This window comes from Armigeres subalbatus, chromosome 3 (genome assembly GCF_024139115.2).
Source record: "Armigeres subalbatus isolate Guangzhou_Male chromosome 3, GZ_Asu_2, whole genome shotgun sequence".
Lineage (NCBI taxonomy): Eukaryota > Metazoa > Arthropoda > Insecta > Diptera > Culicidae > Armigeres > Armigeres subalbatus.
This window is the reverse complement of record NC_085141.1, coordinates 111,926,654-112,030,331: the sequence shown is the minus strand read 5'-3', so window position 1 is coordinate 112,030,331 and position 103,678 is coordinate 111,926,654. Positions and strand designations below refer to the sequence as shown.

Here is a 103,678-nt window from a genome sequence, read left to right as displayed (position 1 = left end):
ATTATAACCTTCCACGCAATCCCAAAACCTCCCGTGGCACCTATGAGAGGTCGTAGAGTTCTCTGCATCTTTCTTAAGTAGGTGTCCAACAAACCATCCTTCCCCTTCCAAAGTTTTCACCGGAATTTCTTTGAAATTTTCACGGGAAATTGTTTAGAAGCTTGAAATTCTACGAGAAAATTTTCAAAAGACGAAGGGTCATCCGGAAAGTCATTTGACCGTATACCACTTAGCCGAATAACACGTTAAGCCGAAAGCTATCTAGCCGAATTCCATTTGTTCGATACGGTTATTATGTGGAAAACGGTTTGACGGTACGACCAAACTAGTCATTTGGCTAAAAAAGCCATATGCTCTAACAGGTCGTTTGGTCGAATATGCCTTGTCGAAATTTCATTTGACCAAAACGGTAGTTTTGCAGAAAGGGCAATTTGGCCGAAAATGTTATTCGGCTGATCGGATTATATGATGAAAAACGTCGACCCCTTTCGGCCAAACGCCATTTTTTGAACAAATGAGCTGTCGGAGTAGCGTGCACGCACTCTACTTTGCGCAGCTCCTAACTTTGCGCCTTTTGCGGTTATTTTTGTTATAGAATGCGTTTAAATTGAAATATAATTATAACTTGTCAGCACAATATAGATGTTATCATAACAGTGCATGCGTTTTTTCGCTGTTAAATGACACATTTTTCATTTTAATAGTCGAAACTTGTACTGAAAACAGTGAAAATGATCAAAATGGCGTGTTCTTCGCACAAATGACAAGTGACGGTCTACCTGAAAAACTGTATTTTTTTGTAAATTTTTGCAATCGCTGGCAACTAATTACACATGGACCCAATAATTATAATATTGTTGAGACCATCTCATGAGAATTTGGTTTGTTATTTACATTTTTTGTTTAAATATATGATGCATGTTTCGAAATAGAAAAATTGATATGAAATTTGCGTAAAAGAATCCACGTGTCTTGGAGGGACTCGAACCCTCAACCTCCTACTCTCTAGATAGGCGTGATAACCCCTACACAACAAGACCACTTAAAGGTCACGTTTGCGGAAAAGTTATCAGAATCCGAGTACCACCGCGGTTAGCTCTCTTTTTTGCAAATTGAATATTTTTCGGATGCTTGATTTGTCCAATCTCCACATGTGCTTTACTGTTGTATATCCACAGTCAAGCGCATTGTTTATTAAACGAGAGGATCGCACTCTATGCCCCCAGCAACAGGCTGGGCGGACTGATATAGAATGCGAATCAATCGCACTCTGCTGTGCCAAAGACTTGCTTGGCTAAAGCATTTGATGAGTTTGATTGCCTTACGTGTGCGGTCGCGTGTACTCAGACGACTAGTGACGGTGAAAGACCGACACTTGATTACAATTAATTGCACATTATTCGGCAACTCGGCCGTACGAAAACCATTTTTTGCCTTTCTCGTACACTAAGTGTACGTAAAGGCTATAATATTGCTTCAAAAACAAAATTTTGATAGGTGGCCCGGAGGGCCAATTTTCATATACCGATCGACTCAGCTCGACGAATTGAGGTGATGTCTGTATGTGTGTATGTATGTATGTGTGTATGTGTACAAATTTTGTAGACACACTTTTTGGAACTTAGCATTATCCGATTTACTCGCAACAAGTTGCATTCGACGGGGAATGCGGTCCCATTGTTTGCTATTGAAAATTGGCTCGATCGGACATTGCATTTCGGAATTATTGAAAAATCATTGTTTTTTCCCAAGGGTCCCCCCTTGGAAAAAAAAAATCAAAACCGAAAAAAACGGAAAAGGGGGCAATACATTTTAACTAATGCAAAAACATGCAAAATGATCGAAAAAAAAGGTGATCTATTCTCCTAAAGAGCTTTTTTGACCTTTCTAATGTGATTCTTTTAATATATTTTATAATGCACGAGAAAGGCATCATCACTGCTAGGTGGATTAATCTGGGTTTTTGTTAAATGTCTTGGCTGTGCATATGCACAGCACATGTTTCGAAATGGACAAATTGATATGAAATTTGGGAAAAAGAATCCACGTGTCTTGGAGGGACTCGAACCATTTTTGGCCAAACCGTGTTCGACCTTATGTCACCTCGTCCGGCCAAGCAGCATTTTCGGTCAAACGATGTTTTTCGGCAGCTCGGGCAAATAACACGAACACTTTCGGCGAAATGGCCCTTTTATGCCAAACGACCTTCTAGGCCTTTTTGGCTAAATGACCTATTCGATTAGACGACTTTTCACCCAAATGAACTGTTCGGCCGAACAACATTATCAGAATGTACATACGAATGCTTAAAAATATAACGGTGTTTTGAATGGAAACGCTGAATTTGATAATTTTGATACCCCACCCTCCCTCTCGTAACTTATGGAAGGTTTTTTTTTTGTACAGATCGTAACGCTTGGTATGACTTCCTTATTTCCCCTAAAGCGTAACGTAATTTGTGAACAGTCCCTTAGGAAAGCAAGAAAGTCATTATCATTACTAGGCGTCTTGCACATATTGGATACCTCGAGGCCATTTGGCAGAACAACCATTTGGCATAATGCACACACAAAAACAGTTAATCGTATGTGTTAGCGTGGCTGGTAACCCTATCGTCGGCTACGCTTTATGTGAAATCTATAGAATAGAGATGGAAGGGCAGAAGTAAATATTGAGAGCAAAGTGCCGAAACTATCCTTAGGAAAGTAGCAGATTTATTTTGTATAAATTGTAAGTTAATTAAGGTTTGAAATCTAGCGGGAAGAAGCACTGAGATTTGTAAGTAATTTCTACTATATATTTGATGACATAATCTGAAATAAAATCTTTTAGTTTAAGCTGGTCGAAACAAGTTTGAAACATGTTCAGGCGTTTCGAACGTGTGGCTGGAGCTCGCCTGAATGAAGCTAAAACGATAGCAATTGATGTAGGTACAACAAATTATCCCCTAACTGCCCCGTGGCTTTGCACGAGTTCCACAATTAAAATTCTCGGAATAATATTCTCCAATTCGATACGCGAAATAGTTTCATTGAATTGGGATACTCTGCTGACTAACGTCTCTCGACAAATCTGGCTACATTCTACACGATGTCTAACACTACTACAAAAGACAACACTCCTAAATACGTTCCTATGCTCGAAATAGTGGTACATCAAGGCTCAGCTGGCTCCAACGACAGCCCACCTTGCAAAGAGGACGGCAACTATGCAATGCAAAGATTCCTTTTCCGCGGTACGTTTGCAACCGTCCCCATGAAACAACTTGCTCGGGACAGAAAGGACGGAGGATTGGGGCTTCATCTGCCTACATTGAAATGCAACTCACTACTCCTCAGAAGACATTTGACCGAAGCAGAATCCCTTCTGTACTACAACCATCTTCTGAATCAGAATGTGCTCCCCACAGCAAACTCAATTTCTGATCTACCCTGTTTGAAATTGATTCTTAACAAGTATACAAATCTCCCTCTCCAAATCCGACAACACCCTAGTGCACAACTGATCCATGATCCATCGCTTCTACATCGAGAGAACGGATAGACCGAAAGTGCAAATAGAAAACCCGAACAATAATTGGCCGAGTGTGTGGAAGAATACTTCAAGGCATGGACTATCGTCTGCCGAAAAAGCTGCACTGTACTTGTGGGTTAACCACAAGATTCCACATCGACGGCTGCTGTTTAGAATTCGGCGAACAAATGGAAAACAGTGCACGCAATGTGCCTCGACGGTTGAAACTTCTTCTTACATTCCCCACTGAGACATTACCGCCCCGCAGCTTAGTGTTCATTCAGCACTTTCACAGTTATTAACTGCGAGGTTTCTAAGTCATGGTACCATTTCTGCATTCTTATATCATGTGGCTAACACGATGATACTTTTATACCCAGGGAAATCGAGACAATTTCCAATCCGAAAAGACCGGCACCGGGAATCGAACCCAGTCACCCTCAGCATGGTCTTGCTTTGTAGCCGCGCGTCTTATTGCTAGGCTAAGGAGGGCGGTTGAAATTAATTGTTCCGTCTCCCGTCGGAAGCGAACCCGCAAAGAATAAGAAGCGCACCAACCAGCGAGCGCCACGCTCGCCTTATTTCCATCGTTCCACAGCAGCCTTATGTCTGTTGTCACCTCTTCAAGTCGCAGCCTTCAGCAAGACAAGACGACAAGAGCAGAGCACAGTCAACCTAATAACGCCAACGACAATTGCCGTCTTTTTTGTGTAGAATTTTTCGAAACTTTTAGGCTTAGAAAAACTTTTGTCGTATCTCTTGGCATTCCCGCAAATACAATTGTTATTCCTCTGTTTTCCCATATGATACTCAAACAAGTACCAAAGTTACAAAAAGACCGCCAAAAGGATTAAAAAAATGGAACCCTGATTACCCCAGTTCTATTTTTTTTTATTTCTTTGTTTGAGTGATTTTTAAGTAAAGTACAAACCCCAGTTCTAGATTATGATCTAGATTATGGAGTTTTACATTTTAATCGAAGTTTTAAACCCACACAAATACCTACCGTCTTTTAGCATTAGCATTAGCATTGTTACGGTGTAATTCGTAGATTGGACACTGGTGATACTCATGTTTTACTTTTGAGATCCTTATCCACACAAATACCTACCGTCTTTTTTTTTTAAATTAATTTTCAACGTCGTGGAACCAAAATAGTTCGTAGCAGACAGTGTTCCTCAAACACGGTTCACAATGACAGAATTTTGAATGTTGTGCGAAAAGAAAAAAGAACGCTAATCTTTTTATACATAAAAATGAATTTCTGTCTGTCTGACCTTTATAGACTCGGAAACTACTGAACCGATCGGCGTGAAAATTTGTATGCAGAGGTTTTTGGAGCCGGGGAAGGTTCAAGATGTTTCGAGACGCCTTCCCAATTTCTACATAACTCAAGAACTAATCAGAGTATAAATCAATTTTAAGCGAAACGAACTTTGTCGAGTCTGCTAGTAAAAATAAAAGCGGGACGGCATATACCAGAAAATGATAAATTTAGTATGGATTTTGGCTTTGTAAAGCTGGATACGGCGAGTGAGCCTTTGAATAATATATATGGTATATGTGAAGACGGGACACACAGCTTCCTCTCTTTTCCAGGCAACACATTTGAAGCGCCCTCGTTGGATCACGGAATAAAACTAAAATGGAGTTCAATCACAGTTAATTGCCTATTTCCGGGGATTAAACCACCCGACTTGGACAATTAACTTTGATTGAACTGAACCTGTGTTGCGTGCTCTTGCCTACGCAATGCGGTCGGTCTGAGCTTGACGACCGACTGGCAAATAGCTTACACAACCTCACTTGATCAGTACAGTTGCTGATGAAGAATGTGTATAGCCGCCAGACATTCTAAATACTCCTCTAATGTGGACGTGTACTAGTACTATACACATGTGGAAGTGTTGGCTTGAGAAATGGATTGCGAGTGATTTGACTATGCGTCTAATTTGGGAACCTCGAGCTCGTTCAGTAGCCGCTAGGTTGCGAAGGCCGACGGAGGTCCTTCGTAGCTAATTAGTTGGTTAAAAGCACCAGTCTAGCGTAATGTAGGGTCATGGGTTCGAGTCCCGTCGAAGGGAAAGTGGTTACCTCCAATACATTTTCCAAATCAATATCTTCCATATAACGTACATATTCACATATGAGTTTTCACAACATTGTAAAATGGAGTGTTTGTGTGTGTAAATTTGTTTTGACAGCGCTAAGCGCTAACACTACAGAGCTTGCTGGCGTCTAATTGTGGTTCTCTTTCCAGCACATATAAAGCTTAGAATTCGTTTTAATCGGGAAACGTTCCTCGCTTGAAAAAGGATAAAAGAATTAGACGCCAGCATGCTTGTGTCGACAGTGTACTAATTGCCCATGATCGCATAATTGTTACATTTGCATTTTGGTTGATTTTGTAAATCATTTGTCAATCCTCCCCACAAACTCAATCATTTCCAGCTTACCACAGATAAGCAAGATAGTAAAGCCCATTTTACTGTTGTGGGATATGCATTAAATTGAGCTTTCTGAACGTTTCACAGTCTTTTTACAAAATTAACAAAAATGCGAGTGTGGGCGACCTTGCGACCTTGGGCAGTATAGTATCATTCGAAATAAGGCCGTTACAAATATTTAATTAACATTTCTCGCTTAACTTTTCAAAAGGACCTAAGTAACATTTTATTCATGAATTAATTTGAATACTGCAATCAATAGCTTTCATGTTGTTTTGATGATTGCGCTATTCAAATTAATTTATGAAAAAAATGTTACTTAGGTCCTTTTGAAAAGTTAGGCGAGATTTGTCCTATAGGGCACTGCACGGAAACATCTCTTTCTCTTTCGTTCCTCATAAATTTTGACGTTTACTGGCCTTGTTGGTTTCTAATTTCTTTGCAGCGAGAAAGGGACAAAGCAGTCAGTGCCCTATTGATCTCCGGAAAGTCAGGGGGGGAGGTCTAATAAAAAATTAAAAATAATAAAAACTAAAACTCCTCGCATTTGTTTGAATGTTTTGAAAACTCAAAAAATTATCCAAATTTTATTTTAATTCCCCCTCAAAATGATATTTTTGGACAAAAAAATTTGAGGGGGGGGACATAATGGTTTTGAAATATTTGTATAGGCCTAAACAGCAAGTTACAATTCCTTTCTGCTGCTAGTGGACGACAAACTCGACTTGGTCATACTTGATTGGACAAAATATTCTCAACATAGCCCCCAAATTTTCAAAATTAAACTATCTTTTTTACTGCAGTTGAAAATAAAGGAAGCAAGGAATAATATTTTTTACTCCATTTGAAAATAATCGAAGCAAGGAATAATATTTTTTACTCCATTTGAAAATAATCGAAGCAAGGAATAGATTTTGCTACTGATTTTTTCTGAGGAGCAAGTGTTTAGCGTCACTTTACTGTGAAGAGAAAACAAACTAGGAGAAAGTGCCTAGTGTGATGTACCCTTCTTCTTCTTCTAATTGGTATTACATCCCCACACTGCACCGGGACAGAGCCGCCTCGCAGCTTAGTGTTCATCAAGCACTTCCACAGTTATTAATTGCGAGGTTTCTTAGCCAGGTTACCATTTTTGCATTCGTATATCATGAGGCTAACACGATGATACCTTTATGCCCAGGGAAATCGAGACAATTTCCAATCCGAAAATTGCCTAGACCGGTACTGGGAATTGAACCCAGCCACCCTCAGCATGGTCTTGATTTGTAGCCGCGTGTGTTACCGCACAGCTAAGGAGCGTTAGTGTGATGTACCCAGCGAATGTGAAAACGATTTTGTCCTTTCTTGTCAGAATAAATCAGAAATAAGAATCAGAATAAATATTGAACTGTGTTTGTTCTACGTCTCGAATGATTCGAGATTTGTCGATTTCTACACGTATCACGTGGAACGACCGTGCAATTTAAATGGGAGGTATCGACAATTCTCACTTCATTCGAAACTCACCTCATACGAGAAACAGAATTTGAGATATCGATATCAACGCTGATATGTTCTCCCCTGACGCTTTACCGCTCAAGTGACACAGTTATTCAAGTTGAAGTGAAATTAGCGAAAAATTTCATAGTTTTTCATAAATTATGATTATAAATAGTGGTGGGACTGGGAACTACTGCAACAGTGCGGTGTAGATTTCCGGATTTAGTTTTTGACGAACTTGGACCCGAAGATTTGAGGTAGGCCTTCATTAAAACAATGAGCAAAAACATAGATTGGTTTAAATAAATACGGGTTTTGTCGATATTACCTTGAGGTTGCTACTTTCGGCGAATCCTTTGCCGCAAATGTCGCACTTGTACGGTTTTACCCCACTATGGCGTCTCTCGTGCAGCTCTTGTGCTCCAACAGTGCGGAACCGCTTAGGACAATAACTGCAGGGGAACGGTTTCTCTTTCGTATGCACCCGAATGTGGGCAACGAGCGCTGAGTTCGACACGAACGCTTTCCCGCAATATGTGCAGGGATGATTTCTTTTGAGATTTTGGAATTTTACGGTCTCAGGTTCTGCGTCTTCTAACGAGAAATCTGTATCAACTCCGGCGATGATTGAATTATCTTTGGGGTGTGTTAGTTGATGTGTAGCGAGATCTCGGGCACTAAAAATAAAAATCAAAGCTCATTACGTTTGTAAATTAAAACGAATTGATGTTACAAATGTACCTCTCGAAGACAATTGAGCATAGTTCACAGGCATAGTTCTGATGAATGATTAGATGTTTAGTTAAATTCTTCTGGAGAGCAAATCCTGCCCCGCAGTGCTGGCAAACGAAGTTCAACTGAATTGATTGAGAAGTCTTAGGTTCTTTCTGCACAGGATGTAGTACCGACACCTTAATGAGTTTTTCATTACCAATGTTTTGCTCTACCTTATGCAAGGAAATAACTTCCAACTCGTCTGCAGAATTAGTGGGATTTTCAATCAGGCTGTCAATGTTTTGCATCTCAGTTTCACCCTGCTGGTCAGCAATAATGTATTGTATGTTAGACTCGTAGCCATCATTCGAGTTTTGTGTTTCGGAAAACTCGAACACTTCATCCGTGTCTTCATCCTCCCCAGCTTGCTCCACTATAATTTCCTCTATATACGCTTCACCTGACTCTCCAGTTTCTTCATCATCATCCACTTGGTAGTCATCGTTTTCTCTTTGGGCTGGATCCTTCGTCTCGATTTCCATATTTAGCAGTATTTGCATGGTTCTTAAACATCGTTGTCGGAATCTGGTCGCATTGGCCAAATCGTTCAAACAATTGCCACAAATATGCTTCGAGTATGGATCCTCTTCGGTAATCTAAAACACGAATCAAGGGAAAAGTATGGAGCAGTCAGTTGAGCATATCTGAGTTACACCAAAATCAAAATCTTACCGTAAAGTCACCGCAGTTTTCAATCAGGTCGCAAATCTTGCTATCAAATTCGTCGAGTATGTCAAAAACGTAGACCATGTCGTTCTCTTCCACCATACAGCAGCGGCAGCCATCCGACATGTTTAGGCTGCTCTGCAGATTCGTTTGTCTGTCGGTTCACTTTACTTGGAATTACAGAATTTGACTTGAAGATTGTCTGTGATTACTGTGATAAGTTGCGGTATTTATTTATTTTGGATAATCATCTGTCACATAAACAAAAAATCATATGTTATCAATTTTGTTTTGGTTTTGTTTTTCTTGTACATTATTACATTATAGGTATGAAAGGCCAAAAAATCATCATAAAAAAAAATTTGTGAAAGAAGGCCCAGGAGACGATCATAATGTACCAAATTTAAAGTAATATGTCAAAATCTAGAAAATTATTTAATTTTTTAACAATTACATTATGTAGGAACGGTCAATTGGGTTTCGGAAAAGCTCAACATAATTTTCTTAAGCCTTTTTACGTTTCCCAATCCATGTAAAAGTAATCATAACTGCTAAGTGCATTAATCCGTTTTATTTTCTTCCGTTGAAGCAATTCCTTTATATCTGGCGAACAAGCACGGTATGTGCAAAGGTTGATATTATGCAAGTTTAATTGATTGCGATTGGATGGATTTGAATAAATAAATTATAAATTGAAAAAATATCTTCATAAAGGCGGTCTTGGTGTATGCAACGAATACATACGCTATGAGTACGAAAACTCTTTATAGGAGGGAAAGTATTCTGCCTTGCATTGCAATAGAATGATAACTTTCGTAATAATTTTCCAATTAAGGTTCTCATTTTTCGTTGCGAGTAATACCTAATTAGCAGAGAAGCAAATTTCCTTATGCGCGGTACTAATAGAACTACCGTCAAACGGGGTGACTTGCAACACTTGGGTTTGCCACAAGTTTTTGTTTTTTTACAATAAAAATATGCCCAAACATCGAACTTGTCGTCACGCATCCCTAGGTTATATTGTATTCGTTGTGCCTAGTTGGTATTTAGGTGAAAATATTACTCACTGTTGTTTTTTGTATTATTTTGTGAAACATTTTCGTTAATTGAAAGTCGAACGTCGTAAATCGTAAGTTCGTGTAGCAAATTGAAAATAATTTCACCAAAATCGATCCCCTCTCCAGTTACAGTACCTAATAAGGTATGTAATTCCGCAAAAACTATAAAATAATAAAATTGTTTGTTTTTGAAATATCAACTTTTTCGAAATTTGTCCCTCTGCGGGGTGACTTGCAACAGCTGATACACTGATTCAGTTTTTAAGCATTTTTTTTCAAACTAGCATTGATTTTATGTTACATAATTTCTTTACTAGCCGCGAAACTACAAAAAAACTGAAGGAAGTCGCATGATTTCTAATTTTTCAAAGAAAACTTTGATGAAGGCAGCGGTAGAAGTTAAAAAACAAACTGTTTATCTGGGAAGCCGCTTGGCGGTACGATTTGATACGATACATTATCTTAATACAGAAAACAGTAAAACTAAGACTTACAGTGGTCAAACAGTGTTGAATCCCCAAGAAGATCCAACACTTGTGGATGGTTTGCTGCTTGCTGCGGAAATGCCTTTTCAAAATAATGATCTTAACATAATTGTGGTAAATGGGATGATGGGGAATGAAATGAAAACCGTTTTAAAAACAACTATCCAGGGAATGACTGGTGATGCACACCATTCTTAAGCCGACATAGAGCACTTTCAAACCGATGACTTAAAAATATCAATCGATACGTTGAAATCGTAAAAAAGGCGGAATGAGGGGAGAGGGGATCCCTCAAGTAAGGCCCCTGCATTGACAGTGATGAAGAATGACCCAGGATGAAAAATTACTATGATTAAGTTGTTCTAAAACATGTTATGATTGAATTCGATGATGTGTTGCAAGTCACCCCGCAGTAGGGGTGACTTGCAACACCCATCATTTTGATATTATTTTCATATTTTTATTATTGTTGCATATCTGATTATATGTCTAATCACTAATATTAGGAGCCATTAAAAGTATCATGTACTAATAGAATGAATAAATCCTTTTAATTCAGAATTATTGAGCGAGAAACTTGAAAAGTGTTGCAAGTCACCCCGTTTGACGGTATACAAATTTAACACGGCAAAGTATAACCAATAATATTTGAAACAGTTTTGAAAATGGCCAACATATTAATTAGATATAAATAAAATAAATATCAAAACTAGCATTTTCTCATAGGTCAATCAAAGAAATGCATTTTCTATGTAGATAATAAAAAGTCTAACATTGTCGGAACAGCCTCTCTTCTACGTCTTCTTCTTCTTCATTGGCATTACATCCCTCACCGACATTGCCGCCTCGCAGCTCAGTGTTCATTAAGCTCTTCCACAGTTATTATCTGTGAGGTTTCTAAGCCAACTTAATATTTTTGCATTTGTATATCATGAGGCTTACACGATGATACTTTTATGCCCAGGTAGGTCGAGAAAATTTCCAACCGGACCAGGAATCGAACCCAGCCACCCTAAGCATGGTGGCGCCTTTTACCGCTTGGCTAAGGAGGGCTCCACAACAGCCTCTTACTCTGTGGGAACCATGAACTTAACGACCTGGTAAATTGTTTTATTTCTTTAATTTGAATCATACGAGTTGTATTCCTTAGTGTAGATGATATCCGAAAAGTAGGCAATTAGTCCCAATTGCACCGAGGTTGTAAATTTCTAGGAACATTGCTAATACGCAAAATTAATTTAAATCTACCTCCTAATGCAGCGCACTTCTCCGTTTGTATACGCCCTTTTGCGGCATATGCAGGGTGTTATTGTTTTCGTCATTATCCTTCAGTGTAACATCGGAAGTTATTGAACTAGATATTCTACTCTATTAAACCAAAACTTCTAAATGAAGACAGAAATTAATTTTGAATTAATTTGTTCAGACAATTTGTCGTTATCTTCCACCTGTCGCACATGTCTTGCCACTAACTCTGAACAACGGTTGACTGCAATATTCGATCAAGAAGAAATTCATAAAGATTCTCGCATAGATTTTATTGTACTATTGCAGTTTTTGAACGGAAAGGTTAGTAGGTGCTCATTGCTCAAGTCGAATTCGACTAATCTTTTTCAAAAATGTTAATGTCTTATAATTCTTTCAGATTGCGAAAAATGATGGTTTTCCGACCAACCTGTGTAGCATTTGCATAGACCGCTTAGTGGCTATCAACGCTTTTCAGAAGCAATGTATTGAGGCTCAAAACTATTTAGAGCAGAATTTCCTGAAGGTTTCCCATGCTGAAGATCATGAGAATAAACCCGATATCAATATCGTCTTGAATGAAACAAAACTGGAGGATGCAGATAATCCGTGTCAAGAAATTGAATTGGTCCAAGTTTCCGACCTTAAAAACGATGTGATCACTGAGGTACCAAACGATTGTAAAAGTGAACCTGATTCAGACGAGGACCATCCAAGCGCACCTCAAGCGGATGAAAGTACGGAGGAAGATGAATTGTTTGACCCGAAACATGACGATGGCGATAAGACGACGTGCCCTATTTGTGAGAAAACATTTACAACAGTTGCCAATCGAAACAACCACATGTATTTACATAGCGAAAAGAGATCCTTTGCCTGTGATCAGTGTGAAATGGCTTTCAAATGTAAAATCTATTTGCGTAAGCATAGGAAAAGGGTTCACACCATTGGTGATCATGTTTGCGTAGAATGTGGAATGAAGTTCACCAAAACATCCAAGTACGAATACCATTTGAAGACGCATGAACCAGAGAAAAAGTATAAATGCCGTTTCTGTGAGAAATCCTTCATTCAGCATTACCATAGAAAATGTCACGAGCAAACCCATCACTTGAAGAAGCCGGAAAAACCGACGACATGCTTGTGTAATGTTTGTGGCAAAAGTTTCAAGAATGAAACTGGGCTTAAACGACACCTCCAAATCGGTCACGAAGAGAAAAAACCAGCAAAAAAATTCGTGTGTGATATCTGTAAGAAGGAGTTCATACAGAAAGGAAGCCTGAAAACGCATATGGCAGCTCACAATAACATTCGGGCTTATCAGTGCGAACAGTGTGGTATGAAGTTCACTCAGGCTGGATCATTGATGAAACATTTAGCGCTCCACAATGCAGAAAAATCGTATCAATGCGAATTTTGTCATGAATCCTTTCTGAGAATAAGATACCTGAGACGACATCGCCTGTTAACGCACGGTAAAACGGACGTAAGCGTTCAAGTGGAACGATTGTTAGACGAACCGGAAGACAGCAACACGGTGAAACACGAAGAACAGAAACCTTCCAAAAGGCACGGACAAGATTTCCCTTACGGTTGTGATTTTTGCAACAGAACATTCAAACTTCCCTCGACGTTGGCAGCGCATGTGAAAACTCATAACGAAGATAGGAAATTTGTGTGCACTGAATGCGGCAACACATTCAAAAAGCTAGAACATTTGAAGAACCACATCAACGGAGTGCATCTGAAGCAAGCTTATAACTGTGAGGTGAGTAAGATGTTTTACATTATATAAATGTTTAAAAAGTTTCTATTCAGAGTAGCTTACCTAGGAAGAAGAGCTATTTGGATAACACCTTTATAATACTCGTCCCAACAAATATTACTCAATGTTTTTTTTTGTATTAAGGAGACTTCCAGCCCGAGGCTGGCTCGTCTCCGATTACTCAATGGTATCCCAATCGATTAACTTGATTTTTAGTAAATGGAGAATGTATGTAGATTTCTCATGATGAACAAAAATAATCAACCCATTAAAATGAAAATAATGCGGGTTAGTAATAACGGTACGGGTCGGAAATAAAAGAGGCTGCACATATTTTTTTCCTATTACAGTAATATCCCGATTTTATCATTTTATTTATTTATCATCAGACTAAGGCCGGAGTGGCCTGTGCTGCACATAAAAGACTTCTCCATTCAGCTCGGTTCATGGCTGCACTTCGCCAACCACGCAGTCTGCGGAGGGTCCGCAAGTCGTCCTCCACCTGATCGATCCACCTTGCCCGTTGTGCACCTCGCCTTCTTGTTCCCGTCGGATCGTTGTCGAGAACCATTTTCACCGGATTACTGTCCGACATTCTGGCTACGTGCCCGGCCCACCGCAGTCTTCCGATTTTCGCGGTGTGAACGATGGATGGTTCTCCCAACAGCTGATGCAACTCGTGGTTCATTCGCCTCCTCCACGTACCGTCCGCCATCTGCAACCCACCATAGATGGTACGCAACACTTTCCTTTCGAAAACTCCCAGTGCGCGTTGGTCCTCCACGAGCATCGTCCAGGTCTCGTGTCCGTAGAGAACTACCGGTCTTATAAGCGTTTTGTAGATAGTCAGTTTGGTACGGCGGCGAACTCTATTCGATAGGCGCGTCTGACGAAGTCAAAGTACGTACGATTTCCAGCCACTATGCGTCTCCGAATTTCTCTGCTGGTATCGTTATCGGCGGTCACCAGTGAGCCCAAGTACACGAATTCTTCAACCACCTCGATTTCGTCACCACCGATAGAAACTCGTGGTGGGTGGCTCACATTGACCTCTCTTGAGCCTCTTCCTATCATGTACTTCGTCTTCAACGTGTTGATGACTAGTCCAATCCGTTTAGCTTCGCTTTTCAGTCTGATGTAGGCTTCCTCCATCCTCTCAAAGTTACGTGCCATGATATCAATGTCGTCGGCGAAACCAAATAACTGGACGGACTTCGTGAAAATCGTACCACTCGTGTCAATCCCAGCCCTTCGTATTACTCCTCCAAAGCGATGTTGAATAGCAGACACGAAAGACCATCACCTTGCCGTAACCCTATACGGGTTTCGAAGGGACTCGAGAATGCCCTGAAACTCGAACTACGCACATCACCCGATCCATCGTTGCCTTGATCAACCGTATCAGTTTATCCGGAAATCCGTTTTCGTGCATTAGCTGCCATAGCTGGTCCCGATCGATTGTATCATATGCGGCTTTGAAGTCGATAAATAGATGATGTGTGGGCACGTTGTATTCGCGGCATTTCTGCAATACCTGACGTATGGCGAACACCTGGTCTGTGGTAGAGCGTTCACCCATAAAACCCGCCTGGTACTGCCCCACGAACTCTCTTGCAATTGGTGTTAGTCGACGGCATAAAATTTGGGAGAGTACCTTGTAGGCGGCGTTCAGCAATGTGATTGCGCGGTAGTTGCTACAATCCAGCTTATCGCCCTTTTTGTAGATGGGACACACGACAACTTCTCATAGAACTTTCGTGCGTTATTAGCGCGGTACAGTTCCTCCGTCTCTTCACGGTCTCGATCTTCCTGCTGGCGCTTTTTCCTCCGGAAAATCGAGTTTTGTCTGTTCCGCGCCCGTTTGTATCGTGCCTCGTTCGCCCTCGTGCGGTGTTGCAGCAATCTCGCCCATGCTGCATTCTTTTCCTCAACTAACTGCTCATATTTGCCGTCATACTAGTCGTTTCTCTGATCCGGGGGCACTGTGCCTAGTGCAGCGGCTGCGGTGCTAAAAATGGCGGAACGAAAATATCTCCAGCCATCTTCAAGAGATGCTGCGCCTAGCTGCTCTTCCGTTGGGAATGCCACTTCCAGCTGCTGCGCGTAGTCTTGGGCTAGTCTACCGTCTTGTGGCCGCCCAATGTTAAGCCGCGGCGGACGACTTCGACGCGTGTTGTACACCGTCGAGAGTTTTGAGTGCAGACATACTGCAACGAGGTAGTGGTCGGATTCAATATTCGCAATGCGGTAAGTGCGTACGTTCGTGATGTCGGAGAAGAATTTACCGTCGATTAGAACGTGGTCGATTTGGTTTTCCGTTACTTGATTAGGTGATTTCCATGTGGTCTTGTGGATGTTCTTACGGGGGAAGAAAGTGCTTCGGACTTCCATTCCGCGGGAGGCTGCAAAGTTTATGCATCGTTGGCCGTTGTCGTTCGATACGGTATGCAGACTATCCGGTCCGATGACCGGTCTATACATTTCCTCCCTTCCTACCTGTGCGTTCATGTCACCGATGACGATTTTAACGTCCCGCAGTGGGCATCCATCGTATGTCTGCTCCAGCTGTGCGTAGAACGCTTCTTTCTCGTCGTCGGGTCTCCCTTCGTGTGGGCAGTGCACGTTGATGATGCTATAGTTGAAGAAACGGCCTTTAATCCTCAGCTTGCACATCCTTGCGTTGATTGGCTGCCACCCAATCACGCGTTGGCGCATCTTTTCCAGCACTATGAAGCCGGTTTAGCTTTATCTTGGCTGTAGCTTAGCTTTAGCTCAACACTCAAAAATAAATCATATCAATCATTCAATTGCGGCAAATGGACATTGTTTGTAATGTTATAAGCTACTCTTCCAATCCCGATGTTCATTAGGGGAATGAGCAGGGGGGGCATTTGAGAACACATTCTTGAAGAATTCAGCAAATAGGTTGGCAGCACCTTCCGCATTATCTGCATTATTATCCTCGAAGTAGACATTCTGTGGAATACCGTTATTACGTCTAAGCTTCTTCACAAATGAAATGACCAGCACGGTGATGGGTCCCGTTTAGCATTAGATTCGTTGCGCTGTATGTAATCGTGAAAAACATATTGTGAAGCAGTTGCTTGTTGACCTCCGTGATTTGAGAAAACGTTTCCTAGCTTTTCGCAATCTGTTTGGAAGGTTGCGAAGCTCTGGAGTCCACCATGCTTGATTAAAATGAGTAAATTTAGAAATCAGTTATATGAAAATCAGATAGAAACTACGTTATTATTTCTTTCAGTGTATCTTATCCCGACTAGAAGGTCATATCATAATCATATCAATGTTATACTAATTTTTTATAACAAGATTTGTTTAAAACGTTGTGTAGGATGTTGTTAAAATATTTAAATTTCTATCAAAAATTACACTACTTGAAACAAAAAACTAACAAATTTTGTTACAATTTTATCATAAAAATAACATTTTTTTTTCAAGTTCGTTTATTTGGTAGGCTCAGGCGTGTATAACACTGTACGGAGCCACGTGTCTTTGTGTTTTGTACAATCGACATAATCTTATAAAAATAACATATTTTGTTAGAAATTTATAACAGAATCTCCGGCCCAGGGCTGAAAGTCTCGCTTATAAAGACAAAAAATAAATAAATAACAGAATCAGATACAAAATATATTGTTTACTGAACAGTTGGAGGTCGTAATAGGTATCCAGATTGTGAACAACAATCAGAAATATTTGTTTTTGTCTGAACAAGAATATGTTTCATGAAACTAACAACATTACAAATTAAACAGCCTTCTCAAATTATGTCAGCGTTGTCATTTCTGAGGCTGGAGACTTTGTTACATCAATTTAAATTGCCTACTTTTGGGCAATAATATAGAGAATAAAGAGCTGAGCAGAATGGAAAAACTGTCAAAACGCACGCAAACGTATCCATTCTGCTCCGCTCTTAGGAATAATGGGTAACAAATAAAATATATTTAGATCTTTTGTTAGACTTGTATACTGCCTTGAATCGTATATCTGTCCCATCTTTGCTGGGTTTCCTATTCATATGGGACAAATAAGCGATTCACGGCAGTATAATACTCGAATAAGATCGAATTGCTTAGAACGTGTATGGTACGCAAAATGTCAAAATGTTTTTTTTCGTTTAGTTAGTCTTATAATGGATTAGTAGAAAAGTGGCGGACAATTGGGTTGTTTAGGGGTATATATGTTTTTACATATTCTGAATCTGCATTAAAAACTGAGCCTAACCCCAATTTTTCAGAATTTTTGGAGCCCCGGAACTATTTTTAATTTGCATTTTAAATTTATATGGGACTAAAAATTTGTTCTTATGCTGCATGGGCCAACTGTCATTCTATGAATGTTAGTGTTATTCTATCGATTGAAATGGCTTATTGTTTGCTGTATAAAAATGTTAATAAAAGGTTTACAAACAAAATAAAAATATGTCGGAGATCAGAAAAGCATGCTCTTTATGTTAAACTGCAAAAAACTCGATATTTTTCTGAGCTAAACAACCCAATTTATTGCACTCGGTTCAAATGAATTCGGCTGGGACATTGTCCAAGCTTTAGCTTAGCCTTAACTTAGATTTAGCTCAGCTTTAGCTTTAGCTTAGCTTAGCTTTAGCTTAGCTTTAGCTTAGCTTTAGCTTAGCTTTAGCTTAGCTTTAGCTTAGCTTTAGCTTAGCTTTAACTTAGCTTTAGCTTAGCTTTAGCTTAGCTTTAGCTTAGCTTTAGCTTAGCTTTAGCTTAGCTTTAGCTTAGCTTTAGCTTAGCTTTAGCTTAGCTTTAGCTTAGCTTTAGCTTAGCTTTAGCTTAGCTTTAGCTTAGTGTTGGGAGGACCACCCTACGACCCCGAAACGCACCATCTAATCAATCTGTCAGTGCGACTGACGTCTACCGAGCGAGCAAACCAGAGGAAGCGATCTGTCAGCCGACAGCAACAGTCATTCATTGAGTGCATTCACCACCACTCAACAGTAACCACGCCGCGTTTTTTAAATTGTTGTAATTAGTTTTAAATAAAGATTTTAATCTGTTTGTTGTTTAAATCATCGGCCCATTTATCACAACAAAGTGGCGACGAGTATATTCAGTGTCGGTTTCGCGAAATTCCGTCGGAAAAAGTCAGTTTTTCGGTCGACAAAAATACCGCGTGTGTGCAGTGAAAAGTTAAGGTTAGCAGCATAATGCCGGATCCAACTGTACAACAGGCATCAGGAGGCGCATCGCAGAATTCCTACCAGATGCTGATGCAAATCCTCCAACAGCAGCAGCAGTTGATGACGCAACTCACTCAGCAGGTTTCAGCAACCCAGCTGGCCATTCAGAAGTTGTCGAGGGACGAAATTGTTTTGGATTCGCTCTCTAGCAACATCACTGAGTTCGTTTATGATCCGGAGCAGGGCTGTACCTTTGACTCTTGGTACGCACGGTATGCGGATTTGTTCGACAAAGATGCCGAAAAACTCGACGATGCGAAAGTCCGATTGCTGATGAGGAAATTGAATCCAGCAGCGCATGAACGGTTCACAAGTTTTATTTTGCCTAGACTATCAAAAGAGTTAACATTCAGTGAAACAGTCGCGAAATTGAAAACGATTTTTGGATCTCCAGTTTCTGTGTTTCACCGTCGTTATTTGTGTCTGCAAACGACAAAAGAAGATTCGGATGATTTTGTGTCGTATTCGTGCAAAATGAACAAAGCGTGTGTGGACTTCAAGTTGCGAGAATTGTCCGAAGAGCAATTTAAATGTCTCATTTTTGTGTGTGGTCTGAAATCGTCGCGAGATTCGGACATTCGTATGAGGTTGATTGCCAAATTGAATGAGACAGAAGACATTTCTCTGGAAAAAGTGGTGGAAGATTGTAAAAGTTTACTGAGCCTGAAACAAGACAACAGTCTTGTAGAAAAACAGCAATCATTCAGTGCTGTTAATGCAGTTCATCAGGATCGACCTTCCAAGCCTAAACACAAACAAGGTGCCGGGGGGAAAGTGAACTACAATTGTGACGTCCTCGGACGTACGCACCTACCATCGCAATCCAATGCTCTAATCGATATCGTTACATTTGACATGCAGATCGATAGATATGACACACGACGTCTGTATCAGAGATGACAGAAGAGGCAGAAGGAAAATGCTGATTCATGAAACGTGAACTCATGTGTAGACAAATGATTTAAAAGTAAATAATTTGTAAAGGCTGAAAAGTTAAACTGTTGAATTTACTATTTACTATTTACTATTACATTTATAGTGCTTAAATATCAAGATCATTATATACCATACATTAGCCGATAGTTTGTGGCAATTTATTATCGTATTATTTCTAAAAGCCTAAATGGTAAGAGATCAAATTCCTAACGTGTAAATGAACTAGTGAAAACTTATCCTAAATAATTCAACCAATTATAATGTAGAAATAACGACCTAGTCTGGAACGAGGCTTGGCTAATCGAAGTTGCGGTAGTAACAATAGTTGGAGGCACTAAACGTAAGCGAATATATTACACCCACATTATAAACGCTAACTATTGTAAAATTAAAGGAAATTTTAACCAACCCTAGAATTTGAGGTGGTTTATTTTTTCGGAAGACGATCCCTCCAGTTGGTGTGCCCAACAAATTAAAATTTCGTTTAGTGCCTCCACTGCCTTGGAATTCACAAATGGGCTCAGCTTGTAGAGCGGACTCGCCTTTGGAATTTGTTTTCCCCTTTCTTCTTTAGCCACCAACACTGCAACCTCGTCATGGTATATGTCACGTTGCGCTTGCCGATAATGGTGTGCTTCCGCACTGCGAAGCTCTTCCCGCATGAGTGGTCCAGCAATTAAGGGAACTTTCCTACAGCTCCGTTGAATGTTCGTGCAGAAACGAAGCACGTATCCGGTCACTATCAACAGTCGTCGCCAACTCGAAAACCTGCTGACATCGATTACCGATTCGGAAACACTGATGTGGAACAATACGCTGGGTCTCATCTCTTCCTCGGTAGAGATCTTTACTGGAAGGCTGGGCCACTTCTCTGTTGCTTGCATCAGGAACTCTGGACCCTTGAACCACCTGCTCTCCGACGATAGGTCAGGTCGATCTCGCCATCTGGTCCCATCATCAGCGACATTAGATCGAGTCGGAACCCATCTCCAATCGTGGATGTCCGTAGATTCCAATATTTCGCTGATTCTTGATCCGACGAAAGCACTGTATCGCTTGTGGTCGGCACGCAGCCAACAGAGCACATTTCGAGAGTCTGTCCAAAATGTACGCTTACAAATGTTCATCGTCAGGCTTCGTGTTACATTGGCAGCCAATCGACACCCCAGAACTGCGGCTTGCAGCTCTAACCGTGGGATTGAGGTGTATTTCATCGGTGATACTCGAGTCTTAGCCGCAACCAGAGAACATTCCAGCTGGTCACCTTTCGTAAATCGCAGAAACACAACGGCTGACATAGCACTTTCGCTGGCATCAACGAAGACGTGCATATCTACTGCAGCCTCTTCTATCGACAATACAACTTGCCGGTAACACCTTGGGATCCGAAGTTTCTCCAATTCCGGGAGAAGACGAATCCACGTACGCCACCTCTCGAACAGATTTTCAGGGATAGGTTCATCCCAATCAATCCCAGTACGCCACACCTCCTGAAGCAGGATTTTCAGTAGAACCAAATAGTGATCTATCAGCCCTACAGGATCGTAGATGGTCATCAGTGTCCTAAGGATCTCCCGTTTGGTGGGACAACGACTTCCATCGAGAAGCGCTGAATCAAATCTCGTCCATCCGATCTTGTACTTGAACACATCATCCTGCGTATCCCACCACATACCGAGGATTTTCTGGCTAGCTAACTCGGAAGTTATATTCAAATCCTTCTCTGTTGACTGCTCTGCATTCATTTTCGACAGCACCAGCGATGAGTTGGAGACCCAGTTGCGGATTTCAAATCCACCCTGCATGTGGATATAACGTACCGATTGAGATAGCTTGACGATTTCTTCCTCCGTTTCGGCGCTCAAAACCATGTCGTCCACATAGTGTCGTTTCTTGATCACCGCTACTGCTTCCGGATATTCGTCTACGTATCTGTCTGCGTTGCTGTTCTTCACGAACTGGGCTATAGCAGGAGAACAGCTCGCCCCAAAGGTCATTACCTGCATGACATAAGTCCTAGGCTCACCATGTTCCACGATACTGCGCCACAGAAACCGCTGACAGTGCTGATCTTCCGGAACTATCCGTACCTGGTGGAACATCTCCCGAATGTCAGCACACACGCCTACTCGATGCTCACGAAACTGATACAGAATGCCAACTAACGACGTCAACTGATCGGGACCAGTAAGGAGTGCCGAATTCAGTGATGTTCCGTAAGCTGTGGCGGCGGCATCCCAAACGATACGTACCTTTCCAGGTTTATTCGGGTTGTAAACCGGGAAAATCGGTAGATACCACACTCGTTCACGCTTCTCCGACAGTTCTTCTGGTGTTAGTTCGCGAATGTAGTTTTTCGAAATGTATTCCACGATTTTCTCGTTCAAAACGTTCGCCAGTTCCGTATCCTTCGCCATGCGTTTCTCCAGGCATTTCCACCGACGGATTGCGACTGCCTTGTTATCCGGTAGCCGAATTCTATCAGAGCGCCATAAAAGGCCAGTTTCGTACCGCTCTCCATTGAAGTGTGTCCGAGATTCCAACAAAAACATTGCTCGCTCGTCATCCTTAGATAGTCGTTCGAGCTGGTTGGGCTTGACTACCAGACTGTCGATAGCAAAGTAGTCTTTGACCGTCTGGTTTAAGTGCGTCATGCTTTCTTCGCTACACGTACAAATGTGATAGGTGTGACTAGTACTCGAGGAATTTTTCGTGGCCCAGCCACCGTACACCGACCATCCGAGATTGGTTTTTACAGCAATTGGGTCGCCAATCTTGCCCTCACGACTTTTCCGCACCAGCATAACATTAGCGTGCCTCAATCCAATAAGTATCCGTGGACGAACGTTCGTGTATGATTCCACAGGAAGTCCCTGCAGGTATCGATGCTGTTTAGTGAGTTGAGTCATATCCAAAGACTGGAAGGGTAATTGCAGCTCTTCCACCGTTCTCACATCTTGCAGTAACAGCCGCTTTCCTCCTCTTCCGGCGACCACAAGCTCGACACTCTGTGAATCGGATTCGTAGCGATGAGTACCACCCGTCCATTTCAGGCAGAGCGGATGAATGGTTCCGGACAACCTCAGCTCCTCAGCTAGTTGCTGGTCGATGAGCGTAAGTTCGGATCCATCGTCCAGGAAAGCGTGACATTTTAGCTGTATTCCGTTTCCAAACAATGTCACTGGCAAGTAGCGAAGCGAGCCCGTGCCGGTTTGATGTGTATTGACGTTGCGTTCCTCGTTCTGCCTCGAAGGGCCGCTCCTATTGGCACCGCTTGGTGGCGTTTGTGCTAGTAAGTCCTTGTGAAGCAAGACGTGATGCTTGAAGGTGCATCCGTTCTTCCCACACTCTCCAGAATTGCAGCCACCTTTATGCTGCCGAAGACATTTGCGGCAGAAGTTGAATCCACGTACTGTTGCCCACCTTGCTTCGTACGACAGCTCAAGAAATCGCTTGCATTTTCCAAGATATTTGCAATCTTCTTTGCACGCGGGACATGCTTTGTTTCCTCCGCTCACTCCGGTCACCGTCGATCTTTCTTGGGTTGGGTATACAGTATGAGTCCTATCCTTGGAATGAACTTCTGCGTGAGTGTTCACATACTTCTCCTTTCGGTTTCCTTTTATCTCCTGATTCCTGCCTCCGCGGCACTGAGGCTCGAAAACAACGGTAACATCTTCCGCCAAGCTGTATATCCACTGGCTGAACGTGGACAACTTTACCTCTGGCAAGTTTCTCTTGTACCGCGCCCAATCCAGCTTTATTTGAGGGGGCAGTTTCTGGACAAATTCTTTTAGGAGCGTGGCATCACACATATACTCCTTTCCACCGCAAGCTTTTACAGTGGCACAGAGATTCTGGACCTCCAGAGCATAATCGACCAGCTTGTCCATCGCATCTGGCTTGATAGTCGGCATCGATATAATCTTCTCCTTCAGGTATTCAATTATCGTTTCCGGTCTACCGAAGCGTAGTTTCAGTGCACTGATTGCTCTGCCTACCGTTTCAGGCCGCATCAAGAAACTACGAACAGCGTTAAATGCATCTCCCTTCAAACAGTTCCTCAAACGGATCATGTTCTCCGCTTCCGTGTACCCACACATAGCCGTTGTATCTTCATACGTGGACAAGAACATTGGCCATTCCTCCGGATTACCGCTGAACTTGGGCAGCTCACGAGGTACAACCTGTCGTGCTGCAATCTCATCCTTCGAGAGTCTTTTGCTGCTTCTCAGGGAGTGTTGCCGGCCTGTAACTGGTCGACTACTACCACATATTTCAACTTTCTTGGCTGTTTCACTCTTCGCTCTTTGGTGTCTTCGCCCTGCTCGTTCGTCATAGGGTTGTGCTTCTTCTTCACTGCCATCACAATTGGTTCCACCGAAGGATGAAAGTTCTTCTTCACCCTTTGTCCCGGTACCAGACATTTCTTCTTCGCTTGAGTCTTCTATGCTGGTTTCCTTGTATGACGAACGCTTATCTTTCACTTTGGTTTCGCTGCGATGGTTCAACCACTGTTCCACCTTGTGATGACCATTATGCTGATCAATGACTGATTCACCACTGCCTTCCAAATCGGCCATCTCCTTTAGAACAGCGAACTTCTTTTCAGCTAGTTCCCGCTTGCGCCGCATCTCTTCTTGCATCAGTGTCTCTTCAGCCTCGATCTGTTGAAGTTCCACATCCAAACGCGCCTTGACTGATTTCCGTGATGCTGCTGATATTGATGAACCAGCCTTGCTCACCCTTGCTTTCGTCGCTACCTGTGCATCATCTCCGCTTCGTCTAGTATCTGCAACTGCATCCTCGCCATTCGCCGCCGTACACAAACATCATGTAGGAATTACTTTCTTCGTACCCTTTGTAGCTGTTGCTCGAGTTGTCCTCTTCCGTAACGTCACCGCCAATTTCTGTGTGGAGGTTTTCCTTCTGGATTTCGTTGCCTTGGTTGCTTTCGCAGTAGCGCATTCCAAGCAGATCCAACTGCAGCCCTGAATATCCTCTGAAACTCCCACGCACACGAAATGGTGCCACACATCACATGTATCGCACTGCACCATTTGGTCGTCGTCCGGTTTATCGCACAACTTACAACTACCTCGAGCCACCGGTGTGGTCTCACACGCCGCGTTGGGGGGTTTAACGAATTGGGGGTCGAGCTCGCGAAAATAGCGCCTTTTGGGTCATTACTTAGGGGTTGTCTAGACGGGTCTTTAGGGGGTTCTTTATTGCCTGACTTTGAATTGGAAGGAGATGTTTGCCGCTTACCTGAGGTACATTTGGCTCTGCTGTTAGCATCCATACCTGGTTCCGACATAGCCTGCCGCGGTGTGCGACTACGATACGACTACTATACGAATACGATACTACGGTACGACTCAGGAGTATTGCGGATGAAGGGTAGAATCGGCGTGTGTGCGTATCTCCACAGCGACGCGAAGAATCCTGTTATCCTACCACCTAAGTATCCAGTAACATCGCTACTCTTGGCACACTATCACGAAAAGTACCTCCACCGACATCGCAGTTAACGAGGTTCGCCAAAAGTATAGCATTTTTCGCTTGAGACAAACACTTGCCACGATCCGTAGAAACTGCCAGTGGTGCAAAAATCGCGACGCTGTCCCTCAACCGCCGGAGATGGCCGATCTTCCAGTGGCCAGACTATCCGCACACACGAGGCCGTTCGCACATGTGGGGTCGATTATTTTGGTCCAATAGAAGTAATTGTGGGTCGAAGGGTCGAGAAAGGGTGGGGAGTTCTACTGACATGTTTGACAATAAGAGCCGTCCTCATCGAGGTAGCTCATTCCTTAACGACAAGTTCCTGCATAATGGCGTTGAGGAACTTCATCGCGCGAAGAGGTACGCCAGTTAGTTTCTATAGCGATAGGGCACAAACTTTGTAGGTGCCAACCGAACGCTACAGGAGCTCTACCAAAAGTTGATCGGAATCAGCTGATGCGGGAGTTCATTACGTCGTCTACATCGTGGCAGTTCAACCCACCTGCGTCGCCCCACATGGGAGGAAGTTGGGAGCGACTCGTACAGTCGGTCAAACGGAACCTGGCCGAAGTCTTGCACGCACGGCGCCCAACTGACGAGGAACTGAGGAATGCCCTAACGGAAGTAGAAGGTATACTTAACACGCGCCCTCTTACTCACGTGCCAATCGATGACGAAGCAGCACCAGCCCTAACGCCCAACCACTTTCTTTTGGGCTCCTCGGATGGTTCAAAACCGTTGACGTTCGTGGACGCGGACACTGCGGCATTGCGACGAGGACATCCGACATCCCAATGGCTGGCGAATCTCTTCTGGAAGCGCTGGATTCGGGACTACCTACCCGACATAACACGACGTACGAAGTGGCACAAGAAGGCGAAACCTCTTGAGGAGGGTGACATCGTAGTCATCGTGGATCATGAGCATCCCAGAAACTGTTGGCCCAAGGGACGGGTAATCGGAGTGGTAACTAGTGGAGGGCAAACTCGCAAGGCAACCGTTCAAACTGTTCATGGAGTTTACGAGCGACCGACTGTTAAGTTAGCGGTGTTGGATGTTCGGCGCGATGTTGTGTAAGCGAACTTGAAGATCTGTTTCGCATACCAGGGGGGAGTGTGACGTCCTCGGACGTACGCACCTACCATCGCAATCCAATGCTCTTATCGATATCGTTACATTTGACATGCAGATCGATAGATATGACACACGACGTCTGTATCAGAGATGACAGAAGAGGCAGAAGGAAAAATGCTGATTCATGAAACGTGAACTCATGTGTAGACAAATGATTTAAAAGTAAATAATTTGTAAAGGCTGAAAAGTTAAACTGTTGAATTTACTATTTACTATTTACTATTACATTTATAGTGCTTAAATATCAAGATCATCATATACCATACATTAGCCGATAGTTTGTGGCAATTTATTATCGTATTATTTCTAAAAGCCTAAATGGTAAGAGATCAAATTCCTAACGTGTAAATGAACTAGTGAAAACTTATCCTAAATAATTCAACCAATTATAATGTAGAAATAACGACCTAGTCTGGAACGAGGCTTGGCTAATCGAAGTTGCGGTAGTAACAATAGTTGGAGGCACTAAACGTAAGCGAATATATTACACCCACATTATAAACGCTAACTATTGTAAAATTAAAGGAAATTTTAACCAACCCTAGAATTTGAGGTGGTTTATTTTTTCGGAAGACGATCCCTCCAGTTGGTGTGCCCAACAACAATCAACCGAAAACCCCATGTTGGACATGTGGGGGAATGCATTTTTCTGCCGATTGCTCATTCCGTGAACATCAGTGTCGCGAATGCAAGAAAAAAGGACATAAAGAAGGATATTGTGCCTGTTTTTCATCTGGAAATACCAGCGGCAGTAAAACCAAGAAGAAAAAGTACAGTTCTAAGCACAGCAAGGATGTGAATATTGTGTCAGTGAAGAACATCAGTCAGCGGAGGAAGTACGTGGAAATCTATATCAACGATGTTCCGGTTCGGTTGCAGTTTGATTCAGCGTCGGACATAACAATCATCTCCGACAAATTGTGGCGAAAAATCGGACAACCTCATTTCCACCGTCATGCAACGCCAAATCTGCTTCAGGGGAATCACTTGATCTCGCCCGGGAATTTTTGTGCAATGTAAACATCAGTGACAAAACGAAGAGATGTTTGTGTCGTGTTGCTTCACCCAATCTGGAGTTAAACATTCTTGGCTCTGACTGGATTGAGCTTTTCGGATTATGGGACGTGCCTATCAGTTCGTTTTGTAATAAGGTCAGTGGTGAACAAACATGTACCGAAAAGTCTCTGCAAGTTCAGTTCCCAAAAGTGTTTTCAAACGAAATGGGACTTTGCACAAAAACAAAAGTGCGATTGACGCTGAAAGGAGAACCAAAACCAGTTTACCGACCAAAACGTCCAGTTTCATACAGTGTACAAGGTGCGGTAGAAGATGAACTTCATCGATTGCAGAATTTGGGAATCCTCAAACCAATCAATCATTCAGATTGGGCAGCTCCGATCGTCGTAGTGCGGAAACCGAACGGTAAGGTTCGCATTTGTGCTGATTTTTAGACGGGTCTCAACGATGTTTTGGAGTCGAATCAGTGTCCGCTTCCTTTGCCAGAAGACATTTTCACCAAGATGGCCGGATGCAAGTTTTTCAGTCACATCAACCTGTCGGACGCGTATCTACAAGTGGAAGTGGATCCCCGAGATCAGCATCTGCTAACAGTCAACACCCACAAGGAACTTTTCCGCTATACTCGCCTCACACCTGGTATCAAATCAGCTCCGGGTGCATTCCAGCAGATCATGGACGCAGTGTTGAGTGGTATCGAAAAGGTCTCTGGTTATTTGGATGACGTGTTAGTGGGTGGTCGCACCAAAGAAGAATACGACTACAATCTGAAACAAGTGCTTCAACGGTTAGAACAGTACGGATTTACAGTGCGAATCGAGAAGTGCCATTTCAACATGGAACAAGTGGAATACTTAAGGCAAATTCTGGATGGTGATGGAATCAGACCCGATCCGAATAAGACAGCAGCTATCGCCACCATGCCACCGCCTCAAGATGTTTCGTCACTCCGTTCATACCTAGGAGCTGTAAACTATTACGCAAAATACGTCCCGGAAATGCGTAAGTTACGGTTCCCGATGGATCAGCTGTTGAAATCAGGAGCAAAGTGGGTATGGTCAGAAGCATGTCAGCGATCATTCAATCGATTCCGTGAAATCCTGCAGTCACCGTTAACACTTTCGCACTACAATCCAAACTTGGAAATCATAGTGTCGGCGGATGCGTCAAATTACGGAAACGGTGCACGCATTGCCCACAAGCTACCAGATGGATCAGTGAAACCGACATCCTATGCGTCGAGAAGTCTAACACCAGCCGAGTCCATCTACAGCCAAATCGAGAAGGAGGGACTCGCGCTGATTTTCGCTGTAACCCGGTTCCACCGTATGATTTTTGGACGACAGTTTAGACTGGAAACGGATCACAAGCCTTTACTAGCTATTTTTGGTTCCAAGAAAGGCATTCCAGTATATACAGCCAACAGACTTCAGCGATGGGCATTAACGCTGCTACTGTACGACTTCAACATCAAATACGTGAGTACGGAAAGTTTTGGTTATGTTGATATCCTTTCTCGCCTGATCAACACTCACGTCCGTCCGAATGAAGAATATGTCATCGCATCGATTGAACTGGAAGACACCATGGAAGACATCGTCAAGCAATCAGTGGAAGCTCTGCCAGTCACGTTCAAGATGATTCAAGCAGGAACACAGTCGGATGCAGTATTGAAGCAGGTTAAGCAGTTCGTTCAAACAGAATGGCCGTCAAATCAGTCCAAAATCAGCGATCCACAGCTTCAACAGTTTTACCAGCGTCGGGGCAGTTTAGCCATTGTCTCCGATTGCCTCACCTATGGGGAACGACTGGTTATTCCATCAAAATTTCTAGATCGAGTTCTACGAGTACTACACAAAGGACATCCTGGAGTAGAAAGAAAGCGGTCCATAGCACGTAACTACGTCTATTGGCCTGGAATCGACGAGCAGATCAATTATCGTGTTCGTACGTGCGTAGAATGTTCGAGAGCAGCCAAGACCAACAGTAAAACCAATATGGAATCTTGGCCTACACCAGAAAAACCTTGGCAGCGGATTCATGCAGACTATGCTGGACCAGTCGACGGTAATTACTATTTGATTGTTGTCGACGCATTCAGTAACTGCCGTAATCTGACAAAGTGACGTATACGCCATTTTTCAAAAATGGTGTTAACGAGTAGTATTCATCGTACTCTTTAACAGAAAAATGGAAAACATGTATGTTGTAAAATGGCGCATACGTCACTTTTTCAGATTACGGCAGGTAAGTGGCCAGAAGTTATCTCTACCAAACGTATTACAACGTCCACTACAGTGGCCATGTTCCGTGAGATCTTTTCCAGAAATGGAATGCCGGAAACATTGGTTACAGACAACGGTACACAGTTCACCAGTGAAGATTTTGAAGTCTTTTGCAGTAACAGTGGCATCCTACATTTGAAAACGCCGCCGTATCATCCACAGTCAAACGGACTCGCCGAGAGATTTGTCGACACATTCAAGCGAGGACTTCGTAAAATCACATAGGGGGGAGAAACACTCCGCGATGCTATTGACACTTTTCTTCTGTGCTACCGCTCAACTCCTTGTCGTAGTGCACCTGAAGGGAAGTCACCAGCAGAACTGTTACTGAGAAGAAAACTAAGGACATCACTAGATCTACTGAAACCACCAACTTCGTTCTACAAGCAAGCCGAATCAAAGCAAGAAAGTCAGTTGAACCGTAAGCATGGCACGAAAGCAAGAAACTACGATGAGGAAGAGCTGGTTTAGACGAAAGTACATGGAAACAATACCTGGTCATGGGAACCCGGTCAAGTACTGTAACGGATTGGTCGAGTCATCTACAACGTGTGGCTACCGGAAAAGCGGAACCTTATTAGGTCACACTGCAATCAACTGAAGAAACGGTATGAATCAGAACAACTAGCATCAACAGCGCAGAACAAGTGTACTCAAATCCCGCTCAGTATACTTTTGGATTCATGCGGTCTCAGTCAATCTACAGCTACTATACCAGTAGTACCAGAACCATCCGAACCGTTGCAGTCAGCTTCAGCAAGTAGCAATATCCTCAATGAACTACAGTCAAGGGAGGTTCATCGCCGAGCACCAGTCAAGCCACCAAGAGCTACTATTCAGCAGGAACCGAGCCAGCTTCGCCAGTCTTCGAGAACCAGAAGACAACCCGTGAGGTATGAGCCGTATCATCTCTTTTAAGAGGGGGAGGTGTTGGGAGGACCACCCTACGACCCTGAAACGCACCATCTATTTAACGGTGGGCTCATCGTCTGACACAATCTGTCAGAGCGACTGACGTCTACCGAGCGAGCGAACCAGAGGAAGCAATCTGTCAGCCGACAGCAACAGTCATTCATTGAGTGCATTCACCACCACTCAACAGTAACCACGCCGCGTTTTTTAAATTGTTGTAATTAGTTTTAAATAAAGATTTTAATCTGTTTGTTGTGTAAATCATTGGCCCATTTATCACAACACTTAGCTTTAGCTTAGCTTTAGCTTAGCTTTAGCTTAGCTTTAGCTTAGCTTTAGCTTAGCTTTAGCTTAGCTTTAGCTTAGCTTTAGCTTAGCTTTAGCTTAGCTTTAGCTTAACTTTAGCTTAGCTTTAGCTTAGCTTTAGCTTTAGCTTTAGCTTTAGCTTTAGCTTTAGCTTAGCTTTAGCTTAGCTTAGGTTTTTAATTCATTCCACAAATATGAATCATTTTATGCCTTGGAAAGGCCAAATGCGTGAACGGTACCCGTTATTTCTTGTCGAAATTGTTTACATTAGAAATACTACAATAAGAGATCGGCGAAGACGCCATCTTGTTTCCAATCGAACCGTCAAAACGCTTAGCTTTAGCTTAGCTTTAGCTTAGCTTTAGCTTAGCTTTAGCTTAGCTTTAGCTTAGCTTTAGCTTAGCTTTAGCTTAGCTTTAGCTTAGCTTTAGCTTAGCTTTAGCTTAACTTTAGCTTAGCTTTAGCTTTAGCTTTAGCTTTAGCTTTAGCTTTAGCTTTAGCTTTAGCTTTAGCTTTAGCTTAGCTTAGGTTTTTAATTCATTCCACAAATATGAATCATTTTATGCCTTGGAAAGGCCAAATGCGTGAACGGTACCCGTTATTTCTTGTCGAAATTGTTTTCATTAGAAATACTACAATAAGAGATCGGCGAAGACGCCATCTTGTTTCCAATCGAACCGTCAAAAGCGGTTCCATTTCGACTTGTTTACTTTTTGCATCCATAAGAAGCAAGCAAAAAGTTCAAGTGATGCCAGTATTATTTTCACGATTTCATGCATTTTCATACGTTGCCATTTCGACAGTTTTTCACTCCGCCGGTCTCTGGTTATAGGGTGGCTAGTTTACATTATATTTCCCAGGTACTCAGAAATCGTTCGTAATAAACTCCAGGCGGTGAAAGTTTTTTTTATGAAAATCAATGTTGTTTGTGGTATTATTTACGAAAATAAAAAGAATGACCCATTTTTTTGGGGTGACAAAATTAGGTCGAAAACGTGATAAAATCGGGTCAAAAACGTGATAAATTCGGGGTTAGACAACATCGGGTAAACACTGTATATAGAGTTGCGCAAAGAGTGAAGCCAAATCTACCTATTAAACTGTCAAACCGCCTATCTAATGATTATTATAATAGCGAATTAAAACGCTAGAATTGAAATGTATTAGATATGCTCTAGAAACAGCTTGCAAACATTTTAATACACCCCCTTATAAAGTAGAAACAAGAAACTGACGTGTTTACACTCTGTGGGTGACTTGAACACTCCCGTGAAGTGAAGTCACTTGGGGAAGATCCATAAAGTACGTCAAGCAAAAATCGGCGATTTTCAAGCCCCCCTCCCCCCTTCGTCACGCTTTTTGTATTAAACCTTTACAATTTTTGTATGAATCGTCACGCTGCTCGGAACCCCCCTCCCTCCATACAGCGTGACGTACTTTGTGTATGGCCAAAGGGTTGAACAAAAATGAAAGTTGTCAACATAATAACAAGAGCATCATTCAGAATTAGTGTAAGAAGATCCTCTTTGCGCAACTTTATAATCAGAAACTTTAAGAGAATCGAGAATATTTCCCACATTAGTTCTACATACTCTCTATGGGAAGAGGAAACACAATTCTACAAATAACATCCCAGAAAAATCTCTTTTCGAATTTCTCCCACAAAAATTTCGAAGAAATTTAAATTTTCGTTTTCTTTTTCATATGACACTTTCGTCCGAACTCCAAAATAAGAAATTTTTAAAATAGCAATAAAAATGTGTCTTAAGAGATATCAACAATAGAGTTTTACCTATAGCATAAAAAATCAATCATCGTTTATGCTAAAAAATAAATCATGGTTTTGGTTTATAAGCCGTAATCATATGTAACGCGAGAATTATGCTTTTATGCATCTAATTTTATTTCTTCTGAGGGTAGACCCCTTCTGCGCAATCTCCCGCAAAAAAACATACATTTAATTTTCCGTGTCAAAGTTGATAAACAAAAACGAATTTTAGTAGCTTTATTTAATATTTAACACTATCTTAAGTTTTGTGTTTAATACAAATTTTGAACTGTTATTTACGAGATCTGAATACTTTATTACAAAATGAAGACCGAAATAGATTTCAAATCAATATGTGCTGATAAGCTGTCGAGTTCATTTACCTGCCGGACTTGTCTGACTAGTGACCCCAATCAGCGAATGATTTCTATTTTCGAACCTGCGGAAGCCAACGATGTTCTCGAAATACTGTCAATTCTCTGTAAACAAGTTTGTATCTTCTAAATTGAATTCAGGTGGAAATTTCTCCAAAAACATTTTTTATTTCAGATTTCAAAAGATGATGGCTTGCCGGCAAATATTTGCAATATCTGCCTGGACCGTTTGGTGGCCATCGATGCGTTCAGAAAACAGTGTGTAAAGGTTCATGATTATCTTGTTCAGCATTTTGTGAACGATACGAAAGTTGACTTTAAAGTCAGCAAAATAGAATTCGAAGATCATTCCAGTGATTCTAATCACTCGAACCTGGACCCTTCATGGGAACCCGAGTGCACGGTGAAATCAATAAAACAGGAGTCTTCTTCGGACAGTGAAGATGATTCCATAGAAGACAAATTAAAATGTCCTATTTGTAAGAAAATATTTGCAAATATTGCTTATAGGAGAGATCACATGCTTCTACATAGCGATTCATGTACATATTCATGTGATCAGTGCGACAAGGCATTTAAAAGTGGACGTTATTTGCGAAAGCATAAGAAATACGTTCATGAAGTTGTTAATCATACTTGCAACATATGTGATGCGGAGTTCACCAGCACTCCCAAGTATGAATATCACATTCAGACTCATGATCTTGTAAAAAAATACCCATGTCGTTTCTGCGAAAAATCTTTCATCCAACATACTCACAGGAAGACTCATGAAATGACCCATGTTAAAAAGAATAAAGTACGCACTCATCTATGCAGTATGTGCGGACAAGCTTTTTTTCATGAAAGTTCCCTCAAAAAGCATCTGAAACTACATGAAAAGAGCCAAAAATATGTTTGTCATATTTGCCAAAAAGAATTCCGTTTAAAAGGTAGCCTTAAAACACATCTCACAGTTCATAGCAATGAGAAGGCCTATCAGTGTGAACATTGTGGCAAAAATTTTAGGCAGGCAGCTACACTCACTAAACATCTTGAGTTACACAACGCAGAAAGGCCGCACCGTTGTGAGTTTTGTACCGAGTCTTACCTGAGAATCCGCGATCTTCGGCGACATCGTTTAGTTGCTCACAATCAGACGGATATAACCATAAGCACACAGGATGAAAATGAAGAAAATGTTGAACAGGTGTGCGTTAAACAGGAAAAACCTAAGAGACTAAAAAGGCCGAAAGATCTGCCGTACGCTTGTGACTTGTGCACGAGAGCGTTTAAGGTACCCTCGTCGTTAGCATCACATATGAAGGTTCACAATGAAGATCGCAAGTTTGTCTGCAATAAATGCGGCAATACGTTCAAGAAGATCGAACACTTGAAACTGCACATCAACGGAGTCCATTTGAAAATGAAATCCCACAGTTGTGAGGTAAGCGTAATAACCATCTTGAGTAAAACATCATAGATGCTTTCCAACTCATTTGACATACATATTTTGATGATTTGGCATGACATGTTTGTATGAGATAAAAGTACTACGTAAACGTTTAAGGATTATGAAATGGATTATAAAACATTACTAAATATTGTGCAAGTTAGAACCATTTGAGCGTTGAATGTATGCAAACAGGCGAGATACATATGTTTGAGGATGTCTTCTCTTCCCTTCTCTCGACTTGTGTATGACAATATTCAAGTGTTCCTAATACATAAGTTATATTTAATTTCTATATTTCCAGGTGTGTAACAAATCGTTCGCCCGTGTAGGCGACCGGAACGTTCATATGCGTTCACATGCTGAAGAGAAACCACATCAGTGTTCATATTGCGGAAGAGGTTTCCACCTGGCTAAGGCTCTCCGGGCGCACACGCGGCAACATACCGGCGAGAGGCCGTTTGTCTGCATAATCTGCAATGCTGGCTTCACTTGTCACAAAACGTTAACTTGTAAGTTCATTGTGGTGTTAAAATTAATATTTCCTGCTTATCATAAACGTATTGTTCCACTTTCAGCTCACACAAGAAAACAACATGCGGGAGATCAACAAGTGCTCACTAAAGTAGAGGAATTAACTCAGGCCGTACTATCAGGACCACAATCAAATGGCGGAGCAAAGTCGACAGCGAGCAAAATTAAAACTCTAAATTAAGGTAATTTATTCGACAAACAGTATTATGCATTTCATGCTGCAAACATTAAAGTCTTTGTACGTCTTTTATCCGATCAATCCCTTTGAATTCCTGACTGAGATTTGTCAACTATATAAACCAGGATGCATTTATTGGGGTTGTTCTGACTTGTCAATATCCCCAACTCAGCCATCTTGGATTTTTATATGGAATTTATGCTCGCTTGTTTACGTTTTGCACTGAAAATGTATGTTTCCCCCCCGCGCTGGTTATTCCCATCTACTGACGAAGTCAGATAACCTGTACATAAAATAATCTTCATATAAACATCAATATTTTGTCTATACCCATGCTAATTAACCCTCCGGGACTCGCATGTTCCTGCATCACTCACATAGCCTAGTCCCTGTTATGAACGACAAACGTTTAAATCTTTTTTTTATAGGGGTAACGGCTCAAACCTTGGCCCATTATGCTACGATTGAGCACATTTATCGTTATAAATCTTCATATATTGCATTTCCAACCAGAATTATTCCACCAGCCGGCTTGCTTACATTTGGTTTTGACGCCAAATAGCAAAAAACGACGATGAATGTCCGCAATATCTCATTAAAACCAGCGAAAGTCTCGAGAGAAATGGACAAAACGTCGGCATCCTTGTACCTATCAGGTGGATAATTTTTCAGCCCACTTGGGACGAGTGATTGTTGATTTCGAACATACGAGAGATAAAGATGGGTTGCTGTTTATAGTACCAGTCATTTTGCTTGCGTTGAATAAAGGCAGCATGCAAACAAACAGAGAATATCAAATCATCTTATTGAGCGTGAATTCTAATTGGCTGCATGTAAAATACTACCACACTGATTGTGAGAGTGCGTTTCAGATTCCTAAATAGCACGCTTACCATGGACATGCTAACGAAAATACTATTAAATGATCAATTATTTCCCAAATATTTACCATATTTGCAAGTGAAGAAGTTTAGAAAAATGAAAACTGTATTAAAAACTGCAATTGCAAAAAGGCTACATGCAGCGCCGTAGCGTGTGGTTGGCCAGGTTGGCCCCCGCCAAGGGCGCCAGGCCTTGGGGGGCGCCGAAATCCAGAATTGCACTATGGGAAATGATGTAAAATCTCATCAAGGTTTTCTCTACGCGGTTGGATACAACTTGAATTTTCTTCTATTTTTTTTTTGAGATTTTTTTGACGAGCTTAACTCATTGTTTTATTGAAGATGACGGTTATTATTATTATTGTCTTTATTTCAGGCCCTAGGCTGGCTCACCTCTTAGTGAGGCTGAGGGTCTCAAACGGTTAAAATCAAACAGAATAAAAATCTTGGTATATTCTCCGGTTCAAAGTGTTTCAGATTCGAGCTTTTAACAGACGATTCCCTCGGGGACTTAATCCGTAATCAACCGTTTGGCTAATCTCCGAAAGGCCGTTTTCCGTCAGGTATCAGAATGCTAATTCAGGCTAAATTTGAAAAATAAATAAATTTGACTTTATTTTATCATTTACCTGATGAAAAAGGAAGCGAAAAATATAAAGGAGCAGGAAATACAAATTAAAAGAAGAATTGAACAAGTTTCTGGCCTTCTTGCCCCAAATGAGGACTTCAATACGCCAAAGGCGAAACACAGGGTAACCTGTAAAAAACGTGTATAATTTTTGTTCGTTTGTCTACGAAATTTAAGCCGTTTTCAAATAATAGATACATACTCGAAAGTAGTGATAGGGAGTTTGTTTTAATTTGAGGTAACTTTGGACCATTTTGTTCCAATAACCCTTTCACCGTTCAATATTCAATGGTATTTTGAATTTGATTTTTTTGTTTTCTATAATCTGATAACGCTTTAAACGAGGCAATTATATAAAAACATGACGAATTCGTGAATCTGCATCGAAGGATATCAGTAATGATGGCAATTGATCTACCTCAACATTGAAATTTAGTCACCTAAGCAAGTCAACCAATGCCACCAAAATTTCGATAGACCCACTTTTGGAATTAATATATCTTGATCCGAAGATGCCTGTAGTTGTTTTTTTCTTTATCCGACTTGGTCCAATCGCTAATCCTACCTTCAATCAATTCTCTCCAATTTCATTTAAAGTCCAGTAGTTTTACTCGGAAATTGTCTTTCTCAGTCTGAAGAATCAGGACGATGGTTTTTTACTTGCACGACTTTACAGTTGTTGTATGTTAGCAAAGAAACTCAATCTTAAAATCACTTTTCCAAAATTTTAGGAAGAGCCAGCTTGAGAAGCATCCTCTTCACCACTGGGTGTTTACCATTATTTACGATAGGTGATAGACCTTAAAAAACCACCACCTATCGGCCAAAGCGTCGGGCAAATTAAAAAAATAATTCTTTCAAACTCCCGGCCAAGGTCTAATTGCGATTCCGAAGGTCTTTCGGACCACTCCAAAGTAGGGTTTTTCTTGATTCGGCTACGTCCGATAGTGATCCAACCACTGATCGGCACACTTGAGAGATGGATTTTATTCGCCTAGGTAGATCCGCTAATGTGTGAATTCACAACATGGAAGTCTGGAAGTTCTGGCCTTTTTTATACTCCTTACATCTATTGGAAGATATGCAGGTGATAGCACAGATCTAACAAAAACTGTAAATTTCCGTTCATTTACATCACAGAAACTCAAGATTATGATCTGGTACACATTATGTTACCGAGTTTTACATTCAATTATGAATTCCGTCATGTCAAATTTTCATAATATTTTACTGAGGCTTAAGGAATTCATGAAGCAAACATTTAATAAATCTACCACGCAGGAAAAAGTTTAGTTTTGAATATATCCCAGCTTTTATCATGCCATTTGTTTTGAACATGCATGAAAGTAACGGTTTCGCCAAGGGCGCTGAGAGTCCACGCTACGGCTCTGGCTACATGTTCTAGTCCTCATGTTGTGCCTTCAAACAAATTGCATACGTTAATTATTGGCTGCCGCATAATTTTGAGATTTACTGCTGGTTGAAACCATGGCAGTTGTGTTGCTTTCGCTCTCGCGATACTCTCAAAGAAACTTTTTTCCAAAACGTAAACAATGCTTTAGGTGGGGATGATGCATAACGCACTACTGAAGAAAGCCAATTGTAAAACTTTTTCTAGGCAATTCCTTGCTTTGTACTGTGCATAAACAGTTATAACTGTGCCAACTACCTGATATTATTACACAATTATTCATAAATACAATTATTGGATGCTTGTTTTTAACTCTGCCTGCATTGAAGTTTCATGATTGGTACGTGCGTTTGATTCCATTCCTCTCTATATCGATCAGCTGTTGTGAATCCTCTCAAAACTCTCACGTGTTTCAACTTCCCGAGTTGAGAGAATACTTTTTCGGTATCATTTTACAGATCAAAATACTTTTTGCAAGCAATAATAAATCTAAATTATGATGAAGGTGTTTGTCAAGTAATTTGACTTGAAATTATTCCCATGAAATGACGTTGAAAGTTTATCTAATGAAACATACGATTCATTGTATTTTTCCATTATTAAATGAGAAATGGATTCGTGCGAAAGATGATAAAACTAAATATTCTTATACTAATTGAATCATTTATTTGCGAAATTATGAAGAAAATGGTGTATCGAACCACGAAAGGTTGATGGTTGAATCGTGTTTGAAAGCCGTAAGGTAGGCAATTATTTTTGGTATGTTCTGCGAATGAAAGCGATTATATCGTGATTCCAGAAAAGCATTTACAAACTACAAGACGTTTTAGGTTGTGGGTAGAGATGTCGCAAATTAATCGATTACTTCGATTCATCGTTGTGATAATCGATTAATTTTGAATCGATTATTACCCAACGATTAATCGATTCAATAATCGAGATGAATCGTGAGTAATCGATTAATCAGAATTTTACGACATCATAAGGATGTCGAAAATTAATTGATTATTTCGATTAATCGATTCATCGTTGTGATAATCGATTAATTTTGAATCGATTACTATACAATGATTAATCGATTCAATAATCGACAAGAATCAAGAGTAATCGATTAGTAGCTAATCGATTAATCGGGATTCAACGACATCTCTAGTTGTGGGAAGGTAGGTACTTGTCTGGGCGTTAAGGACTTTATAAATTTCAGAAACCTACCATACATGAAGCATTACTAGAGGCTTGGTGTGGGTTGAGTTTAGCGTTATGTTATTTGCGAATGAAACTTAACCGCTGGCTGAGTGGATTAACCTGTTTTTACAAAAAATCTTAGCAAACTAATCGCGACCATCGGATATTCCATCTGCAGCTTTCGGTTATTTTCTCTAGTACGGGTTATTGGTGAGAATGTTTTGATTTTAGAGTTTCACCTATACTAACGTAGTGCTACAAATCGAAAGCGCATGCCACCATTTGGCTACGGGTGCCCCCAGTATTGTCCAAAAATGTTTTGGTTAATTATGTCGCTATACTGATGGAAATTGTGAAATAAAAATGATAGCTGACATAGTGTGGTTGTTATCCATTCATCTGATATGCGAAAGCAGGTATGTTCATTCATAAAACTCTTTTATTGGGCAAAAGAAAAACTCTAGCACAGCCAGCCTGCATAAGTCAACGAAACATGGCTGCTAAAAAAACCGAGTCAAAGTGATTTTTCACGCAAGATAATTGCTTTTAATAGTTTAAGAAGTGTATAAATCTAGAGTTATGAGGCAGATATATGTTTGATACACTTTTCTAAAGAAGCAATGGTTAATATCTCCCTACAAATCGACGTATTATCGCTGAAATATTGATTAATTTGCGTGATGAGCCAATGTTACATCCAGGGCCAACATTACCGCCGGTTACCCTAAAAGAATTTTAACCTAAAATCATTGTTCCAACCTTTCTTACTTAACTTTTTTTTTTCAATTACCTATTTCAATTTTTTTTTTTTTTTTTATTAGATAGATTAGATTTTGTTTTTTATCTAATAAGCAATCTGTTTTTTTATTTTTTCATGTTCTTTTTTTATTTCTGTTTTCATATTTAATTTTTATCTTAGAATATTACTTTAATCAGTATTTGTTTAATAATTTATAAAGAAAAATAAACCTAAATTTAATAACATTCTAGATTAGCTTTCTTTATTCATGAAAGTAGAACTTAAGTTTATAACAATTCATAAACCAGTTCGAAATAGCAAAACAACATTTCGGCACTGAAGTCAAAGCTTCTACCTGCGTTGACATTGACTGCCTTGTGTTATCACCGGCATAGTGTCGGTATGCTACCCTCTCATCAATGCTTCTATGCGTGCCTCTTAAGACTGACAGTGTTACATCATCCTCACCATCCCTGGTGGGGAAAGGACCTTCCTTAAAAAGCCGAGGAGATAGCTGCGGCAAAGAAAGAGGTCCTTGTAGAAGTAGGCTATTATGACGGAGCTACGCGGATGTCCCAAAGGCCATGAGAGGAGAGCAAATACTCTCTGGTCAAGCAGAAGATGTCAACTGTATCCATAGGGCAGAAGGGCGAGTTAATTTTCGGGATCCTGCTCAGAAGAGCTCGGCGTACAAAAACTTGACTGTAGAGGGGCTGGTTGATAGATTCATGTCGGAGCCCTATGCCCAGTTGAAGTAATCCAATGTAAGGGTTTAGATGAAATGACTGTAGCCGGTGAGCTGGTCGATACATTGAAAGATCAGTGGAGAGTTGAGATCCAGACCACAGCTATTCGTTTACGAAAGAGCTATGCGGGCACGCAGGTGATGAGCCTATATGTGTGTCCGCCAGGTACGTCTGGCGGCAGCCAAGAAGTTGCTCGATAAGACCAAGTTGAAGGTAGGATTGATGGTATGTTATGTGATCATACACCAACCACTTGTGGTCTGCTACAAGTGCTTCGGCTACGCTCATAAGTCATTTTATAACTGAACTTCGGCAGGAAACTTCGTATAATTCGTATAATACTGAAACTCGGTGGTGCCCACCTAGGGAAAATTCGTAGAGCTGAAATTTTCTCAACTTCATCGAAAGCACACGCATACTGGGCGATGTTCTCAAGGACCGTGGATTCGGCATCGTAGCACTGTAGGAGGTTTGTTTGAAGAGATCAATAATGGTGCGAACGTTTAGAGGTAATCATACCATACCAGAGCTGCGGCAATACACACGAGCTGGGAACAGCTTCCATAGTAATGGCTGATATGCAAAGGCGCGTGATCGGGTGGTGGCTGATCCATGAGAGATTGCGCAGGTTGAGGTTCAAAGGCCGGTTCTTCAACTTTAGCATAATCAACTTCCACAGCCCATACTCCGGAAGCACTGATGATGAGAAGGACCCATTCTACTGGGCCAAACACAATGGATACGTTTGCGTGCGTTTTGACAGTTTTCCCATGGCAAAACTGTCAAAACGCACGCAAACGTATCCATTCTGCTCAGCTCTTACGCCAGCTGGAACGAGAGTACGACATCTGGCCAAGTCACGACTTCAAAATCATTAAAGGAGTTTTAAACGCTCAGGTTGACCAAGAGGATAAGTTTAGACCGACTTTTGGAAAGTTCAGTGCCCACCGGCTGACGAACGAAAACGGCCAACACAGCCTTTCCTATTGGTACACCTGGAGATCACCACTGCAGACAAAATCACAAATCGACCACGTTCTGATTGATGGACGGAACTTCTCCGACATTATCGACGTCAGAACATATCGTGGCGCCAATATCGACTCTGATCACTATCTTGTGATGGTTAAACTGCGCCCAAAACTATCCGTCATCAACAATGTTCGGTAGCGACGGGATATAGAGCGACTGAAGCTAGCTGATGTCGCCACTGGATACGCGCAGCATCTCGAGGCAGCGTTCCTGGAAGAGGGTGAACTCGACGGGGCTTCTCTTGTGTACTCCTGGAATACAGTTATAGCAGCCATTAACGATGCAGCGGAGAACAACGTCGGGTATGTGAAACAAAGTCGCCGAAACGATTGATTCGACGAAGAGTGCAGACAGATTCTGGAGGACAAGGACGCAGCGCAGGCGTTCGCGTGGGACGCTATAGACGGAAGCGGAGACAGCAGACTCGCCTTTTTCAGGAGAAGAAACGCCGAGATGAAACAGCTGTACCGTTCTCAATAAACACGCAACTTCTATCAGAAGCTCAACGCATCCCGCAATGGTTTCGTGCTGCGATCTGAGATGTGCAGGGATAAGGATGAGAGCATATTGACGGACGAACGTGTGTTGATCAAAAAATGGAAGAAGCGCTACACTTGAATGATGCTGAAAGTACAGGCACTGAAAATCAAGGCAGCGGAGGAGATTACTACGTCAGTTCTACGGACGATGGAAGCCAGCCAGCCTTGAGGGAAGTTAGGGATGCCATTCAACGCCTAAATGCCAATAAAGCCGCTGGTACGGATGGTACCGGAGCTGAGCTCATCATGATGGCCCGGATGGGAGGGAAGTTATCAAGCCGGCTTCGTTGACGGCCTAACGACAACGGATCGAATCTTTACTGTACGGCAAAAATCTTACAAAAACGCCGTGAATACCAGGTCCCAACGCACCGTCTGTTGATCGATTTCAAGTTGGCATACGACAGTATAGCCCGCTTAGAGCTATGAAATATTATGGACGAAAACAGTTTCCCTGGGAAGCTCATCAAACTAATCAAAACAATGGTTGATGGTGGGCAAAACTGTGAGAAGTTTTTGGGCGAAAACTAATACAAGCTGATGGACTTTCGTGCCTGTGATTCAACATTACACTAGAAGGTGACATGCAGAGAGTCTCGTGTTGACTCAAATTAGGGATTAATAATAATCATATGTGAAGAAAATCACAATCGCACAAATATGCCTTTAACGACCCACAGAGGATTGGAAACTTATAGTAGACTGAACGTCTTTTTCAATGCTTCGGCATATTCGTCTTTAAACGCCGATAGGGGTAAGTAGGTAGTATTGTTTTTGGAGATCGCCTGATGAATATAAGAGCTGTCCATATATCACGTGGGCAATTTAGGGGGAGTTTTTTTTTGGAAATTTATATGATCAAATTGTCCACGCTGAGGGAGGAGGGTATCGAAAACTGATCAAAGCCTGTTTTCGTGGTATATGGACAGTCCTCTAAGCTAACTATACGTACCGTATTTATCAGGATAGTGTCATTTTTAGCCTATAGAGGCCGTCAATACACCGCGTCGATAGTTGTGTGGCTCCAAATGCCCGGAGCGAAATGACAGCAGCTCTCGGTGGGTGCGTATGCAAGCCACGGAGATTTGACAAGAAGAGGCCGAGTCATGGCTTACTGCTCACCGATTGACACACTGAGGTGTTAATGTGTAATTACACAATGATGGTAACTTACCCGAATCTCACATTCTCATTCTTCTCTCATAAAAAAGGAAAAAAATACTCTAACATAGGACGCAATATTTTTTCTAAGCTATTTGAGCGAGACGAAAATGAACATTGAACATGTCGTAATTTAGAAACCGATAAAAATTTTTAAAAGTGAATTTAAAGAGTTATTGGCTCGTACTTCCTGACGTCTTTTCGTGACGGTCCCAAATTTTAAACTTTGGAATGTCCCCCCTATCTTACCGAAGGACGTAATTCTACGTCAAAAAAACTTATCCTAATAATATCGTGGTTTTCAAAATTTCATTGATCTCTCAAGGATAGGCTGACCAATACGTACCGTATTTAACGGGACAGTCCCGTTTTTTAGACCTTATTGTGCTGTCCCGTCGTAATCTACAAAAACCTCAATTTGTCCCGTTTTTCATTGATTCTTTCAAAGAGCTCCGAACAAATTCAGTATTTGAGGCAGGAAGCTAAAACCGGAGAAGTGGGCGAAACCCATCAAAAAGTTATGTTATGTTATTAGAGTTGCTTTTAAAATAATTCTTTCTATGCCGTTATGGATATTGCATGGATCGACTTATTATGTTTGAACATTTCACCAAATAATGTGATGTCCATGATAGCCAGTTTCTGATTTTTTATGAAAACCACGGTATTAGGCGTTGCGCGAAATTAGGGCAGGTCACGGTACTATTAGCCATTTACTCTAAACTAATAGCTTTGTGAATGCTGGTGACACTCGGTGAAAACTGTTCTGGAGACCCTATAGGTTCGGGAAAACTAGATGACCAAGACCGACGATTATTTATAAAGTTTTACAATACGTCAACCAGGTATCCAGGTTGGTGCAAGATATAAGTCTAAATCAGTGTATAACTTCGTCTTTCACAGTTTGTATATTGCTAACTTACGGAAACATAAGCTTTGTAAATTCATCGGGTTGACAATACATATTTATTAATCTTTGATCCTACTCACCTTTAATATAACTATCTGCTGCCTGCTAACTTAACACATAAAAGTAGTTTACGTTCTTTAAAAATTATTTATTATTGATCCTCAAATTATTACACTCATCGGGTACGCATATTCAACACATCGAACTGGTTTTATGCTTAAGCTAGCTTTCAAAATCATCGGCGACTGTTCTCGATGATAATTTCCAACGCGTTACACCTAATCTAAGCACAACGCAAAAATCGAACTGTGTTATAAATTAATCTTGCACTACAGTAATAGAAATGCAACACTTTTATACAAAGCCCATTGTGTGGGGGGTCAGTGCGAAACTGAAAATCCAACGTCCCGTTCATAAATAATTCTTTTTTTTTCTGCCAACAAACGGATGTTCCCCACGGTTGCGATAGATTCTTATTGCATAATAAAGAGGTTAAAAAACTGAATCAGATTTTTTTCAATTATAAATTGTGAACTAGATTTAAACAGACAGTGTAGACGACGATAATAGTCGATATTGATGACAGAGCCGTCAGTTGGTCAATTTGCTTTGGCAATGTCCAATCCACCGAAGGCTTGTTCGAGAGCGGCCACCTCTTCTTTTGGTTGCTTGTCCAACACTTTGCCACCCTTGGACAGGGCAGTGGTCGAGGCTGCTGTTTTGGCTTGAATCTGAGTGATCGTCCATTGTGCCAACTTCTGTGCCTCTTTACGTTTATTTAGAGGGGCTTTTGAATTAGCAATGTGTCCACAGCACTGCAAACAAAGAACATACATAATATAATTATAAAATAAAATTGCGCATAATATAAGAAGTATCAATTTTAAAACATTTCAAGATATGTTGAAGACTTTATTATACGTTTCAAAATCTTTTCACTTACCAAAAATAATCCGTAAAGTGCTCGCAAATTATTACTGTTTAGCTTAACAGCCTGACAGTAATAAGACTTTGCTATTTCGATATTATCAAGGCCACCCTAAAATACGATTCAAACAAATAAGTAACATCCAGATAACAAAATGGAATTATTTAAACCCTACCATCGTATAGCGAATATCTGCTAACCGCTGATGAATTAAGTGACTGTGCGGATTATGCAGCATCACTTCCTCCATGCAGAAGGCTGCTTTCGCGTATTCGCCCTCGGCCAAATACAGGCCGCACAACTCGTGCCACCCTTCCTGGTCGGACATGAACCTCTTCATGTAGTCGCACAGTTCGCGGATCGCGTCTGTGGTTCTTCCCTGTGCTTTAAAAATGGCAACTTTTCGCTTCCGGGGTGCGGCGTTTGTTTCGTCTTTCTTGATGATCTGTTCCAGCACGTCCAGTGCATCATCGTAGCGCTCTAATGCCTCCAGTAACATGGCCTTGTATTTTTGAATCCGCAAGCTGCCCGGAAATTCTGCCGTCAATATTCGAATGCAATCTTCCGCGGTTTCGATCCGATTGCAGTCTAGGGCAGCAATCATCACCTGTTCCAGAACCAGGTGCCGCTCATTGCCTAGTTTGTTCTGTTTTTCACACAAAATTAGGTCCCATAGCTGGATCACATCTTCGCTCTTCCGTTCGTTATCATCACGCCACTTCCGAAAAATGTTACGAACATCTGATTTAGATGAAATTCAAAACACACGATTCAAATCAATGTGGCAAAATACGGAAGTCATCCTCACCTGACCAGCTCAATTCGTCTATGTTGTACGACATTGCTAAATCCAAAAGTAAATGCTACTAATTAAAGTGATTATGTTCTTTCTAGAAAATTTAAATAACTTATACATTAACTTCAATTAAATCTAATTGAAAATTGTTGGGCGACGTGAAAATTTTCTCACGAAAACTTGCACTTTTTCACTGTTTGTATGATGACAGGATACGAAACTGTCAAATCTGACAGCAGTGAAGTGTCATATTAATTTTTTTTTCTATTTTTACACGGAAAAATAAGTGACCACTAGGCCTTTTCACGATACGTTTTAAATAGGCCTTTTCACGAAACGTTCTCAATCAGCATAGATTTTAGCGTCATTAGAGTATTAGGGTCTCGCCGACATTTCTCACCAACACGAACGCAGGTTCGTGGTTGCAAACAATCCCATTTGATTTTGCCGTGACAGCTGCTCGTGGTTGCAAACAAACCGAGTAAAAGTGTGAGTGAAATGTGCGTGTGCGTACACGATCGCTGAAAGCCTAATTGTCGGGCCGCCACCAAACCGGACCGCGCGATTGAGCACTCGCGCTGCACAATTTGAAATATGTCATTAGTAGTGCGCATCATGCACGCATGGATGTACTATCATGCGCACTAATCAGAAATGAGTTGCGACGTCTGATAACTGCAGATATTATGCATCTCGAGAAAATATAGAATACTGCGGCGTCCTGCTGGCTGCTTCTCAGGTAATCGCAACAGTCACTAAACATGACAGAGTCAATGAAAATTTTACCCACCGCATGCACTTGTCATGATAAACACTCTCCATATACTCAGTGACTCTGGTTGCCTCTCACTAATACAATCGAGTACTGCTGTCATTTGACGAAAAGCACGTGGTTTTGTTTTGCGAGGAAAAATTTTCTCTATCTTTTAACCCGGCGGCTATCTTGACGTCTACCTTCGCAGTCGAGCCTGCGAGAGTAAGACCGCCGCGAAAGTCTAGAAAAGATAAGCGCGACAATATTTCATTTTATTGAAAACATATTTTCGATTTTCTACTATACACGGAATATCATTATCGGTCGCGAGCATCACCCGCGCAGCGCTTTCATTTTAGCTTCGTCACTCGTTTCCGTATCGGTCATTATTTTCGGCTCTCAATTTGGTTGCTGTATTCCGTACCGGTGACGTTTGACAGTTGACAGTTCATCAAATAGCAGCGCTCTTATCGCGCTACCAAATTTGGTCACCTGTCACTCGCGCTACTGTTATTAGAGGGAAACTGATAAGGGATTAAATTATGAGTTTAGGTCTAAGGTAGCTGAACATGTATATTAGGGTGGTTCAAAAAATCGATTTTGCTCCACAGTGCTCATCTGATTCTTTAGCATGTTCTGAGTGTCCTCTGAAAATTTGAGCTCATTTGGATTAAAACTGATTTAGCACAAGCCGTTTCAAGTTTGCATGCAAATTAGTATGGGGAAATTTAGTTTTTCATTATACTGTTAATGACGTTTCCCCATAAAGCGCAGGTTAAAAGAAAACCTACATAGCTAGAAGGAATACTCAACAGCTTCCACCCAACGAAAACCGCATGTTGATTAATCGTCCCAATAATTAGTAATCGATTTTAAGACAGGTTGCGAATCTTTAGTCATGATCGTTAAACTTCTTTGAGGGCATCACTGAAATGTGCAGTGCAACATAGTAGCCTGAATTTGTGTGTGCTATCTTTCGCGCCACGAGCAGCAATGTTGCCTGTTGAGGAGTTACGCAATTAGCTCCAGAAAACCACGGTATAGATTAAATTCGATTACTAATTATTGAAACGATTAATTAAGATGCGGTTTTCGCTGAGTGAAAGCTGTTGAGTATTCCTTCTAGCTATGTAGGTTTTCTTTTAACCTGCGCGTAATGGGGAAGCGTCGTTGTCAGTTTAATGAAAAAATAAATTTCTCCATACTAATTTGCATGCAAACTTGAAACGGCTTGTGCTAAATCAGTTTTAATCCAAATGAGCTCAAATTCTCAGATGACACTCAGAACATGGTAAAGAATCAGATGAACACTGTGGAGCAAAATCGATTTTTTGAACCACCCTAATGTATATTGCCTGATTTTCTCAAAATTGCACGCGGCGAACCCTCCATGAAAGGTACCGCCGCGCTTTCTGTACACCGTTTACTTGATTCTTATGGGTGAATAGCATTGCGGTGTATCGTTTGGCGCGGCCGTACCTTTCGACAGTCATTCGCCGCGTGAAGTTTTGTGTAAGTACCCATTTGAGACATTTTTTTTCGCACAGCTGTGCAAAACAAGTTGAAATGCATCATCAGGACTGGTGCCCCGCAATTTCGGCTTACTAAAAGAAATTTATCATGGGTTGCAGACCCCTCGGCAGACCCCCGAATCAGTTAATTATCGTAACAGCCACCGAAAAACGTCTCTGACGGTATGCTACCTATCAAGAGTGTATACAGACATGATAAGTGAGAGATTTCCTCATTCTCCTTTGGATTCAAACCCTATACTTGACACAAAATCAATTATACGGTGTGAAATTGCTGTACGGAAAGCCATCGTGGGCGAAGAAATTGATCCCATGTGCGTATGTAGCCACCGCCGTGTGTATGTTCTGAATGCTTGATCAACAGGTAACATGACCGGGAAAGATGTCTACCAATCTCAATCTGTTTCTGCAATTCTTCTTCCATAGTCAATACCCGGATAAAAATTTACAGTAACTTGTATGACATAACCCATTGAAATACAATAGATTGTGTGGCAAACAATACAAACTATTGTATGCTTATTGTAAAATGTTCACGGTTGTAAAAGATCTTTATTGTACGTACATTAAAATCACAATATATTTAAATGTTTCCGATATATTCTATTATATTTTTATTGTTCGCTTATGTTTAGTATTGCTCATCCAAAAACTAAACAATTTTTAAAAGTATTCGGTTTGGATGATCTGGAAATCCGTCTAATGTTATTGAATTAATATAATTTTGGAATATTTCATGGATTTATTATATTGATGAAATAACAATTGAAAACAATAAAATTACAATAGCTTTGTTTGTTAAATAAATAAAAATGTTATATTGCCCGTTGCATTCATTTTTAGACTCTGGCGCAACTTCGTTTTGCTTCGAATTTTTAGCGTGCACACCAATACATTCAAACTATCTTCGTAATTGTTTTTTGTTGTTGTTATTTATCGAACACACATGTTTTTGTTTACTCAAATAAACAATAAACAGTGTCAATTCATTAGTGTGTGTGACACGGGAAAAATATTCACGCAAATAATTTTCGCGCAGGAGTCTAATAAGGCGGAAACTGCGCAATACCGTTTCTCAAGTATATATTTTCATATTGCAGGTCTAGAAATGTTTTGCAATAAAAATTTGATTTCAAAAAAATGAAAGGGAACAAAAACTTTTGCTTATAATTTACTCGGAGAATGGCTGGATTCATTTGACCGTGTACAGTTTTGTTTATAATTAGAGAAGAGATGAAAATAATGAAACTGTATGGTGCAGAAAGTGTTTTTTTCATTGCTGTTTCTGCTGCTGGGAAAGCGGTAGATCACTATGGCTTCTGTACCGTGGTGAGTATCTAAAGTGTTGAAGCGCGTTAGAGCATCATTACTGGGCGCGAGTATTTTGATCACTCTCACTGTACTGTCATTTTAGATTAGTCACTCTTTTTCGCATCGGTCACTATAGTATATTATAGAAAATATATTTTCGGTATTTTCGGTTATCATTTCGGTGGCTGCATTTCGTATCGGTGACGTTCGACGTTTGATAGTTCATCAAATAGTAGCGCTGTTATTTGGTCAATTTGGTCACCTGTCAGCTGCGCTACTGTTTTAGCAGCGCGTTTAGTAGCGACCGGTAAAGTGTCAAGTAATGATACTGCGCTGACAAACGGCTTATACTCACCACCGGTAATCGTAATCTTATACTACAAAAGTTCAATGTACATAATGAACGCAGTGGTTCATCCCGAACAAAAAATAAATGAAAATTTTATCATCATAGTACCTGATGGCATGCCTGGTAACATGTATCCTTGTTCCTTTACAGAAATGAAGCTTATGATAAATAAAATACTGCTGCTTGCTGGTCACTGATCGTTCAGTGGCTACCATTGGCCAATCTCACCAACGGGATATAATAAGAACTGATGCAGGTAATTGTTTCTTTTCTTCTCGACGTATTTTTTTTAATAAAACTGACATTCTTTTATAATTTACATTTTTCACAGGTTTATATCTATTCGGAACAAAGTTAGTACACTTTTTAAACCGATGTTGGATTTTTCTCCAGATACAGGCAACCCACTTAACTTTGGAAGTAGTGCACTGGATTCGTCTAAAGATATTGCCTGATTTTCTAAAAATTGCACGCGGCGAACCCTTCATGGAAGGTACCACCGCGCTTTCTGCACATAGCATTGCGGTGTATCGTTTGGCACGGCCGTACCTTTCGACAGTCATTCGCCGCGTGAAGTTTTGTGCAAGTACCCATTTGGAAACATTACAAACGCCGCGCAGTGTATCATATCCAGAAAATCTGACAATATGCTAAACAACCGGAGGAAAATAAAATGATATGTAAAACAATTAATTGTATTGTATTTTTATTGTAATATTGGAGTATAATGTATTCTAAATCCTGTTGTATTCCTATTGTAAAACAATAGAAACAGTAATTGAAAACATTTAAAACACATTGTTTTCTATTGTTTTGTCGCTCGAAATCATCCCATTGAAGAACCGTAAAATCAATTGTTATGCTCCGAAATTTGTATGGAAAATTTTCGATTTTTTTATTGTAAAGATACATAACAACCCCCCTTTTTAATTGTAAAAGTCCCATTTACCATTCATTTTATCGTGGAAAACCATTATTTCTCATGTGATTTTATTGTCAAAATTCCATTATATTCAATGGTAAAAATTATGTTTTAAATGGTGTTGTAACAATAAAATTTATGTTATTTTAATGATATTTTTTATCCGGGTACTACCAGATATTGAATGCAGAAACTTTCATCTTCTTCCATTCCATGCTGCGTTCGTTTGAAATATTCAGCAACCTCTCGATACATCTTGTTCCAAACAACACGGATTCTAGTCCAAAAATGAGCAAAAATGGACCAACATCTATTCAAGATCCAAAATAATAGAGCAGAAAAGTGGCATAAAAATAAATTTGGAACTGGAATTTAGACCACTGGTGCAAGGCATTTTTTGTTCATTGATCTAAAGCTTGGCTCAAAACAAATTGAAATAATGTGTCTGTTCGTACTTTGTCATGACATTTGAAGTTTTTTTCGTGCTTGTACGTTTTCATTACAATACTAGCAAGTCATCTATTATTACAACAGTGTTGAAAACCATGTTTTTGTGTAGAAAACTCATCTTACGTATGTGGTTTTTTATCTGTCAAAAACGATTCGGACCTTGTTCAAAATAGACGAATCCAAGTAAAAACAAGAAGAAGACACACGACGGTGTTAACTTTGACAGATCCTACAGCACAGCATAGGAAGATAGTTTTAAAGTGCTTATTATAAATTCTAGACAAATTGTAATTAAAATCTGATTGATTTATGATACGGAAAAAGTTCTGAAATACTTGGTTGAAAGCTTATCTAATTTTTTTTGTATATTTTCCAAAAATATATCTATCATAAACTTCGGAACTTTTTCCGTATCATACATCAATCAGATTTTAATTACAATTTGTCTAGAATTTATTATAAGCATTTTAAAACGACCTTCCTATGCTGCGCTGTAGGATCTGTCAAAGTTAACACCGTCGTGTGTCTTCTTCTTATTTTTACTTGGATTCGTCTATCAGACCAGTTCCAAAAACAATAGGCCAGAAAACTGGTATAAAGCAAAATTTGGAACCTGTGTCTACGAGCTCATTATTTTTACATTGGTCCAAAGTTTGGTCTAAATTGATGATTTGTATCACTGGTGAAGTTGCTCTAAAGTGATTTTCAAATATTTCGGTCAAAAATCCACCACATGGGCTCCGATAGGGCGACTTCTTAAATGTCAAAATGAAACTCGTATTTTTCGCGCGTTTTCTGTTGTTTTGCGCCACTCGCGGAAGCCATTTCATTTCGGTTCAGTGCTAGTGAACGAACTTACGTGATTTTATTCAAATAAATTTTAAGTTTAATTGTGAAACAGTTCAGGTATTAATCCTAGTTAAGCTTGTTTTTGTGCTTCACAATTATGGCCGATGAAGATCAGCGTATTCGAGATATCCAGCGAGAATATTTGGACTTTCTGGATGATGAGGTATGGGTCTTGATTTTTCACGCAGAATTTAGTTAACGGAATTGATCGATCTTCTTCAGGAGGACCAAGGAACCTACACGGCTCATGTCCGTAAGATGGTTACGGATAATGCAAAACGCTTGGTGGTGAATGTAAACGATCTTCGCCGTAAGAACCCTGCCCGCGCACAAGCTTTGCTCAACAGTGCCTTCGATGAGCAGTTTGCGTTCTCTCGTGCCCTCAAGGAATACGTGTCCACCGTGGATCCGAGCTACGCTAAGACACAAGAAGATTTCTTCGTAGCTTTTGAAGGAAGCTTTGGAAACAAGCACGTTACGCCACGATCGTTGACATCCAAATATCTGGGAAGTTTGGTATGCGTGGAAGGCATCGTAACTAAAGTATCCTTGATAAGGCCCAAGGTAGTCAAGAGTGTCCACTACTGCGCTGCGACCAAGAAGGTTATGGAACGTCGCTACACGGACTTGACTTCTTTTGAGGCAGTGCCATCGAGTGCGGTTTATCCCACGAAAGACGAAGATGGTAACGTTCTCGAGACAGAATTTGGTCTGTCAGTTTATAAGGATCACCAGACGTTGAGTATCCAAGAAATGCCGGAGAAGGCTCCTGCTGGTCAATTACCGCGGTCGGTTGATGTGATTTGTGACGATGATTTAGTCGATCGTTGCAAACCAGGTGATCGTGTGCAAATTGTTGGTAACTATCGTTGTTTGCCTGGAAAACAGGGTGGATACACGACGGGTACCTTCCGGACGATTCTGATTGCTAATAACATCTCACAGTTGAACAAGGAAAGTACATTGAGCGTGACTCGAGAAGAAATCAATTTGTGCAAGAAATTAGCTAAGCACAATGACATCTTCGACATACTTTCCAAAAGCTTGGCTCCTTCAATTCATGGACATGAATACGTCAAAAAAGCCATCTTGTGCTTATTGCTTGGTGGAATCGAGAAAAATTTGGCTAACGGCACCCGTCTTCGAGGTGATGTCAACGTGCTGTTGATAGGCGATCCAAGTGTGGCCAAATCGCAGCTGTTGCGTTATGTGCTGAATACGGCTCCGCGTGCCATCACTACCACTGGACGCGGTTCCAGCGGTGTAGGTTTGACCGCTGCTGTTACAACTGATCAGGAAACAGGCGAACGACGTTTGGAAGCCGGTGCCATGGTGTTGGCCGACCGGGGAGTCGTTTGTATTGATGAATTCGATAAAATGAGTGACATCGATAGAACTGCCATCCACGAAGTCATGGAACAGGGTCGTGTAACTATTTCCAAAGCGGGAATACATGCCGCTTTGAATGCGCGCTGCTCGGTTTTGGCCGCTGCCAACCCGGTCTACGGAAGGGTGAGTTTTAAATTAAAGCGCAATCCATTTAAAGCCAAAAACTAAATTTTAGTGTAACCTAATTAATAATGCTATAATATTTTTTCTCCATTGAACACAGTATGACCAGTATAAAACCCCCATGGACAACATTGGCCTTCAAGATTCATTGCTCTCCCGTTTCGATTTGCTGTTCGTCATGTTGGACGTCATTGATAGCGATCACGATAGGATGATTTCCGATCACGTGGTTCGCATGCACCGTTATCGCAACCCGAAGGAACAGGATGGCGACGTGCTGCCAATGGGCGTCAGCGCGGTGGACATGCTGTCCACGATCAATCCGGAAACTCGTGACGATAAGGAAACTCCTATGTACGAAAAGTATGATCCCCTTTTGCACGGCAACACCCGTAAGAAGACGGATCAAATTTTGTCCGTCGATTTCATGCGAAAATACATCCACATCGCAAAGTGTCTGAAGCCGAAGCTAACAGAAGCTGCCTGTGAACTGATTTCCAATGAGTACTCTCGTCTTCGATCGCAAGACTTGATGGATTCGGATGTGGCCAGGACACAACCGGTTACCGCTCGTACTCTGGAAACCTTGATTCGTTTGTCGACCGCCCACGCTAAGGCTCGGATGGCCAGAACGGTTGCAGAAAAAGACGCCCAGGCGGCGATCGAGTTGATTCAGTTCGCCTACTTTAAGAAAGTCTTGGAGAAAGAAAAGAAGAAGCGAAAGCGTGCTGAAGACGATTCTGAGGGCGAAGAACAAGAGGAAGACGACGAGGTGGATGCGCTGTCGAACACTCAAAGCTCCAGGAGCAGTCGCCGTGCAAAGCGTACTCGAACCGACGAACACGATGAATCTGATAGTGAGGAGATTGTCACGTCGGCACCGGATGCGGGTGATCTCACTAAGAGGCAGACCATCTCGACTCCTGGAACAAGCGGTACAACCCAATCTTCGGTTCCAACCGATAGCGAAGAAACCGCAGAAATATCCGATGAAAGATTCAAGATATTCAAGCAAGGTGTTTCTCAGGCGTTCCGACAGGCTCGGGATCAGTCGCTGGCAGTGGCTCGTCTCACAAAGTACATCGACGAAAACAGTGGATCGGAAGCATTCTCCCAGGGAGAAGTGAAGGCGGCCATTACGCGGATGACTGACGACAATCAGATTATGATGCACGACGACATTGTGTTCCTGATTTAATGTTTAGTGCTTTGCGCATATATTTTTTTTTTTCAATTTGTACCTTACTATGTTTACAATTATTTTGTTTCTGATAAGTTTAGCTTAGTTTTGCCTCACAGGTTTTCAATAAATAATATTATTGGAAATAAAAATGTTCAGTTTTTCTTGTTTATTTAAAGGCCTACCGAAAAATTTTCAGCACACTTTTGCATGTTGTTGCCCCAATGATGTGTACCATTTGATCAAACAAGCATACATAAAAACCCTGATTAATCCACCTAGCATTGGCGATGAGAAAAACGAATTAATTGCGTTAATTTGAATGCGTTCAGCAGTTATAAGAATGGTCTTTCGTTTTTGATTTTTTTTTCTTTCAAAAACAAATACAGTAATATCCCGATTTTATCACCCCCTGATGAATTTTGGGGTGATAAAACAGGGTATGTGACAAAATTGGAAAAAAAATATTTCCCATTCTTCCCTCCCCCTTCATACGGGAGCTTGGCAGAAGGAAGGTCGTGGAATATGTGCCATCACAAATATTGCCCTCCGCTCGCTTTCAAATCGACTTCTATAAAAAACATTATTCATGCCTGCCGTATCCTAACGGAACTATCAATTCTATACTTTCGCCTCTAATTCTATCATGAACATGTACGTCTGAGTTTGGAAGATGATATTAGCATTTCCATATCATTATCAAGGCAGCTTTTTTAAATCCTTTGGGATTCTTTTTATGTTTCTGTGAAAATTCTGAAGTGATTTCTGGACAAAATTCCCAAAGATCAACCAGAATACTTCCTGATAAAATTGTTTTATAAACATCAAAAGCAGCGAATGTAAAACTGAAACATTACTATTGACAACAACATCATCCTCCTTTTGCGTCTGAGCATAGTTATGGAGTATCGAGTAACGTTTAATGTGGTTTCATTGAGACCATCGCTTTCATCAAAAAGTAATGTGATATATTGGATTTTTCAATATAGTTGGTTACTAGTTTTATAAGGAATGATTCTCGCGATTGATGATTAGGTATTCGAACGAACTTTTCGTTCTTCTTTTGTTTGATGGGAAAAACTGCAAAAATTCAAAACGACTCCGACACAAAACCACTGAAACTAAATACACCCGATTCTTTTTTTACACAGGGGATGCGTTCCGTGTAAAAAAAGTTATCAGTTCAAAATTTGAAAATCCGTGTAAAAAAAGTTTTATGATTTCTCGACGAATCATGCAAAATGGAGCAACTTTGCAAAAATTTTGTATGAGATTTTTTTTTACACGGCCGTGTAAAAAAAATCCGTGTAAAAACAGAATCGGGTGTAATCTAAAATATTGAATTTGGATCAGGTCTCAACAGTGACCATGTGAGCAACGTGGCTTTGGAACCTCTATTATTGCTTAGTGATGAATAGAAACCAACTCAATATGGGAACATGAAAAGGGCCCGGAGTAGACTTTTAGTCTAGAGACTGCCAACGGCCACAAAAAAAATAAGCTTTATAGCTGATGGTGATGGTGGTTGTCGACTGTAACTGCCTCGGAGAATTGTTTATCGGCTATGAAGTCTGATGAACAGCTAAAACGCTATATTAATTCTGATTCGACGTTTCAGTAACTTTATGGATGGATTAGAATTGGTTCAGAGTTTCATTGTCATAAGTTTAGTTTAGTGTATTGCTCGCTTTTTTTTTAATCACAATAAATTTTTTCCTGACCTCAATCAAAATTCCCTGACTTTCCCTGATATTCCAGATCCAAAATGAAATTCCCTGACTTTCCCTGACTTTCCAGATTTTTCCAGGTAGTCGACACCCTGTTTTGATTCAAGGAGGGAATTAGCATCTGGTCATTCGGATAGTCCAGCGCGAAAAAGAGCTTGTGGACTGTATACGATTATTTAAAAAACGCGTGTGTCTTGCGCAATAAATTTATTTAAACTCAAAAACTTCCTTTATTTCCGGTGATACATTGGTTTTGATTTCAAGATAGTCGTGAGTTACGGCGGCGTCCAAAAATGGCAGCCACAATGGCCGTGCTATCCCTCACCTCGCGTTTTTGCTCGCACAAATGTGAATATTTAGGCGGTTAGCACATCTGGAAACCATTTTTTCGTGTATGCTGCAAGTGAGCAAAGGTGAAAAACTACTTTCCGTTTATGTCTGTCGTTTACTTTTCGAGTTATGTGCCCTTCAAAGCGCTATGTAGAATTTTAATTGGACTCCAACGCGATTCACCTTCAGGGGTGGGGTTGAAAAGTTTACACTGATACAAAATGTTTTGCACAAATTTTCGATTAACATTCTCCCCCGGGTGAGGGTACCTCAAGCATCCTTCTGTGTTGTTGGTTACATATTATCATCAATTGGTAGTACTGCAATCTTAGTGGTCGCTCTACGAAAGGTGCCGTTGCTTGTACGTACGGTCACCACTCGTATAATACCGTCCTTTCCAGGGTGTGTGTCGATGATTCTGCCCAATCTCCATGTTTGCGGCGGCATATTGTTTTCTTGCAGGATTACAAGCAGTCCCTCTCGTAACAGGGAGGGTTCCTTGAGCCATTTGCTTCGCTTCTGAAGACTGGTAATATATTGTAGATCCAGTTGAAAACCGAACTGAGCTCTCACGACAATCGCATTTTCTCCCATTTCTGGATGTCGCAACTGCATCGCGAGTAGTGCGCATCTATGCCATAGCCGTGCGCCATCCTGCGCACCACCCGCGATGCAGTTGCGACATCCGGAAATGGGAGAAAATGCGATTGTCGCGAGGGCTCAGTTCGGTTTTCAACTGGATCTACAATACTCGTTAGACCATCGATTCCAAAACGATTGTTTTCGTTTCTGAATTAGTTGGTATCTTGACAACGATCCGTCCTTCAGATGATCGTACGTTGGTTCAGCCACAGACGTTAGCTCCCGACCGATCAGAAAGTGACCAGGGCTAACCAGGGCTAAGAGCTTGATAATCGAAGGGATCATCATTCATGGGAATCAAAGGTCTTGAGTTCAGTATTGCTTCGATTTGAATCAACAAAGTGTTTATTTCTTCGTATGTTAGGTGGCTTTCCGACAAAGATTTGTAGAGATGATTCTTCATGCATTTCACGTTTGATTCCCAAAGGCCACCTTGATGTGGCGCCCTAGGAGCAATGAAATGCCAAGTAGTTCTTCGAACTTGACAAAATTCGCTCACCTTCTGTTCCAGGGACTGTGACTTCAAAAGGTTTCGTAACTCGATTAGTTCCTTAGATGCCCCTACAAAATTTGTACCGTTGTCTGAGTACAGATCCGATACATTACCACGACGTCCAACAAATCTATGGAGAGCGCTCATGAAACCATCTGTCGTCAGCGATGTCACCAGTTCTAAGTGTATAGCCTTCGTACTCATACACACGAACAAACTAATGTACGCCTTGATTGGACTTCGGCCACGACCTTGTTTAAGGAAAAAAGGGCCTGCGTAGTCAACTCCACTTCGTGAGAACGGATATGCAGCAGTTACTCGAACACTTGGTAGATCACCCATATATTGCTCCATCATCTTCGGTTTCATCCTAAAGCAGTGATCCCCAAAGTGCGGCCCTCCAAGCCTTCTCCTGCAGCCCGCGAAGGTTTTCTAAGGTTACATTACGTGTGGCCCATTGATAAGCATTATATGACACGAAATATTCTCAATATACTCGGGAACCTGTCAAGTTCACATCACTATGATGTTGAAGCAGAAGTTGGGCTTGAAAGTTATGGCCAAAATACTTTTTCTCATAAAAAAGCGCGTAAAAAAGTCTAGCTCACTTTTAATGCACTTACCCTAAACGGATTCCCTCACAACAGGCTGCATTCGACGCAGTATCCTGCCCCATTGTTTCCTATTGAAAATTGGACGGATTAGACAATGGGCTTGGTAGTTATGGCCAAAATACTTTTTCTTAAAAAAAAGCACGTAAAAAAGTCTAGCTCACTTTTAATGCACTTACCCTAAACGGATTCCCTCACAACAGGCTGCATTCGACGCAGAATCCTGCCCCATTGTTTCCTATTGAAAATTGGCCCGATCGGACAATGGGCTCAGAAGTAATGCCCAAAATACTATTTTTTACCGCACGAGAAAGGCATCATCACCGCTAGGTGGATTAATCTGGGTTTTTTCAAATCAAATGACCTTGATAAAAATCTTAAAACTATTTTTTTGATGTGTTCTACTTCATGTTCAGTAATGCGTCTTCCAAGATTTCTTGGTGGGTTTGGACAGGTTCTGCGGCATTCCGGGGACCTTGTTCCCCCGGGGAAGTGTCCACTTTTTGATTTGATCTGAAACCCATCTTGCGACGTCTCAAACTTCATGATTTCGCGAAACGAGCTGAATAAAGTCTGATTTGAGGTACCTAAGTGGTTCTGGTCAGGTTCCGTGGCATTCCGGGGACCTGGTTCCCCCGGGGAAGTGGCCATTTCTGGAGGGAACCAGGATCCCGGAATGCCACGGAACCTGACTAGCACCACTCAAGTACCTTGAAATACACTCTATTGAGCTCGTTCCGTGAAATCATGAAGTTTGAGTCGTCGCAAAATGGGTTTCAGATCACATCAAAAAGGGACCACTTCCTTGGTGGACCCAGGTTCCAGGGATGCCACGTAACCTGACCAGCACCACTCAGGTACCTCAAATTAGACTCTACTGAGCTCGTTTCGCGAAATCATGAAGTTTGAGACGTCGCAAGATGGGTTTCAGATCATATCAAAAAGTGGCTATTTCCCCGGGGGAGCTAGGTACCCGGAATACCACGGAACCTGACCAGCACCACTCAGGTACCTCAAATTAGACTCTACTGAGCTCGTTTCGCAAAATCATGAAGTTGAGACATCGCAAGATGGGTTTCGGATCAAATAAAAAAGTGGCCACTTCCCCGGGGGAACCAGGTCTCCGGAATGCCACGGAACCTGACCAGAACCACCCAGGTACCTCAAATTAGACCTATCGACCCCGGAATTATTCCGGAACCAGGTGGCCAATGTCAATTCTCTTCCAAGGTTTTAAAACTAGAGACCAAGGATGTTATCGATCATTTAGCAATCTGCCTTTGATCATTTAGTAGTTTTTCAATAACTCATTTTAGGGCCTAAATTTCAAAATGTGTTGTATGGTGGAGTTCTAGTGCAAAGGTTTATCTACAACTCTGCCTAACAGTTCGTTGTTTGAATTTCACCAATAGCGGAGCTATAGCGCTAGTAGCAGTAACTTAGACTAAATGATTGCATATTTTGTTATCATTTAGTATAAGTTTAGCAACTAGCACCGTAACTCCTTTAGCAGTGGAATTCGAACATCGACCTGTTCAGGAGAGTTGTAGAAAAACCTTCGCACTAAAAGTCCACCATACAACACATTTTGAAATTTAGCCTCTGGAATGAGTTATTGACAAACTACTAAATGATCGAACGCAGATTACTAAATGATCGATAACATCCTTGCTAGAGACCTAACCGGTTCGTTAGGTAGGTGAATCGTCAAAATCGGTTAAAAATCAAAGGAGTTATGATTTTTTGAAGTCATTTTTTAGTGCATAAAAAGTATCAAGGGAGGATAAGGGTTAAGAACTTTTTAAAATGGAAAGAATTCTTCATAGACTCTAAGAAGTTTTTCGGAATAGATTTCTCCTTTACAATCCCGGAAACTTCCACGACTGTCAGTTTTACCACTGATTAACTGTGAAACGTTCAATGATATTTTTTAGATCTAGAAATTAAGACAGTATTGATAGTATTAGATCTTTTAGTCATCCATATGATATTTTCTTACCATAATCATGGGTAGGACAATGCTTCGACTGTCCTACCCAGGTATTTTCATGCGTAGGACATGTCCTACTTGTCCCACCCACTCCCGGCGCCACTGGCTACACTTATCACTGTATCTTCTTCATCTTAATAGCCTTCATTAATCCGAAGGATGGGTGGTCCATTCCACCACATATCACTAGCCATCAATTCCATCGGGAACAACCCCCTGGACACTACGTCTGCAGGGTTGAATCTTGACGACACATGTCTTCAATTTGCGTCTGGTTGAAGTTGGTGTATCTTCATCACATGGTTCGGAACATTCTGCCACATTCTGCCTTCAGTCGTTGCAGCCAACAAAGCACGATTTTGGAGTCGGACCATAGCTAGCACTACTTGATCTGACTTCATGTCCAACGCATCACATACGGCCTTCATCTGCCGTGCTAACAATAAAGCAGCACATAATTCAAGACGAGGAATAGTCATCTCAGCTGGTTTCGCTTCCGGTTTGACGTTTCGTTGAAGTTCCTTCATCGGTGCAACTCTCGATTTTCCACAGATTAACTTAATATCCGCGGATCCATCTTCCTTCACATTCCTCATGTAAACGCAGCAACCATATGCTACACCGGATGCGTCAGCAAACCCATGTAATTGCAATTTGACAGCGTCATCGGTAGTTACACGTCGATCAATTTTTTCAGTTCCAATTTGTGGAAGTTCAGATCTGAAACGATTCCAGATATGCTGAAGTTCGTCCGGAATTTGCTCATCCCATTCTTGTTTGTCTTTCCACAGATGCTGCATTAGCAGTTTAGGAATCACCACGGTTGGCGCGAGTAACCCAAGTGGATCGAAAATCTTCGCGGTCTCCGAGAGCACTTGCCGCTTCGTTGGTTTCCTAAAGCCTTCGTCCATCGGCAAGACACGAAACATGATTTGATCTTCGGTTGGAACCCAATACAAGCCAAGCGTTTTGATCACACCGTTGATGGCACTATCTTCAAAGTGCATCTGCTTCTCCTGGGCCTCCGTTGGAATACCTTCTAATAGCCTTGGATGATTGGCACACCATTTATGTAGGCCAAAGCCGCCTCTAAGGAGCAATGCAATCAAATCTTTCTGGAGGGAAACAGCTTCATCCAACGTATTTGCTCCAGTGAGAATATTATCAATATAGAAAGATTTCTTTACTGCTGCACTGGCTTTAGGAAATGCATCACTCTCATCGTCAGCAAGCTGATTCAATGATCGAGTAGCCAAAAAAGGTGCAGCTGATGTTCCATACGTCACCGTCTTGAGTTCAATCTCTTTCAGAGGTTCAGAACCACTTTTTCGGAAAAGGATTCTTTGGAATTTCCTGTGTTGTTCGTGTACCAAGACTTGCCGGTACATTTTTGGCACATCTGCTGAAAACGTGTATTTGAATGTTCTAAACCGTAACGTTATGTCGAAGAGACTGTGGGCCCAACATTCATAACATCATTCAAAGAAAGTCCAGACTCACTCTTAGCAGAAGCATCAAATACAACTCTAATGTCGTTTTCGTTTTTGCGGTGTAGTTACACTCGTGCTACACTTTTGCACCGAAAATGTTCGTTTTTGATTTTCGTGCTACACCAGTGTATACATATAGCATTTTTCTTGCACTGAAATAAGCAGTGTAGCACCAGAAAAAATCAGAGTGTGCCGTGTAGTGTAGTTTGTTGTCAAGTTTCATACGTTTTTATTTTTTTTTTATGCTATCCAACAGGTATCCATAACAAACAAACCCAACTGCACTCAAAACGTTCGTTTTTGACGTGCAAAATGCTGCACTAAACGGTGTTGCTACACCTCAAAAACGAAAACGACATACAGTCACTCTCAAAATTGAGCGTACAGTATGGATTAGTTGATTACATTCGAAAATTTCAAAGGAAATTAAATGATTGGCTCGGTTATTTTTAATGCATTTCAATATTCATCCCTTCTTTCAATGTATGCGTACATAAAATTGTTGAATTTTTTTCTCTAAAGTTCATTTATTTGAAAATAATCTCAAAATACGCCTATTAGATGTTACAAAATTGAGCGTACAGCGAATTTTTTTCTATAAAATTTCTTATTATAAACACGATTAATATATTTTAATATTGTTTTTTCATGATTACACTTATAATAATAAACATCCGCTACTTAAACATTCAATGTTTTGAAATTAAACCATGTTTTAATCAAAATGGCGAACAAGTAAGATGCATAAACAATGCTTTTTAACAATTCAATGCTGCTGGTCAAAATAGATACTTTAAGATATGAATTTCACCGGTATCGTGTCTTATATATGATAGATAATCGAAATCGAGCGAGACATACGATTAATTTGGGAAAATTCAGTCGGAAAATGATGAAAACAGATGTAAACATACAGAGAAAACGACAAATGTTGGGAATGGCATATTTCAAATTAAGTATAACTTTATTTAAAAGTCGATGTATGGGTAGCTTATAAGCTCAGGACACTCATTAATAATGATATTAATAAAAGAGCAGCACACGGATACATTATAAGATGTAATTTTATATTTGAAGACTCATTCACCGTAGGAACAAATTTGGTTGAATCATTTAAATTCACCAAGTATCATTAACTTAGCTGCCGAACTCTTAAAAAACTTGATTTTTATTCGTCAAATGGAAATCATCCAATTGTATCCCTTATGGTAACAGATCGTGGAGATTAATCCAAATTCAATTATGAAATTACGATTTTAAGCTATCTTTTCAATATTAAATCAAAAGTGCCCTACGGGGTTGAAAAGCTGTATTTATGTTCGGTACCTTAAGATACACCTTGTACTTTTATAATTTGACTTTGAATGATTGGATTCAATAATATTACTCTCAATGATTGACCTGAGACAAAAATCGAGCTTTAAAACAAATTTAAGTAAAAGACATACTAAATTTGAATTTTGTCATTCCTAACATTTATCGTTTTCTCTGTATGTTTACATCTGTTTTCATCATTTTCCGACTGAATTTTCCCAAATTAATCGTATGTCTCGCTCGATTTCGATTATCTATCATATATAAGACACGATACCGGCGAAATTCATATCTTAAAGCATCTATTTTGCCCAGTGTGGGAGATAAACCCTGTAAAAGAAATAAATTAAAAGAAATATTATTTCAACTCTATTTACCTGTTTTGTTCTTTCACTTGACTTGACTGCATTGAAAACTGATAAACATAATTACAGCTTTTGATTTTTTGACAGTTTCCTTGTTTGCTTTGATTAAGCTTTGTTGTGTTGATTATTGCGCTTGCTTTTTGACAACTATACAGGGTGGTATATGTAGACACGGAACAAATCCATCCAGTATAATCTGTCATTCTTATCAAAAGGTGGAAATTGATGACACAACAACAAGTGCTGAGAGAACGACCAGGTGAGTGCCTGTGAGTGCGTGACAATGTGCAGTGGAGAAGGTTCACCAATTCTAGTACTACATCAATCGCATTCTCGTCGCGTTATAGACTTGCGGTTCGTCTTATTAGTGTATTGGTGCAAAACTGTATTTTATACCGCGGAGACTATGGTTGTGTGGAAGGAGCATGGAGAAATGACTCTCTTGAGAGATACGTATGGAAAGCTAGAATACGGGAGGAGTGTGAGTTAAATAGGAATACATGTATGTATTGCATGAGTGAGGGTAAGGGAATTTCTATACGAGGGTGCAAGTTCGAAAGAGCCTGGATGATCAACCATTCTCTTGACTAACGTTGTGACGAAAGGACGCGTGTGCTGTTTCGTAGTAAAATTAAAACCAAGATGGCGAGCAAGCCGAATAAAGGCGGTCTTCAGCCGAATGAGAGGAAGGTGGAAAAAATTCACCACAATGGCGCAGAGGAAGCTCCAGAAATGTAAGTATGATTAACCGACTGGATTACTAAGAAGTGAAAAAACAGTAATAGGCAAAAAAAAGCGAATTGGTCATTTTTTGAAGCTTGCGACAGGTCAAGCGCCATACGAATAAAATAATGATTGTCTTCAGCTTGCGAAAGGTCAAGCTGAGATAAAACGTGATTCTCAGGTTTGCGACAGGTCAAGCCTTGGAGGAGGAAAAGAAAAGCTTGCGATAGGTCAAGCTGAGCTAAAACGTGATTCTCAGGTTTGCGACAGGTCAAGCCTTGGAGGAGGAAAAGACTAAGAATGGAAGTATGCGACAGGTCAAGCTTCCTGAGTTGTTTCAAAATTATATTCAAGCTTGCGGTAGGTCAAGCCAGACATTTCACTCAAAGACTAAGCTTGCGATAGGTCAAGCTCAATTTGACACGGATTGCAAAAACCAAAAAAAAAAAAAAAAAAAGATTGTTAGCATGACGTATATTGGCATCTGCATGATGTGAAATGCATGTCTGCTTTAGAATAAATAACATAAAAAAAACGGCTCTTAACATTCTTTTTTGTTGTTTATATTGCATTTCTAGAAACTCGAAGCCGGGCGGCTCGGAAGCAAAGTTAAAAAAGAAGGAGAGAAAGTTAAGTAAACTAGAAAGCATGGCGAGAACATTGGAAGCAGAGAGAGCCGAAAAAGCAGAAATCGCTGAGCAACTTAAAAAGTTACAAGCGGTAGTAGCTTCTTTGCAAGCGTCTAAGGAAACCATTCCGTCGGATGAAAAAGACGAAACAGAAGAAGCAAGTGTGGACTTCGAAGTTGTACCAATTGCTTCAAGCACTCAGCGACCTGCTAAATCGATTGGAACCTTGGATGAATCACGATTTCTGTCATCCGTGAATCAATTATCGATTTCGTCAATAACAGTTCCGGAATGTAAGCCTCTCGCAGGAGACGATGAGATTCACAGACATACCTTTGAGATGTGGAAGGACCTACTCATCGACTGTATGGCTCTGGCTGGAATAGAGGACGAAGCGACGAAGTTCACTGTTTTCAAGGTGAAAGCTGGACCTCGCTTGCTTACGATATTTAAGAACACGATATCAGACCCGGAAGCCCCGGATGCCAATGCGAAACCATTTTTGAATGCTCTTCATCGACTCAAGCTATACTTCGGATCTAGCTCCGACGTGATGTTCCAAAGACGGAAATTGGCTTTGATGGAGCAAAAGTCAGATGAGTCTGATTTAGCGTTTATTACACGAGTTGGAGAAACGGCACAGCTATGCGACTTTGATAAGACAAAGGAATTTGAGGAAATTGTTAAGACAGTTGCAGAACATGCGAAGAGTAAGGAGGTGAGAGTGGCAGCGTTGAAAATGGTTAGCCGAAATGGAACATTCACAAACTTGGTGGACAAAGTTCGTGAGATACAGGCAATACGTATGAACGAAGACTTTTTCGCCTTCAAGCACAGACAAAGCGAATCTACTGCGGAAGTAGCAATACTAGCTCCGGTGAAGGCTGAATTTCGAAATCCATCATCGTCACGAAGAATCTACGAGCAGCGAGCGGACAATCGATATCTACCTTACAATAGGAACTATCCACGTTACAACCAAAGGTTTCCTCAACAGACGGGATGGCGTGGAAACAGGGCCGGGATGAACAATCGAAACATGAACGAAAATAAACGGTTGGACAGATGCTGGAGATGTTTCAGTTTTTTTCACCCCCCATCGGAGTGTAATGCTGCTAACCTTGTGTGCCGAAAATGCGGGCAGGTAGGACACATCCAACGCGCTTGCTTACCCGCTGGGAGTTCGATTACCAAGCGGAAAACAAACCAAGACATTTATGAAACAGAAACGAAACAGGCGAAGATAGAAGCAGTGGAAGAGAAAGAGGCCCCACCGAAGGCAACAGAACAAGTGAGTGATGAAACAGAATGTTGAATTTTATAAGTAACACGATTAATAAGTTTAGTGAGATCATTTAAATAACTTGAACTCGAATTATTTCATTTTAAGAGAACTTTAATTTCTTTGTTTCTTTTCGCTGCATTATTTTTGTTAAAATCTTCATAAAACAAGAATTGGAGTATTAAAAAAAAAAGTGATAACAAAAAAAAAAGGAAATTAGTTTTATTTCGATTAAGTGTTTTAATCAAATAAATAAACTAATGACATCCGTTCCTAATCATCGAAGTAAAAAGAAAGAAATCCCTAGCAAGTATTGCTAACAAGTTGGAAACTAATTGAACCAAAAAGGCGTACATCTGTTGATAAGAGGAGCCTTCTATGTATTTTAAACTAAAATTTAAATATAGACATAATTATGCTAAACTTTGCATTCGTGTTACCATGAAAATGATGATAAGGTAATTACATACTTACAAAATAATTCATTGATAGGCAAATGTTCCGGATAGTTGCGACTGGGACACGGATCGATTCGTAATTGCTACGATTGGAACGAATGCTGAATCGGGAATCATTACTGCACAGGTAGCTGGTATGCAGTGCGATTTCCTAATCGACTCCGGAGCTCAGGTAAATACGCTTGTCGAGAACATCTACAGGATCATGAGAAGCAATGAGAGGTATAGTAAGGAAATGTATAATATTAGAGAAGGATCAGATCGATCGCTGAAGGCTTATGCTTCGGAAGGGGAGATTATGGTCTTGGCTACCTTTGAAGCGTTCCTGTTTATTTCCGATGATCGTCCAGTGCACCTTGAGACGTTCTATGTCGTCAAAAATGCACATCGCTCCTTGCTTGGCAGATCTACTGCTCTAAGATACAGTGTACTGAAGCTTGGTTTCAGTGTTCCTGTTTTGGAAGAAGCTAATTCGGTGGAAAACGGGTTGACTTTGGCTACAGTTGCATTAAGCGAGCCATTCCCAAAATTTAATTTGCCTCCGGTGAAAATTGATTACGATAAGTCGCGGCCACCTTGCCGCAATATATTTTCTAATATACCACAAGCAATGAAACCCATGGTAGAGAAAAGGCTTCAAGAACTTATTGCAGCGGACATAATCGAACCAGTAACGCAGGGTATGGACGTATCATTTTGCTCGTCAATGCTTGCTATTCCTAAAGGCAAGCATGATATCCGCTTAGTGATCGACCTTAGGGGTCCTAATAAATACATACAAAGGACACCCTTCGCCATGCCGACACTCGAATCAATATTACCAGAGTTGAACGGTGCTGCATGGTTCTCAACCATAGACATGTCCAATGCGTTTTTCCATGTCGAATTAGACAGGGACTCCAGGCACCTCACAAACTTTTATACGGAGTTTGGATTATTTAGATGTGTCCGGCTACCGTTTGGATTATGTAACGCGCCGGACATATTCCAGGAGGTGTTGCAGAGGGTTATTTTGGGAGGCTGCTCTGGAGTGAAGAACTACCTGGACGACATCCTTGTATTCGGGTCTACCAAGGAAATTCATGATGCCAATCTAGAGGAGGTGCTAAACCGTCTACGACACCATAACGTCAAACTGAATGATTCCAAATGCGTCTTCAGTAGTCAAGCGGTTCAATTCGTGGGATTTTTGCTAACTTCGAATGGGTGGAGCGTGACTGATGAAAAGATGAGGGCTATCCAGAGCTTTAGGACTCCTTCTTCATGTTCGGAAGTTAAAAGCTTCCTTGGATTGGTGACGTTTGCAGACAGGTTCATTCAGCGAAGGGCAGATTTAACGGTGCATCTGCGGACTCTGGCAAATTCCAAACAGTTTTATTGGACAGAACTAGAGGATAAGGAATTCAACTATTTGCAAGATAATGCACTTAAGAACATAAAAGTTCTAGGTTACTACAGTTCTACAGACGAGACAGAACTGTATGTGGATGCCAGCCCCATCGGATTAGGAGCTGTTCTTATACAGTACGATAACGCTAGAGTACCGCGCATAATAGCCTGTGCATCAAAGGCTCTCACTCCAACGGAACAGAGGTACCCGCAAACCCAAAGAGAGGCGTTGGGAGTTGTCTGGGGAGTCGAACGCTTTTCTTCGTATCTTTTGGGACGATCATTTGTAATTCGAACAGACGCACAGGCTAATGAATTCATTTTTAGCACCACACATAGACTTGGAAAAAGGGCTATATCTCGGGCCGAATCTTGGGCACTACGACTTCAGCCCTACGATTTTACGATGAAGGGGGTTAGAGGACAACAGAACCTTGCAGATGCCCTATCGCGCCTTATACATGAATCCCAGAAGGCCGAACCTTTCGAAGAAGATGACTCAGGAAACCTTTTGTACGCGTTGGGTGACTCAATGGATATAACGTGGGAGGAGATTGAGAAGGAATCAGAAGAAGATGAAGAACTCTGCCAGCTCCACGAGGCTTTAACTACCGATAGATGGCCGAAAGAACTTCGTAAATATGAAACCCAAAAGAAGAATTTAAGCTTTATCGGATTTCTGATTTTCAAAGGAGATCGTACTATTCTCCCTAAATCACTGCGTACAAAAGCGTTAAAAGCTGCTCATGGTGGTCATGTAGGTGAATCGGCATTGAAAAAGATTGTACGAGAATTCTTTTGGTGGCCAGGTATGTCTGTTGATGCAGAGAAATTCGTGAAAAATTGCGAATCATGCGTGATGCTATCCAGAAAAAACCCCCCGCTGCCTCTGTCTTCAAGGGAACTTCCAGATGCTGCATGGCAAATCTTACAGGTTGATTTTCTTTCAATACCTGGTTGCGGTTCCAGTGAGTTTTTAATCCTTGTGGACACACACTCAAGATACCTAACAGTCATGGAAATGAAAACCAAAGATGCTGACAACACGAATAAGGCTCTGTGCGAAATTTTCAAAATGTGGGGATGCCCCTTAATCCTCCAGAGTGACAACGGCCCTCCTTTTCAGAGCGCGAGCTACATTCAGTTTTGGGAAAACAAAGGAGTCAAAATTCGTAAGTCGATTCCTCTATCGCCCCAATCAAACGGGGCAGTTGAACGCCAAAACCAAGGCATAATAAAGGCGGTGGCGGCTTCAAAACTAGATGGTACAAACTGGCGACATGCCTTACAACAGTACGTGCACAACCATAACACTTTAGTTCCGCATTCTCGTTTGGGCGTAACACCGTTCGAGCTGCTCGTAGGATGGAAATTTCGAGGTAACTTCCCTAGCTTGTGGAAATCGACGGTTCTCGACTATGATCATATTAGAGAGAAGGATGCGGTAGCTAAATTGATCAGTAAACAAGACGCAGATGCAGCTCGCGGATCTAAAAACTCGGCTATTCAGGTTGGTGATACAGTGCTATTGGCTCAGCAACGAAAGGCGAAAACGGATCCAACATTCGGTGCAGAACGTTTCAAAGTAGTGGCCAGAGATGGAGCGAAGATCGTCATCCTAAGCCGCAGCGGTGTGCAGTATACTCGAAACATACAGGACTTGAAAATGGCTCCAGCTGAACATCTTCTTGAAGATTCGGACGATAACGAGGTAACTGATACGGCAGAACAGTCAATATTAGACATCCCAGTGGAAGTCGCCCATGAGAAACACTCAGAACTGGATGCAGCATTACGTTCTTCATCGAAGAATGAAGTTTTTCCACCAAACAGGACTTTGCGAGATCGAACAAATGTTAAAAAGCCAATGCGCTTTGACGACAGATTCATTTATTTGATATATGATTAGTGTAGAGGCGGGAGCGAATGTGGGAGATAAACCCTGTAAAAGAAATAAATTAAAAGAAATATTATTTCAACTCTATTTACCTGTTTTGTTCTTTCACTTGACTTGACTGCATTGAAAACTGATAAACATAATTACAGCTTTTGATTTTTTGACAGTTTCCTTGTTTGCTTTGATTAAGCTTTGTTGTGTTGATTATTGCGCTTGCTTTTTGACAACTATACAGGGTGGTATATGTAGACACGGAACAAATCCATCCAGTATAATCTGTCATTCTTATCAAAAGGTGGAAATTGATGACACAACAACAAGTGCTGAGAGAACGACCAGGTGAGTGCCTGTGAGTGCGTGACAATTCGCCTTGACGGCAGTGAGAAAACAAAATGGGGGTTGGGTGATGCTTTTTTATTTCACCCGGCAAGGCACATAGGACGTGAATTTTAAAATTCTTGTTGAACCGTTAAAACGCGTTTTAGCCGGAAATAGTTAGATTTTTCGAGTTAGAAATTTCATTTACTTTCAGATTAGCAATACTAAAGCTGAATTATTTTGATTAAAAAAACATGTATTGATAAGTAGCCAAACATGTAGTTTTCCAAAATTCTAATGCTTCGTATTTAAAATCTTTTAGTAAATCAGTTTTTAAAACATTTTATAAGCATTTTAAAATATATTTCCTATCTTCATCATGTTGAAATACAGTGATTTCACGCACACGTCCGTCTCCACTAGATGGCAGCAGCGCGGCTTCGTCAAACCGAATGTGCAGTGGAGAAGGTTCACCAATTCTAGTACTACATCAATCGCATTCTCGTCGCGTTATAGACTTGCGGTTCGTCTTATTAGTGTATTCGTGCAAAACTGTATTTTATACTGCGGAGACTATGGTTGTGTGGAAGGAGCATGGAGAAATGACTCTCTTGAGAGATACGTATGGAAAGCTAGAATACGGGAGGAGTGTGAGTTAAATAGGAATACATGTATGTATTGCATGAGTGAGGGTAAGGGAATTTCTATACGAGGGTGCAAGTTCGAAAGAGCCTGGATGATCAACCATTCTCTTGACTAACGTTGTGACGAAAGGACGCGTGTGCTGTTTCGTAGTAAAATTAAAACCAAGATGGCGAGCAAGCCGAATAAAGGCGGTCTTCAGCCGAATGAGAGGAAGGTGGAAAAAATTCACCACACCCAGCAGAATTGAATTGTTAAATAGCATTGTTTATACATCTTACTTGATCGCCATTTTGATTAAAAATGGTTTAATTTCAAAACATTGAATGTTTAAGTAGAGGATGTTTATAACTATAAATATAATCATGAAAAAACAATATTAAAATACATGAATCGTGTTTATAATAAGAAATTTTATAGAAAAAAATTTGCTGTACGCTCAATTTTGTAACATCTAATAGGCGTATTTTGAGATTATTTTCAAATAAATGAACTTTAGAGAAAAAAATTCAACAATTTTATGTACGCATACATTGAAGGAAGGGATGAATATTGAAATGCATTAAAAATAACCGAGCCAGCCATTTAATTTCCTTTGAAATTTTCGAATGTAATCAACTAATCCATGCTGTACGCTCAATTTTGAGAGTGACTGTAAGTTTTGTCGAAGAGCTGTCCGGCTTCACCACACAATGATGAGGAAGAAAATAGCCGCACTCTACGACCTCTGAACCAGTGCAATCAATTTCCACGCAATGCCCCAACGCCAAATATTCGTCGATGAAATCGTCGTACATTTGTTTCAACTCTGGATTCTTGGCTAACCTTTTTTCCAGTGAATAGAAACGTCTCTCAGCTTGCCTTCGTGATTCTCCCAGGTCGCATACGTTGTCTCGAAATGGCAACATTACAACGTATCTTCCGTCCTCTGTACGCGTATGCGTCTGCATAAAATGTTTTTCACAATCGTCGATTAAGGAAGAAGATTCTGCATCCAATACTTGCTCCTCGATAATCCAAAACCGTTTCAACAGTTCATGCAGGTTCTCTCCCGATTCAAGACTGGATGTTATTTGACAAACCCGCGTGGTATTGACGGGTACCACCTCGGCGACAGGACCGGCCACAAGCCAACCCAAAACACTTTCATGAAGCAGAGGAAGATCACTAGACATTCGTATTTTACCTGCTTGGAGTAACTCAAAAAACACTTCCGCACCTATGAGCATGTCGATACGGCTTGGTTCGTTGAAAAATCGGTCAGCCAACACAAGATTTTTCGGTATCGGCCAACTTGAAACATCGATCCTTTTCGCCGGTAGAATGCCCGTTATCATAGGCACTGTCAAGTAATCCAAATTGAAACCAATGTCCGTTGCCATGGATCGCACTCCAGCCTGGACTTTGAACTTTGCTCCCGACTTCATTCCATTCACACCGATGACTGGAATATTTACGCTGCTCTATGGTAGACGGAGCACATCCGCTACCCGCTCCGAGAGAAAATTCGCCATAGCACCAAAATCTAGCAGGGCACGGCACTGTTAGCGTCGCAGTTAGCGGCCTTTCATTGGAACGTCCGCTCATATTGGCTGTAGCTTGTGAAGGGTTTGACGGTACCGGTTTCCTTTCCTCTGGGTGCATCAAACTGTGATGCCTTTTCGAACACGAAACACAGGCTTGATTTATTTTACAATTCGCCGTTCGATGTCCCTTCTTTAAACAAGAGAAGCATAATCCTACTTGCTTTGCTTTGTTATAGCGTTCGTCGACTTTCAATTTCTTGAATGTGTCACACCTTTCAACAGTATGACTTAGTTCACAAACTGGACAACTTTCGTCAGATTTCTGCACCACCACTGAATGCACCTTACTGGACATTACAGTGCTCTTCAGTTTCTCGTTTCCTGTTCTATTCTTCAATGTCCCCGACATCTGCTCACAGCGCTCAAGTACATAGCTCCGTTTCCGTAGAAAGACGACCGTATCTTTATAAGTAGGCATTTTACCGTGTTCAATTGTCGCCTCCTAGCACTTTCTGGTTTCAGAATCTATCTTCGTGGTTAGTAATGTAATAATAATTACCTCAGCCATTCCATCCATTTTGAGCTTGTGAAACTCCAACGAGCTGACCCGCTTCTCACAGTCATCAACCAATGTCCTCAACTCGTGCGACGACTCTTTGGTCATTTGCTTAAGATTCAAAAGCTTCATCACATGACCATGTAGCACCATCGGAAGATTTTCGAAACGTTCTGTCAAAATCTTCCAGGCTCCTGCGTAGTTACTATCATTGATAGTTTGTTGATCGATTGCACCTTGAGCCTTTCCCACTAGGGGCTCATTCACAAATTACATAACGCGAAAAAACACAGATTTGAGCCCCCACCCACCCCTCCGTGACTTGTTTGTAACATTTGCTTTATACCCACCCACCCCCATCTGTGACGCATAACGTTTTATTAAAGTTTCACTAAAATGCTGAATTGGTATTTTTAGTGAACTTTTCCTTTACTTCATTCATAGTACATAATAATACTTCAAATTTAAATTTAATTAGAAATTTTGTTTTTTATATTATTTTATTATCATAAATGTACGTAACAGAACTAAACAAACCCACCCACCCCCTAGACAAACCGTGACATTTTGTAACGCAATATTGGGTACCCACCCACCCCTTGATGCGTTATGTAATTTGTGAATGAACCCTAGCGCTTTATCCAAATAATGAAGTTTTGTAGCAGGGGAGTCAGCAATGCACTTGTCCACAATATCGCAAAACATTGATTTAAATTTAAACCAATTTTCGTAATGTCCGTCGAATGTTGGCAGTGGAGTGTTCTGTAACAGAAGTGATGGAATTCGTGGCACGACATTTGTACCATTGCTACTTGGACCTTCGTTTGGTGGGGGCTTCATCGCTAGAAATTGTTGCTGCCTGTTTACCGCTAAGGTAAGGTTGTTCCTCTGCTGCTCTTCTTCGTGCTGTGCAATCATTTTGCACAACGCTATACGAACAAATTCGTATATTTCCTCGAAGTCGATGAACTGCTTTTCAAAATCATTTCTTTTCGCAGGATCCGCCATGTATATTCGATTTTGGAAATCGTTATATTCTGTATATGCTAAATCTACGGTTTTCAAGTACAAATTCAAAGCATGAATATTGAACTTACCGTAGTCGAAGTCAGCTCGTTGGATCGCTTGTCTTATTCGGTCCACTTTGCCCTTGGTTGAAAGGCAACACTGGACTAGAGCATCAATTGTCTCCGCCATTTTCGCATTCGCCTTTTGAACTTCCTGTTGTTCTTTTTGCTCCTTGATCGTCAACGTCGGTGTGTGAACCACCTTCGCCGTATTCTTCAAAGCAGCGGCCGGCGATACAGCAAACAATGACTTTTTTGAACCTGCAGACCGTAACAGCATTCCACTATTCTTTACCAAATTTCACTTGCTCATTTACATAACCTTGTATGGACCGACACTTTTTTCCAATATGGCTGCCTGATTTCGACCACCTCAACACTTTACCGACGCCATTTTTTTATTTGCAAAAGTTTTTCATCAACGTCGCCATTTTCTTTTTTTCAAATTCACTTCTGATATTCTTTTTCGGTCCTCAGACCTAGTATCCGGGGCTATATTCTCCGGAATCACTTTCTTCGTAACACAGTGCGTCACGATCACATCACTTTGCCGCTGTGGGCAATCTTTTCCGGTGTTCTCAACCACCGAAAATCGCTTATTTTCCCGTTTCGCGCACGAACCAAGATCAAAAACGCACTTAATCGACACTAATTCAAAATCCGGATCAATATGGACCAAATGGTCATTCGGATAGTTCAGCGCGAAAAAGAGCTTGTGGACTGTATACGATTATTTAAAAAACGCGTGTGTCTTGCGCGATAAATTTATTTAAACTCAAAAACTTCCTTTATTTCCGGTGATACATTGGTTTTGATTTCAAGATAGTCGTTCAGGGGTGGGATTGAAAAGTTTACACTGATACAAAATGTTTGCACAAATTTTCGATTAACAGCATCGTTAATAGAACCGGAAACAACTCTTAATTTATCTAATGATTTTTTTAATTTCCTTTACAGATTTATAAAGTTTGTATACTTCCGCAGAAATTGGCAAAACATTATTAGGTTTATACTTTTTTCCGGAAGTATACGGAAGAAGGTCCAACAAAAGTAGATGGGTTTAATTTAATACGAAAAGAACAATACGATGAAGATGTGATTACAGGAGGATCAATAGAATCTTCAACTGGGGCAAGAAATAAAATAACGAAAGAAAATAAAAATAATAAAATTATACTCAATAAAATCCGAGAAACAAAAAGTCAACGATCCTCGTGTAAAAACGTTCCAACGCACTAAGGTAAGCATCAGAAGTAATTCCAATCTCTCCAAGGCAGCAACATTCTTTCAAAATCCACGAATCTGAAATAAAGAAAAAAAACTGACAGAGCAAAAAAAAAAAACTTCCAACCCGGTCAAGGCCTACTTACCGAAGATGATCTGTAGCAGATGAAGCCAGGAAGGCAGTAACGGAACGTACACACGGTCAAGCAGTTTGACATTGACTCCACCTCTTCTTTATTCAAACATCCATCAAGTTTTACCAACAGCGACACGAACAATCAATTTATTCGACCAACAATATCATACAAGCACCAACCATCAAAAAAATATATGGGGGTTCGTGCAACTTCACTACAAATGCTCAAACATGTTCGGCGAACCTTGACTCCATCCCCGACAACTCAAACCAAAATCAAACCGTTTTTATTTTTTCCAACCGAGCCGCCAACTGTCAAATGGTTGTTCGAACAACTTCACACACGTTCAAACAAAGCAGCAACTGAAGCGTTTTCTTGGGGGCGGAGTCAATGTTCGTCAAACTGCTTGACTGGTGTGTACGTTGCATAAGCGATCGCATCTGCGTATAAGATTGAAGGGTGAATTCTTTAACTATTAACTTTAACTCTTCCCCTAAGTTCTTATTATTTCAAATATTGAATGACCTTTTATTATAAATGCCTTGGTTTTACGAATATAATGCAACATATTTAATGAATATCGCCAGATAGTATGTCAAACTGTATCAATATTACCAAATTGGTTGTTATGGCTCCGAGCGTCTGAAAGAAAAATATATATTATATTTTTACTATGTGAATGGTTCAAGTTCATTTGAAACCGACAGGTATTACCGACAGGCTATTGTGTTCTGGACAATTCTTTAAAACGAACATACTAGCATTAAGTTTGGTTTATCTACTCTTCTGAATCGTAATTTTAATATCTCTACGGGTAACTTCGGTAACTTTGATCGTGCGTCTGTTATCCATGTTAGGAGCGGGTGATAATCGTCCGAGTGCCAGTGCGGGACTCTACGAAAAATTGTGCACCATGAATTACCGGGAATTTAGGGGGTTGGTGTCAGGTCCTGCAAGCCAGCATTAAAAAAAATAAGCAACGAATAATCAGCGAGAGAATATAGACCACACACTCTAACTTTCACCCACGCAGTGACTGAGTAAAATTGTATTGCCATCTCTTTTCTTCTCACGGAAATCTACTCTATTTCCGTCAAAAGCAGGTTTTGGTTTTGAGTTGTCCTGCTTTTGACGGAAATTGAGTAAAATTTCCATGGGATAGAAAGAGAGAGCGATACAATTTTACTCAGTCACTGAGTAGGTGTTAGTTAGCGTGCTGTGACAAAAAGGGATTAGCGATTGGAAACTCGGTTGCATACTCGCCGATGTGTTCAAGGACCGTGGATTTGGCATCGTAGCGCTGCAGGAGGTTTGATGGAGCGTTGGAGGGGATCAATGGTGCGAACGTTTAGTGGTAATCATACCATCTAGCAGAACTGCGATATCAGCTTTCATATAGTGATGGGTGTATGCAAATGCATGTGATCGGGTGTTGGCCGATGAAGTCGGTTCTTGGCACCACTCCGGGGTGCGCAAGACCCCAAAATAAGCAATTGATTTTTTTACCTGTGCCGGGAAAATCTGTACGGTTTCAATGTTACATAATATTTATAATCACCGAGAAGATTAATGATCCATCGAAGTTGAATAACTTGCAGTTGACAACTGGCGTTCTTTGATAGACTTGATTTGAAAAGAGCATCAACTGTAAAGATAAGCAGCTATAGAGTTTCTCAATAATTTAAAATGAAGGTATTTGTGGAGGCAACCTTATCACAAAGAATTTCATCGTGCAGCAAGTCTATGGCTTTGTGTATCGAGATTCCAATTTGCTTGGCCTGTGAAGAAAGAATATTAAAGTTATGATTATTCAATCAGTATTTTATTTTGGAGGGGCCTCAATCTAGTCACCAGAACCAAGCCCTCATCTTAAACCGTGGATCCTCTGAAGAAGCAATATTTCTTCATAGATATCAGTGATATTCGTTAGTGAAGGGACGGAATCATCAATTTTCAACTTCATCGCAAACCTTATGTTGACGCCGATGGAATTTGATGCTATGCGGGTTGATCGCATCGTAGGCAAAGTATTTGTGAGGCTACGAACGCAGGAGGTGCAATACGAAGGCCTCCTTTCAAGAGGCTCGGAAGCCTTCTTTCAAGAGGCTCGGAAGCCTTCTTTCAAGAGGCTCGGAAGCCTCCTTTCAAGAGGCTCGGAAGCCTCCTTTCAAGAGGCTTGGAAGCCATCTTTCAAGAGGCTTGGAAGCCTCTTTTCAAGAGGCTTGGAAGCCTGCTTTCAAGAGGCTTGGAAGCCTGCTTTCAAGAGGCTTGGAAGCCTGCTTTCAAGAGGCTTGGAAGCCTGCTTTCAAGAGGCTTGGAAGCCTGCTTTCAAGAGGCTTGGAAGCCTGCTTTCAAGAGGCTTGGAATCCTTCTTTTAAGAGGCTTGGAATCCTTCTTCTAAGAAGCTTGCAAGATGTTGAGAAGCCTACTTTAAAAAGGCTCGGAAGCCTCTTTTCAAGAGGTTAGAAGCATCCTTACAAAATGCCCAGAAGCCTCCTCCCAAGTCTCTAATACTCGAAAAGTCCGCCTGTGTTAGTAGAGGCCGATCTGCCGGAATTGCGCCCGAAAATTCGCCAGCTGAACAAAATTGTCCTCAAAAGTTTGAGTTTTACGCATAACCTTCCCGGCACAAAGCCGCTCAAGGCTTTGCTGCGCGGATTCCACGACATGAATGAAGAGGAGCTCGTCGACAAACTTGAAGGAAGCGGTCTGAAGCCAGTGGCCGTGCATAAAATCGCTCGTAACGACAAGGCAAGGTATACACACTTCCCTGGGCATAAAAGTATCATCGTGTTAGCCTCATGATATACACACTTAATATTTTTTATTGGGATCTCTGCAAATTGTTAAACTTTTACCGAAATTCGCACAGCCGAGGCCCAGCAAACATGATTTTTGCTGAGATATCTGTCAAAGTTGCTGAAGATCAGCAAATAATTTGCCGAAACCCAGCTATCAAACCTCATTTTGGACGGGATATCAGTTTTTTTTTATTTTGCTGGGCACACGGCTGTGCAGATTTTGCCGAGCTGCAGAAATAAAAACTTAGTGTGTACGAATGAAAAAATGGTAACTTGGCTTAGAAACCTCGCGTTAATAACTGTGAAAGTGTTGAATGAACACTAAGCAGCGAGACGGCAATGTCCCAGTGGAGGATGTAATGCCAAAAAGAAGAAGAAGAAGAAGAAGAATCTTAAACGCTGGGCATATATCCGTTCCGAAAGGTTTAAAACTGGAAGGGTACGATGGGCAGGGCATGTTGCATGAATGCCGGACAGCAACCCTGCAAAGAGGCTGTTTGCTTCCTATCCGGTAGGTACATAAAGATGTGAAGCGCAGCGAGTATGAGGCTGCCTTTCGGAAGGACAGGGTGAATTCTTTTTTAAAAAAATATACAAAACCATCAACTATTTTTACCGCTGAATGATACCTACCTCTTCAGTGATCATTCCGGCTAAGGTGATGTTGAACACCAAATAAGCAATGTAATAGGAACTCCAGCAAAAGTTAATGATTGCGATTCTGTCGCTCTCCGATTCTGGTTTCACCAACGCTCGATACAGCGTGAAAGCGCTAAAAATGTTCATGATAACTAATCCGAAGTAGGACTGCAACAGCTGAACTGCGTAGTTTTCACTGTAGTGGGTCACTTGTGTCACCAGTTCACTGTGCAGCTGTGCTATATCTCCGATACGGTCCGCTATGATGATTCGATTTTTCCCCAAATCACGTTGCCGGAATTGGTTATTGTGCTCAACGTCGGTTGGCAGCAACTCACTACGAATTCAAACTTCTATTTACTACATTAAAGTACTAGATTTGAAAGCGACCACTGAACTCACCACAAATACTTATTCAAAGCTTTGAATCTGAACTGAAAACTATAATTGTAATAAACATACTGTCCTGTTGATATTGTTATAACATAATTTGTCCAACAAATAGACATGATCTTAATTGTGAAATCTAAAGATCCGGTGCTTATTTTGATCAATAGATAACAGGTAACGGATGTAATAGCTGTAATAAGGAACCCGCTTATAATTATTACCGTGTTACCCCAATCATTTTGTACTTTCAAGTCTAAGCAATATCCTGTAGCCTTTAGCTGGAAGAAGAAAAAACATTATTATTGAATATGCTTATAGTTAGAAGTGATATATCGCATACCTTTACATCAAAATCATAAAAATATTTCATTAGATTATATGTCCTTTCCCTAAAAACAGCATTCAATACAGTAACCAGAAGCAAAGTAGAGGCACCGATTGTGAAAACCCATCGCATTCCGTAGCGGATGATGAACGAGCTTGAATTGTTCATAGCCAGATTGGTCTTCAGATTGAAATAAAGGATCACCACCTGACCAATGATGGTGAACATTAATCCCCAAGGAACTTTTTTCGCCTTCGGAATACTGGAGTTCTTGGTGTACGTCATCACCGACAAACCTAGCCTATCGGTAAACCACTGACCGGAAAAAATAACGTCGAAGAATGTATCATGACTGCGCCATTTTGCTAGAAATTGTTCAAAGAAGTACGCCATTTTTGCACTGAACAACGAATGTTGGTGGATACAATCCTGTGAGGACAATTGACTTTTTTGGACGTAACAAGTATATTTGTAGAATAATGTGGAAATGATATGATGATGATATCTGAACAAATTGATGATCCATATGTTTCATTCTAATGATGAATAATAAAAGCAATGGGATAATTGTGGACACATAACATATTACTTACGTTTAAGTAAGCATAACTTCTAGGGATCAACCACCACCATGTTCGATTGGCAGGACTGTCCATGTTCCCTGGTAGAGCAAATTCAACAAAATTTGTATTTAATACCAGAATTACTAAATTATCAAAATTTGTTCAAAATTATCTAATGTATATATATGTAATATGCTCCAATATCCAAAACCTTTACGTAGTCTGAACACCAACCCAACAAGGTACCGCGCCAAATGCCTGGAACGATTCGTCACTTGCTGCACGGTGCACATCCACTGACAAATGACCAAACAAACGAGAGTGAAGCGCCGTCTGCCACCTTCACGATGGATATGATGGGAAAATGGAAATTTAATAGGCCTCTGTTCGGATTGGCTTTCGCTTCTATTCTTCCGAGACGAAGGCGAAGAAAGGTTGCACGTCATTGTGTATCTTTTCTGAACCTGGTGTTGGGGAGGGTAGCAGCGGTTGGCGCACATGGCCAGGATAGGATGTCGCCAAGAAACTTAGTAAGGCGGGGAAGAGTAAGTTCAAGGTAAACATCGGTGGGACAACAGTGGTCAAATAAATCACAGCCAATGATATACGGCGCTGCTTGGACTTTCTACCGTGGCTCGTGTGGTATTTGCTTAAAGTTTCTTTCATAAATTTCATGGATAACCTGAAAGCTGGTAATAATTTCTATTTCAAATATATGATTAGATTTTCTTCGGGTGGAACATTATTAGCATTGAATGGTTTTCTAATTTGTGCTGTGTTAAAATATTTTCGATTTCAATCATGCTATAACTAAACTAAACTCATTTACTATGGGGGCCTCAAAAGACCTGATTGGGATGCATTTAATTGGCTTCCTGCTTCTTATTTGTAAATTGAAAAGGTCAATTATTAGTATCTTCCGTTGACTCGAGGTTGTCTATCTGTCAGGCCTGATCAGCAGAAATATGAGCGGACATTTCGTTACATACTTTTATTCAATGGTATTCAATCTGTTTTCTGTTTGTGATTGATGTTAAGTTTAAAATACGTTTACTAATCCTTATGACACCAGTGAGACTTTGTAGTATGCACTTAACTGCCCCTATTCGCATAAGCATCCCATGTCAGTTTTCTTCAACTTGAGAAATATGCCGTTGAATTTTTCAAACTCGTTTTACATAGAGAAATACAAAAAAAAATCTAATAAATCGAAAAAACGGCGATCTTTATGAAAATTTGGCATAACATTCTTTATCTGTATACATTGCTATGGAACTATTAAAAGGACCATAATTATATTTATTTTTTGTGCAGAGGTGTAATCTGGAATGTGACTGTTATGCGAATAAATAGCAAGATGGGACAACACAAGTGGGCTTTGATTTTTCTTAAAGAAGAGTTCATTTTAAGCTTATTTCTGAAAGAAAATCAAAATCGTCCAAAATCGACATGGGACTCTTATGCGAATCGCGGCAGTGAAGAAGATGTTCAATTTCTCATCCTTCTGCTTCTTCAGTTTGTTCATAAGAACTGTTTGTGTTTCCTCTAACATAGTAAACCATATCATCTACTTCTTAAATTTCAAATTTGGCAATAAAGTCGTTTTGATGAAGTTAGTGATCAAGCTTTTATTACCTTTTGGTACTCACGCTCTTAATGCTGCCATTAATAAGTGCGAAATACTGTCTACAAATATTATGTTTTAACTGATCTTTAAAAGCACTTCTTGTTGAGGATCAAAACCTACTTGTTTTCACTCACGCGGTGTTTACCGATGCTTGCTAATACTTATAGGAACCATGACTAATAAAACAATCACCGTCAATCTCTGTCACATTATGCATCAATTATGCAGATAGCATCATTTTTGAGCGAGTAGGTATAAAACCACAACCAACCAGCAGATACAGGTTTTGCAAAGTTTAGCGTGCATGAAGCTTTCTCCAAGTAGGAAGTCAGCTTCTTCATAGTAAACCTATTGCTAAAAGCATTCAGCTTCATAGCATTTGCTTGGGATGTTGGTTAATTCCTAGATCATCCTTCTCCACACCTTCCTTCACTAAGCCGGTTAGCAAACATAATTTTTGCCAGAGCTTTCGGCTCGGTTTGGTTTGACTCCGCAAGGAATTTCAACCATTTACGCTCATCACAAGCATCCGCAGATACCGCGCCGGTGGCCACTGATAATGATAGCTAGTTATATATTGGTGGCGACGGCCACCACCACACGAGTATCGCCATCTCCTCGCGCTCATCTAAATGCCACAGAGTCTACGGCGGTGGCGGCGGTCTATGGCATAGTCGAGTCCCGTGTGTATGTGCTGTTGCTGAGTAGCGTGCCATCCATAGCCGTCGTCGTAACATAACCAATAACTACCGCTGCTGGCTATTCAGGCACTGGCCTGCAGCATACGTACGCTTATTAGGAAGGAAGTATTTTATATTACTGCCAGCCAAAGGTAAAGCAACTGGCCGAAGGTGGCGGAGGCTGCCCCCGAAGGAAAGTGAATGTTTACGTTTTAGATGGCTGGAGTGGTTCAAGACGGCTAGACGGTTAGCAAATTGGCGTTGACTCCGAGATGTTCAACCGATGGACGGCTGGGTGGTAAATGGGACGCGGGCCCCGCACTGATTGCCTGCCAATAGCTATGTAATGCTGCCAGCGTATTGACGCGTCCAACTAGCATAAAAGTCATCGAACTTGGTTGGATGCTGTGCAGCGCTAATATATTGCTTCCATGTCGGGGGCACAGTGGGTCAGTTCATTTATGTTTATGTTTATTAAATTCATGTCTTAACAGAAAATCAGGAACACTACAGTTAAGAAAGAGTTTTACAACTTTCAGAATATTGATTCGTATTGAGTAACCCATATGTTTAATTTTTACATGTAGAACTTGCAAGAAAAAAATTGGTGTAGCAGCCATCGTCACTGTAGCCTTTTTCTCTGCCGGGTTTCGGTGCCATGATGTTTGGTTGCTCCCGATTGCAATGGAGACCGAGGCCCTGCCCCTTCGATTGCCGGTATCATTGGCGTCCGCTGGCTACGCCTTTTGTTCGTTCGATGCCAGTGCTCCCGAGCAAAACCAGGGTCAAGGCATTTTCTTCAAAGTGCAAATCATAATCGTTTGGCGTTGATAGCAGGATGTAGCAGCGTATGTGCTCGTCGGAGGGATTTTGATTTCTTTCTTGTCGTGATTGGAAAGGACCATCGAAAACAAAGCGGTTTCTTTTCAGAATCATAATTTTACGCAAGAGGTGAGACGAAGTTAGCGAGATGGACCAACTAGGCCCGAGCTCTATATGACAGTCAAAGAAAAAAAAAAGAGGTGAGACGAATTTTCTTCAAAGTTGTTGTGTTATAATTACTTGGTGACTGCAGAAAGTTGCCGCCCGCCGGTACCAGAATCATGGGCGCAGCAAGGATTTTGAGTAGGGGGGGGCGGGGGTAGGGGTCAACTTTTTCAGGTCTTTTGAATCGTAGTTTTATAAAAGTTTTATAAAAAAACACATGAATATTAGTGCTTGGCACTATTTCCTTCAAAGTTTCAAACATTTTGAAACCAAATCCACAACCAACAGTTAAGACTGGATCACAATAGCGCGTTGAACGTTGCGTCGCGCTGTCAGCGTTTGGTACTAAAACGCAACGCCAATGAAAGTGACGCATTCACGCTCACAATGCAACGTTCGCGTTGTGTGTTTATTTAAGAACAATAATGATTAAAACAATAATGGATTTTTAAAATGCATGATATATTGCTTGTCAGATATTTTTAAATAAAGTGAGAATTAACGAACTTAGTATTCAGAAAGAATATAAAATCGGCTTTAACAATTATTATAAAAATCCTGCATTCTTCCATAAGTTTTAGAAAACTAGAACCATACATCTGAATTTCTAAACAAATCCTCTCTGAAATAATATTTAATAGAAAATAGGCAGAAAAACAATATGCAAGCTTTCCCCAGGAATTCCTTCGACAATTGCTCCAGACATTCTATATCCGGATTTCTATTAAGGATTCTTTAGGAATGCCTCCAGCAACTTCTTCGGCAATGTCTTCTGGAATTCCACCATAAATTTGAATTGATCCGAAAATTCCACCATTATTTACTCCAAGAAATCCTCCACGAACTCCTTCGTAAGTTCTGCAAGGAATTCTTCAGATAATTCTTTCGTGGTGTTTCTCATAAAAATTTCTGAAAAAATGCACCGTGGAATTCCTAAGAATATTCCGGGGAAATTCCGCAGAATTGCCAGTAAACATTCCTGAGAATTTCGCGAAAAATCTTCGAATTTCTTGTGTAAATTCCATAAAATTTCCGTGAAAGTTTCGAATAATTTCTTGTGAAAATTTCAAAAAATCACTGGCAGTTCCTCCGGGAGGTACTCCAGAAATTCTCCTGAAATTCCTCCAGGAATTCTTACGGGAGCTCCTCCGGCAATTCCTTTGGGAATTCCTCCGGGAGATCCACTGGCAGTCTCTACGAGAATTCCTCCGGAAATTACTCTGGGAGTTCTTCCGGGTGTTCCTCTGTGGAGGAATTTCTGGAGGAATTCCTGGAGAAATTTTTAGAAGAATTCTCGGAGGAACTTCTGGAGGAATATCTTGAAGAACTACAGAAGGAAATGGAGCAAATCTCGTAAGAATTCCAGGATGAAATCCCAAATGAAGTTCCGTAAGAATTTCAGGAGGAACTTCTGGAAGAACTCTTATAGGAGATTTCGGAAGTTTCTCTAGAAATTCAACTCCGGGTGTTTCACCGGCTACGGCTGAAAATTCCTCCAGGAGTTCCACCAGTAGTTCCTCTGGGAATTCATTCAGGCTTGGTTTTAGGAATTAATTTAGGTTTTCTTAGGGGGCAGCAGGGACTTTGTCCAAGGGCTTGACGATCCCTCCCCAGGCCATCTGCGAGTTGTGGCGCCTGCCTAGGATGTGGTGGGGTTTGACAGTGGGCCCTGTTAAACCTCTATAAAAAGCTGCATGTATCCGCAAGTAGGCTCCGCCAAAGCGACCGTGTGCCGCTCAAAGCGCACAAGCCCAAGTCCTGGTGTTAGGTGGGACGCTAAACAGCCCTGACACGACGGCCCTCCGGCGAGACAGGAGGTTTGCGCAGGCCCAATAAGCCGCCTGGAAAACCAATAATTACGAACAATATAAGAGATAATGCGACTCGATATAATCGGCAAAGACCTAGGCGACGAATAAAGGATCACGATTGGAAGCTTGGAACATGGAACTGCAAGTCGCTAGGTTTCGCAGGTTGCGACAGGATGATCTACGATGAATTACATTCCCGCAACTTCGACGTCGTGGCGCTGCAGGAGATTTGCTGGACAGGACAGAAAGTGTGGAAAAGCGGGCATCGGGCGGCTACCTTCTACCAAAGCTGTGGCACCACCAACGAGCTGGGAACCGGCTTCATAGTGCTGGGAAAGATGCGCCAACGCGTGATTGGGTGGCAGCCAATCAACGCAAGGATGTGCAAGCTGAGGATTAAAGGCCGTTTCTTCAACTATAGCATCATCAACGTGCACTGCCCACACGAAGGGAGACCCGACGACGAGAAAGAAGCGTTCTACGCACAGCTGGAGCAGACATACGATGGATGCCCACTGCGGGACGTCAAAATCGTCATCGGTGACATGAACGCGCAGGTAGGGAGGAAATGTATAGACCGGTCATCGGACCGGATAGTCTGCACACCGTATGGAATGACAACGGCCAACGATGCATAAACTTCGCAGCCTCCCGCGGAATGGTAGTCCGAAGCACCTTCTTTCCCCGCAAAAATATCCACAAGGCCACATGGAGATCACCTAACCAAGAAACGGAAAACCAAATCGACCACGTTCTAATCGACGGTAAATTCTTCTCCGACATCACGAACGTCCGCACTTACCGCAGTGCGAATATTGAATCCGACCACTACCTCGTTGCAGTTTGCCTGCGCTCAAAACTCTCGACGGTGTACAACACGCGTCGAAGTCGGACGCCGCGGCTTAATATTCGGCGGCTACAAGGCGGTAGGCTAGCCCAAGAATACGCGCAGCAGCTGGAAGTGGCACTCCCAACGGAAGAGCAGCTAGGCGCAGCGTCTCTTGAAGATGGCTGGAGAGATATTCGATCCGCCATTGGTAGCACCGCAACCGCTGCACTTGGCACGGTGCCCCCGGATCGGAGAAACGACTGGTATGACGGCGAATGTGAGCAGTTAGTAGAAGAGAAGAATGCAGCATGGGCGAGATTGCTGCAACACCGCACGAGGGCGAATGAGGCACGATATAAACAGGCGCGGAACAGACAAAACTCGATTTTCCGGAGGAAAAAGCGTTAGCAGGAAGATCGAGGCCGTGAAGAGACGGAGCAACTGTACCGCACTAATAACACACGAAAGTTCTATGAGAAGTTGAACCGTTCACGTAAGGGCCACGTGCCACAGCCTGATATGTGCAAGGACATAAACGGGAACCTTCTTACGAACGAGCGTGAGGTGATCCAAAGGTGGCAGCAGCACTACGAAGAGCACCTGAATGGCGATGTGGCAGACGAAGATGGCGGTATGGTGATGGACCTAGGGGAACGCGCGCAGGACATAATTCTACCGGCCCCGGATCTCCAGGAAATCCAGGAGGAGATTGGCCGGCTGAAGAACAACAAAGCCCCTGGGGTTGACCAACTACCAGGAGAGCTATTTAAACACGGTGGTGAGGCACTGGCTAGAGCGCTGCACTGGGTCATTACCAAGATTTGGGAGGAGGGAGTTTTGCCGCCATCTACAAAAAGGGCGATAAGCTGGATTGTAGCAACTACCGCGCAATCACATTGCTGAACGCCGCCTACATGGTACTCTCCCAAATTTTATGCCGTCAACTAGCACCAATTGAAAGGGAGCTCGTGGGGCAGTACCAGGCGGGCTTATAGGCGAACACTCCACCACGGACCAGGTGTTCGCCATTCGCCAAGTACTGCAGAAATGCCGCGAATACAACGTGCCCACACATCATCTATTCATCGACTTCAAAGCCGCATATGATACAATCGATCGGGACCAGCTATGGCAGCTAATGCACGAAAACGGATTTCCGGATAAACTGACACGGTTGATCAAAGCGACGATGGATCGGGTGATGTGCGTAGTTCGAGTTTCAGGGGCATTCTCGAGCCCCTTCGAAACCCGCAGAGGGTTACGGCAAGGTGATGGTCTTTCGTGTCTGCTATTCAACATTGCTTTGGAAGGGGTTGAGACTCTCTTAGACTTACGGGGTTGCTCTCAAGCCTCAAGGCGAATCAACAACTCCCGGTTAATAGCTCAGTAACATGAGACCCCTGAACTGTGTCGCAGGGCCGGCATGCTACTGGGTAATTCGGAGGGGCTACGCGGAACAACGGGTGTAGAAACTGCGGAGTTATTTAAATATTGCACTTGTGTAATGGAATTGTGTTGTTGGGTATGACTATGGACGTTTATTGAGAAAATCTAATTAGTAGGATAACAATTTATTGGGACTATTGTGGGTTTGATTTGTTCGGGGTGATTATCCGTTGTTCGGTACGTACCGGGGGTTTTTCTGGACGACGATGGCGAGCGCTCGCAGCAGACGGTGAGTTGGTTGTCGACGACGGCTTGGTAGGAAGATGGCGGGTTGGTAGCTTGATCGACTCGGGACGATGGCGGGGTCGCGGGATGCCTCGATTGGCCGAGATGGCGGCTTGCCACTCTCTGGACGCTATCGATGAAGCTTCGGCGTGCCCTTCGTTGACTCAATCGACGGACCACGGACGAGACCGTATTGGCCGCGCCGAGAAGGGTACTCTCCGGCGGAACTGTGCCGGAAATCCTTTGTGATTAGACCAAGATCCAACGCGGACGTTGACTCAGTCGATCGTGCTGCGTGAGGTCGCTAATCTAGCGAATTATACAAACGAACAAAAGGTCCTGAACGAACTATTAGGGGCCACAAGATGTCGTTCACTGCTATTTAAAAATCACTGAGGCACTATAGAGGCACTCTCACTCACGGCTTACTTGCACGGACGCCAGTTTGCTAATGAGCAATTATCTTTACCCCAGAGGTATGCAGACCTTTTTCTTTTCCATGGAGTTTTCCCGCCCAATCGTCCATACTTCCATTATCCTTATCCACTCCTTCCATGTCGACCAACATGTCCTTCTCCCCCTTTTACCACAGTAGACCAACATGACCCATTCAATCCTTCTTTAATTGGTTTTACAATTCTCACATTAACATTTTTCACATTACAAATTAATAACAATGTTTACACAACTAACTTTTACATTTGATTTTCGACTAATCCTACTTATTTTACACAATTTATATTAAACAAACACAACAGTTTCTAAACAAGACACAAATTGAAATTAAATCTAAGAGATATGTAACTGAACGGTTACACTATCCTCCCGCCACGGTAAATAATTGAAGTACTTCAATTATTTATATTTTTTTTTACCTACATAGAACACTAGTTAATAAAATAAACCACAAAGACAAATGCCATTTATTTCTATATATATATATTTTTTTTTTACGAATCGCGAAGCAGTATAAAAACGATTAAAGTTTACTTGGACATGACACAACATTTTAAAATCAGCTGGCAACTAAAGGTCAAATTCCCCTACAGAATTTGCCATAATTACTCTTGTGTGTTTTCATCTTGTTAGTATGCATGTAGATAAGCACGAACACATTATGGTAAAACGATCATTCTAGTACCTTTTTATCAACTTCATCTAGTCCTGCCATTCGATGGTAGGTAATGAAATTAAAAAGGCCGTTCTAGTCTATTGTTCACACGTAGTGCATACTATCACTGAAGGTGATTAGTACGTTGAATTCGTTGCCTTATTAATTAGCTGTACATAAAACAAATTGACAAACGAACGAGAAACAAATTAAAAACTGTGATGAATCTAAAAGAGTATATACAGATAGGTACTAATTACGAGAATTATTTCCTGCATTTTTCGACCAGGCGGCCGTCCTGATCATGGCGGAACAATGCAGAGAACGAGTTCGTAATGAGCAATATAGTTTTCTGCAGAAATACTATTGTATGTGGTACGTGCTCAGTTCTATGGCTTGCGATCGCTTTGCTGCTAAAAACGTTATGCTACCTAAGATAAATTTTATTATTTCTATTTAAAACTATTTGGAAGCTACAATTGACTATATCAATACCTAATTATTATCTCTCCTCTAGGAAAGCGCGCGCTAGCATTGTTCTTTTGTATGGCGCCTACAAAAGAACCTCTTCGTATCCTCATTCACTATCTCTACTCCTATATGTATGACATCATTCACAATGGCTTACTTATTTATTTTCTTTCTTTGCCTCTCGATTAGCAAACAAATAAAATTCCACCGTTGCTACGAAACCTCTGGTCATCCCTGCCATGGGCTCCTCGGGTCACATCCTTGAGGAAACGTGTAATCTCTCGCTGGTTGCACAAACGAGAGCGTGGTGGAGACAAAGCGTTGAGTTCAGCGAACACGGCCAAGTGATGACAACAAATTATCTTCATCGAGATGAGGGAATTGCATCGTACTGTTTTCGTAAACACAACTTAATCCCGTCATCGAACTGCTTTTATTAATCCTAATATACTTTTTAGGACTCAACCTCCTCACCAGGACGAAGGTCTGCAGCCGAGAATATTCCAAGGACTTTTCCGGTACTGTCCGCAAGCTCGTACGAACTCGTACCACGCTTCGCGACAATTACACAGGGCGTGTAGACCGGTCCATATTTCGCATTGTAGTGCTCTGAAGCTGACGAAGGTTTGAAGTTCCGTTTGTAGACCTTCTGTCCTATTCGGTAAGTCGGACAAAACTTTTTATGCCTCAAATTATACGATTTCCTGCTATTCTCGTGACTCTTCTTCAAATTTTCTTCGACAACTGTGAACAATTTTTCATTGATCTTCTTGCGCATATCATCTCTTTCCTCAACTGAAATCTCCCTATCTTCTCTTTCCATTCTATGCTCAACGCCCATAGTGGTCTTCTCGTGACCATACAGAATCCGATAGGGAGAGAGACCAGTTGAGGCGTGAATGCTAGTGTTAACCATTTCCTCAATTTCTGCTATTTTAGTGTCCCATAGCCGTTGGTCCTTCTCCATATAAGTGCGGAGGCAGGCATTAATGGTTCTATTTGTCCTTTCGACCGGGTTTGCCTGGCTATGGTGACGTGAATTTAACCATTGTTGAATTTTCGCCTGGACAACATTGCTTGGAATTCCTTTCCTACGAATGTAGTCGCATTATCTGAGATGATAACTTCAGGGTGCCCAATCTTCTGAACCAACAGTCCTCAATAATTCGGCATACCTCTTTGCTCTCTATTTTCCTTACTGGGACTAGCTGAATCCATTTGGAGAATAAATCCATCAAGACAAGCAAGTGACTTTTTCCTCTTTGACTACGAGGAAGATTTTGGATGAAGTCGAGTGCCAGAATTTGAAAGGGTTTGCTGGTCACCCGTTGGTTCCCCATTAGCGGTGCAGTTGGCAGGGTTGAGGGTTTGCATTGTTTGCATACGCTACATAACCGCACATATTTTCGTACAAACGAAGACATTTTGGGCCAATAATAGCGAATTTTCAATCTATGAATAGTTTTTTCAAATCCTGGATGCAGTGATTGGTCATGTTCCTGCCTTAATACTTCTTCCCGGACATCTTCTGGCAAGCACAGTTTCCACTCGAAACGATAATCCATTGCATCTGTGGTCGAAGGTACAAACTTATAAAGTTTATCGTGCTCAATTTTAAAATCAGGGAAGTCGTCTGGAGATTTTAAAACCTTTTTATACACTGAGGAGTACCAGTCACTCTTACTCAGGTCTATAGCTTCCACTGCACGGGAGAGTGCGTCCGGAACCACGTTTTCGGAGCCTTTCCGGTGTTTCACTCTCATGTCATATTGTTGGAGCAGCATGCTCCAACGACTTAGTTTGGACGATGGTTTCCATTTGGAATTCATTATGAATGAAAGAGCGGACGAGTCAGTAATTAGGGTGAACTGCGCACCCTCGACATATGGCCTAAACTTTTCGATGGCCTCTAATGCGGCTACCCCTTCTTTCTCCGCTGCTTTCCAAGATTTTTGCGCCATCGTCAGCTTACGCGAAAAGTACGCAATCACGTGTTCCTTCCCGTCGACATCCTGTGTTAGAACTCCGGCTATGGCGGTATCACTCGAATCGGTTTGGATGGTAAACGGCCTTCCGAAATCAGGGCAAGCCAGGATTGGTGCTGTTATGAGCCTTTCTTTCAGTACATTGAAAGCGGTTTCAGCATCCTCATTCCACTGTACGACCTTTGGCTTCCCTTTTAGCAAATTTGTTAAAGGAGCCGTCATTTCGCTAAATTCCGAAATAAAACGTCGGTAATAATTTACCATTCCCAGAAAACGCCTCAACGACCTCACGGACGTTGGCCTTTCGAAGTTGACTATGGCCTCAATTTTATCCGGATTAGGTCGGATTCCTTTCTGGGAAAGTACGAATCCTAAATACGGGAGTTCCTGCACGCAAAACTTCGATTTATCGATATTAATTGAGAGATTTGCAGCTCTCAACCGTTTAGCCACTTCTTTCAGACTCCGGAGATGTTCCTCAAAAGTGTTGCTTACTATGACGATATCGTCAAGGTAAACAAACACATGTAGCTCTCCAGTTCTCCGTGCCCCAGCACCTGGTTCGTCAACCGCGACAATATGGCCAGGCTATTGACCAGTCCAAATGGTAGTCTGGTGAACTGGAACAACCTCTTCCAAACACCCGGAACGCTGTGTACTTTCTAGATTCGGAGTCCAACGGGATTTGCCAGAAAGCCTTCGAAAGGTCAATCGTAGACAAGTACTTGGAAGCTCTAATCTACCCAGAATGCGGTCCTGGTGTGGGAGGGTAGGCATCTCGACGGGTTCTTTCATTTAATTTGCGCGCATCTAGACACATGCGCACTTTAATACGGCCTTCTGCTTCTGATTCGCCCTTTTTAGTCACAGGAACAATTAACAGAGCCCAATCACTGTTGGACCGCTCTACGACGCCAGAGTCGATCCACTTATCTAACTCCTCATTTACGCTCTTTTGAATTTCCGGGGACCATGGGTACGGATTTAATCTGATTGGAGCAGTATTTGTGAACTGTTCATCAAATTCAATTTTGTGGGATATCAAGGGCGTAATACTTAATTTATCACCCTCGACGAACACCTTAAACTCCTTTTTAACCTCTCGTAGCATCGCTTCCTGTTCCAAGGTCACGATCGATTCATCGTCCTGTCCAACTTCCAACTCCTCTACCTCACATTTTTCAAAATTTACCGTGGGTTCAATATTAAAAAGCTTCCAAAAATTCATTCCTAATATTAGACGACGATTCAAAGTAGGTGCTACGACGGCTGTGACGATCCTAGTTTGTCCATTGAACTCCATGGGCAGATTCACATATCCCTTCACATCTAGTGGTAAACCTCCTGCTGTAGTCAGTTTCACTCCAGTAGGCTGCAATTTCAGCTTCAAATCGCGCAATAGTTTTCCGCTTCCGATTCCCAATACCGTCATCTGCGCTCCGCAGTCTAGCAAACCAATCAATTGAATACCCATGACATCTACTTTTTGCAAACGGTCGATTATCTCCTCTATTTGTACTGTGAGTTCCCCAACTTCCTGAACAGAAGAAACGAATTTAGTTAGAGGCTTTGTAGTACGACATCGACGACCTCTCACATCGATCGTTTTCGTTTTTGCACAAAATGGGCAATCTGGCCTTCTGAAACCTTGGAAACCACACGTTGTACAAAAAACTTCTTTTGCCTTCAAACACGCACTGGAATGGTGATAATTTCCTCTGCAATTAAAACATACCGTTCGTTCCGGAATTCGATATTCTTCAATCCGCTTCTGTAGAATTTCCTTACTGGTACCTTCTCCTGCATTCAAGTTGGACTGCGAAGATTTCGGCTTCGGTATATTTGTCTTGGCCTGTTCTGGTGCGGGTTTCCAAGGACCTTTGTTATCATTCCTGGAACCCTGATACACACCAGAATTTCGATTTCTCCAATCCGGTCTGCTCCTGGAAGAATTATCTCTCCAATCATTCCTTTGTGGTCTCTGTGTCTGCAGATGAGGCCCACTGTTGATTTCATGAACTTGTGATGATCTGGACCCCTGCTCTACTTCCGGTTTCCGATACAAGAACCAATTAGCAGAGTCCAACTTTCGCCCCCATACTTTCAACATCCTCAACGTTCGGACTCCTTTAACCAACAATGAGTTCTTATAGTCCGACCGGAGATTTCGGAAAATTATATCAAATCTCCGATGTTCTGTTGGCGGGACCGCCATTTGCTCGAAAATCTCCTTGATTGCGTTGTAATAGTCCTGGAATTTCTCCCCTCTCTTCTGTCTTTTGCCGCAGCTTGCTGTTCGTAGTGGTAATCCATGTCTGGCGGTTGGAATTCCAGTTTTAACTCGGCCACCAGTTCAGCCCAATTACGGAACTCTCGATTTCTCTTTCCTCAATATACCAAGCCCTCGCATCTCCAGAAAACAAATGGATTGCTTCGTTGAACAGACTTTGCTTGCTTATGTTCTCCGCTTCAGCCATGAACTCTACTTCAGACACAAACTTATTCAAACCTCTCCCGTCATCTTTTCCATCATATTTTAGCTTCCAGTCACATACTGGCCTTGGTCTTCGTTTTAGCCTCCTTCCTATCTCTCGATCTTCTACCCTATCGGTGTCAGTTCCTGCTCGCTCACTATCACTTCTGTTATCTACTCCACTATTTCTATTTGCTATAGACGATTCCGAGTTCATTCTACTCCGTCTCCTAATCGTGACCTTCGCGTCTCTCTGTTCACCTTTAATTTTCGGTTGTATTTCATGTTTTTCCATCAATCTTTGTGAACTACTATTCTTAATTTGTTTCGATTCTTTCGAACCATTTTTTCTTTTCTCTACATGTCTGTGTTTTTCATTCTGAGTTCCTATTTTCAATGCCTTCAATTTAGACGTAACTAAAGTATCGACCCGTAGCATGATCCGTTCAACCAGTTCATCTACGTCGACAGCCTTATCCTCCTGTCTTTTAGGCGTACTGGATCTCCTAGTACGCGTATTTCTCACGGTAAAGTTGAATTCTTCTTCATCTACGCTATTTTCCTCCTTTTCACTTTCTTCTGTATTTCCTTCTGCACTACTCTCCGAATCATCATTTCCAGTTCGCGGGTTCGAACTACTATCTACTTCCTCGTCACTCTTATTGTCACTAGGCCTTTGGGAAACCCTGCGGTTTGCTACGTTGAGCAATCCTCCTGAATATTCCCCTATTACCTCTGGATCTCTACTTTTCCGTGAGAAATAATCATTCAACAATCCTCAAGGATCTTTTTCAACCCGTCCGTGTTGAATACTTTTCTTAACCGAAACAACCGAAAGTACAGGTGAACCAGACGCGTTTCCAATTGTGGAAAATCTGTTTTCTTCACTTTTTTATTTTCCAGTGAATCCCTAATCATCGCAATCTTCTCTTCTACCTGTCGTGACTCCGTGTCCCGAGCCTCTTCTACTATCTTTCTCGATATAAAACTATTCGACTCTCGTTCTTCCTTCATCGCATTTCGTAATTTTCTCCGTTTTATATCTCTAGATTCACCACTAGAAAACTCCACTCTGCGTAGGGCAAGTTCGTATTCTAGTTCATCATCCAGAAGATGATTCACGTTCATCGACCGATACAAGTCTATCAATTCAGAATTCATCGCAATAAAATTCAGGAAATTATGTAAAAGTTCAATAAAATATAATGGAGTTCAATAAAAATAATGGAGTTCAATAAAATTCAATATTATGCGTAAAAATAAAAGGTAAATTAAGATATTCAAATAAAAATTCAAAGCTTAAGACTAAAAATGATAATGTTTAGAAATTTATAAGAAAATACAATAAACCGTGCTATCTTTTGTGTTGTTTCGTATTGTGTACTTTGTTTATTCAGGACCTTTGAGAAATGTTCAAGTGTATTGTTCACGTGTATGTCCTTTTTAGATTAGTCTCCAGCACCAATTTCAAAAAATGTCCCAGTCACCGAAACCAATCAAGTTTTTACTGCTTTTGTGCCAACTTTTCTTTGTTTTGCACTCTTTCGCCACCGAGTATGGCCACTGTCTTCACGATTCAATTCACCAATTCGCGATCTATGATTAGCGGTTTTCAACTGTCGGACTGCAAAATCAATTAATTGATTGCGCACTCTCCTGTCGCCCAGTTAAAAAAATCTCAAGATTTTTTTCCAAATACTAATCGTTCCTCCGATTACCGATCACGACTTTAACGTTGGTCGCCAATTGAGACTCTCTTAGACTTACGGGGTTGCTCTCAAGCCTCAAGGCGAATCAACAACTCCCGGTTAATAGCTCAGTAACATGAGACCCCTGAACTGTGTCGCAGGGCCGGCATGCTACTGGGTAATTCGGAGGGGCTACGCGGAACAACGGGTGTAGAAACTGCGGAGTTATTTAAATATTGCACTTGTGTAATGGAATTGTGTTGTTGGGTATGACTATGGACGTTTATTGAGAAAATCTAATTAGTAGGATAACAATTTATTGGGACTATTGTGGGTTTGATTTGTTCGGGGTGATTATCCGTTGTTCGGTACGTACCGGGGGTTTTTCTGGACGACGATGGCGAGCGCTCGCAGCAGACGGTGAGTTGGTTGTCGACGACGGCTTGGTAGGAAGATGGCGGGTTGGTAGCTTGATCGACTCGGGACGATGGCGGGGTCGCGGGATGCCTCGATTGGCCGAGATGGCGGCTTGCCACTCTCTGGACGCTATCGATGAAGCTTCGGCGTGCCCTTCGTTGACTCAATCGACGGACCACGGACGAGACCGTATTGGCCGCGCCGAGAAGGGTACTCTCCGGCGGAACTGTGCCGGAAATCCTTTGTGATTAGACCAAGATCCAACGCGGACGTTGACTCAGTCGATCGTGCTGCGTGAGGTCGCAAATCTAGCGAATTATACAAACGAACAAAAGGTCCTGAACGAACTATTAGGGGCCACAAGATGTCGTTCACTGCTATTTAAAAATCACTGAGGCACTATAGAGGCACTCTCACTCACGGCTTACTTGCACGGACGCCAGTTTGCTAATGAGCAATTATCTTTACCCCAGAGGTATGCAGACCTTTTCTTTTCCATGGAGTTTTCCGCCCAATCGTCCATACTTCCATTATCCTTATCCACTCCTTCCATGTCGACCAACATGTCCTTCTCCCCTTTACCAAAGTAGACCAACATGACCAATTCAATCCTTCTTTAATTGGTTTTACAATTCTCACATTAACATTTTTCACATTACAAATTAATAACAATGTTTACACAACTAACTTTTACATTTGATTTTCGACTAATCCTACTTATTTTACACAATTTATATTAAACAAACACAACAGTTTCTAAACAAGACACAAATTGAAATTAAATCTAAGAGATATGTAACTGAACGGTTACAGGGTAATACGAAGAGCAGGGATTAACACGAGTGGCACAATTTTCAATAAGTCCGTCCAGCTATTTGGCTTCGCTGACGACATAGATATTATGGCACGTAACTTTGAGAAGATGGAGGAAGCCTACATCAGACTGAAGAGGGAAGCCAAGCGGATCGGACTAGTCATCAACACGTCGAAGACGAAGTACATGATAGGAAGAGGTTCAAGAGAAGACAATGTGAGCCACCCACCGCGAGTTGGCATCGGTGGTGATGAAATCGAGGTGGTAGAAGAATTTGGGGCTCACTGGTGACTGCCGAAAATGATACCAGCAGAGAAATTCGGAGGCGTATAGTGGCTGGAAATCGTGCATACTTTGGACTCCGCAAGACGCTTCGATCGAATAGAGTTCGCCGCCGTACCAAACTGACCATCTACAAAACGCTCATTAGACCGGTAGTCCTCTACGGACACGAGACCTGGACAATGCTCGTGGAGGACCAACGCGCACTCGGAGTTTTCGAAAGGAAAGTGCTGCGTACCATCTATGGTGGGGTGCAGATGGCGGACGGTACATGGAGGAGGCGAATGAACCACGAGTTGCATCAGCTGTTGGGAGAACCATCCATCGTTCACACCGCGAAAATCGGACGACTCAGGTGGCCCGGGCACGTAGCCAGAATTTCGGACAATAACCCGGTGAAAATGGTTCTCGACAACGATCCGACGGGCACAAGAAGGCGAGGTGCGCAGCGGGCAAGGTGGATCGATCAGGTGGAAGATGACTTGCGGACCCTCCGTAGACTGCGTGGCTGGCGACGTGTTGCCATGGACCGAGCCGAATGGAGAAGACTCTTACATACCGCACAGGCCACTTCGGCCTTAGTCTGAAATAATAATAATAATTAGGTTTTCTTTAGGAATTTACCTACAAATTGAAGGAACTGCTGATGGAACTCCTTGAAGAATTCCCGGAGGCACATTCAGTGACAGTCGAATGAATGAATTGGTGGAGTAGTCGTCTGATTAATCAGGGGTTTTTATTAACATTATCGTCCTTATCCAGCGGCCGTTGGTAATCGGCGGTGGTGGCGCGTGCTTATTTCGAGCAATAGAAATTTTCCAAAATTCTTCCACAAATTCCTCCATAAATTCCACCAGGAAGTGCTCTGAAAACTGCTCCAGAAATTGCTCGAAAATTTCCTCCAGGAATTCCTCCGAAAGTTTATCCAATAATTCGTTTGGAAGTTCCTCCAGATGTTCCTCTGAATGCTCCTCCAAAAGATATTTTAAGGAGTCCCTCTGGAAGTTCCTCCAGGAGTTCTTCCGAAAGATCCTTCAGGGGTTTCTTCGAAGGTTCCTCCAGGAGTTCCTTCGGAAGTTCCTCCAGGAATTCCTCCGGAAGTTCCTCCGGGAATTCCTCCGGAAGTTCCTCCAAAAACTCCTCCAAGAACACTTCATAAAATGCTTCGCAAATTCTAGAGAAATTACCACGCGAACTCTTCAGATATTTCTTCTGAATTCATTCCGAAATGCCCATGGAATTCCACTAAACCCACCTCCCAGGAATTCTTCGGGAAAATTATACAGCAATTCTAAAATCTTCTTATGCAAATTAAATTGCCTAATCTAGATCTAAAATCTTACGCGCCTTCCTCTGGAAATTCAAAATTCCTCGAGTTTTCTCCCAGAAAGTTTTTCACAAAAAAAATCTGGAAATTAATTCTCCTTCAGATTTCTTCAAGTTTTCTGTGCGAACTTTACCGGATTTTTATGGGAAATTCCCTTAAAAACTCCTCCGAAATATCATGAGGAAAATACTACGAAAATTCTCCCGCTTTTTGTTCAGAGACTTCTTTAGAAATTCTCGAAGAATTCTCTCAAAAATACCTACAAGAATATCCGTAAAAAATCTTCAAGAACTCTTCCAGAAATATCTCTATATGTTCTACTGGATTTTCTCTGGTAAATTCGTCAAGCAACTACTCCGGGAAATTCCCCTTTTATGAATAATTCACGGTGATATTTTTGTGGAAATATCCGAAAAAGTTCATAAAAGGTTTTCAAGTATTTCTTGAAGAAATTCGCAAAGGAGTTCTTGGTTTGAAACACCGAAGAAATCTTCTTCTTCTTCTTTACAATAAAAATGAAATGGTCTGTGTGCGTATCCGCATTACTCTAAATCGGCTAAATTTTCTTCATTCCTTTAACAAATATGTTCGTTATCGTTTCCGACGGGTTTATACACTAGGAAGAATGACGGCTTTGGCAGGTTTTGTTCTATTATTGGCAGGGTTTTTTATGTCTGACTATGCTCAAATTTGGCCTAAACATTCTTTGCATATCAAAGAACATTGTGGCCAAATTTCATAAAATTTGGTCGACAAAAACCCCCCTGCCAATAATAGAACAAAACCTGCCAAAGCCGTCTTTCCCCCTATTTCCTCATGCAAAAATTATGAGTAAGGTTGACCAAATCGTGAGCATGAGCATGAGCATGAGAATGATTGACCGCCCACGGTTGCTCCTCCGTTATTGCCAGGTCAGCTGTAATTACACAGAGAACCAACAGATGATGTTTGGGACTAACATCATCCTCAATGTGTAAAAACTGGTAACCCAAAGTCAAGCAATACCAGCGCCGGCCGTGTCTTAATGCAGGTCAATTAGGGAATAGGTAGGAATTTGTTGACGTGATACTCGCTTTGATGGAAGCCGACGAGTCATCTGCACTTCCACGAGAAATCACTGGGATGTTGGATATATGGGATAGGAAGTGTAGCAGGGTTCGTTTTGGTAAACGGTTTGCCGTGTGTAGCGTGTAGTTTGACGAAGTTATCACAAAAACACAATCGAACGCGCACTAATTAATTGACTTATCGACCGCACTTAGCAGAACAAAATATTTCGATGATCGCGCGATCGCTTTGCGTACTAATAGAAACACGATAGAACACGCACTAATTTTTATTTGTTAATTAATTGAATCACCCGCACAACGCAAAGCCTAATATCTCTATGATCGCGCGATCGTGCTGCTCATTAAAGGATACACGATCGAACGCGAACTAATATTTCATAAGACGGCAGTACACTTTATGCTCAGAACGATTAGCTTACCGTATATTTGACATATCATGTTCTACTCTGTTTCTCACAAAACAATTTGATATATAGGATTAATAGAAAAACCCAGATTAATCCACCTAGCGGCGATGCGTTTCTCGTGCATCGTAAAATGTACTGAAAAAATCACATAGGAAAGGTCAAAAAAGCACTTTAGAGGAATAGATCGCATATTTTCTATCATTTTGCATGTTTTTGCATTGATTACTATGCATTCCCACCAGGCCCGAAATTTTTTTTTTTTTTTTCGATTTTGAAATTTTTTTTCCAAGGGGGGACCCTTGGGAAAAAACAATGATTTTTCAATAATTCCGAAATGCAATGTCCTGTCAGGCCAATTTTCAATAGCAAACAATGGGACCGCATTCCCCGTCGAATGCAACTTGTTGCGAGTAAATCGGGTAATGATAAGTTCCAAAAAGTGTGTCTACAAAATTTGTACACATACACACACACACACACACACACACACACACACACACACACACACACACACACACACACACACACACACACACACACACACACACACACACACACACACACACACACACACACACACACACACACACACACACACACACACACACACACACACACACACACATGGCCACTGCGAGTTAGGGGGCCTGTCTAGAACGTGGTGGGGTTTGACAGTGGGCTCTGTTGAACCTCTATAAAAAGCTGCATGTGTTTGCAAGCAGGCCCTATCACAGCGACCGTGCGCCGCTCAAAGCACACAAGCCCAACAGGTGTGCCAACCGGCACATCAGGATTGATGCCAGTAAGATCCTGATTATGGTATACTGGTCACGGCAAACGACATTGGCCGATTCTCAGTTTTTGGATAGGATTAGGCGTATATGGGCTGACAGTCGAGCTATTCTGTTTCCTGAGTAAAAAAGAGTGACATCTTTTTGAAATGGCAAGCAGGCTAATGGTTCGTCTGCCTCCATCCCGGTAAACAACCTGGCAGGCCTCCGGTAACGCTCAACACTTGTCACCTATACCGGTGGGTAGTAGGTTCAGATGCACCATTCCTGATTTACGCCGATCCGGCTCTGAACACGGTGTTATAAGGCACCGGAGTCAACCCTTGCATGGACCTCACTGTTCACAAAGGCACTAAGGTGACTATCTACAACAGGAAGAGATAACGGCCCGGAGGGGGACCCTTTTTACATGGAAACAAATTCTACAATCAACGAAGGAGCAGGCGGTGCGAATGTTTTCGCAAAGAGTGGGAGGCTGCAGCGATCTCCAGTGATGGCGCAGGCAGCAGTAGCAAGTACCAGCAGTATGGCCAAGGCTGCTGAGAACCAGGCAGGCCAACAGGAGCTAGGATCCGGAAATAGGGTGTCCACCCCAAAATCGGAAAGTAGTGCTATTCAGGAGGATCTACAATTTGGGAGGTCCAACCTGATGGAGGTGCGGAAGCGAGTCAACGAGCTCTATGACTTCGTGAAGGACAAGCACAATGTTCACACGAAGATCAAGTTTCTAGTGACGAGCATCAAGTCCGCCGTTAAATCTGCTGAGCACGAACCGAATGCGCTCAAAAGAAGAGCCGAAGCAGCCGAAAAAGCACTGAAAGATGCAGCGGAGCATACAACAGTCAAGGCACTGCAAACACCAATGAGCCCCCGAAATACTCGCACGGATAAGCGAAGCAGGGACTTTCCAGGAGAGCAGGAAATCCCGAAGAAGCAGCGTGCAAGATTGTGCTAGCGTACTGAAGGAAGCCGTCAAGAACGGTGATTGGAACCGTGGAAAGTCAGCGGGAGAAGAGAAAGAAGCAGAAGGAAAACGTGGAAAAGAAGAAGGAGCAGAAGAAGAAAGAAAAACATCGCTCTTCTCGTGAGCGGGTCAAGGGGACGCCTTGATAGTCGAAGTGAGCGACAAGACGACATACGCAGCGATATTACGGAAGGTGAGAGAAGACCCGGTGCTCAAGGACTTGGGTGAAAAGTGGTGAGGACTAGGCGTACTCAGAAGGGGAATTGCTGTTCGAGCTGAAGAAGGATCCCACGGTCAAGAGCTCGGCCTTCCGGGAGCTCATTGCCAATTCCTTAGGTAGTGAAGGAAACGTAAGGGCTTTAACGCAGGAGGCCGTGATCGAATGCAGAGACCTGGACGAGATCACCACGATAGACGAACTGAGGGATGCACTGATCTCACAATGCATGCTGGGCGAAGTTCAGATGACCATTCGGTTGAGGAAAGCGTACGGTGGTACACAAATAGCAGCGATACGACTACCGGTAGATGCCGCCAACAAAATGGTGGAGGTGGCCAAGGTGAAGGTCGGATGGTCTATGTGTCCGTTGAGACTCACCCTCGAATCACCAAACAAATGGAGCGATGCTTCAAATGTATGGCATTTGGACACCAGGCGCGAAACTGCAGTGGCCCAGACAGATCCGGTCTTTGTAGGAAATGTGGTGGAGAAGGACACGTTGCTAGGGACTGCACGAAGCAACCAAGATGCCTGCTCTGCAAACCGGAGGATGGAAACGACCACATGACGGGTGGCTTTCAATGCCCTGCCTACAAGAAGGCGATGGCGGGCCGAGATTAATGGAGATCATCCAGTTGAATCTCAACCATTGCGACACCGCACAGCAGCTGTTGTGGCAGTCGACAACAGAAGCAATGTGCGACGTGGCAATTATTGCTGAGCCGTTCCGGATTCCTTCTGACAACGGCAACTGGGTGGCGGATGCTACGGAGATGGCGGCTATCCAAGTGATTGGCAGATTTCCTATCCAAGAGGTGGTAGACAGTTCAAGCGAGGGTTTCGTAATCGCCAAAATTAACGGGATCTTTGTGTGTAGCTGTTACGCACCCCAAGGTGGGCTTTGGAGCAGTATAACCGGATGCTGGACTCACTCACGGAGAAGCTGATCGGCCGAAATCCAGTGATCATCGGAGGCGATTTCAATGCTTGGGCAGTGGATTGGGGAAGCAGACTGACTAACGCCAGAGGTTACAGTTTGCTGGAGGCGCTGGCTAAGCTGGAAGTAAGATTGTGCAACGAAGGTACCGTTAGTACATTCCGCAGAGATGGCAGGGAGTCCATCATCGATGTCACGTTCTGCAGTCCGTCGATGGCGAGGAACATGAACTGGAGAGTTTGTGAAGAATATACCCATAGCGATCACCAGGCGATCCGATATAGTGTTGGAACGCGAACGCCGACGGTACGACGGGAGACAAGGTCTTGTTGGCGAAGATGGAAGACGAAGGACTTCGATAAGGATCTTTTTATCGAAGCACTTCGAGTGAACAGCGACGCTACAAACCTTGACGCAGACCAACTGACGGAAACGCTAGCGAGGGCTTGCGATGCGACGATGCCGAGGAAATTGGAGCCAACGAATAGCCGACGGCCAAGTTACTGGTGGAACGAAAATCTTGCTAACCTTCGCGATGCCTGTCTCAGAGCTAGGAGACACGTTCAGAGGGCACGGTCTGAAATGGTCAGAGAGGAGCGAAAGATAGTTTTCCGTGAAGCTAGAGCGGCATTCAAACGGGCGATCCAAATCAGCAAGTCTAACTGCTTCAAGGAGTTGTGCCAGGAAGCTGACGCTGATCCTTGGGGTAACGCTTATCGAGTTGTGACAAAGAAGATCA

General features: G+C 41.8%; 9 protein-coding genes and 2 long non-coding RNA genes across 14 annotated transcripts; 6 read left to right on the top strand and 5 right to left on the bottom strand.

Annotated features, from left to right (window-relative positions):
* Positions 1-11,737: 11,737 nt before the first annotated feature.
* LOC134227730 (zinc finger protein 883-like) lies at positions 11,738-35,252 on the top strand. 2 transcript variants are annotated; one of them, XM_062709389.1, is made up of 4 exons: positions 11,738-11,991; positions 12,068-13,435; positions 34,627-34,834; positions 34,901-35,252. In XM_062709389.1, the coding sequence occupies exons 1-4, from the start codon at positions 11,812-11,814 to the stop codon at positions 35,035-35,037; spliced, it is 1,893 nt and encodes a 630-aa protein (XP_062565373.1). In that variant the 5' UTR covers positions 11,738-11,811; the 3' UTR covers positions 35,038-35,252. The 2 variants fall into 2 exon arrangements, with proteins under 2 accessions (XP_062565373.1, XP_062565374.1); XM_062709390.1 differs by lacking the exons at positions 11,738-11,991; positions 12,068-13,435 and adding exons at positions 32,715-33,005; positions 33,066-34,316.
* Positions 20,000-24,557, bottom strand: LOC134227988 (uncharacterized). Its single transcript, XM_062709721.1, has 2 exons — positions 24,437-24,557; positions 20,000-24,387 (listed from the first exon to the last, which is right to left on the bottom strand). Exons 1-2 carry the CDS (start codon positions 24,555-24,557, stop codon positions 20,000-20,002), a joined length of 4,509 nt encoding a protein of 1,502 aa, XP_062565705.1.
* A 9,051-nt stretch (positions 35,253-44,303) lies between the features above and the next one.
* LOC134225651 (ER membrane protein complex subunit 2-A-like) lies at positions 44,304-46,208 on the bottom strand. Its single transcript, XM_062705907.1, has 4 exons — positions 46,003-46,208; positions 45,370-45,935; positions 45,210-45,305; positions 44,304-45,081 (listed from the first exon to the last, which is right to left on the bottom strand). The coding sequence occupies exons 1-4, from the start codon at positions 46,034-46,036 to the stop codon at positions 44,866-44,868; spliced, it is 912 nt and encodes a 303-aa protein (XP_062561891.1). The 5' UTR covers positions 46,037-46,208; the 3' UTR covers positions 44,304-44,865.
* A 3,327-nt stretch (positions 46,209-49,535) lies between these two features.
* Positions 49,536-50,407, top strand: LOC134227972 (uncharacterized). Of its 2 annotated transcripts, none has more exons than XR_009983807.1 (3): positions 49,536-49,605; positions 50,087-50,192; positions 50,268-50,407. It is a non-coding gene; the product is annotated as an uncharacterized LOC134227972 (long non-coding RNA). The 2 variants fall into 2 exon arrangements; XR_009983806.1 differs by lacking the exon at positions 49,536-49,605 and adding an exon at positions 49,767-49,947.
* A 1,687-nt stretch (positions 50,408-52,094) lies between these two features.
* On the top strand, positions 52,095-55,001 carry LOC134226980 (DNA replication licensing factor Mcm3). Its single transcript, XM_062708146.1, has 3 exons — positions 52,095-52,320; positions 52,380-53,669; positions 53,770-55,001. Exons 1-3 carry the CDS (start codon positions 52,255-52,257, stop codon positions 54,865-54,867), a joined length of 2,454 nt encoding a protein of 817 aa, XP_062564130.1. The 5' UTR covers positions 52,095-52,254; the 3' UTR covers positions 54,868-55,001.
* A 2,794-nt stretch (positions 55,002-57,795) lies between these two features.
* Positions 57,796-58,410, bottom strand: LOC134221894 (uncharacterized). The gene has a single exon (XM_062701061.1). The coding sequence runs from the start codon at positions 58,408-58,410 to the stop codon at positions 57,796-57,798; it is 615 nt and encodes a 204-aa protein (XP_062557045.1).
* A 2,492-nt stretch (positions 58,411-60,902) lies between these two features.
* Positions 60,903-62,030, bottom strand: LOC134221893 (uncharacterized). The gene has a single exon (XM_062701060.1). The coding sequence runs from the start codon at positions 62,028-62,030 to the stop codon at positions 60,903-60,905; it is 1,128 nt and encodes a 375-aa protein (XP_062557044.1).
* Positions 62,031-64,416: 2,386 nt separating this feature from the next.
* LOC134223974 (uncharacterized) lies at positions 64,417-66,610 on the top strand. The gene is made up of 2 exons (XM_062703191.1): positions 64,417-64,545; positions 65,113-66,610. Exons 1-2 carry the CDS (start codon positions 64,454-64,456, stop codon positions 66,476-66,478), a joined length of 1,458 nt encoding a protein of 485 aa, XP_062559175.1. The 5' UTR covers positions 64,417-64,453; the 3' UTR covers positions 66,479-66,610.
* A 2,697-nt stretch (positions 66,611-69,307) lies between these two features.
* On the top strand, positions 69,308-70,201 carry LOC134221892 (uncharacterized). The gene has a single exon (XM_062701059.1). The coding sequence runs from the start codon at positions 69,308-69,310 to the stop codon at positions 70,199-70,201; it is 894 nt and encodes a 297-aa protein (XP_062557043.1).
* A 5,982-nt stretch (positions 70,202-76,183) lies between these two features.
* Positions 76,184-79,513, bottom strand: LOC134228037 (putative gustatory receptor 28a). Its single transcript, XM_062709800.1, has 4 exons — positions 79,094-79,513; positions 77,369-77,437; positions 77,218-77,304; positions 76,184-76,301 (listed from the first exon to the last, which is right to left on the bottom strand). The coding sequence occupies exons 1-4, from the start codon at positions 79,244-79,246 to the stop codon at positions 76,230-76,232; spliced, it is 381 nt and encodes a 126-aa protein (XP_062565784.1). The 5' UTR covers positions 79,247-79,513; the 3' UTR covers positions 76,184-76,229.
* Positions 79,514-89,177: 9,664 nt separating this feature from the next.
* LOC134223727 (uncharacterized) lies at positions 89,178-95,262 on the top strand. 2 transcript variants are annotated; one of them, XR_009982688.1, is made up of 4 exons: positions 89,178-89,342; positions 89,754-89,963; positions 90,023-90,225; positions 95,072-95,262. It is a non-coding gene; the product is annotated as an uncharacterized LOC134223727 (long non-coding RNA). The 2 variants fall into 2 exon arrangements; XR_009982689.1 differs by lacking the exon at positions 89,178-89,342 and adding an exon at positions 89,428-89,468.
* Positions 95,263-103,678: the final 8,416 nt, after the last annotated feature.

Coding starts and splice junctions, on each gene's coding strand:
- LOC134227730 (XM_062709389.1), top strand. CDS start 11,812: ATGAAGACAGAAATTAATTTTGAATTAATTTGTTCAGACAATTTGTCG. Junction 13,436..34,626: donor AGCAAGCTTATAACTGTGAG/GTGAGTAAGATG, acceptor CTATATTTCCAG/GTGTGTAACAAATCGTTCGC. Junction 34,835..34,900: donor TTGTCACAAAACGTTAACTT/GTAAGTTCATTG, acceptor TTCCACTTTCAG/CTCACACAAGAAAACAACAT.
- LOC134227988 (XM_062709721.1), bottom strand. CDS start 24,557: ATGCGCTACTGCGAAAGCAACCAAGGCAACGAAATCCAGAAGGAAAAC. Junction 24,388..24,436: donor CTACAAAGGGTACGAAGAAA/GTAATTCCTACA, acceptor GCGAGGATGCAG/TTGCAGATACTAGACGAAGC.
- LOC134225651 (XM_062705907.1), bottom strand. CDS start 46,036: ATGTCGTACAACATAGACGAATTGAGCTGGTCAG. Junction 45,306..45,369: donor CAGATATTCGCTATACGATG/GTAGGGTTTAAA, acceptor ATCGTATTTTAG/GGTGGCCTTGATAATATCGA. Junction 45,082..45,209: donor CACTTTACGGATTATTTTTG/GTAAGTGAAAAG, acceptor CTTTGTTTGCAG/TGCTGTGGACACATTGCTAA.
- LOC134226980 (XM_062708146.1), top strand. CDS start 52,255: ATGGCCGATGAAGATCAGCGTATTCGAGATATCCAGCGAGAATATTTG. Junction 52,321..52,379: donor TGGACTTTCTGGATGATGAG/GTATGGGTCTTG, acceptor GATCTTCTTCAG/GAGGACCAAGGAACCTACAC. Junction 53,670..53,769: donor CCAACCCGGTCTACGGAAGG/GTGAGTTTTAAA, acceptor CATTGAACACAG/TATGACCAGTATAAAACCCC.
- LOC134221894 (XM_062701061.1), bottom strand. CDS start 58,410: ATGAAACCGAAGATGATGGAGCAATATATGGGTGATCTACCAAGTGTT.
- LOC134221893 (XM_062701060.1), bottom strand. CDS start 62,030: ATGTACCGGCAAGTCTTGGTACACGAACAACACAGGAAATTCCAAAGA.
- LOC134223974 (XM_062703191.1), top strand. CDS start 64,454: ATGGCGAGCAAGCCGAATAAAGGCGGTCTTCAGCCGAATGAGAGGAAG. Junction 64,546..65,112: donor GCAGAGGAAGCTCCAGAAAT/GTAAGTATGATT, acceptor TTGCATTTCTAG/AAACTCGAAGCCGGGCGGCT.
- LOC134221892 (XM_062701059.1), top strand. CDS start 69,308: ATGGAAATGAAAACCAAAGATGCTGACAACACGAATAAGGCTCTGTGC.
- LOC134228037 (XM_062709800.1), bottom strand. CDS start 79,246: ATGAACATTTTTAGCGCTTTCACGCTGTATCGAGCGTTGGTGAAACCA. Junction 77,438..79,093: donor CCGGAATGATCACTGAAGAG/GTAGGTATCATT, acceptor CTTTCTTCACAG/GCCAAGCAAATTGGAATCTC. Junction 77,305..77,368: donor ATGAAATTCTTTGTGATAAG/GTTGCCTCCACA, acceptor TTATCTTTACAG/TTGATGCTCTTTTCAAATCA.